The sequence below is a fragment of the Sminthopsis crassicaudata genome, chromosome 3 (assembly GCF_048593235.1).
Source record: "Sminthopsis crassicaudata isolate SCR6 chromosome 3, ASM4859323v1, whole genome shotgun sequence".
Lineage (NCBI taxonomy): Eukaryota > Metazoa > Chordata > Mammalia > Dasyuromorphia > Dasyuridae > Sminthopsis > Sminthopsis crassicaudata.
This window is the reverse complement of record NC_133619.1, coordinates 337,981,599-338,118,950: the sequence shown is the minus strand read 5'-3', so window position 1 is coordinate 338,118,950 and position 137,352 is coordinate 337,981,599. Positions and strand designations below refer to the sequence as shown.

The following is a 137,352-nucleotide window of genomic DNA, read 5'->3' as shown; positions in this document are numbered from 1 at the left end:
ATAGTCAGGAATTATATGAGAAAAATTACAAAACACTTGCCACAAAAATAAAGTCAGATTTAAATAATTGGAAAGACATTCAGTGCTCTTGGATAGGCCAAGCGAATATAATAAAGATGACAATACTCCCCAAACTAATCTATATATTTAGTGCTATACCAATCAGACTCCCAAGAAACTATTTTAATGACCTAGAAAAAATAACAAAATTCATATGGAAGAATAAAAGGTCGAGAATTTCAAGGGAACTAATGAAAAAAAAAGCCAGAGGAATGTGGTCTAAGTGTACCTGATCTAAAGCTATATTATATAGCAGCAGTCACCAAAACCATTTGGTATTGGCTAAGAAATAGACCGGTAGATCAGTGGAACAGATTAGGTACAAAGGACAAAAAAGGGTACATCTATAACAAGCTAGTGTTTGACAAACCCAAAGATACCAACATTAGGGATAAAAATTCATTATTTTGAAAAAACTGTTGGGAAAACTGGAAATTAGTATGGCAGAAATTAGATATGGATCCACACTTAACACCATATACCAAGATAAGATCAAGATGGGTCCATGACTTAGGCATAAAGAATGAGATCATAAATAGATTAGAGGAACAGAGAATAGTCTACCTCTCAGACCTGTGGAGGAGGAAGGAATTTATGACCAGAGGAGAACTAGAGATCATTATTGATCACAAAATAGAAGATTTTGATTACATCAAACTAAAAAGTTTCTGTACAAACAAAACTAATGCAAACAAGATTAGAAGGGAAATAACAAATTGGGAAAATATTTTTACAGTTAAAGGTTCTGATAAAGGTCTCATTTCCAAAATATATAGAGAACTGACCCTAATTTATAAGAAATCAAACCATTCTCCAATTGATAAATGGTCAAAGGATATGAACAGACAATTCTCAGATGATGAAATTGAAACTATATCCACTCATATGAAAGAGTGTTCCAAATCATTACTGATTAAAGAAATGCAAATTAAGACAACTCTGAGATACCACTATACACCTGTCAGATTGGCTAAGATGACAGGAACAAATAATGATGAATGTTGGAGGGGATGTGGGAAAACTGGGACACTGATACATTGTTGGTGGAGTTGTGAAAGAATCCAGCCATTCTGGAGAGCAATTTGGAACTATGCCCCAAAAGTTATCAAACTATGCATACCCTTTGACCCAGCCATACTACTACTGGGCTTATATCCCAAAGAAATACTAAAGAAGGGAAAGGGACCTGTATGTGCCAAAATATTTGTGGCAGCTCTTTTTGTTGTAGCTAGAAACTGGAAGTTGAATTGATGCCCATCAATTTGAGAATGGTTGGGTAAATTATGGTATATGAAGGTTATGGAATACTATTGTTCTGTAAGAAATGACCAGCAGGAGGAATACAGAGAGGCTTGGAGAGACATCAACTGATGCTGAGTGAAATGAATAGAACCAGAAGATCGCTGTACACTTCAATGCTGTATGAAGATATATTATGATGGAAGTGGATATCTTCAATATAAAGAAGATCCAACTCACTTCCAGTTGGACAGAAATAACTACACCCAGAGATGGAACACTGGGAAGTGAATGTAAATTGTTAGCACTACTGTCTATCTACCCAGGTTACTTATACCTTCGGAATCTAATACTTAATGTGCAACAAGAAAATGGTATTTACACACATATATTGTATCTAGGTTTTAGTGTAACACATTTAAAATATATGGGATTGCCTGCCATCGGGGGGGAAGGGAATGGAGGGAGGGGGGATAATTTGGAAAAATGAATACAAGGGATAATATTATAAAAAAATTACTCATGCATATATACTGTGAAAAAAATTCCAAAAAAAATAAAAAAGAATGAATGGGTGAAACAACAAATCATTGACACAATAATTTCATGCAAGAGAATGACAAAATTTTGTTATTGCTGTGTATAATGATCTCCTGGTTCTGCTCATTTCACTTAGCATCAGTTCGTGTAGACCTCTCTAAGCCTCTCTGAAATTATCCTGTTTGTCGTTTCTTACAGTACAGTAGTATTCCATAGCATTCATATACCATAATTCATTAACCTATTATCTAATTGATGGGCATCCATTCATTTTCCAGTTTCTTGCTACTACCAAAAGGGCTACCACAAACATTTTTGCACATGTGAGTCCCTTTCCCTCCTTTAGGATCTCTTTGAGATATAATTCCAGTAGAAACATTGTTGGATCAATGCACAGTTTGATAACTTTTTGAGCATAGTTCCAAATTGCTCTCCAGAATGGCTGGATTCTTTCACAATTCTACCAACAATGTATCAGTGTCCCAGTTTTCCCTCATCCCCTGTAACATTCGTCAATATCTTTTCTTGTCATCTTAGCCAATCTGACAGGTGTGTAGTGGTATTTCAGAGTGTCTTAATTTGCATTTCTCTGATCAATAATGATTTGGAGCATCTTTTCATGTGACTATATATAGTTTCAATTTCTTCATCTGAAAATTGTCTGTTTATATCCTTTGACCATTTATCAATTGGAGAATGGCTTGAACTATTATAAATTTGAGTCAATTCTCTATATATTTTAGAAATGAGGCCTTTATCAGATCCTTTGGATATAAAAATGTTTTCCCAGTTTATTGCTTCCTATCTAATCTTGTCTGCATTAGTTTTGTTTGTACAAAATCTTTTTAACTTACTATAATCAAAATGATCTATTTTGTGATAAGTAATGATCTCTAGTTCTTCTTTGGTCACAAATTCCTTCCTCCTTTACAAATCTGAACATCTATCCTTTGTTCTTCTAATTTGTTTATAATATCATTCTTTATATCTAGATTATGAACCCATTTTGACCTTTTCTTAGTGTTAGGTATGGGTCTATGCTTACTTTCTGCCATATTAGTTTCAATTTGGAGATTTATAATATCATTCAATGACCCTATAGAACTCAAACAATGGGAGGTGCTTCTACCTAGCTTTCAGCTCATTATTGCATGTGGTTACCTTAGCAAATGATTTTGCAGGTCTTATACAGCATAGAGATCCTATCATTTCCCCCCCCCCCATATTAGGTGGTCCTCCAATAGCTGCCCTATAGCAATTGGAGAGATACATTACACACTTTTGCATTGTACTTTAAATGTTTGGTTTTTTTTGTTTGTTTGTTTGTTTTGCATACCACAGTTGTGTGAGGTAATTTCCCCTATTTTGTTTTTCCTTTCTTATGTTTTGCAGGGCATTCATCTTTCTCACCTATTCTTTTTGTTTATTTTGCATTATCCTCAAATAATTGACCAACTTTCATCCCCTTTATTTATAAATAATCCTTCTAACTGCTGTGATTGAGTCTTAGGCTCTCCTGAGTGATAAGGAACAAGGCCATGTGTCCAGCCATCAGCTGCCCCAGCATTAGTGTGGAAGTTTCAGGGCCCTGAGAGGTTGGCTGCTTGTCAAGCCTCTGTTAGTAGCCAAGATTCCAAGCTCAGCCTTAGGGGAGGGAAACACAGGTGTCTTTAGAAATTGCATGGACGCCTGCTTTGCAAAGATATAGCAGGAGCTGGAAAATAGGACAGCTAAAATAGAGGAAGCTACTTCCTAATGTCAGTCTAAATTGTGCTGGGTTTCTTCAGTAGGATCTAATTATGAGTCCACAAGAACACCCGAATCTGAATAAGGATCTAACGTCCAGGGCAACTCAGGAATACAAGATAGTTTAAAAGAAAATGCATGCTTTAAATAAAGAGATAATGTACTTTATGAAATGAGCTATGAGATACAATTCATTTGTTCCACTACTCTATTCCCATCAATGTTACTCATTTTGATAAAATGCCAAACTTCTGTATATAAAGCCCCAGAGCTGTAACTTGCAGAGTCTATATTCATTTGCTTAATTATAATAACAAGGCCCTTTTTTTTCCTTTTCTTAGTGACCAAGCCTAGCATGATAGAGGTAGCTATATGAAAAGTTCCCCAAAATATTCTTGCATCTCTGGGCCAATAATATCTCTAGTAGAAGCAGGTAATCGTCTTATTACCACATAGGTCACCCATAGGCAGCTTATATCTTTTCCCCTTGCCCTAGCTAAGGAGAATCTTGTCCATTTTTTAGGGAGATATTCCTTAATTAATCCAACTTATGATCCTGTTGACATTATTTTGCTTAATTTAGCACATGCATTGCAATGGAATTATTCTGTATTTTGTGTCACTCTTTTTTAATATCCTGACATGTAGCTCTATAAAAATGGGGCTCTGTAAGGAGGAGATATCTCAGAAGGTTATGGGTTATGGAATATTATTGCTCTGTAAGAAATGATCAGCAGGATGAATTCAGAAAGGCTTGGAGAGACTTGCATGAAATTGATGCTGAGTGAAATGAGCAGAACCAGGAGATCACTATACACTTCAACAACAATACTGTATGAAGATGTATTCTGATGGAAGTGGAAATCTTCAACATAAAGAAGATCCAACTCACTTCCAGTTGATCAATGATGGACAGAAACAACTACACCCAGAGAAGGAACACTGGGAAGTGAATGTAAATTGTTATCATTACTGTCTATCTACCCAGGTTACTTATATCTTTGGAATCTAATACTTAACATGCAACAAGAAAATTGGATTTACACACATATATTGTATCTAGGTTATACTGTAACACATGTAAAATGTATGAGATTGCCTTTCATCTAGGGAAGGGAGTAGAGGGAGGGAGGGGAAATTTTGGAAAAATGAATACAAGGGATAATGTTATAAAAAATTACTCATGCATATATACTGTCAAAAAATTTTTATAATTATAAAATTTTTTTAAAAGGATTAAAAAAAAAAGAAAATGGAATTTATTGTTACATATTTTTAATCTTCCCTGATGTTATACTGAGACAGAGCAATATTTTTAGTTTTCTTTTCTATTTCTGTTTGCTTTATGTTATTTTAAGTATTTTCTTATTTGGAATTAAAGTTTTAAAAAAAGTAGAAATACACCAATCTATGCCCCTCTTCTCCTGAAAGGACCACAGTCCTCAACATACATTTTATTAGGTAGGCTGCCCCAGACATTTAGAATGAGTTGCAGAAGTTAGCCATAGGGTCACAAATTCCCCAGACCCAGCAGTTGTAGAAAGCTTTGGGATTTTGAACAACAGTTAAAAATTGTTTTTACCAACAGTAAAAAAAAAAGAGAAAAAAAACGTTTTGAACAGCTTCCCTCTGGATTCAGAGCATTCTAGAAGCTAAAGAACATCTATTGCTGGTTGGCAGAAGACTTACCAAATATCAGGTCCTCCTGCTAGACACTCCCAATTTAACTCTCTTAGTGTGTCACACTTTATACCTTGCTTCCTGACATCACACAGTTGAGTGACATTATTCATAGTTGTGAGAAAACTTTAGATTCTGTCTACTCTAGTTGACTTGAGAGATGGTCCTCTCAATAACCCAGATGGTGAATAGTTTATTGATGGTTCCAATATTTTTGAAGATGGGTACAGAAAGGTAGGTGACCATCAATAGTACTTTGATTCCCCCTAGGATCTCTGCTCAAATAGCTGAACTTATTGCCCTCACCAAAGCTTTAATATTGGCGAAAGGATTGAGAGGGATCTTCTGTATTGACTCTAAATGTGCCTTTAACATTTTATATGTTTATAGGGTTCTCTAGAAAATAAAAAATAAAGGGATTTCTGATAGCCAAAATTTTTCCCATGAAGTATGCAGGGCAAATTCTATATTGACTGCAAGCTGTCTCTGAATCCAGAGAGTTTTCTGTAATATATCATAAAGGACATAAGAAGGGGAATCATTTCCAGGCCAGAGTTAACAAGCTTACAAAATCTGCTACTTGAGCTGCCACACAGTAGATCTTAACCAAACACCCCAGATCCCTGACACTTATATACCTTTTTCTAGTTCTCAGGAAAAAAGAAGCTAAAGAGAGGGCATATACCCTTTCTCCCTTGGATGATTTCAAACTCCCTCTTGCCAACTACCAATCTAAGAGGCAAGCCAGTGGAAACTTCTCTTTGACTTACAACAAGCTACTCACTTAGGAAAGCTTCAGTCCCTTGTAAAACCTATTTTCTCTGGGCAAAAGCTAACAGCAATAATTAGGTTTCTCTAGCCTGGCCCATACATGTCCAAGCAAATCCTGAAAGTGCTGTTAAATACCTCTTTTCCCCAACCTTCTTGTTTAATACCTATTCAGAAAATGTGTACCTAACCCATAGGCCAAATTTCAGGAGTTCCAAACTACTTTTGTTTTTAGTTGACAAATTTTTCAATTGGGTTGAAGCCTTCCTTTGCAAGATTGAACAAGTCCAGGAGGTATCAAAGATTTTTCTAAAAGAGATAACCAAAAAACAATTACAAAAAGTAACTTCTGGCACAATTTCCTTCCTTGAGGGATGCATTTTCTCTGTAAAATGAGTCTTCCAAATTCATTTTGATATTTCTTTTGGCTCTATTAAGAGGAACTCCTCTAACTATAAGCCTGTTCAACCTGTCATCCTCTATACAATGTCCATGCATCCTAGAGTATTCTGGTGGTCTGATGAGATAAAAGTGAGTGTTTGGGGACATTTAAGGAAAGGAAGGGAAATAATCATTCTCTGGTTTGGGTACTTAGAATATGAAAATATCCTCTCAAACCTGACTGCCACTACCCACCAAATAGCTAAGGAAACAGCACACTCTCTGCAAGACTTCAAGAATCCTTGGACTCCATGGACAATATGGTCTTTGACAACTGGTTAGTCCTAGACTCTCATTTCCTGATTTTTAGTGGTGGTGGGTGTCTCCTTGCCAACACCTTCTGCTCTTTTTATATTTGCATATCAACATTTTGGGAAAGGTTCAGCTTTGTAAAAATATTATGGATATGAGATATCTTCTTCCTTCCTCCCAAGCTTTCTTTTCATGGGTGGGGCATTAGGCTACTTTTTCTATTGAAAGTCATACTTATTCCAATTTTAATTAAGCTTTTCCTGGTTATTTTTGCTTCTTCTATTTTTAAACAACTACTGAGTTTTATTTCTTCTAGATTCCAGACTATGAACTTTGCTGTACCTGGATTCCATCTTCTGCCTGATCCAGACCATCAGTATCTCCTGATAACCTCTTTAAGTCACACATCTCCTCTCCTCATTCTGGGCCCCACTAGGAAGGGGCATCTATCTTTATGACTCCTTGCAGCAGGAAGTAAGAAGCAGAAGATAAGTTGACCCTTTGATCCAAATGAATTTGGGTCCCAAAAGTTTGAGGGGGGAATGAAAAGGGGCATTCCTGATGGGGTACAATTTTGAGGAATGCTGTACTAATGCAATTTTCAAGAATGCTATAGCATTGGGCTATATGGGCTATAGCACATATGCCAGAGGTCAAGATACCAGCATACTGATAGACAAAAATGGGTTTTTATAAAAATAATGAATATCAGTAATGAGATGCCTAAAGTTAAAACAAGCTTAGATCCCTGATACTTGACCTAGTGACCTTTCAAATCTAAAAACACATCTCTGAATAGCTCTCCACATGAGCTCTGGACAGGGAATTATGAATACTGCATCTGTCCACAAAGTAAGAACCTGACCAGTCCTCAATTCCACATAATCATTCACTGACACTACAAAATGATCAACTTATAGTGGGGAAAGGATTGTGCCTGGCTTTCAGCTCATCCCTGCTTGTGGTTGCCTTAGTAAATGATTTTTCAGACCTCATATGGCCTGAAGGTTGGAAAGACCCTTATGGCAGTAGGAGAGGTCTCAGATGAAGTCTAATCTCTCTTGAGTGATGAACCATGAGGCTACGTGTTCATCTAATAGCTATCCCACAATTGGTGTGTAGATCTCAGGGATCCAAGGCAACTCCCATATCCTTGTTAACAGGCTTAACCTCAGGATACTGACTATACCCCTGGGAGCAGCTGAATCAATCTAGTTGATTTTAAAAGAGAAAAAAAAAATCCCAATATATTTAAAAAGGAAAAAAAAATCCAGTATTCTATATTCCTCTCTACATGAAAAAGAAAAATCACATGAAAAGTGAGACACATAGTTTGGAAGCCACCAGAAAAATTTAATTGATTTACTTTCAAAATTCTCCTAATGAGGAAAATGTCCAGTATCATGATTAAGGTTTCTCATTCACCTGGGCATTTGTGCATGCAATATCCCTGCCCTTAAAAATACTCAATGGATCAGAGACATAGTGACCAAGGCTAGATACAACCTGGTTAGCAGTGCTCCTTGGCAAAGTCCTTAGTTTTGTAGGCAGGGCTGATACAGCTTCTTGGTAGTACTTTGCAAGTAACCTTGATCCTACAAAAGGATCCTAGTGGTCAGCAATTTCTGACTGGGGTTGTGTTGAGTGTATCAGAATCTGTTTCATTTAAAGTTCCTTTTGTTTTTCAAAAAAGGAATGACCAATGCCTTTCTGGTTTCTTTTCCAATGAAGCAGGACCCCTGGAACTAAGGCCAGGTGCAACCTGGCTAGCAGTGTTCTTTAACAAAGGCAGGTACTCAGTCTGGTAGGCTGGGAGGATGCAGTTTCTTATTCTATATTTAACCACCCTTTAAAAATCCCTAAAAAGATTCTGGTACTTAGAAGTTTCTTCCTGGGAACTTTGGGTAGAGTGTACTGAACAGTACTTTTACCTGGGGACAATCTCAGGAAGTTGCTCAGGATCTGAAGGCTTCTTTGCCAAGGAGAAGTCATGGGTTGGGAAGGTAGGCTGGCTTTTGAAGTTGCACTTTTGAGGAATACTGTATTTGGTGACCATTTTTACAACCTCCAAGGTTCCATTTTGTCCAGCTTCTAATGGAAGAACAAAGCTGGGGTGGTGTCCTGATGCTGTTGGAGTTGAAGAAGAGGTAATGGCTCAGTCAGAGTCATGTGTGGCACAGCCAAGGCCAGATTTTGCAGCCATGAAGATGGCACAAGCTCCTTCCTGTGACACAGTAAACTTGTATTAATTTCAGTCTCACAATTCAGGGCGGGCACCTGCTCAGTGCTGGACTGGGGGTCATTTTCCTAATAATGGGGAAATCCAGTGAGGAGGCCCTGATAACAGCACTGAACTAGGCTGTTGAAAGAGGTTTTTCTGAGGCACCAGGACCAAGTCTACGAATGAAGAAGGGAACATATGACCAAAGGGGAAGAAATTTTTTTTGTGGGTGGGAAAGAGAGCAGTAGTACAGGGATAATGATCTATCAAGAGTGTAGCTAGCTGACCTTCGGAGAACTGTAGCCTTCCATGTGCTTTCATTTCACATTTACAGGAAGCCCAAGGAACAACTTTGCTACTTCCAATTTTTCTTATAAACCACTTTTGTACAGAATTGTACAAGCATGGAGCTCCTTCAGGTCAGGGACTAGTTTGTGCCTTTGTATCGGCCCAGTGCTTAGTATAGCGCTTGGTCCATAATCGACAATATTTATTGACAGACTGATGCCTCCACTTATTTCTCCTTTCACACTCTGCACTCTTGCTTATTCCTTGAATTATTCATTTGAATGTTATTAATTGAAATGACTACTGAAATGACTACCATTAGTCATCTCAGGTATATCAATCCTGCCTTGTCTATCTCTTGTGCTCCATTTCCCAATTGACACACTATGCTGGGACATTTTGAACTGAATGCCCCATTTGTAATCATCTCAAAGTGTGTAAAAAGAAATTGTTAGCCCTCAAAATGCTCCCCTCTTCTGAAATTCCCTACTCTAATCACCCAGGCTTGCAGTTCCAGATTCATTCATAACTCCTTTCTTGATTACCCTACATATCAATTTAGTTAACATACATTTTAATTCTTTCTTCAGCAATACTTCTCCCACTTAGGTCTGCTTTTCTTCACTCATTTAGCTACCAACCTCATGATCCTCTCCTAAACTGTAATAACCATCTCAATGTTTCATTATGATTATTTCTGATGTTACTTTCTATATGTTCTGTATTTATGTGGTATAGTCTAATTCATATATTTGCCATCCTCCCTGTTACAATGAAATTTTTTTGTATAGTACAGTGATACAATTCTTAACTAAATGTTGATTAAATGATTGATTCACAGACTTTGGAAATATTCTTCCATTTAGCTGCTGAAGGATTTCATGCGGGAAAAGGATATGTTAACAAATAAATGCTAAGAACTGTGGTTACAATAACTACCTTATCCTCCCAATAAATGAGTAACAGTTCAAGAAAGCTTTAATAGCCAATTTTATTCTGCATAGAGTACTTTTTGTAAATCCAGTTCTTATCCTCTTCCTGTGTTTTGTTTTCCACTATCCAGTTAGTATGTTTTTACAGTAGTCAGCCTTGACACAATTGTTTAAGGTGATCAATTTCTTCAAGTCCCATTTCCTTAGTGGAGGGTGGGTAGCTTTTCCCAGACTCCCCATATCACAAAATTTCTGAGAATACATCCAAAATTATTTGATTTCATAACATTCTATGGACCTGCTAGGCTTATTATTCTAGTCATTCTCATCCCTGCTTCTTTCCTCTGAGTTTTTTCATATTTGTTTCCCAAAATCACAAGAGACAAGGTTAGGGTAGTGACTAAAGTAGTGACTGAAGAGCCAGAATTAGGAGTTTGAAAGTCCTGACCAATAGTTTTAACCTGGATAAGCCTTTCTTAACACTTTCAGTGCTTTGAAGCAAACCAGCTCTCTTAAGAAGAAATGACAGATCAGGTACCTATCTGCAGTGAGGAAGGGATTTCCCATATCTACAATTCCATTCCTCCAGGTAGAACAACTCTGCCCATCCTCCAATTAATCAAAAAGTATTAAATGCATTTCAATTTGAGTTTGCAGAGAATTTTGTTTTAAAAAATGGTTTGGAGAAAGGTGAGACAGTCTCCACCACTTGTCAGAGGGTCCACATTGCAAAAAGTATAAGAAACTTGATGCCCCGTCTTCTCTCATGCCAAGGGCATACACAAGTTTCCCATGGTTCATTTTGGGAGCTCTAAGCAATGAATTCCTAGAGGCAATCTTAGGTTCACTTAAGGGAGAGAGAAAACAGAACACCCACTTTGTCCTCTGCACTGTGTTAAATAACCTTTATGCATATGCCATCTCATTTAATCCTTATAACAATTCTGGGAGATAATGCTTTCTTTTATAATTGAGGAAACTGAGGCAAACAAGTTAAATGACTGGTCTCAAGTTTATTAATAGCTTGTTCTATTTCTTTTTCTAAAAGGGGACTATTTAAGTAATTTACTTTCTCTTCTGTTAATCTAGGCAATCTATATTTTTTTAGGTATTCCTTCCTTTTACTTAGGTTTTCAAATTTATTGGCATAAAATTGGGCAAAGTAACTCCTAATAATTGCTCTAATTTCCTCTTCATTGGTGGATACTTCTTCCTTATTATTTTTGAGATTAACAATTTGATTTTTTTTATTTCCTTTTTCTAATCAAATTAACTAAAGGTTCATATTATTTTGTTGGTTTTTTCATGAAACCAATTCAGTTTTATTTATTAATTCAATAGCTTTTTTAGTTTCAATTTTATTGATTTATTTTTAGAATTTCAAATTCAATTTTTGATTAGGGGTTTTTAATTTGTTCTTTTTCTAGCTTTTTTAGTTGCCAGCCCAATTCATTGATCTTCTCTTTCTCAATTTTATGCAAGTAAGCATCTAAAGATATAAAATTTCCCTTTATTATCACTTTGGCTGCATTCCATAAATTTCTATATGTTGCCTCATTATTGTCATTCTCTTGGATGAAATTATTGATTGTGTCTATGATTTGCTGTTTCACCCATTTATTCTTTAGGATGAGATTATTTATTTAATTTCCAATTACTTTTTGGGTTATTTTCCCCTGGCCTTTATTGAATGTAATTTTTATTGTATCATGATCTATAAAAAATACATTTACCTTTTCTGCCTTTATTTGATTTTGAGGTCTTTATGTCTTAATATATGGTCAATTTTTGTATAGGTTCCATGAACTGCCGAAAAGAAAGTGTACTCCTGTCTCCATCAATTTTCTCCAAAGATCTATCACGTCTAGCTTTTCTAGTATTCTATTTACATCTTTAACTTCTTTCTTATTTATTTTGTGATTTCATTTATCTAGTTCTGAGGGAGGAAGGTTGAGATCTCCCACTATTATAATTTTGCTATCTATTTATTTTTTCAACTCTCAACTTCTCCTTTAGGAATTTAGATGCTATACCACTTGGTGCATATATGTTTAATATTGATATTGCTTCATTATCCTTTAGCAAGATATAGTTTCCTTCTTTATTTCTTTTAATTAGATCAATTTTTGCTTTTGCTTGATCTGAGATCAGGATAGCTCCCTCTGCTTTTTTTTACTTCACCTGAAGCATAATGGATTCTGCTCCAGCCTTTTACTTTACTCTGTATGTATTGCTCTGCTTTATATGTGTTTCTTGTAAACAACATATTGTAGGATTCTGGCTTTTAATCCAGTCTGCTATCTGCTTATATTTTATGGGAGAGTTCACCCCATTAACATTTACAGTTAAACTACTAATTCTGTATTTCCTGCCATCTTATTAACCTCCAATTATACTTTTCTCTTTCCTTTCCCCCTTTACCTCTTTCCCATTATTTTACTTATGAGCACTACTTGCCTCAAGCAGTCAACCCCCTTTAGAGACCCTCCCCCTTTCTTATGACTTTCTTTTATTATTTCTGTTTTCCCTTCTATTTAGCCTTTCTTCCCTTTTTGCCTTTCCCCTCCCACTTTTCTATAAGTTGAGAGAAATTTCTTGATGAAACCAAATATATTTAATATTCTTTTTTTTGAGTCAAATCTGATTAGAGTAAGAATTCATACAATATTTGTCACCCTCCTTTTTTTCCCTCAATTATAATAGGTTTTCTTTGCCTCTTCCTGAGATGTAATTTCCCTCATTTTACCTCCACTTTAATCTTTTTTTTTTTTTTTGGTCACAATCCCCTTTCCATCTCTAGTTTCTTTTTTATATTATAATAGTAATGCATTCTCTATGTATGTCCATAAAAGAAATAGTTCTTGAGAGTTTTTGTTTTTTTTTATTTCACAAATTCTGTTTTTCTGGGAATTGTTTTCTTTTTCCATTTTATCAAATCTATCTTTCAATGAGTTATATGCCTTTTCCAAACTCTCTTGCAAAGTTTTCCTTTTCTGTCTCTATTTTTCTTCTAGCTCTCTTTTAAGATGCTTTTTAATTTCTTATAGGAGATCCTTATGTGATGGGGACCAGATTATATTACCTTTTGACACTTCATCTGGAGACAATCTGCTTTTAGTCTTTTCAGGGTTTGAAATCCGTTCTCTTTCATCATAAAAACTGTCTATGGTCAGAGTTCTTTTTACTTTTTTACTTTTTTTTTTTTTAAGTTAAGATTTGCTTTTAGGATAGGGGAGGTTTTCCAAGCTTCCTCTACAAGCGACTGTGGCTATAGCTGTGCTACAGCTACATGCTGGCTACACTGAGTTAGTGTTTACTGACTTCTGGTACTGGGTGGTTGTGGCCAGGTCCCATGAGATTCTGGCGTTTCAGGGTTCACTATTTATTTTTTGTGTTTGTGTTAGATGTTTTATAACTTCTCTGCTAATCTACTGGCTTGCAACCAGGGCAGAATCACCAACACTGCTATAGCTTCTTATAGATTCCTCCCTGTAGATTCTTCTTCACACAAAGTCAACATTGCCCTGAGAAATCCACACCACCCCAAGCTCTGCATTTCTGTCCTAGTTTTTGTGCTCAGCACTTAGCCCACCTCCCTCCATTTCTAATTAAAACAGACTTTTTCTGGCGATCTTTGATATTATCTTCTGCTGGTCATTTGTTACACTCCCAATGTTCATGGATTCTGCCAGTCCAGAACTAATTCAGAGGTGGGATTTGCTAATTAGTCTGAGGATTGTTGTAGAAGGTCAGAAAGAAATATCTGTCCTCTCCACCATCTTGGCTCTGTCCCTAAAAGTCTATCCTTTATTATCTCTTTAGGATGCAGACCCAGTAGAGACACTGCTGCATCAAAGGGTATACACAGTGTGATAACCCTATAAACATAGTTCCAAATTGCTCTCCAGAATAGTTGTATCAGTTCATAACTCCACTAACAAAGTATTAGTGTCCCACTTTGCTCACATCCCCTCCAACACTCATTATCTTTTCCTATCATCTTAACCAGTCTAAAAGGTGTGTAGAGATACCTCAGAGTTGTCTTTATTTGCATTTTTTTTCTAATAGTGATTTAGATCATTTTTTCATATGACTAGAAATGGTTTTAATTTATCTGAAAATGGTCTTTTCATATCTTTTGATCGTTTATTAATTGGAAAGTAACTTGTATTCTCATTTATAAATCTGAATCACTTTCTCTCTCTCTCTCTCTTCTCTCTCTCTCTCTCTCTCTCTCTCTCTCTCTCTCTCTCTCTCTCTCTCTCTCTCTCTCTCTCTCTCTGTATATGTATATGTCTAGGGGGGGAAAGGAGGAATGAGGTAAAACTGTTATTTGAAATTTGGATAGGTTTTGTTCTTTATGGCAGTTCAATGAAAAATAGGATAGTTTACCTCTCAAACTTGTGGAGAAGGAAGCAATTTATGAACAAAGGAGAACTAGAGATTATTATTGATCTCAAAATAATAAATTTTGATTACATCAAATTAAAAAGCTTTTATACAAACAAAACTAATGAAACAAGATTAAAAGGGAAGTAACAAACTGGGAAAACATTTTTACAGTTAAAGATTCTGATAAAGGCCTTATCTCCAAAATATATAGAGAACTGGCTCCAATTTATAAGAAATCAAACCATTCTCCAATTGATAAATGGTCAAAGTATATGAACAGACCTGTAAGAAATGACCAAAAGGATGAATACAGAGGGGCTTGGAGAGACATCAACTGATGCTGAGTGAAACTAGCAGAACTAGGAGATCATTATACACTTCAACAATGATACTGTATGAGGATGTATTCTAATGGAAGTGGTTATCTTCAACATAGAGAAGAGCTAATCCAATTCGAATTGATCAATGATGGACAGAATCAGCTATACCCAGAAAAGGAACACTGGGAAATAAGTGTAAACTGTTAGCATTTTTTGTTTTTCTCCCCAGGTTTTTACCTTCCGAATCCAATTCTTCCTTTGCAACAACAACAACAAAATTTGGTTCTGCACATACATATTGTACCTAGGATATACTATAACATATTTAATATGTATGGGAATGCCTGCCATCTAGGGGAAGGGGTGCAGGGAAGTAGGGGAAAATTTGGAACAGAAGGGAATATAAAGGATAATGTTGTAAAAAATGTTATAATTATAAAATTAATAAAATATTTCCCCCCCCCCAAAAGTATATGAACAGACAATTTTCAAATGATGAAATTGAAACTATTTCCATTCATATGAAAGTGTTCCAAATCACTATTGATCAGAAAAATGCAAATTAATACAACTCTGAGATACCACTACACACCTGTCAGATTGGCTAAGATAACAGGAAAAAATAGTAATGTTGGAGGGGATGAGGGAAAACTGGGACATTGATGCATTGCTGGTGGAGTTGTGAAAGAATCCAACCATTCTGGAGAGCAATTTGGAATTATGCCCAAAAAGTTATCAAAATGTGCATACTCTTTGATCCAGCAGTGCTACTATTGGGATTATATCCCAAGGAAATACTAAGGAAGGAAAGGGACCTGTATGTGCCAAAATGTTTGTGGTAGCCCTTTCTGTAGTGGCTAGAAACTGAAAAATGAATGGATGTCCATCAATTGGAGAATGGTTGGGTAAATTATGGTATATGAAAGTTATGGAATATTATTGCTCTGTAAGAAATGACCAGCAGGATGAATTCAGAAAGGTTTGGAGAGACTTGCATGAACTGATGCTGAGTGAAATGAGCAGAACCAGGAGATCACTATACACTTCAACAACAATACTGTATGAAGATGTATTCTGATGGAAGTGGATATCTTCAACATAAAGAAGATCCAACTCACTTCCAGCTGATCAATGATGGACAGAATCAGCTACACCCAGAGAAGGAACACTGGGAAATGAATGTAAACTGTTTGCATTTTTGTTTTTCTTCCCAGGTTATTTTACCTTCTGAATCCAATTCTTCCAATGCAAAAAAAAAAAAAAAAAGGTTCTGCACACATATATTGTATCTAGGATATACTATAACATATTTAACATATATGAGAATGCCTGTCATCTAGGGGAAGAGGTGGAGGGAAGGAGGGAAAAATTTGGAACAGAAGGGAGTGCAAGGGATAATGTTGTAAAAAATTACCCATGCATATGCACTTTCAAAAAAATGTTATAATAATAAAATTAATTTTAAAAAAAGATACGTGGAGAATATGATCAACAAAGGAAGTTCTTAACAAATCAGTAAACATTAAGTGTCTATTGCTAACTTCTAAGAAAATAAAGGCAAAAGACAATCCCTGTTCATCAGGATCTCATAAACAAAACAAAAAAAACAAAAACAAACAAAAAAAACTTGTTGTGGCTTTTGGATATCATGAATTATGTAAGATTCAAGTCCAATGCAACAAGCAAACTGGAGTTCATATAAAAATCACCTTTGACCAACTAAAAGTGAAGGTCAGTATGCAGAGAATTCAGCACAGATTAATTACCCCATAGGAGCAAATGAACAAATTGCTGCTGCTGAAACAAAAGCTTGGGGTTCCCTCCCAGGGAAAGATCAGGGGCAAACCTTCACAAAAATAGAGCAAGGTCTTAATGAACCCCTTGTGGATTTTGTGGGACGTTTGTAAACAGCTGTCATAAGAACCATTGGAGAAAATGTGGCTACAGAAATAATCAGACAACTGGCTAAGGAAAATGCTAGTAAGGTTTGCAGAAGAACTATATGGGGACTACACAAAGATGCTCCTTTAGAGGAGATCATAAGATACTGTGCCACAGTGGCACAAATGCTTATTATACTCAGACTATGATGAATATGGGAAGACAGGGTCCCTCTTGCAAGGAACTTCTAGAGAAAATTGTCGATATTTTCAATGTGGAGAAATAGGACATCTGAGAGCCCATTGTAGGTATGAAAATAGAGTGAGAATACAGGGTGAGAGAAGACCCAAAGTCCTATGTCCAAAATGCTACAAGGGCTTCCACTGGGCCTCAGAATGGAGATTGACCCAGGGAAATGAGAGGTAGGGCCCAGCTCCAAGATATCATACAAAAGACAGGTGGGGAATGATGGCAGCTGAGTTTACACCCAGAGAAACTTTAGAAGGTCAGGACTCTGATGTGATCTATCAGCCAAAAAGCAATCACATGGGATTATATGATCTATCAGCCAAAAAGCAACCAGATGGCAGAATGGTATTACAATTGGAGATAAATAGGCTTTTTTAACCTAATAGAAGGGCAGTGTCCAGTACAAGAAGCTCTAATGTAATTACCAGATGATGAGGAGAGATTTAGAAAGTTGTAAAGAGAAGGGACAAGATAGGTTAACTGCTTGGGAGTAAGGATTTGCTCGTATCTCTACAGATGGAAAAGGAAACAGATGGATGGCAACAAGCACCTGGAGAGAGACAGATAAAGAGAAAAACTTTGAAACAAAGGAGAAGACCTAAGAACAAAATCTGCAGGAATCATTGGATTCCCTAACACAACATGAGATTGTTGAAGGACCTGAAAACCAGCAGGAATCATAGGATTCCTTGAGATGAAAAATTTTTGATGAGACTATTGCAGGACTTCAAAACTTGCAGGAATTATTGGATTCCTGGCACATGAACTAATGGCCAATAGATTCCTTCTGGATTGTTTCTAGAATTTATGGACATGTATAATTCCTCATGTTGATTCGTGTTATTTGTTGCATCACTACTAGCCTATATTATATTGCTATGTGCTTATGTAATTTATGTAATTATATGTAATGCCTCCCATATTGATGGATTTATGTATAGCTGTTTTGAGTGTGAGCCCCTTCAGGGGCGGAGCCACAATGGCGGAGAAGATACACGCAAATTTGTAAGCTCCCTTCTTCCCTCATTACCAATTAGTTAAATCAGCCTCAAAAATAATGCTGGACTGGGCGGAGCCAAGATGGCGGAGAAGAAACACACGACTCAGTGAACGTCCTCACTCCCTCACAACCAATTAGATAAATTAAGTCTCAGAATTAGCTCAGGACTGATAGATACCACAAGGACTGGAAGCACGACTTACCAGCTGAAGAGAATCTGGAGTTTCAACAGGAAAGGTCAGTTCTCAGGGGAGGAATAAGAGAGACCAGCACAGACGGTGGGGTAGGGGCACACTGCACCCATTGCGCTGGGAAGGGCTCTGGGATTAGAGAAGCCACTGAGGTAAAGGAATCTGGCACAGGCTGTTAGCTCTTCTCTGCTAATTATTTAGCAGTTCAGAAGAGAAAGCCAAAATATTTTAAAACTCAAATTAGATTTTCCCCGATCCTGGGGGTGACTCAGCAGATCTCTTAGCACCAGGGGGTGTGGCCTCAGCTACCTCCTGAGAATAGTTAAGAGATTGACAAGTGGGTGGATACGGCCCAAGGCAACACACACTGCCTAGCTTAGCTGGAGGGAGTAGAACTCAGCTCCAGGAAGTCCCAGAGAAGCGGAACCTTTGAACTAGGGACCGAGGTTTCTGGCAAACACTTCCAGTTTGAGCACAGGGGCTTCTCACGTCACCTGCTGCAGACATCCACTCCCCACCCGGACACATAGGCTGGGCTTCGTGCTGTCTTCACTATTCTACGCCCTCGAAGCACAGTAGTGCTAATCACCTCTGAGGCACTTCCAGGGAGGGGGTGGGGAACTCTCTCCCAGAGCTCTCTCTTAGCTCAGGCGCGGGGCCACTGCATCCATCCAGTCTAGGAGGAAGCTGGTAAAGAAGTAAATAATTTCCTACCCCAGGGACAGACCCCAAAACATTTTTTTAAATATGAGCAAAAAAGCTAGAAAAACTATAGATTCCTTCTATACAGAGAAAGAGCGGGTATCCAACCCCGAGGAAGTTAACAGCAGAGAATCAGCAGATAACAACCTAAAGGGGAACGATTCCTGCCCCCCATCACATAACTCTCTCCTAGAAGAAGCTCTTAAAAAATTAAGGGAGTTTGAAGAAAAATGGGGAAAGGAAAGGGAAGCTATGATAGAGAATAACGTCCTGAAATTGGAGTTGGAAAAAATAAAGAATTCACAGGAGATGCAGGGAAACAAAATGAGTGAATTAGAAAAGGTTAAAAAAACACAGGAAAGTAGGATTTCTGAATTGGAAAAGATAAAAAAGTCTCAAGAAAATAGAATTTCTGAATTGGAAAAAAAATAATTCTCAAAAAAAAAAAATTAGGGAAATGGAAAAAAATTCAATAGAGCAAAATAATTCATTTAAAAACGAAATTGGGCATTTACAAAAAGAACTAAAAACTGTGAAAGAAGAAAATAACTCCTTAAAAGTCAGGATGGAACAAATAGAAATGAATGATTCACAGAGAACCCAAGAATCAGTCAAACAAAACAAAAAAAATGAGAAGCTGGAGAACAACGTCAAATACTTACTGGGAAAATCTATAGACCTGGAAAATAGATCTAGGAGAGATAATCTGCGGATTATTGGACTTCCAGAAAACTATGACCAAAAAAAGAGCCTAGATTCTATTTTACAGGAAATTATCAAAGAGAACTGTCCAGAGATAATAGAAACAGAAGGGAAAGTAGATGTGGAAAGAATTCATCGAACTCCTTCTGAAATAGACCCTAAAAAAAGAACACCACGGAATATTGTGGCTAAGCTGCAGAATTACCACACAAAGGAGAAAATCTTGCAAGCAGCTAGAAAAAAACAATTTAAATACCAAGGTGCCACAATAAGGGTCACCCAAGATCTGGCTGCCTCCACATTAAAAGATAGAAGGGCCTGGAACCTGATATTCCGCAAGGCAAAAGATCAAGGACTGCAACCAAGAATGAACTACCCAGCTAAGTTTAGCATCTTTTTCCATGGAAGAAGATGGTCATTCAATGAAACAGAGGAATTCTATATGTTTCTAAGAAAAAAACCAGACTTAAACAAAAAATTTGATCTACATCCACAAGACTGAAGAGAAACAGAAAAAGGTACACAGAACCCTTGAGAACTGTAACTCTGTTGTGGGTATATAAAAAATACTCAAGGATAATTTGATTTTACTGATATAAAAGAAAAAAAGGGGGGTATAGTAAAGGGAAGGAGGTCGGTTCAGAAAAAGGGGAAGGAGTGATAAAAAGAGGGAAACTACATCCCAGGAAGAGACATAGAAAATACACCATATCTGAGGGAACTTAGTGAGGGGGAGAATCATTGTGTGAATCTTACTCTCATCAGAAGAGGCTCAAAGAGTAAATAATTAACATATTTGTTTTTCAGAGAATTTTCTCTCACCTCATTAAAAGGGGGGAGAGGAAAAGGAGAATAAGTGAAGGGACTTGGAGGGAGGGGGGAGGGATCCTAAAAAAAAAAAAAAAAAAAAAAAAAAAAAAAAAAAAAAAAAAAAAAAAAAAGAGGGAGGGTTGCGCGTCACAAGGGGGGTCTGTAAATTAAATATCGGGGAGGGGGATCAGGGGGGTCAAGGGAAAAAAGCATAATCTGGGGATAATACGATGGCAGGAAATACAGAATTAGTAATTTTAACTGTAAATGTAAATGGGATGAACGATCCCATCAAACGGAGACGGATAGCAGATTGGATCAAAAAGCAGAACCCTACAATATGTTGCCTACAGGAAACACACGTAAAGCAGGGAGATACATACAGAGTAAAGGTAAAAGGTTGGAACAGAGCCTATTATGCTTCAGGTAAAGCCAAAAAAGCAGGGGTAGCTATCCTTATTTCAGATCAAGCAAAAGCAGAAGTAGATCTCGTTAAAAAAGATAAGGAAGGAAACTATATCCTGCTGAAAGGTAGCATAAATAATGAAGCCATATCAATACTAAACATATATGCACCAAGTGGTATAGCATCTAACTTTCTAAAGGAAAAGTTAAGAGAACTGCAAGAAGAAATAGACAGTAAAACTATAATAGTGGGAGATCTCATCCTTGCACTCTCAGAATTAGACAAATCAAACCACAAAACAAACAAGAAAGAAATTTAAAAAGTAAATAGAACATTAGAAAAACTAGGTATGATAGACCTTTGGAGAAAACTGAATGGCAATAGGAAGGAATATACTTTCTTCTCAGCAGTTCATGGATCCTATACAAAAATTGACCATATATTAGGACATAAAGATCTCAAAATTAAATGTAGGAAGGCAGAAATAATAAATGCATTCTTCTCAGATCACAATGCAATAAAAGCTACATTCAGTAAAAAGTTAGGGGTAAATAGACCAAAAAGTAATTGGAAACTGAATAATCTCATCTTAAAGAATGACTGGGTGAAAGAGCAAATTATAGAAACAATTAACAATTTCACCCAAGATAATGATAATGATGAGACATCATATCAAAATCTTTGGGATGCAGCTAAAGCAGTAATAAGGGGAAATTTTATATCTTTAGAGGCTTATTTGAAGAAAATTGAGAAAGAGAAGATTAACGAATTGGGCTTACAATTTAAAAGGCTAGAAAAAGACCAAATTATAAACCCCCAACCAAAAATTAAACTCGAAATACAAAAATTAAAAGGAGAAATCAATAAAATTGAAAGTAAAAAAACTATTGAATTAATAAGTAAAACCAAGAGTTGGTTTTATGAAAAAGCCAATAAAATAGATAAACCTTTGGTAAATTTGATCAAAAAAAAAGAAAGAGGAAAATCAAATTGATAGTCTTACAAATGAAAAGGGGGATCTTTCCACCAATAAAGAGGAAATTAGAGAAATAATAAGGAGTTACTTTGCCCAACTTTATGCCAATAAATTTGATAACTTAAGTGAAATGGATGACTTCCTCCAAAAATATAGGCTCCCTAGATTAACAGAGGAGGAGATAAATTGCTTAAAAAGTCCCATTTCAGAAAAAGAAATAGAACAAGCTATTAATCAACTCCCCAGGAAAAAATCCCCAGGGCCAGATGGATTCACATGTGAATTCTACCAAACATTTAAAGAACAATTAGCCCCAATGTTATATAAATTATTTGAAAAAATAGGGGATGAAGGAGTCCTACCAAACTCCTTTTATGACACAGACATGGTACTGATACCTAAACCTGGTAGATCGAAAACTGAGAAAGAAAATTATAGACCAATCTCCTTAATGAATATTGATGCTAAAATCTTAAAAAAGATATTAGCAAAAAGACTTCAGAAAATCATCTCCAAGATAATACACTATGATCAAGTAGGATTTATTCCAGGAATGCAGGGCTGGTTTAATATTAGGAAAACTATTAATATAATTGACCATATTAATAATCAAATTAATAAGAACCATATGATCATCTCAATAGATGCAGAAAAAGCATTTGACAAAATCCAACATCCATTCCTACTAAAAACTCTTGAGAGTATAGGAATAAATGGATTATTCCTTAGAATAATCAGGAGTATATATTTAAGACCGTCAGTAAGCATAATATGCAATAGAAATAAACTGCAACCTTTCCCAGTAAGATCAGGAGTGAAACAAGGTTGCCCACTATCACCATTACTATTCAATATAGTACTAGAAACGCTAGCCTCGGCAATAAGAGCCGAGAAAGAGATTCAAGGAATTAGAGTAGGAAATGAGGAAATTAAACTATCACTTTTTGCAGATGACATGATGGTATACTTAGAGAACCCCAAAGACTCTGCTAAAAAGCTACTAGAAATAATTCAAAATTTCAGCAAAGTGGCAGGATACAAAATAAATCCACATAAATCCTCGGCATTTTTATATATCACTAACAAAATGCAACAGCAAGAGATACAAAGAGAAATTCCATTCCAAACAAATGTTGAGAATATAAAATATTTGGGAATCTATCTACCAAAGAAAAGTCAGGAATTATATGAGAAAAATTACAAAACACTTGCCACAAAAATAAAATCAGATTTAAATAATTGGAAAGACATTCAGTGCTCTTGGATAGGCCGAGCGAATATAATAAAGATGACAATACTCCCCAAACTAATCTATTTATTTAGTGCTATACCAATCAGACTCCCAAGAAACTATTTTAATGACCTAGAAAAAATAACAACAAAATTCATATGGAAGAATAAAAGGTCAAGAATTGCAAGGGAACTAATGAAAAAAAACTCAGAGGAAGGTGGTCTAAGTGTACCTGATCTAAAGCTATATTATATAGCAGCAGTCACCAAAACCATTTGGTATTGGCTAAGAAATAGACCGGTAGATCAGTGGAACAGATTAGATACAAAGGACAAAAAAGGGTACATCTATAGTAATCTAATCTTTGACAAACCCAAAGATTCCAACATTAGGGATAAAAATTCATTATTCGGAAAAAACTGTTCGAAAACTGGAAATTAGTATGGCAGAAATTAGATATGGATCCACACTTAACACCATATACCAAGATAAGATCAAAATGGGTCCATGATTTAGGCATAAAGAGGGAGATAATAAATAGATTAGAGGAACAGAGGATAATCTACCTCTCAGACTTGTGGAGGAGGAAGGAATTTATGACCAGAGGAGACCTAGAGATCATTATTGATCACAAAATAGAAGATTTTGATTACATCAAACTAAAAAGTTTCTGTACAAATAATACTAATGCAAACAAGATTAGAAGGGAAGTAACAAATTGGGAAAATATTTTTAAAAACAAAGGTTCTGACAAAGGTCTCATTTCCAAAATATATAGAGAACTGACCATAATTTATAAGAAACCGAACCATTCTCCAATTGATAAATGGTCAAAGGATATGAACAGACAATTCTCAGAGGAAGAAATTGAAACTATATCCACTCACATGAAAGAGTGTTCCAAATCACTACTGATCAGAGAAATGCAAATTAAGACCACTCTGAGATACCACTACACACCTGTCAGATTGGCTAAGATGACAGGAACAAATAATGACGAATGTTGGAGGGGATGTGGGGAAATTGGGACACTAATACATTGCTGGTGGAGTTGTGAAAGAATCCAGCCATTCTGGAGAGTAATTTGGAATTATGCCCAAAAAGTTATCAAACTGTGCATACCCTTTGACCCAGCAGCGCTACTACTGGGATTATATCCCAAAGAAATACTAAAGAGCGGAAAGAAACATATATGTGCCAAAATGTTTGTGGCAGCTCTTTTTGTTGTAGCTAGAAACTGGAAGATGAATGGATGTCCATCAGTTGGAGAATGGTTGGGTAAATTGTGGTATATGAAGGTTATGGAATATTATTGCTCTGTAAGAATTGACCAGCAGGAGGAATATAGAGAGGCATGGAGAGACTTAAATCAACTGATGCTGAGTGAAATGAGCAGAACCAGAAGATCACTGTACACTTCAACAACAATACTGTATGAGGATGTATTCTGATGGAAGTGGAAATCTTCAACATAAAGAAGATCCAACTCACTTCCAGTTGATCAATGATGGACAGAGGTAGCTACACCCAGAGAAGAAACACTGGGAGGGGAATGTAAATTGTTAGCACTAATATCTGTCTGCCCAGGTTGCATGTACCTTCAGATTCTAATGTTTATTGTGCAACAAGAAAATGATATTCACACACATGTATTGTACCTAGACTATATTGTAACACATGTAAAATGTATGGTATTGCCTGTCGTCGGGGGGAGGGAATAGAGGGAGGGGGGGTTAATTTGGAAAAATGAATACAAGGGATAATATTATAAAATATATATATATATATATATATATATATATATATATATATATATAATAAAAAAAAATAAAAATAAAAATGCTTACCAAAAAAAAAAAAAAAATAATAATGCTGGACTGATAAAAACCACAAGGATTAGAAGCACAACATACCGGCTGAAGATAATCTGGAGTTTCAACAGAAAAGGTCAGATCCAAGGGGAGGAAGAATAAAGGCCAGCACAGACGGTTGGGTGCTAGCACACTGTGCCGATCGGGCTGGGGAGAACTCTGGGATCAGAGAAGCCACTGAGATAGAGGAATCTGACACAGGCTGTTAGCTCTTTCTGCTTATAAAACAGCAGTTCAGAAGAGAAATCAAGCCACTTTAAAACATAAAGCTAGATCCTAGAACCACCCCAATCTGATAGTGACCTAACAGATCTTGGCATGTCTGTGAAGCCGCTTTCTGCTGTCCGGGGCTTCACCTTGGGGTAGTTAAGAGCCTGAACAGCAGGGACACAGCCTGAGGCAACATCTAATCCACATAGTGCTGGGCTTAGCCTGAGGCTGTGGAACTCTAGCAGCTGCAGAATTCCCAGAGAAGCGGAACCTTTGAAATAGGGACTGCAGTTTCCGGGCAGACACTTCCAGTTTTAGCGCAGGGGCTTTTCACGTCAGCTGCTGATATCCATGCCCCACGGAACGCATTGGCTGGACTTTGTGTCACTTTTACTCTTCAGTCTTAAACCTCAGGGCAGTTGCTAGGACACACAGCAGGGTTCTTCACTGGGCAACCCTCACAGAGCAACCGTACTAATCACCTCTGAAGCACTTCCAGGGAGGGGGAGGGAAACTCTCTCCCAAGCTCTCTCTTAGCTCAGGCACAGGAGCCGCTGGATCCATCCGGTCTGGGAGTAAGCTGGTAAATAAATAAATAAATAAACTTCTTACCACAAGGGCAGACCCCAACAGATTTTTAACAATGAGTAAAAAGCTGAAGAGAACGATTGATTCCTTCTACATAGAGAAAGAGCTGGTATCCAACCCCAAGGAAGTTAACAGCAGAGAGTCAGCAGAAAATAGCCTAAAGGGGAACGATACCTGCCTCCCATCACATAACTCTCTCCTACAAGAGACTATTAAAAAGTTAAGAGAATTTGAAGAAAAAATGGGGAAAGGAAAGAGAAGCTATGATAGAGAATAACAACGTTCTGAAATTTGAGTTGGAAAAAAATAAAGAATTGATAGGAGATTCAGGGGAACAAAATTTGTGAATTAGAAAAGGTTAAAATATCACAGGAAAGTAGGATTTCTGAATTGGAAAAAGAAAATAACTCCCTAAAAAAAAAAATTTAGGGAAATGGAAAAAAATTCATTAGAGCAAAATACTTCATTTAAAAACTCAATTGGGCATAGACAAAAAGAACTAAAAAATGTGAATGAAGAAAATAACTCATTAAAAATCAGGACTGAACAAATAGAAATGAATGATTCATTGAGAAACCAAGAATCAGTCAAACAAACAAAAACAAAAAAAATGAAAAGCTGGAGAATAACGTCAAATACTTACTTGGAAAATCTATAGACCTGGAAAATAGATCTAGGAGAGATAATCTGTGGATCATTGGACTTCCCGAAAACTATGAGCAAAAAAAGAGCCTAGATTCTATTTTACAGGAAATCATCAAAGAGAACTGTAAGAAACAGAAGGGAAAATAAGCATTGAAACAATTCATCGGACACCTTCTGAAAAAGACCCTAAAAGAACTCCACGGAACATTGTGGCTAAGCTGCAGAACTACCAAACAAAGGAAAAAATATTGCAAGCAGCTTCAAAAATCAAGGTGCCACAATAAGGGTCACTCAAGATCTGGCTGCCTCCACATTAAAAGATCCAAAGGTCTGGAACCTGATATTCCAAAAGGCAAAAGATCAAGGATTGCAACCAAGAATAAACTACCCAGCTAAGTTTAGCATCTTTTTCCATGGAAGAAGATGGTCATTTAAAGAAACAGAGGAATTCCATTTGTTTCTAAGAAAAAAACCAGACTTAAACAAAAAATTTAATCTACATCCACAAGACTGAAGAGAAACAGAAAAAGGTAAAAAGAACTCTTGAGAACTGTATCTCTGTTGTGGATATATAGAAAGTCTGCATGGATAATTTGATTTTACTGATATAAAAAATGGGGAGTAGTAAAGGGAAGGGGGTAGTATCAGAAAAAGGAGGAGTGATAAAAAGAGGGAAACTACATCCCAGGAAGAGGCATAGAAAATTTACCACATCTGAGGGAATTTAGAGAGGGGGAGAAACATTGTGTGAACCTTACTCTCATCAGAGTAGGTTCAAAGAGTAAATAATTGATATATTTGTTTTTCAGAGAATTCTCTCTCACCTCATTAAAAGGAAGGAGAGGAAAAGGGAAAATTAAAAGGGGAATAAGGGAAGGGTAAAAGAAAAGGGAAGGGATTTGGAAAGAGGGGGAGGGATACTAAAAAGGGAGGGCTATGCATCACAAGTGGGGTCTATAAATTAAATATTGGGGAAGGGTTTCAGGGGGGTCAATGGAAAAAAGCATAATCTGGGATAATATGATGGCAGGAAATACAGAATTAGTAATTCTAACTGTAAATGTGAATGGGATGAACTCTCCCATCAAACGGAGACAGATAGCAGACTGGATCAAAAGTCAGAAACCTACAATATGTTGTCTACAGGAAACACACTTAAAGCAGGGAGATACATACAGAATAAAGGTAAAAGGTTGGAGCAGAATCTATTATGCTTCAGGTAAAGCTAAAAAAGCAGGGGTAGCCATCCTTATCTCAGATCAAGCAAAAGCAGAAATTGATCTAATTAAAAGAGATAAGGAAGGAAACTATATGCTGCTAAAAGGTAGCATAAACAATGAAGCCATATCAATACTAAATTTATATGCACCAAGTGGTATGGCATCTAACTTTTTAAAGGAAAAATTAAGAGAATTGCAAGAAGAAATAGACAGTAAAACTATAATAGTAGGAAATCTCAACCTTGCACTCTCAGATTTAGACAAATCAAACCACAAAACAAATAAGAAAGAAATTTAAAAAGTAAATAGAACATTAGAAAAACTAGGTATGATAGACCTTTGGAGAAAACTGAATGGTGATAGGAAAGGAATATACTTTCTTCTCAGCAGTTCATGGAACCTATACAAAAATTGACCATATATTAGGACATAAAGATCTCAAAATTAAATGCAGGAAGGCAGAAATAATAAATGCCTTCTCAGATCACTGTAAGGAGCCTTTAAATGGGCTGCACCACAGCGCATCATTGAGACCCAGAAGTAATTTCTGTGGATATTAGGACTGCCCTTGGGCGGGATCCTGGCCATATTGAGATAGCTTCGTAATGTATGTCTCTCGCTGATTGGCTGTGTGTGTGACCTCACAGGCCCTATGTAAGCCCACTGCAGGCAGCAGGCGGTCTCTTTAACCTGGCGTTCTTCACCCTGGCTTCCCAGCCTGGGTAGCTAAGCCAAGATGGACAGCCAAAAGAGGTAAGGGTTTTGGTAGTGAACACGTGGGTCTTCTGACCAGGTGTTCACTAGGGAACCAACAAGTCAGGGCATCAGTCAGGGCATTATGTGAGTAGGTATAATAAAGGCTTTTAAGATTACACATGGCTGTTCTTGAGTGGGCTACCGGTTATTAAGCTATAGATTCAAGAGATTGTGGCCAGAGACCTTTGAAGGCCTCAGAGGAGGCGAGCCGGGTAGAGCTCACACTGCAAAGGACAGTGGTCAAAGGTACTCTGGTGGGTCTAGGACAGACTAGTAATTGTAACTGCCAAGAGAGCATGTTACAAATGGCGTTACAGATCACAATGCAATAAAAATTACATTCAATAAGAAGTTAGGGGTAAATAGACCAAAAAGTAATTGGAAACTGAATAATATCATCTTAAAGAATGACTGGGTGAAACAGCAAATTATAGAAACAATTAATAATTTCACCCAAGATAATGACAATGATGAGACATCATACCAAAATCTGTGGGATGGAGCTAAAGTGGCAATAAGGGGAAATTTTACATCTGTAGAGGCTTATTTAAATAAAATAGAGAAAGAGAAGATTAATGAATTGGGCCTGCAACTTAAAAAGCTAGAAAATGACCAAATTAAAAAACCCCAACCAAAAATCAAACTTGAAATAATAAAATAAAAGGAGAAATCAATAATATTGAAAGTAAAAAAAAAAAACAAACAAAAAACTATTGAATTAATAAATAAAACCAAGAGTTGGTTTTATGAAAAAGCCAATAAAATAGATAAACCTTTGGTAAATCTGATCAGAAAAAGGAAAGAGGAAAATCAAATTGTTAGTCTTACAGATGAAAAGGGGGATCTTTCCATCAATGAAGAGGAAATTAGAGAAATAATAAGGAGTTACTTTGCCCAACTTTTTGCCAATAAATTTGATAACTTAAGTGAAATGGATGACTACCTCCAAAAATATAGGCTTCCTAGATTAACAAAGGAGGAGATAAATTGCTTATATAGTCCCATTTCAGAAAAAAGAAATAGAACAAGCTATTAATCAACTCCCCAGGAAAAAATCCCCAGGACCAGATGGATTTACATGTGAATTCAACCAAACATTTAAAGAACAATTAGCCCCAATGTTATATAAACTATTTGAAAAAATAGGGGATGAAGGAGTCCTACCAAACTCTTTTTATGACACAGACATGGTACTGATACCTAAACCAGGTCGATCGAAAACTGAGAAAGAAAACTATAGACCAACTTCCTTAATGAATATTGATGCTAAAATCTTAAATAAGATATTAGCAAAAAGACTTCAGAAAATCATCCCCAGGATAACACACTATGATCAAGCAGGATTTATACCAGGAATGCAGGGCTGGTTTAATATTAGGAAAACTATTAGCATAATTGACCATATTAACAATCAAATTAATAAAAACCATATGATCATCTCAATAGATGTAGAAAAAGCATTTGATAAAATCCAACATCCATTCCTACTAAAAATGCTTGAGAGTATAGGAATAAGTGGACTATTCCTTAGAATAATCAGGAGCATATATTTATGACCATCAGTAAGCATAATATGCAATGGAGATAAACTGGAACCTTTCCCAGTAAGATCAGGAGTGAAACAAGTTTGCCCACTATCACTATTACTATTCAATATTGCATTAGAAATGTTAGCCTCGGCAATAAGAGTTGAGAAAGAGATTAAAGGAATAAGAGTAAGTAATGAGGAAATCAAACTGTCACTCTTTGCAGATGATATGATGATATACTTGGAAAACCCCAGAGATTCTAATAAAAAAGTTATTATAAATAATTCACAACTTTAGCAAAGTTGCTGGATACAAAATAAATCCACATAAATCCTCAGCATTTTTATACATCACCAACAAAATGCAACAGCAAGAGATACAAAGAGAAATTCCATTCCAAACAAATACTGAGAGTATAAAATATTTGGGAATCCATTTACCAAAGAAAAGTCAGGAATTATATGAGAAAAATTACAAAACACTTGCCACAAAAATAAAGTCAGATTTAAATAATTGGAAAGACATTCAGTGCTCTTGGATAGGCCAAGCGAATATAATAAAGATGACAATACTCCCCAAACTAATCTATTTATTTAGTGCTATACCAATCAGACTCCCAAGAAACTATTTTAATGACCTAGAAAAAATAACAATAAAATTCATATGGAAGAATAAAAGGTCAAGAATTTCAAGGGAACTAATGAAAAAAAAAGTCAGATGAAGGTGGTTTAGGTGTACCTGATCTAAATCTATATTATATAACAGCAGTCACCAAAACCATTTGGTATTGGCTAAGAAATAGACCAGTCGATCAGTGGAACAGATTAGGTACAAAGGACAAAAAAGGGTACATCTATAACAAGCTAGTGTTTGACAAACCCAAAGATACCAACATTTGGAATAAAAATTCATTATTTGAAAAACAACTGTTGGGAAAACTGGAAATTAGTATGGCAGAAATTAGATATGGATCCACACTTAACACCATATACCAAGATAAGATCAAAATGGGTCCATGACTTAGGCATAAAGAATGTGATAATAAATAGATTAGAGGAACAGAGGATAGTCTACCTCTCAGACCTGTGGAGAAGGAAGGAATTTATGACCAGAGGAGAACTAGAGATCATTATTGATCACAAAATAGAAGATTTTGATTACATCAAACTAAAAAGTTTCTGTACAAACAAAACTAATGCAAACAAGATTAGAAGGGAAATAACAAATTGGGAAAATATTTTTACAGTTAAAGGTTCTGATAAAGGTCTCATTTCCAAAATATATAGAGAACTGACCCTAATTTATAAGAAATCAAACCATTCTCCAATTGATAAATGGTCAAAGGATATGAACAGACAATTCTCAGATGATGAAATTGAAACTATATCCACTCATATGAAAGAGTGTTCCAAATCACTACTGATCAGAGAAATTCAAATTAAGACAACTTTGAGATACCACTATATACCTGTCAGACTGGCTAAGATGACAGGAACAAATAATGATGAATGTTGGAGGGGATGTGGGAAAACTGGGACACTGATACATTGTTGGTGGAGCTGTGAAAGAATCCGGCCATTCTGGAGAGCAATCTGGAACTATGCCCAAAAAGTTATCAAACTGTGTATACCCTTTGATCCAGCATTGCTGCTATTGGGCTTATATCCCAAAGAAATACCCAAATGTTTGTGGCAGTTCTTTTCATAATGGCTAGAAACTGGAAGATGAATGGATGTCCATCAATTGGAGAATGATTGGGTAAATTATGGTATATGGTATATGGTATATGAATGTTATGGAATATTATTGCTCTGTAAGAAATGACCAGCAGGATGAATTCAGAAAGGTTTGGAGAGACTTGCATGAACTGATGCTGAGTGAAATGAGCAGAACCAGATCACTATACACTTCAACAACAATACTGTATGAAGATGTATTCTGATGGAAGTGGATATCTTCAACATAAAGAAGATCCAACTCACTTCCAGCTGATCAATGATGGGCAGAAACAACTACACCCAGAGAAGGAACACTGAGAATTGAATGTAAAATATTAGCACTACTGTCTATCTGCCCAGGTTACTTATATCTTCGGAAACCAATATTTAACGTGCAACAAGAAAATTGGATTTACACACATATATTGTATCTAGGTTATACTGTAACACATGTAAAATATATGGGATTGCCTGTCATCTAGGGGAGGGAGTAGAGGGAGGGAGGGGAAAATTTGGAAAAATGAATATAAGGGATAATGTTATAAAAAAATTACTCATGCATATATACTGTCAAAAAATTTTATAATTATAAAATTAAAAAATAATAATAATAAAAAAAGAGAGAGTGAGCCCCTTCAGAAACCTGCTAATCTGATTTGATTTCCCATTTCCTTTGATGTTTTCACCTCCCTTCCTGAGATGCCAGGGAGGGTGTAACCACCTCCTTTTATGGTTTTTCCCCCCATTTTTGAGCAATAAGGGAAGGCATGATCACCTCTTTTTGGGGGGTTCTTACCTCCTTGAGAAGTCAGGGAGATCATGACTACCTATATTTTAAAAACAAAAGAAAGCACGAGATGTTATGGGCCAGAACTCTGAAATTGAAACAAAGGATTGAAACAAGGTGCTAAGTCAGTGGAATTGATAGAGACAATGATTATGTACTTAGTACTTACTAGAGTTCTACAAAATTCACACCTTTAAGAGAGCATATATAAGCTAGGAGCCTCAACCAGGATTCAGTCTGGGAAATTCAGAAGCTAGAGAAGGCAGTCCGGGAGATTCAGAAGCCAGAGTGCAAGCTCTTGGAACCAAAAGAAACCTGGTCCCAGAGAACATTACATTTTAGAGAAGAATATTACACATATCCTTTGATCCAGAAGAGTTCCTACTGGACTTATATCCCAAAGAGATCATAAAAAAGGGAAAGGGACTTACATGTGCAAAAATGTTTGTAGCAACCCTTTTTGTGGCAAGAAACTAGAAACTCAGTGAACTGTCCATCAGTTGGAGAAAAGCTGAATAAGTTATGGTATATGAATGTTATGGAATATTCTTGTCCTATAAGAAATGATCAGCAGGATAATTTCAGAGTGACCTAGAGAGATTTGCATGAACTCATGTTAAGTGAAATGAGCAGAACCAGGAGATAATTATACATGGCAACAGTAAGATAATATGATGATCAATTCTGGTGGACATGGTTCTTATCAACAATGAAGTGACTTAGACCAGTTCACAACATAGCATTTTCACTCTTTTTGTTGTTTTTTGCTTACATTTTCTTTCTCATTTTTTTCCTTTTAGATCTGTTTTTTCTTTTGCAGCATATTTGTGGAAATATGTATACATATATCGGATTTAATATATTTTAACATGTTTAACTTATATTGGATTGCTTGTCATCTAGGAGAGAGGGTGAGGGTGGAGGGGGAATTTGGAACACAAGGTTTTGTAGGAGTCAATGTTGAAAAACTATCCATGCATATATTTTGAAAATGAAAAGCTTTAATTAAAAAGAAAAAGACAAAGGGGGAAAACATCCACTCCAACAGTAACAATTTTTTTTTTTTTATGAACAAATATTGAATACAAGATTCTTGACGTTGGAAGCACCATGTACTAATTCCAACTCTGTAACAGAAATTTCATGATCCTGTCTGAGACAATTAATATGAATCTCATTTTTCTTTTTTTATGAAATTATTAAATGAGGTTTGTTTGAAGTAGCTCATAATAAAAGCATGATGGGAAGGTATAAAAAAAGAAACTTCACAGGAGCAAAATCAATGGTATTTTGGCCTAAATCTGTGATTAGCAAAACTTACTGTTTGATATGAAAATACTTGGGGCTGTTACAGATTCTGTTCTTGAGTTCTGAATGCAGCTTTGATTATCCACTATTCAAGAGAAATGCCAGGACTTACTCAGAGATATGTGATCTAGAACTAGTAGAGGTAGAGGTAGAAGTCTGTACCTGGGCAAATCTGAACTGAGAGAACAATCTTGTCTGTCCTTAAGGTATTATCCTTCTGGCTCAGTTTCCCAATTGTGATCCTCTAAATAGTCATGTTTTCTGCCTGATTCTTCCTGAATCTGTCTATCAATAGAATTGTTACTGCATAATTAGTAGTCAATTCTGTCTCATACATGAAGCCAAACAGAACTAAGGTTAATCTATCCTGCCATATATGTACCTTTAGTCTTCAGCTTGAAGTATCAGTTTGATGGTATTGTAGTAATGCCCTTGCTTTTTTTTTTTTTCTTCTTGTAGCAAATTTCTATAAACAGAGCAAGTAATGGTCAGTTGAAACCATGAGCATAATATAAATGTATAAAATTTTGGTCTTTTCAAACTGAGATTGTCATCATTATATTCTCAACAATTAGGTCAAGGAGCACTGGCCTATTCATCTGCCTATTACATGTATATGTCTATAGAAAGAAAGTCCTTCAATGATTCTATTAATACAAACTGTCTGTGGTTCTTGACTGCTATTTTGACTATTGAAACTTTTCATTATCTAAAACATCTTCAGTGTGGTTTGAAAAGAGAATTTTAATGCAATCAGTTTTCTTTGAAAAAATATTTTGAATTACATCACTGAAAAATGCAATTTTGTTCAAGTTTGCTACTATTGTGGAAATATGTTTGTACTGTGTATCCTAGCTTACAAATAGATTTTATTATAAGTGACTTAATTGATATGCAAAGCCAAGCCACAGGAAGTTTACTTGTTAATGCAGCCACAAGAGAGGATGCCTACTAGTCCATTATATTGGCATCCTTATTCCCCAGGCACCAATTCTTATATTATGTCGTATAAAGGGCCCTTGCAAAAGAGAGGGGATATTTTCTTCACAACTCTATGTGGTTTTATACATCCTCAAGCTAGTTACTAATCGCAGGGGTAAGTCAATAGAAACCCTCTTAGGTTTAAATTAAGCTGCAGAGAATTCCCCAAAATCTGTAGTGAAGTCTATTTTCATTGGTCACAAGTCAAGAGGAACAATTAGGCAAGTTGATCAGGCTACACTTGTTATGTTATGCCCAAGTGAATACTGAAGGTACCATTAAATGCTCTCTTTTTGTTCAGAGAAGTGGCTATCTGGAAGAATGGCAGCCAGATTTCCACATATATGCCTCATGCAGGGATTTCAAAATTATTTCTGGATTTTGTTGATGCATCACTTTGGGCTGTCCAACCTTTTACAGAGCTCTTTATAGACTCACAGCCTTCATGTCACAACTGGCTGAAGCACTTAAAAAGTATGATCTTTACTCTGTGGAGCATTTTCAATATTTAGAGAATTTGGGAAAATTGATCATATTCTCCCCATGTCAATTGCTTTCTCCAACATTTCTTAAACCTTTGCTTTGCACTTTTGATGATATATCCCAACAGTGAGAGCTCTGCTCTTAGTGCTGTTTCCAGTTCTCCCTAAGCTCACTTTGTAGGCTCTCACCAGTGAGGGATAAATCTTTGGTCAGGCAAGGACACTTTTCTCTGTACCATGGGTCTTCTCACTTGGATATTTCTGAAGACCCTATAAAGAGAAATGCCCATTTGGAGGACCCCTCAGCCTATCATTTTCTGTACTAAATACCTATTTTTAAATGTGCTGGCACACGCACATGTACCCATGATCACCCAAGCAACTACTTTACCATTTGTAATACTACCATCCCTAATGCCCTTCGTCTTAAGATTTGCTTCCTCTAGGCTCTAGTTAATTCATCTTTAAGTGATGTCCAATATTGGTCCTAAGACTCAGAAGCATCCTGCTTCAACAAACTTCTTGGTCATCAAGCTCATCAGCCTTCTGAGTACCTATAAAAGGGGATCAACTCTATTTCTGTAACCAGGTTGAAGCAATTACTGCAGAAAAAAATCATCAACAATTATCATTTGTTGAAGGGGGGAAATATAGTGTACATACTGTAACCTAACACTGGGCCCTAGACTAGCTTCTGAAAATTACTAACAAACATTTTATAAAAATCAAACTTGCCAGGTGCATACAAAGAACACTTACCCCATAATCTATTCCTTGAATCCAGGCAATCAAATTGCTGTTTTGTCTGTGTTTTTACTGAATCCTGTGACCCAGCAAGTGTCTGTTTTTAGTAGCTTTTATATTCCTAGCATAATGTTCATTTTTTCTAGATTGTAATCGTTCTCTTGGGGAGCAGGTTTCTTGGGGAGCTCTTAGTTTCAGTTCAGTTCCAATAATCACCAAATGCAGCCAAGAATTAAAGTCCAGATCCTTTATAATCTTTTCCTGGGCCCAGTTAGCTTTCAAAGGCCTGTCTCTCTCCTTGGTTCCCTGAGAGCTCTTGTCAGAATGTCTCCAGCCAGGTTCAGCCTCTCGTCCTCCCAATGTCTCCAGCCAGCACAAAAGTCGAAGTTGGAATGACTCTTCACTCTGAATCTCCTGAGAAGTTTTCCCAAAGTCCCCCTTGGCCCTGAAAGCTTCCTGCTTATATGGTGCACACTGAATATACACCAATCATTTCATCACTAGGAAACTATTATTTGTTGTAGGATTAAATCAGTGCTAAACTAGATTTAATTATTGTCTCCTCAATTCCACTCAGAACCTTGTTTCAAGCTCTGGCCCATAACATCTCTTGTAGGATCAGAGCAATCATACTGAACCATTAGATATTTATATCCATTCCAGTGACTTAGCACCTTGTAAGAATCCTAACAAATTAGAAACAAAATGGGGACCCGACCCCCTAGAGAGCCGGAGGCGAGTCTGGCTTCCTGCGTGCCCAGTCCCTGGGCAAATCAGTATGGCTTGCTATACTAAGTTACACATAGAAATTCAGGGACCATCAGACCTTCTACCTCTACAACAAGTTCCTTGTGACAATTAACATCCATGTATAAATTGATCTTTTACTTGGCACTGGTTCTGGATTGAAGCTCGTGGATAGTGGAAACATTCCCCTGGCAATGTCTCTTGGGCGACTCCTCTGAAGAGCCTCCTCAAAAGCCTCTGACCTCTTGACCCTCAACCCCAGTGGCAGTAGTGGTTCTCCCTCGGTACTGGATGGAGCAGCAAAAGGTGTTTGCCCTGGAACAGATCTGTGGAGTGTTTCAGGTTGACTTGGGACAAATGAGGTCTCTCTGCCTTTTCTTTAGCGATGAGGCCTGTACCAGTGGGCAGCTGGTTGTTGCTAGCCGAGAAAGTCAGTACAAGGTCTTCCATTTTCACCATGGTGGGCTGGATAAACTGTCAGAAGTTTTTCAGCAATGGAAACACTGTACTGAGACTCATCTCAAAGACCAGTAGGTCTCCAATGAAAAGACTTGTATGCAGTTCTCCATCCGACGTCCCAAGCTCCCTTCTTCAGAGACCCACCCAGAGGAGAATATGTACAAAAAACTGGATGTCTCCACCTGGCTTAACCACTTGAATGAATCTAGGCAGGTGGAAGAGGAATATAAGCTACGTAAGGCCATTTTCTTCGGCGGCATTGCTGTGTCAATCCGGGGTGAGGTCTGGCCCTTCCTGCTGCGCTATTACAGCCATGAGTCCACATTGGAGGAGCGAAAGGCACTGAGGGCACAGAAGAGGAGGGAATACTCAGAGATCCAACAGAAAAGGCTTTCAATGACTCCAGAAAAACAGAGAGAATTCTGGCGCCATGTGCAGTTCACTGTTGACAAAGATGTAGTTCAGACAGACAGAAGCAATCAATCCTTCTGAGGAGAGGACAACCCAAATGTGGAGAGCATGAGGAGAATTTTGCTGAATTATGCGGTATACAATCCAACCATTGGCTACTCCCAGGGCATGTCAGACCTGGTGGCTCCCATCCTGGCTGAGGTTCTAGATGAATCAGATACCTTCTGGTGCTTCGTAGGTTTGATGCAGAATACGATCTTTGTCAGTTCTCCCCGAGATGAGGATATGGAAAAACAGCTGCTATACCTTCATGAGCTGCTTCGGCTGGCCCACCTACGTTTTTACCAGCACCTTGTTTCTCTGGTGGAGGATGATCTACAGATGCTTTTCTGCCACCGCTGGATCCTTCTGTGTTTTAAGCAAGAGTTTCCGGATGCAGAGGCACTGCTCATGTGGGAAGCATGCTGGGCTCATTACCACACAGACTACTTCCATCTCTTCATCTGTGTGGCCATTGTGGTGATCTATGGTGATGATGTCATTGAACAACAGCTGGCCACTGACCAGATGCTTCTGCACTTTGGAAATCTGGCCATGCACATGAATGGGGAACTTGTACTCAGGAAGCATCAGAAACCAGGAGAAATAGGAATAAAGATGTGACCACCAACTCAAAGAAAATTCAACAGAATGACAGAATAAGGTAGCAGAAGGACCTTTCTTCTTTCCTGTTTGAACTGAGGAGTCATTTTCAGAATAATCTACACCTCCATCACTGACCCAGATTCATTAGCAACTAAACCTCAAACAAAGGAAGACAGATATGTAAGGTCAAGCTCAGCTTTCTATATTGGAAAGCATATGGGTTAAGAGCAGTCCTCAGGTGAAATCTTGAAGATAAATCTTTAAGCTAATTTCTCTCTCTCTCTCTCTCTCTCTCTCTCTCTCTCTCTCTCTCTCTCTCTCTCTCTCTCTCTCTTCTCTCTCTCTCTCTCCTGTCTCTCTCTCCCCCTCTGTCTCTGTCTGTCTCTCTGTCTCTGTCTGTCTCTCTGTCTCCTGTCTCTCTCTCCCCCCCCCCACTCTCTCTCTCTCTCTCTCTCTCTCTCTCTCTCTCTCTCTCTCTCTCTCTCTCTCTCTCTTCCCCCCCCCCGCCCCCCGCATATATCATGCACAAATTTTCTTTCTTGAAACCAAAACCTACTGCCTAAGTGACTTCCAGCCTGAGCCATAAAAGTTGTCACTAAAAATAGCCCAGTTGATTTGGGGATACTGAGACAGTGTAGGATTTGGAGAATTTGTGACTTTTTACAAGTATACCATGAGCTTTTTATACTTCCTCACATCTAAAAGAAACTGCTTCCTCTTGAAGACTCAAGCAATAGGCTTCTAGAGAATGTATGAATCATCTCATTTGGCTTCTTTCACAGAGCTAACAGGTTTTCTACATAAGAGTTTTGCCTGCTTCATTGCTTAATTCCACCATAATAGTAGCCAAATGGTGTTTGAATGAGCAAGAGTATCTTGTGTGATTATACGTGTGTTTGAATATATGAGTTGTGGAAAAAAAAGAATTCATTTAAGGGAAATGACAGCTTTCTCTGAGTCCTCCTCAAAAGTATCTGCCTACTGCTGGGTATGATCCTGGCTTTCAGATAGCCAAATATTGTCACATAATAATGTAGGACTGCCTTCATTTCCTGTGTCCTCCCAAACCATTTATTCCTAGTATAAAAAAGATTGGTGTATATGTCCATGCTAGAATTTGGCAGTAGAATGGCATAACCTGTGAGAATCTTTTTGGTCATCCTGAAAAGGAATGAGTGCCAAGTCCCTTCACTGAAAAACTTTGCTTGAAATGGTGGACAAGCAGACCTCATTCCTCATTCATGCTTTAGGTTTCTGAATTCTTTTCAAACACTCCAGCTTCTGAATAAAGTCTTTTTTTCTACTCCCAGTTACATGAATTAAAAGGTTAAGCTGAATTGTATCATTTTAAAAGATCCTTATCAGCAATAAAGATGAAGTTACCAAAAAAAAAATAGAAACAAAATTTTGATATAAAATTTTTGTTCCACTGGACCTCAATTTCTAAGTAGATAGATGCCAGTGCTATTTGCACCTCTGATTTTGGGAAAACAAAGCTTTGATTAAAGAGGATGCTGTGAGTCTTCTCACTCCAACCCAGAACCAAATGCTCTTGCAGCACCCCCAAAGCTCTTTTAATACCTGATCAGAGGAAGGGTACCTATCCATAAGAAGACAGGCAGATAGTCTCCACTCATCGGCCCCATTGGAGGGGTTTCAAATTACTCTGGGTTTTTGTTGACATGTTTACTAACTGGGTAAACTGAACAAGCTCAGAATAATGTTTTACTAACAAAGATTATATCTTGTTTTGGTCTGCACATCTCTTTACACAGTGATAATGGCCCAGCCTTCACTTCACAAAGAACCCAAGTAGTGGTTGAAGCACTTATGATTAATTATCATCTAATTCTACCTGGCATCCTCAGTCTTGGGGAAAGGTGGAGAACATGAATCATTCCCTCCAGGGAGTCCTTACTAAGCTGTGCCAGGAGATGTTCAAGGACAAGGTAAAAAAATCTCCAAATAGAACTACTTAAGAGTCCATATTACACTTCATTAGAACATTAAGCTTAGCTCCTTTAAACTTTTATATGGGCAGCCTTTCTTTACCTCTGATTTTTCTAGGTGATTCATAACAACAACTGATTACTCAGATTATTCCAAAGCTTGGCAAAGTACAGAAGGCCTTTTATGAATATGCACAAACATTTCTCCAAACCAGAAGATGTTCATCCCCAGATTGTCATTGTGGTAAATCTAGGGGACTTGGTATACTTGAAATTTTGGAAGGCTCAAGTTGCTTACTCACTGAGCACAAAACTGAAAAGATCACATCAGGTCATTTTAACCCTTGCACATGCTTTTAACCATGGAGGCCTTCCCAGGTGGACTTGGGGTTTAGGAATGCACCATGCTACTCCACCTCTACTTCTCCAATATTCCTGACTATTCATGTGAACTCAAAAAAGAGAGGTGGAGTAGCAACAACCAAAAGAGTAAATATACTATGTTGTGATCCACATTCATTTCCCACTGTCCTCTCTCTGGGTACAGATGGCTTTCTTTATCACAAGACCATTGGAACTTGTTGTGATCCTGGATATCTTAGAATCAGCCAGAGTCAGAATAAGCAAAAGTCTTTATTCTTGGTCTTTTGGGGTCCCCGTCACGGAATTAGATCTAGCAATCTCCACACTTCCTTCTCTCTCCACCGCCAAAGAATGATCTTGCCTGTCTTACTCCACCCTCTCATCTCTCTCTTTGTCCACACCCACCAATCGAGCCAGCACAGAATAGTTGGGGAGGGTCATTCTCCAAGCATATGTTAATAAAAAATTGTCCAATGGGTAATTAGCCTTAAGTGCTAGATTAAGTGCATCTGCTCAGTTCTAGCCCTTTACAGGAACTGGTCTGAATCACCTCTTTGTTGATAAAAGTCATGTTCACCAGAATTGATTATCACATATTCTTACTGTTGCCATGTATAATGATATCCTGGTTTTGCTCATTTCACTTAGCATCAATTCATGTAAGTCTCTCCAGCCTCTCTGAAATCATCCTGCTGATCATTTCTTATAGAACAATGTTTCATAACATTCATATGCCACAATTTTTTCAGCCATTCTCCAAATGGTGGAAATCCACTTAGCTTCCAGTTTCTTGACACTCCAAAAAGGGCTGCCACAAAGATTTTGCACATGTGTGTCCTTTTCCCTTTTTTATGATCTCTTTGCAATACAGGCCCAGTAAAGACACTGTATAGACATAGTTTCAAAGTCCTTTGGCCATAGTGCCAAATTGCTCTTCAGAATAGTTGGAGACATTCACAACTCCATCAACTCCACCAACAAAGTATTTCCAGTTTTCCTACATCCCCTCCAACATTCGTCATTATCTTTTCCTGTCATCTTCACCAATCTGAGAGGTGTGTAGTGGTACCTCAGAGTTGTCTTAATTTGCATTTCTCTGATCAGTAATGATGTAGAGCACTTTTTCATATGGCTAGAAATAGTTTCAATTTCTTCATCTGAAAATTGTTCATATCCTTTGACCATTTATCAGTTGGAGAATGGCTTGAATTCTTATAAATTTGAATCAGTTCTCTATATATTTTAGAAATCAGGCCTTTATCAGAACCCTTGAATGTAAATCCCCCCCCCCCCAGTTTACTGCTTCCCTTCTAATCTTGTCTGCATTGGTTTTGTTTGTACAAAACCTTTTTAACTTAATATACTCAAAATTATCTATTTTATGTTCAATATTGAACTCCAGTTCTTCTTTGGCCACAAATTCTTTCCTCCTCCACAGATCTTAGAGATAAACTATCCTTTGTTCTTCTAATTTGCTTATAATAATTATTCTTTATGTCTAAATTATGAAACCATTTTGACCTTATTTTGGTATACAGTGTTAGGTATGGGTCAATATCTCATTTCTGCCATAACAATTTTCAATTTTCCCAGAAGTTTTTGTCAAATAGTGACAAAAGCTGGGGTCTTTGGATTTGTCAAACACTAGATTACTGTAGTCATTGACTATTTTGTTCTGTGAACCCAAACTATTCTACTGATAGATTATATTATTTCTTAGCCAGTATCAAAAGGTTTGATGTCTGCTGCTTTATAATACAGTTTTTGGTTTGGTACAGCTGGTCACCTTCATTTCTATTTTGTTTCATTAATTTCCTTGAAATTCTTGACCTTTTCTTCTTTCAGATGAACTTTTTAATTATTTTTTTCTAGCTCTGTGAAGTAATTTTTGGGAGTTTGATTGATATGGAACTGAATAATTAGATTAATTTAGGTAATACTGTCATTTTTATTATATTAACCTCATCTATCCATGAGCACTTTGATATTTTTCCATTTCATTAGATGTGACTTTATTTGTGTGGAAAGTATTTTGTAAATGTGTTCATATACTTCTTGACTTTGCCTTGGCAGGTAGATGAACTCCAAAGAAAGAGGAATAGGGGCTGCAATGATCTTCATTTTGTCAATTGCATTTAATAACTTTTTAAACTTTTATAAGATCTAGTCCTTATTTTTCCTTAAAATAAATTTTATATACCTGAAAACTTATTAAAATGATTCAGAAACAAGTGAAATCTTGGGAATTACTCTCTTAATCTCAGGATTTCTTTTCTGCAATTCTCTTCTTAATGAGCAATTTCAAAATTTTCAGAATCTGCTAAAATATTTTTAGGGTTCTACAACTTTAAGTATCCATCTTTATTTCTGTAGTACAAAATTGGCCCCAGTTGTGACTAGAGAAGGCTTCCTCCTCCCCACCTTTTTGTCTTTTTGGGAAATTCCAAGAGAAGTTTATAAGGAAATGGGGAACAAATAGTGCTTTTATAGAGCACATATCTTAGTGGAAGATTGGGGTATTTAGGTTAGGCATCTTACTACTGTGAACCACTGAAATAATTTTATGCCTTAGACTCTCTAGTTTCAAGCAAAAGATCTGTATATCAAATTTGTGCTATGCTTCACTTCCAGGATGAAATTAGCTTCCTTGAGGAAAGTAACTTATGAAAGATTTTGTATTACATCAATTAAAAAGTCAATTTTATTCATTTTATTAGTTTGTTACTAGAGCAGAAATAATATGTTTGCACTGTATGTCCTCTGTTACAAACATTTTCCCTAAATACTTTATTTGATATGCAAAGGCCAAGCCAGAGGAAATTGGCTTGTTCATGCAGGCAGAAAGAGACTGCCTGCCAATTTAATAGATTGGCATTTTGCTCACCCAACATGCAATTCTTATATTTTGTCTTATAAAGGATCCTTGCCAAATACAGGAGATATCCTCATTGCCCCTCTGGATGGTTCTACACCCTTTAATCCAGGTGTCAATCCCAAAGACAAGCTAGTAGAAAGTTCTTTCAGGTCAACACGAAACCATGAAGAATGTACTTCAGTCTCTTTCTCAGAAGCCAAAACAAACAACTGATCTGGTTGATCAGGCTGCCCATTTTGTGCCCATGTGAATCCTGAAGATGATATTAAACTGGTTCTCTTTAAAACCTGTTCAGGGGAAGGGTACCTCTCCAGAATACTGACATAGACTTTCTACACATGGTTCCCACAGGGATTTCAAAGTTATTTCTGGTTTTCTTTGGTACCTTATTTTGGTCTGTCCAACTCTTTACAAAATAAAAATGACTCAGCCTTCTTGTCACAAATAACTTAAACACTGTTAGAGGAAATTGAAAATTATGCTCTTTACACTGATCAAAGGTGGATAAATTGATTATGTTCTCTTCAGGTCAATTTCTTTCTCCCACATTTCTTAAACCATTTGCTTTACCCCTTTAACTACACATCCCAAGGATGAGGACTCTTGTTCTTAGTGCTTTATTCAGATCTCCCTGGCCAGCTTGGTGGGCTCCTGCCAGTAGACAAAAAGGTTTTGGCCATAGAAGGACACTTTTCTCTCTATTATGAACCTTTTTGGGAGAGGTAATAGTTAGGAAAGTGGGAAAAAATATACAATAAAAAATGCCCAGAGGAGAACAAAAGAAATCTTAAAAGAAAGCAAAAAAGGATAGTTATTAATATGTCTTCTGTTATTACATATGCTTTCTTAAAAAAGGAAATTTATTGTTACTTATTTTGAATCTTCTTTAATGTTCTCTTGGGATAGACAATATTTTTAATTTTCATGTTCTCTCTTTTTTCTATTTCTATTTAGTTTTTTTTTTTCTTATTGTATATTTAAGAAAAAAACTAAAAAGAAATAGACCAACCTAGAATCCACTTCTTCTGAAGGAGCTTCTCCCCTTAGCATGCATTTTATTAATCAGGCTGCCCCAGACATTCAGAAGGAATTGCAGAAGTTATCCATAGGGCCTCAAATTCCCAAGACCCATCTAGTGGAAACAGCTTTGAGACTTTTAAATACAGTTAAAACAGTTTTTACCAACAGTTAAAAACTGTTGTGAACAACTCCTCATGAGGCACAGAGCATTCTAGAAGCTAAAGGCCATATGTTACTGGGTAGCAGAAGGCTTAACAAATATCAGGCCCTCCAATTAGACACTTCCAATTTAACTCTCTTAAGTGTATCATACTCTCCACCCGGCCACCTTACTTCCTGACACCGCATAGTCCAGGGACATTATTATTGAGAAGAAACTTTGATTGAGTCTACCTGACTTGAGGGAAACTCCTCTCAACAATCCAGATGGTGAATTTTACTGATGGGTCCGTTTTTTTTGAAGATGGGGATAGAAAGGTAAGGTGACTCCATAGTGATCCTGAAGAAGACTTTGGAAGCTAAACTGCTTCTCCCTGGGACCTATGCTCAGATGGGCAAACACTTTGTCCTCACCAGAGCTTTAAAATGGTAGAAAGGATAGAAAGGGAACTTCTATACTGACTCCAAATGTGTCTTTCATGTTTGACATGATCGTGGGGCTCTCTAGAAAGAAAGAGGATTTTTGATAGGCAAAAAATCCTGCTTGGAGTATGCAAGGGAAATTATATATTTACTGCAAGCTGTCCCTGACAGAGAATTTTCTGTAATGTAAAGAACATCAGAAGGTGTACTCATTTCAGGTCAGAGGTAACAAACTTACAGAATCTGCTACCAAGCTGCTGAAAGTGCCCTTAAATATAACAGCCCTTCTTCCCAACTTCTCCAACTCTTAACACATCATCTTATAGTTCCCAAGATCAGGTACATGCTAAAGAAAGGGCATGTACTCTCCTCCTCTGGCTGGTTTCGAACGTCCTCTGACTAATTATCAATCTTAAGAGGCAAGTCAGTGGGAATTTCTCTTTGGCGTACACCAAGTAACTCCTTGGGAAAGAACAATCTCCATTGCCATGTAAAACCTATTTTCTCTGGACACAAGGTAGTAATAACAGGCAGGTTTGTCAAACCCAGCCAACATGAACCTAAGTAAATCCTGAGGGTGCTGTTAAATAACCTCCCATCACAAAATGCCTCTTTTAATACCTGTTCAGAGGAGGGGTGTCTATCCAGGAGGAGACTGGTATGGTACATAAATTTTACTCACAGACACTATTTCAGTAGTTTCACTGCTGAAGGTTTGGAGCTGAATCTCCAAAAATATTGGGGTTCTTCCCCACTGTTGGGAAGTGTTTCAAAATAAATTTAGATAATCTCCAAATCAAGAAGCCAAAATTTTTGTAATAGGCCATTGACTGGCATGCTAAATTGCAAGATAATTAGCAAAGAAGTGGAGAACAAAGGATGCTTTAAAAAAACACACACATTATTCTTCACTTAGAAGAATTGAGGTTCTTCACTTAGGTATTTCATTTGCCTAAACTACTGACATCTTCATTTTATGCCTTAGACAATCTAGGTTCAAAAAAACCCTTGAGGTTTTATATTAAAAGCATTACTGCTATGTTAATGGCTCAGTTCTAGGATGTCTATTGCTATGTTATTTTATGGCTTAAGAGTTAGTTCCAGTTAGAGTTGGGCATCTTTCTTCTAGATTCAGGACTGTGTTATAGACTGATGAAAAACATTAAGCAGTGTGAAGTACAAATACCTCCAGGCAAGCTCCACAGGGAAACAGCAAGTGTGGCCCCCTAGGGCTAGCTGGGTTTGGCTGGAATCTCAGCTTGAACCACAGAAATGTCACCTCCCAGACTGCATGATCAATTAGAGATTGAGGCCAAGAAGACTGAGGGATCCTTTAATGATTAGCTGTGCTGGTGAGACATGGCCTTAGGCAAGCAGAAATAGGTACACCTGCTGGGTGCAGAAGCAATGGGGCAGGGGGCTGCTGGCTTCTGGCAATTGGAGGATGGGGCTTTTGATTTGGAGTTCCAGATCAGAGGGAAGAGCTAAAGTGAAGCTAGAAGCACCATCCCCTCAAATCCAGGATTAGCAATGTTTTTACTAATAGTTTTCATTTAAAAAAAAAAAATAGAACCCAACTTTAGAACTAGTGGAATAAGGAATGAGGGGGGAGGAGATGTCATCTAACATCCATACAATATTTTGTTTTGTTTTGTTTTTTAGGATTCACACAGTACAAAGTTCAACCTTCACCAAGGTGGTATTGTCAAGGAGACAGGCAACACCATTAAAGTCAAGAAATGATAATCTAGGGCAAGCACTTGTCTAAGACTGTTGATCAGAGAGTCCAGGGATTCTTAGGAATTCTTAGAGAAAGTGACCTATTTTCTTAGTCATTTAGTGAATGGTGGCACTCAGGTTAGAGAGGAAGTTTAAGGAATGAGCTTTGCTCTTTCCCTTCTTAAATACCAGAGAACATTCTCCCTAAAGACTCAATTCGATCTCCTCAGATGGTAAGGTTGTTGGAGAGAATGTTGGTATTATATGCAGTAAAATGAGTACTTGGGCAGCCAAGGATGTGTGCACCATAGTGTTTATAGGAGTTTTACATTGGAAAGAAAGGATAATAGGTTGAGAGGGTTCCCAGTCAGAGGCATTTCTCCTAATAGAGCCATGGGAACTGTTACAGTGAAATTGAAGAAGTCTCAGTTTATAGATAAAAGTGCATCCTTCAAGGACATAATGGTGCCTAGGTCACCTTTGGTAATTGCTTTCTGGTTAGCTCTCCCCAGGGGTCATTCTATTGCATGACAATATACCTGCATATCCTGGAGAAACCCGGAGGGGAGTGGTGCAGAAGTGTTGTAGGTGAGTTTGCTGAAATTGTTTTGGAACAGGTAAGACACAATTCTCTGTAGAGGTGGTCCTTCTTCAGAGGTATAGTGAGTGCTCAAGAACTCAATGTAAGTAGTACAGGATTTTTTAAACTATAAATCCTTCAGAGTAGTTGTGGATGATTTACTACTGAGAATAACAAAATCATTACAACTGGTCATTCCAGGACATTGCTATTATTTTGTATATGATATATGAAAAGTCTAGAGAAGCAGAGGCAACAGGAGTAGCATGTTGGATTCTAGAAACATGAGTCCAGCTGGGAAGGCCTCTGAGGTTAACAGAATGGTTTAAATGACCTCATGAGATCCTTTCCATTTGGTACCCAGCAGGTCAAGAATTGGGGGCCAAAATGTGTGTGTGTGTGTGTGTGTGTGTGTGTGTAGATGACAATGAAAAGCAATGGCTAGTCTGTACTAATGTTGCCTGTACTAGCTATCAGGGACTACTTGGGCTGCTTGCTACTCCTAATAGATGGGAAGATAGTTATTGTAATCAGAGTTCTTAGTACTTATTTGTTGATCTTCTTTTCCCTCAGGAAATCCTTGACATTCAGCATTGGGAGAAGAAATAGAATATTTCCCAAGGGTGAGAATCAATTAATCAACAAATATATAGTAATATTTAATCTCCTATCAGTCACTGTACTAAATGAGGAAGATATTAAAAAAAAAAATTCTACCAGGGAGGACAAGAAGTCGGAACTAGAATAAGCAAGATAAAGTACATAAAAATAACATCAGAAGGCTTAATCCTAATGGAACAATGAGGCTTTTAGAATAGTTTAGGAGAGTGTTATACAGGGTCATCAGGTTGATAGCTATGGGAATGAAAAATAGAAAACTTTTGGGGAAAATGATATTGAGGAAGGAATTGAAAGGTGTCTAACTAAATGGTTGTATGTGGGCTAAGCAGGGAGAAGAGTTGTGGTTGACTGAGCCTGAAAACCTGGGTGAAGGAATAGGCAATTTCAGAAGAGGGCAGAGGGTAGGGGACAAAGAATTGTGTTTTGGACATGTGGAGATTCAAGTGCAATTGGGCATCCAGGTCAAAATGTTCAACAGATATTATGTGGGAATTGGGGAAAAGAACTCAAGACGGATGCAGGATCAATATTCTATGACTGGTTTAAGCTTTATCTGTTTACATTCCTACATGGGGAGATACTTCTAATTCCTTGGGACATTCCCATTATTATGGCAGTTAGAAGGAGTATACATAAAGAGGGTATGAGGTGTGAGTTGAATATGAAGGAATAATATCTTTTTTAAAAATGATGAAAATAAGGACTGAGATAGAAATGTAGTGGGAAAGGGATAGGGAGAAATGAATGATGTAAATTATGTGCTATAAGACAAAGAAGCAAGAAACAGCTTTTCTAATGGAGGGGAAGAGGAAGAGGAGAGGAGAGGTTGAGTGAACCAACCTTACTCTCATCAGAATTAGAACAAATAGGAGGTACCATAAATACTCAAGAATGGTATAGAATCTATTTTACCCTGCAGGAAAATAGGAGGTAAATGAGATATGGGAAGAGAAAGAGGAGAAAATGATAAAAGAACAGGTCATATTAGGGGAGGTGAGTGGTCCTCATTTCTGAGGAGAGATGAGAAAAATGGGGGTAAATAACAATTAGCAACTAATTATGTAAAGAAAAATAATTGAATCAAATGTTTCTGATGGAATATCATAGTTCCCTGGGAAATGATGAGCAGGATATTCTTGGTGGGGGAGGGGGGCAGGAACCTTGAAAGTACTCCATGAACAAAGTGAAATATATCATATACAAAATAATAGCAATGTCCTGGGATGACCAGTTGTAAATGATTTTGTTATTCTCAGTAGTAAATCATCCACAACTACTCTGAAGGATTTATAGTTTAAAAAATCCTATCCATTTTCAGAGAAAGAAGTAATTGTGTCTGAATACAGATCAAAGCATTCTCTGTTTCTCTTTATTTTTAACTTAAGTTTTTCTTAATGGGTTTTTATTTTAATTAGGGTGGGAGATCTGTTTTCTTTGACAACTTTTATGGAAAGGTTTTGCATAACTTGGCATGGGTTTTCTTAATTGTGGATAGGGATCAGAACCTATAAAGCAAAAATCTTAAGAAATGTAGAAAAAAAATTTAATGTAATGGGGTTAAATATTAAATTAAAATTAAAAACAAAACAAAAAAGAGGTAATTCAATTTTGTACTTTGGAAGTTATTAGTAACTTTGCATTTCAGCTAGTAAAATTAACTGAATGAGGATGTAAGAAACCAGAGTACAGAGAGTGAAAGGGGAAAGAATGAGTGGAGGCAATAGTCAATAAACATTTATTGTCTGCTATGGGCCAAGCTCCATATTAAACACTGGGGGAACACAATGGCCCAAGCCAGGCCCTTCCCTGGAAGAGCTCTTAGTCTAAAGGGGTGATTCAATACAACTCTGTACAAATAAATGGTGTACAAGAAAAATTGGAAGTAATAAAGTTGTCTCTTGGCTTCCAAGTATGAAATGAGGGAGAACATGTAAGAGCACATCAAAAAGGGTCCAGTTCTCCTCCAAAGACCAGGTATCATTCTTGGTAGATCATAATCCCTGTTCTCCTGCTCAGTTTCCCATCCACAATCTTTTTCCTGATTCCTTCCCTGTTATTCACATGTTTTCTTCTTAATTCACAGATTTGGTCCAGATGAGGCAGAAAAACCTGTACCAGCAGTCCAAGTCAGTGGTACTCCCAGGTCATGCTCATTGGATTGCACCCTTGGGCTCTAGCATTGCGCAGATGTCCTGCATCAAAGGCCTGGATATCACTGTGTTGGGTCAATGACACAGAAGGAGGATCTTGTGGACCCGTCATGAGTCAGATATTTGCCTGGGTGGTGCCTCACATGACACTGGCAGTGCCTATTATAATGGTTGGGCAATTACTTCTTGTTCTCCCTCAGGATCATCAAGAAGCCACCTCAGTCTTTCCTGTCAAATCAGTAAGTGCTCTTCCCAAGAGGAGCTGCAAGATCCAGCCTGTCTTGTCTCTGGAAAACAAGACCCTCCTAAGATTGTCCCCAATTGTTCCACGCAAAGGCCCCAGGGAGGACATTCCAAACATCAAATTCCATTTTAGGTTTTTTTAAAAAAAATTTCTGGTGGATGATTCTGTGAAGAAAGATGGTAGAGTAGATTGGTAAATTTCACTCTCCAGATTTCCCCCATAAATTGAACAAATTTGTGCCTCAGGGCAAATATAGACTGATCAAAAACAAAAGACTTGTCACAGAAAGGGATCCTTCAGATACAATCCAAGAAGTTCTGAAGAAAGCCATTGGGCTGGGCATCAACCTGTCTGAAGACCAAATACCTTTAGGCTAAATCCATAGAACCAAGAAGTGGAAACCATTCAAGCTATCTAGGCGGTTGAAGCCTCAGTAGGAACCACAGAGACTTTTCATCTCCCAAATTATTTGTGAAGTTGAGATCTGAGTCATGGAGGCCTGAGTGAACCTCGACTGATAAGGATCACCAAGTCCAGCTATGCCACTGAGAATCTTGAGAATGAGGCCCTGGCAAGAAGGGACCAGTACCCTGAGTGTGGAAGCAGCAGGACAGGAACCTTGCTGGCTGAGGGTACTTGCAGGAGGGTGGAGTTCTTGGTTGATGTTTCTGGTCAGAAGGAAGAGCTAAAGGGAAGATTGAAACACCATTCCCCCCATATACAACTTGATTAGAGGTAGTTACCCGAATAATTTTTTAAAATGAACCTGCAAAGAACCCCTCCACCATCAAAACATATTATAGAAAAGATTAGGGTACACCTTCAGAAGAGGACTCTTTAAGTAAAAAAGCTGCTACCCCAAAGAGTAATATGAAATGGCTTCCTGCCCAAAGAGAATTCATAGAACTCAAAAAAGAATTTAAAAATCAAATGAGAAACAATAAGGAAAAACTAAAGAAAAAATAAAAATCAGAAAATTATGAAAACAAAAGATAAACCAACTTGCAAAGGAGGTGTATACAGCATCTTGAAGATAAAAAAAAAATCTTATGATAAACCGAGAAATAACAAATTTTAAAGACTGAAAAAATATGGTAAAATGTGAAACATAAAAGGACACATACGGAGATCATACTAAGAAGAGAAAATACAAGAAGAATTGGACTGCCTGAAAATTGTGACCAAAAAAGAAGCTTGACACAATAATGCAAGAAATAATTCAGGAAAATTGTCCTGGAGTGATAGAATGTGAGAAGTAGAAATAGAAAAAAATCCACCAATTACCATCTCAATGAAATCTTTTGTGGAACATATATAGGAATATTGGTGCCAAATTTTTAAATCTCCAGATCAAAAAGTTTTTTTTAAGATACAATAAATTCAAATACACTGGAGCTACAATTGAAATTTACAAGGCACATCAAGAGCCACCACTAAAAGACTGGAAATATATCTACCAACAATCAAAAGAACTAGGCCTGCAGCCAAAAATGTCATAACCAGCTAAAATTATAATTTTGAATGTGAAAAGACATTCAATGAACTTGCAGATTTTCAGGACTTTCAACCAAACCTGAAGTTAACTGAAAATTTAACATAGAAAAGCTAATATCAAATATTCGTTTTAAGGAATTTAACATGGACAAACCGTTTAAACATTGACAAATTGTTTATATATTTTACATAGGAAATATGTTACATATTTAAGATATATATCGACAATAAGGTATACAACTTGAAAGACTGGCAGAAATGATATAAAAATATTAATCACATTATACAAACGAGGTACAGAGGAAGAATAGACACACAAGCATATTAGGAAAGACAAGGACTCATACTTTTGAAACCCTATTTTCTTTGGCAATGGGTTCAATGGGCAACACTACATATATACCATGAAGGTTATAAAACACTGCAAAATCTATAAAGAAATAAGGGGGTGAGGAATAGGCAGTAATAGTAAGGCAATTTAAGGACCAGAATTAAAGCAAAAATTCAGCAGGCATAGTAATATGTGTGTGTGTAATGTGTGTATATACATATATATATATATATATGTATATATATATGTATATATGTATACATAATATCCTTTTAACTAGAGCCTGCTCTGGGGGTGGAGTGTGGGAAGAAGAAAGTGGAGAAAAGGAATAAAGGAAAATATGGAGCAGAAAACAATTTACAAGAAGTAAAAAGATGGACAATCATGTATATACTTGTACTAAATACACTTTTTGAACTGGCAATTAAAAATTGAAAAATTAAGGAACTTGTGTTGTGACTTTAAAATTGTCTCATTTTACATTTTTAATTTATGTAGAGAAAGAGGAATATGGAAGAGAAATCTGGACTTTTTTTCCTTTTTAAATTTAATTTGGGATTTTCTTTGTAAAAATCATTTCTCCACTGATCCCAGGGATAGTGACTACAGTCAGCTTGATGACCAAACATTTAGCTTCTGCCTTCAAGTAGGAGATGCTAGATTGTACCCAGCCTTCTCCAATTAGTACAGGGCTGATATTAGGGGAACACATAGCCTGGGGGGAGGGCTCATTTAAACTCCCAGGATATATGACAAAATCATTTGCTATGACCACCACAGGCAATGAGCTCAAAAATTAGGTACAACCTATCGCCTCCCACAGAGTTTTATATGTTGAGATCTCGTTTTGTATGGCCAAGTATAGCCTAAATTCCCTTGGGTGGTCCTCATGGCTAGCTCCAACACCTGGCCTTGGCTGTGCTCAGAGTAATGGTTGAGTCAGTATCTCTCCTTTATCCCCAGGAAAATCAGGAAGCAATTGCAGGCTTGAACTTAATATTAAGGCAATTTGATGACCTTGAAATTGGTCAGCAATGCAGATGTGGCAAACATTTTTCCTGAGGTGTTGGGTCTCTGGATCAGGTCTAGGATGGTGTATCCAAGTTCTGCAAATTGTTGAAAGTTTGTCCTGGAATTAAGAATAAAGCTCACCAGTTGTTTAAAAATGCAAGAATCCAAATGTAATGGAATATTATTGATCTTTAAGAAATGATGAGCAGGCTGATTTCAGAAAAACCTGGAAAGACTTGCATGAATGATGCTTAATGTGAGTACAATCCAGAGAACATTGTATACAGAAACCACAAGATTATGTGATGATCAAGTGTGATGGAGTTGGCTCTTTTCAGCAATGGTGTTATCCAAGTCAGTTCCATTAGACTTGGGATGAAAAATGCCATCTACATTGTGTGGGATGTGGAAAACCCCTACCCAAAATGACTACTCGGAGATTACTCAAAGTAGAAAACAAGATTATTAAATCCTCATGAGGATGAGCAGTCCCACCACTAGATATGGGAAAGAGAAAGCTTGTGGTAGGAGAGCTGCTGCCTTGAGAGTGTGTGCAGTTTTTATACATTTCAAAGAACCTCAGAAATCCCATCCTCTGTATGTTACTATTGGCTACATGTCTTTATTCCCTTATTTGGCTAGTAGAATGCAGTAAATGATGTGTTGATATAACTCCTCTGGCCATGTATGCTTTTAGTTCCTTCTTTGGACAATGGAATGTAGACCAGGCCTTATCTAAAATCATGTGACTCCAGAGAAGCTGAAACTGAAACCTCCAGGCTTCAGTTAATTTAGCTAAGAGTTACTAATCAATATGTTCTTGAACTGTAAGTTCTTCACCTTTTCCACACAATACCCCCTGTTATATATATGTGGTGTGTGCGTGTGTGTGTGTGTGTGTGTGTGTGTATTTCCTTGGGGGTCAAATTCAATAAACATCTCTACACATTGCTTGTTAATCTCATCTGGATCATCCCCTGCTACTGCCTCCCATCCCTCTTTTTGTAAAATCATTTTAATGGCATCTTCTGTATGTAAGATTCTTGACAGATTAAGATTCTCAAACTATTCTTTTTTATGTCCAGTTTTTTTGTTTGTTTTGGGTTTAAATGTTTTATTTATTTTATTATAGCTTTTTATTGACAAAACATGTGCATGAGTAATTTTTCAACCTTGTCCCTTGTACTCACTTCTGTTTCATCTTTTCCCTTCCCTCCCTCCATCCCCTCCCCTAGATGGCAGGCAGTCTTGTACATGTTAAAACATGTATATCTTAAATATAATATATGTGTACAGATCCATACAGTTCTCTTGTTGCACAAGAAAAATTGGATTCAGAAGGTAAAAACCTGGGAAGAAAAATAAAAGAACAAGTAGTCCACGTTTAATTCCCAATGTTTTTTCTCTGGGTGTAGCTGACTCTGTCCATCATTGATCAATTGAAACTGAATTGGATCTTTCATTGTTGAAGATATCCAATTCTATCAGAATTAATCCTTATATAGTATTATTGTTGAAGTGTATAATGATCTCCTGGTTCTGGCCACATATACTTTTAATTTCTTCTTTGGACAATGGAATGTAGTCTAGGCCTTATTTAAAATCATGTGACTCCAGAGAAGCTGAAACTGAGGCCTCCAGGCTTCAGTTAATTTAGCTAACAGTTACTGATCAAGATGTGCTTGAGCTGTAAATTCTTCATCTTTCCCACACAACATCCAGAGAAAATTATCAAATATCAAAACATAATTCATGACCTTTTCATGTTGTTGGATTCCTGTTTTTTTTTCTTTGACATTTTTTTTGGCCTTTCGATATTTTTTTCTTGTACAGCATGACATGCATGGCTATGTGTTTAAAAGAATTGTAATTTTTTTTTTTTTTTAATAGATTGCTTTCTTGGGAAGGGTGTGCTTAAGGAAGGGAAGGAAAAACATTGGGAATACAAAGTTGGACAAAAATGGATGCTGAAAACTCTTTACATGTATTTGGGAAAATACTATTGAAACAAAATTAAGACCTGTTTGGACATGTAAACATATATTGTATTTAATTTATACTTTAACATATGTAACATGTATTGGTTAACCTGCCATCTGGGGGAAGGGGGTGGAAGGAAGGAGGGGGAAAAATTGGAACAAAAGGCTTGGCAATTATCAATGCTGTAAAATTACCCATGCATATATCTTGTAAATAAAAAGATATAATTTAAAAAAAAAAGAAATAAGATTAAAAAATAAATTTTAAAACAAATACGTTATATGAAATCTTCCCAATTGAAGCTCTCTGCATCTATCTCTGTCTTGTCTTTTTCTCCTCTCTTCTTCTCTCTCATTTTCCTCTTCTTTTATCTCAATCTTTCTCCTCCTTCTATCTTTTCTTCCTCCCTCAGTTTGTCCCACTCCATGCTGCCTAGTCTCTTTCTCTTTCTCCTCTCTCCCTACTCCCCTCAGATTCAGCACTTTAGATAAGGATTTGATTGTAAACATTTCACAACTGGCACTTCAAAGAATAATCCATACTTTTAAGTTGAATCTGCATTGTTAATATGTTCTCTATCTCAACAAGAATTGATTTGTTTTCTTGATCAACACAATAAATCAAGCCTTGCTCTTTAGATTCTGAAATATAAATGCTCACACTGAAAATTTAGCAGCTCTTCACAACCTAGAACTCTGGAGTGATTTTTCTCATGGTATTTCAAAACTTTCACAGCTGTTCTTTGCTAGAAATGGGAAATGAAAGCATTTTGTAATGGTAAAGAGAGATGGAAATGTGTTATTATTATTACTCTCAAATAAAAACCATTAAGATTTTCAAAAACTAAAAAAAAAAAAAAAAAAGAAAGAAAATTTAGCAGCAAGCAGGATGGAGCTGGCTCCTGCAAAGAAATAAGAGAGGAAGGATAGGTAGATGGGAAAGCAAAACGTTTGGGAAGAAGACAAGGGAGGGATCCATGGGTGGTAATAGGTAAAATATCAAGGCAAGTTAAGGAGCAGGATTAAAAAGTAAGCAGAGAGGAAAGAAGGGGTATAAACAAACTCTACAATATGCATCAAGATTAGAATTCATTTAAAAAAAAGTTCAGCTAGTAATCACTGATTTTAGATAAAGTTAAATTTAAAAGATCCAATCAAAAGAGACATCTACATTATATGTCAACCATACTATTATTGTTTTAGATGCATGAGTATATGTGTGCATATATAATATGTGAGTATATTAACAAGTATATGTAAATATATATACATGTTGCTCTAAGAATGTGTATCTATAGACATGTCTATATGTGATTCAGTGGGTGGGTATGAATATATCTATGTTAGGGGAGAGGTGTGGTTGTGGTTGTGTGTACCTGTGTGTATATTTATATATATATATATATATATATATATATATATATATACAAATATATCTATATTTAATAATAGCCTACTTTGGGCAGGTAAAGGATATGAAAAGGGAGGAAAAAAATAAAGTAAAAGTGCACAGTAGAAAACAAAAAAAAAAATCTACAAGGAAACAAAGAAAAGATGGACACTCATGAATAACATTTCTTCTACTAATATATATTCCTTTTGAACTGGAAATTTATTGTAATATATTTTCAAATCTTCCCTGATGGTGGACACATGATAGTGGTCATGTTATCCCTACAATATTTGGTACCAAAAATTGAGCACAGAACTTTAAAAATGTTTTGAGGTATACACTGGGGATGAAATGGGACACATGCTGGACAGGTTTTAGTAAGGCAAAATTGAACTTTCAGAGCACAAATTGATTAATGATATAACTGATGAGAAAGCTTGAAGATGAGGATGGCTATGGCTGACAGCAGTGAGGTTAAAATCTGCCACAGAATTACCAAGAACTATAGGGCCTGGTAATTGTGTGTGTGATGGTGCATGTATGACATAATACTTACCTCATCTTGATTGTACACAGTTTGTAAATTGCTGAAAAAGCTGATAAATGCTAGAGCTAGAAAATTTAATCTGGGCCATTGAGATGAGTGACAAAACACCAGCAGCATAAAACTAAATCAATTAATAGATTGCAATCATAAAGGTAAAATTACAAAGCAAGAATTAAGGCATATAGTTAATTTTTGGGGTAGAAGTAAATGGGGTGTCATACACTTTCTTTATTGTTAACTCCATGGAATAAATAGAATTTTTATTATTTTTGGTGGCATCTGTGAAAATAGCTGCTGAGAAGCCTTACTTTTAAAAGTCCATGGCCAAGCTGTGAGTATATATGTGAGAAGCAGAGGTGATCCATAATGAAAATTTGGATCATAAGCTAACAAGCATTGCCATTCAAGGAATTAATTTGGGTTTGGGTATATGTGATATATACACTATGAGGTTTAGTCCCTGAAAGTTGTGTAACTCTCCTTAGGGCCATTTCTTTTTTTTCCTTTCTTTCTTTCTTTTCTTTCTTTCTTTCTTTCTTTCTTTCTTTTTTCTTCCTTCCTTTCTTTTCTTTCTTTCTTTCTTTTTTCTTCCTTCCTTTCTCTTTCTTTCTTTCTTTCTTTCTTTCTTTCTTTCTTTCTTTCTTTCTTTCTTTCTTTCTTTCTTTCTTTCTTTCTCTTTCTTTCTTTCTTTCTTTCTTTCTTTCTTTCTTTCTTTCTTTCTTTCTTTCTTTCTTTCTTTCTTTCTTTCTTTCTTTCTTTTTCTTCCTTCCTTCCTTCCTTCCTTCCTTCCTTCCTTCCTTCCTTCCTTCCTTCCTTCCTTCCTTCCTTCCTTCTTTCCTTCCTTTCTTTTTCTTCCTTCCTTTCTTTTTCTTTCTTTCTTTTTCTTTCTTTCTTTCTTCCTTCCTTCCTTTTTGTTGTTGTTGTTGTTGTTGTTGTTGTGGCAATTAAAATTAAGTGACTTTCCCAGGGTCACATAGCTAGGAAGTGTTAAGTGTCTGAGGGCAGATTTGAATTCAGGTCCTCCTGACTTCAGGGCTGGTGCTCTATAAACTATACCACCTAGCTGCCCCTCTTTATGGCCTTTTCAATAATATTTGCTGCCAATATAGGATGAATGGCTAAACTACGTACAGGTTGAGCTGGATAATGAAGTCACTCCAAAATCCTTTGCTCTTGATGAATAACTGCAGGTGGGATGTCTTTTGTGGCCATTACTGATATTTCTATGGACTTTTCTAAGTCTCTTCTAATAAGAGTTTGAGTAAGTGCTGTCTCTCCTCAAATGCCTGTTTTGCATCTGGGGTAAGTTGCTAAGAAGAATTTGAGTGTCTCCTCTAAGGACATTATATAAAATTTTTAATGGATCTGTAGTTATTCCTGATGTGGGGTGCAGCCATTGTATGTCCCCAATTAACTTCTAAAAATCATTTAAATTTTTCAACTCCTCTTTCTTAAGGAAAATTTTTGCAGGGTGAGGAACTGTGATTTAGTAGTAAATCCTAAATATTGAAATGAGGTTGAAATTTTTCAGGAGCTATTTGCAAATGATAATGATTTAATGTTTCTATTGCAGTCTGCAGACACTCTTCTAGGGACCATGTATCTTTGGCACACCCTATATTGTCCATAAATGTAATGTCATAATTTGTGGAAATGCTTTTCTTACAGAAGCAAGAATAGAATAACATACATCTGACACATAGTGGGGCTATTCTTCACTCCTTGTGGCAAAACTGTGCATTCAAATCTTTTATATGGTTCCCCTAAGTTTATATTAGGAATGGTAAAAGCAAATCTATTTTTATTATGTAAAGGGATAGAATAAAAATAAGTCTTTTTTATATCTATTATCCATAATGGCCTTCTTTTTGGCAATTGTGTGGACTAGGGCAATCCAGTTGAAGAATTCCCATAGTCTCCATCTGTTCATTTACTTTTCTTAAATCTGTTCAAATATTCATCATTTACTTGATTGCTTTTTTATGATGAAAACTGAAGAATTCCAGGGGCTAAGAGAGTGTTTAATGTGCCCCTAGCTGTCGTTCTTCTATTATATTGTGTAAGGCCTGAACTTTTTCCACTCCAAGGGTTGTTCCACCCAAATAGGAGCATCATTTTTCCAAATAATAGGTATTGACAATATGGGTAGTAGGCCTTCCATAGTGACCCTCATTATAAAGGGGGTAATGCTTAATGTGAATCCAATCTTTTCTAATACATTCCTGCTCCATAAATTTATGGGCACCTTATTGATGACATAACATTGATGTTATAAACCATGTCTTTTCTTCAAATTTCCATTGAATGAACATGCTACTGATTTCAGCTTCTGTTCAAACTCCTATTCCAGACATTTGTGCTTGGAGCAAGCTGTCTTGGCCAATGAGAGGGCCAACTGAAAGCTTTTGTCATGGTTTTATCTGCTCCAGTATCTACTGAACCATTGAATGACATGCCATTAAGAGTGTTTGTAATCATCTGGTGATTTTGACTAATTGCCTCAGTCCAGAAAACATCTTTATCCCTTTCAAAAGCAAGATATATATCTGAATGTTGCAGATCAGGTGAATGAATTAACAAGCCCCTGCTACTGTCTCTCCTAGCATATAGATCTGGCATTGATTGCTCACATTATTAACTGGTACTTAAGCAATGGTCCCTCCTGTCTCCCATATCAGTATATAAATGCTCACAGGCCTATAATATGTTTCTGGGGATGAAATAATGACCCCAATAGTACTAGGAGGCAGTATGATAGTGGGACAGACTGGAACTGGTTTTAATTCTCCAGGGGATATGACTGTTGTTCCAGAAGCGTGAAATTCTATTCATCCCAATTATAATCTGCTTTGGGGCTTTTCTGCTTCTTTTGATTGACATAATTGATGTACTATGCTTTTAAGCTGTCTTTGGACATTGCTGCCATGGTCATCATTCCCCAGTTGTTTGTGGATTGGGGCCCAGGTGTAATGTTCTGGTTGGTTTTCTGGAGGTCTTTGGACCAGCCTTCATTTTAGCAGAATAATCACCATGAGAATAGCCAGGGATAAAGTCAAAATTCTTTATTCTCTCCTTCACAGTCTAGTTTCCTTGCCTGGGGCCTGGGCCAGCTTTCCAGAGGTCCTCCAGAATGTGTCTTGGTTTCTATGGGGGAGGCAGGAGGAACATCACAACGGTCTCTGTATTGAAGTCTGTCAGTCTGAGAGCTTGTGCTCCAAACTCCAGTCCTGTCTTCCCTGAGTCTGTTCCAGTCCTATCCGATCCCCCTCTAGGTCTGACTCTGATCTTCTTAAATAATCTATTACAATTAAATCCATTCATCATACTGAGTATAAGCCAATCATTATATCACCAGGGAACCATTATTTGTTGTAAGATTAATTCAATCATACTGAACTAGAGAACTATTAATCACCATGCTAAACTAGATAACCATTGCCTTGTGAATTCCACTGAGTTAGCAACATACAGAATTTCAGACCTGTACATCCAGGGATTGGGTTTACTGAAGGTTTTTCCCCATATCTACATTCTGATGCCCAATGAAACCCTTTCCCACACTTGGGACATTTAGATTTCATTCTGTTCCATTTTTCTCCCCATTTTCTTTCTGCCAGCATTAAACCTTTAAATATCCTGATTTTCCACAGTGAAAGCATTTTACTTCTCCTGATTTGTTCCCTTTTGATTCCTGTATTTCAAAATCCTGAAATGCTTCCATCATAGCATAAAATACATAAATGTCTACTTGTGCACAACATCTAATTAATTCATCAAGAGATGTATCTTTCTGGAGACTTAAAATAAGCTTTTTTGCAATTTTCATTAACATTCTCTCATACCATTTGTCTGATTAACAATTCATTAACAGGTATCTTGTCTATAGTCATTGGGAAGGCAATCTATAGCCACCCTACAATTGGACCTTAAGTTATTTTAATAAATGGTTTCCCTTTGTCTTGCTGAGTAGGGATGCTGCTCCATGTAGTTCTTGCTATTTTTAAATAGATGCTACTGATCATTTTAAGGAAAACTTCATTTATTCTTATGTTCTCTAGTTTTCTAGTATTCTAGTTCTCTAGTTCTCTAGTCTAATCCTATTTTGATAGTAATGGGTATTGGATTTTGTCAAGTGTCTTTTCTGTTATCTACTGAGGTAATATGATTTGTTTTAGTTTGGTTAGTGATATAGTCAATTCTGCTACTAGTTTTCCTAATCAGCCCTGCATTGCTGGTATAAATCCTAATTTGTCGTGATGTATTACCCTGAGGATAATTTGCTGAAATTTTTTTGCTAATATTTTAAATTTTTTGCATCAATATTCATTAGGGAAATTGGTCTATAATTTTCTGCGTTTTGACCCTACCTGGTTTTGATATCAGCATCATATCTGTGTCATAATAGGAATTTGGTAAGACTCCTTTGCCTATTTTTCCAAATAATTTGCATAGTACTGGAATTAATTGATCTTTAAATATTTGGTAGAATTGACATGTAAATCCATCTAGCTCTGGAGATTTTTCCTAATGATTTAATAGTTTTTTCAATTTTTTTCTAAACTGGAACTACTTAAGTAATTTATTTTTTCCTCAATCTCTATTTCTGTAAGTATTCACCCATTTTACTTAGATCATCAGATTTATTGGCATACAGTTGAGCAAAATAGCTCTTAATTATTGCTCTTATTTCTTCATTGGTGGACAATTCACCATTTTCATTTTGACACTAACAATTTGAAGAAAGGTCCAAGGCTAACACTCTTCTTGATCTATTCTGGGGAGAATAATATACGGAGGAAACTGGAGAAGACAGATTTGGTCCCTCAAATTTCTCCCTTAGAAACAGCTGTTGGAGTCTTTAATGATAGGGATCAAACTGCAGATGAGGAGTCTGCAGAATTAAATCGAGATTTGGAGAAAAGTCCCTACTCTTGGCTGCTATTTCCAGGAATCACAAAGATTCATGCTTTAGATGTCATGGAATCTGTCCAAGGAAACTCCCCAGTCCTTGTACTGAGTTTAAGCAGAAGGGGCACCAGAGGGGTGACTACCTAGAGGGGACGAGCTGCCCTCTTAATGCCCTACCTTCCAGCAGAAATTTGGGGCTTGGTTAAGCTCCCCCTCGCTCCCCCACAGCAGCCCAACACCCAACAGTCCAACACTTGGTGACCAGTTAAGACCATAGAATTTCTGTTTGCTGTGGAAGGGGTTTCTCCTTCACTCTTGCTTTGGCACTCTGCTCTCTTTTACCTCTCCTCCCCATAGAGTGGGAATTGCAGGGAAACTTAAGAACTGTATTGAGACTTCTCCTTTGCCTTGCCAGCTTGGTGTAAATGCTCATTTGTTATTATTCCCTCCTATCCTGCTCCCTTATTGGTGTGTGATTTAATGGTGAAACTGGGGACCCAATTTTCTCTTTTCAGACTTCCAGATGAATTTCTTAAGGGCAGAAAAGATTTAGAGCTGCTTAATAGCAATCTAAATTAGGAATTTTGCCAGCTAAGAGAGCTTCTTTCTTAGTGAGCAATAAACTTCCCTTTTCTGCCATTCAGACTTTTAGGTTTGTGAATTCTTTCCCATTGGACTGACCAGAGGGGATTCCCCACCTCAATTCTCACATCTCTTCATTACCATTAGCACTGCATCAATTGCATTATGTTTGACATACATTGGATTGTTAGTGCCATTTAGGGGTGTGGGTGGGGGAAGGAAGAAAAATTGGAACACAAAATTTTGCAAGGGTGAATGTTGAAAATGATCTTTGCAAGTATTTTGAACTAAGAAGCTATAGTTAATGGGGGTTGAAGTCCCTTTAAGATTCCTTTCTAATTGCCCAACCTATGGCTGACCTTGATTCACAAATCCTAGTCAAAAGAACCCTTTTGAATATCCAGGCCCAGCCCCACCATCAGCTCAGCTTCCCCCAGCCCTCACCTGATCTGAGCTAACTGAAAAGCCCACCAAGAACTTGGGTACCGCCCATCTTCTAGGTATAAAAGAGATGAGCTTGAACTCCCTCTTTGCAGGAGCTCTCCCACCAACACATGGTCCTTCCAGCCATGTAAGGGTCCCTGCCCGACCAGCGGCCACCTCTGGCCCTCGCATCTGTCTAAGTGAGCTTTACTTCCAAATTTCTACCATAACCCTTTATTTATCAATCTAGGTTTTGGGGCCTGTAAATTCATTTACAGGGGACACTGCACCTCATGGGATCTTTGTGCCGAGAAATGGGGTTTCTTACTATCTATGCGCCCACAAACAGGGTTCCCCCTTTCCTTTCCCTCATTATAGTCAAACTTTCAAATTGTTTCTATTTCAGTCACTGTACTAATTATGCAAAAATATTGTAACAGGGAGGATGCCAAATATATGAATTAGAATATATCAAATAAACACAATATATAAAGAGTAACATCAGAAGAAACAATCATAATGAAACATTGTTATTAGAAGAGATTAGGAGAGAAGTGTAGAGCATCATGAGGTTTGGAGAAGTGTTGCTGATGAAGGAATTAAAAGGTATGTTAACTAAGCTGATAGGTAGGACTAAGCAAGAGGGAAGAGTTAGGGATGACTCTGAGGCTGCAAACCTGGGTTAGTAGAAGGGGAATTTCAGAAGAGGGAGAGCATTTTGGGAGTCAAATTCTCTTTTTGGACATGGTGCAATTTACAAAATGGGCATCGAGTTCAAAATGTCCAGCCTATAAATGTCCATTTTGTGTATGTCCAGAGCTCAGAAGAGACCAGGCAGGATTTATATATCTGGGAATTGCTGGGGATTTCCAGGCATATGGTGCGCGAGACAAGGCAGGGTGAAGTAAAAGAATTTGCTCAATTTCTAAAATAAAAAGTAAAAGTTTATTTTAAATCACTGAGAGATCTCTGTCTTGTCTCTCAATGGACAAAAACTCCAAGATGGTGTATGGAGCAAGTATGAAGTAAGGATATGGTGAAGAACTTACAGCAATGTTCAATTCCTTTTCTGTATTCTATCTTCTCTAGGTCTCTGTGACCTACATAGGTATGTTCAATATTTAGGCTACTGATTGCTTAAGATTTTTTTGATGACATTTATGTCTGTCCAGGCTATTGATGTTTAGGCTATTAATTGTTTAGTTTTTGAGATATATGATGACTTATGTCTGTCCAGGCTGTCAATGTTTAGGCGACTAATTGTTTAACGTATGGTTCTTCCCTGAACTGGAGAATCTGTTGTTGTTGACATGAATGATAACATTCAATTAACTGGTGGGGAAGGGGGGGGGCACCTATCCCTTAATATTCCCCAAACTCATGATGTAATCCTTTTGCAATTAAACCTATAAAAACTGTAATATCTTCCCTTAGTTCTTTAGCCCTTCTACCGTGAGCTTTCTTTCTTTCCCTCCTCATGGTGGAATTGCTCATTCTCATGAGAATTTGTTAAATCAACTTTTCTGCTTTTTTACTTCGAGAGGTCTCTGAGAAGTCATTTTTGGATAGAATTTTTTATCCCTCACAATGGGATTAAGAGAGTTCAGCGTTTTGGTACAGTCAGAGTACTTAGTTATATGATCAGAGTTAGGTCTTGGGAGCTTTTGAGACAATAGAGAAGTTTTTAGGGTTGAATAGGTTTCAGTAAAGTTATAGAAAGTTTGATTGGTGATAGTTCAAATCTATAGAAAGCTTAAGTGGTGGTACTCAACATTAATTCAGTTCTTTTGAAAGTTAAGTGGTGGTACTTAGCTTTAGTTCAGCTCTATAGAAAACTTGGGTAGTGTCAAGTGAACTCTATAGAAAGGTTAATTAGTGGTACTTAACAGAGGTGGGATTGGCTTCTAGGTCCAGATAGGATTAAAGTCAAGGTGACTGACCTCAGATTTCCCCGAGTCAGAATGATTTGCATAGAAGTGCTAAGTGGATGTCAGGGAAATTGATGAGGTTCCAAAATAGCACACAGATCAAAAAGATGACTAGTGACAAGAGGCTTTTCAATTAGTAACATTCAATTGAATGAGGTGAGAAGCCAAAGTACAGAGGGTTTTCAAAGAGTGAAAGGGAAATAAATGGAGGCATCAGTCAATAAATATTGTTTACTATGAACCAAGATCTTTAATAGGCACTGGTGGGGGATACAAAGAAAGGGCCAAGTCAAACTCTGGCCTGGAGGAGTTCCCTGTCTATACAAATTCTATACAAATAAGTGGTTTACAAAAAATATCAGAAGTAACAAAGTTGTCCCTTGGGTTTCCTATAAGTGTGAAATGAGGGACAGCACATGCAAGAGCACATTGAAAAGTTCTCCTCCAAAGGCCAGGTATCACTCTTGGTAGAGTATCCCTGTCTTGCTATCTTTCCCACCCACACTCTATCCCAGTTCCTTCCCCTTTACTTACAAGTTCCCTTCCTTCTCCACAGACTTGGTCCCATTGCCTCAGAAAAGCCTCTGTCAGCAGGCCAGGTCAGTGCTGTTCCCAGGTCCCTCACTGGATTTCCCCATTGTGGTCCAGCACTGAGCTAAAATGCTGGGTCACTAACTCACAGGAAGGAGCTTGTGCCCTCCTCATGGCTTAGAAAATTAGCCTTGGCTGTGCCACACATGACTCTGGTTGTGTCTAGAGTAATGGTTGAGCCATTACCTTCCCTTCACTCCCAGGACTATTAGTAAGACAACTCAGACTTGCACATAGAATCAGAAACCAATTTCAGTGCTCCTCACAAGTCCAGCTGCAAAATCCAGCCTGCCTTTCCAACATACTATTTGTCCCTGAAAAACAAGCCTTCAGGTGCTAAGCACTTTCCTGAGATTGTCCCCAGGTACTCCACCCAAAGGCCCCAGGCAGAAGCTAACCACTAAGATCCATTTCCAGAATTTAAAAAAAATTTACTACCAAGGTGCTACTCACATCAGCCTTGTCTACCAGGCTGAGGACTAGCCTTTACCTTACAGTGCTAGCCAGATTTCACCCAGTCTTGATCTCTGGATCCCTGGTGCATTTGATGAAAAATCTGAAAGGCACTGGACATTTGACTTTTCAAAATTTTTTTAAATATAAAAATTAAATTTCTTGAGAAGGAGGATTTCCCTTTACTCATATGTTCTCTTCTTCCTCCACAGACTTGATCCTTTTGCCTCAGAAAAGCCTCTGTCAAGGGGTCAAGTCAGTGCTATTCCCAGGTCCCCCTCACTGGATTTCCTATTGTGATCTAGTATTGAGCAAGTGCCATACCTCAACTTCCAGACTGAAATTGAAGGGAAAAAGGATTTGGGGCAGGGTCTCTTATTGAGGCAGAATCAAAAGAGGTTTTCTCCTTCAAGGATTTTCAGAGTTTCAGAGTTCTCTCTTCAAAATGAATGCTGTGTCACTGATTCACAGGATGGAGCTTGTTCCCTCATGGCTCAAAAATTTAACTTATCCTTGGCTGTGCCCCAGGTGACTTTGGTTGTCTCTAGAGTAATAGTTAAGCTATTTATTATGTCCCCTTCACTTCCAGGACCATTAGGAAGACAACCCAGACTTGCACATAAAATCAGACACGAATTTCAGTGCTCCTCATAAGTCAAGCTGCAAAATCCAGCCTGCCTTTCCAACATACTATTTGTCCCTGAAAAACAAGCCTTCAGGTACTGAACACTTTCCTGAGATTGTCCCCAGGCACTCTACCCAAATGCCCCAGGCAGAAGCTGATCACCAGGTTCTATTTCAGGAATTTAAAAAAAAAAAAAAATTATTTGCAAGGTGCTACCTGCATCTGCTCTGTCTACCAGATTGAGGACTAGGCTTTACCTTGCAGTGCTAGCCAGGTTTCACCCAGTCTTGACCCCTGGATCCCTGGTGCATTTGATGAAAAAGCTGAAAGGCACTGGACATTGACTTTTCAAAAAATTTTTAAACAAAATTAAATTTCTTAAAGAGGGAAGATTCCCCTTTGCTCATATGTTCCCTTCTTCCTCCACAGACTTGGTCCCTTTGCCTCAGAAAAGCCTCTGTCAAGTGGTCAAGTCAGTGCTTTTCCCAGATTCCCCTCACCAGATTTCCCCATTGTGGTTCAGCACTGAACAGGTGTCCGACCTCAACTGCCAAGCTGAAATGAATGCTGGGTCACTGACTCACAGGAAGAAGTTTGTGCCCTCCTCATGGCTTAGAAACTTAGCCTTCGCTGTGCCACACATGACTCTGGCTGTGTCTAGAGTAATGGTTGAGCCATTACCTCCCTTTCACTTCTAGGACTATTAGGAAGACAACCCAGACTTGCACATAAATCAGACACTGATTTCAGTGCTCCTCACAAGTCCAGCTGCAAAATCCAACCTGCCTTTCCAACATACTATTTGTCCCTGAAAAACAAGCCTTCAAGTGCTGAGCACTTTCCTGAAATTATCCCCAGGCACTCCTACCCAAAGGCCCCAGGCAGAAGCTGACCACCAGGTTCCATTTCCAGGAATTTTTAAAAAATTGACTTGCAAGGTACTACCCGAATTCACCTAGCCTACCAGGCTGAGGACTAGGCTTTACCTTGCAATGCTAGCCAGGTTTCACCCAGTCTTGGTCCCTGGATCCCTGGTACATTTGATGAAAAAGCTGAAAGGCATTGAACATTGACTTTTCAAAAAAATTTTTAAGTATAAAAATTAAATTTCTTAAGGGGGAGGATTTCCCTTAGCTCATATGTTCCCTTCTTCCTCCACTGACTTGGTCCCTTTGCCTCAAAAAAGCCTCTGTCAGCTGGTCAAGTCAGTGCTGTTCCAGGTCCCCCTCACTGGATTTCCCCATTGTGGTCCAGCACTGAGCAGGTGCCATACCTCAACTGCCAAGCTGAAATGAATGCTGGGTCACTGACTCACAGGAAGGAGCTTGTGCCCTCATGGCTCAGAAATTTAACTTAGCCTTGGCTGTGCTGCACATGACTCTGGTTGGATCTAGAGTAATAGTTGAGCCATTGCCTCTCTTTTACCCTCAGGACCATCAGAAAGGCAACCCAGACTTGCATATAAAATCAGACATCGATTTCAGCACTCCTCACAAGTTGAACTAAAACCCAGCTTATTTTCCACACCTATTACTGGACCCTGGAAAAAAAGTCTTGAGGTGCTGAGCACCTTCCTGAGATTGTCCCCAAGCATTCCACTCAAAGACCCCAGACAAAAACTGACCACCAGGCTCCATTTTGGGGATTTTAAATTTACTTGCAAATTACTACCAAGTACCGACATCCACCCTGCCTACCAGGTTGAGGACTAGCCTTTACCTTGCAATGCTAGCCAGTTTCCACCCAGTCTTGGTCCCTGGTACATTTGATGAAAAATCAAAGGCACAGGAAATATTTTTAAGGGGGGAGAATTCCCTTTTGTTCATATGTTCCCTTCTTCCTCCACAGAATAGGTCCCTTTGCCTCAGAAAATCCTGTGTCAGCAAGCCAAGTCAGTGCTGTTCCCATATTCCCCTCACTGGATTTCCCCATTTTGGGAAAAAGATCCCCTGTCCAGCATTGAGCAGGTGTCCCATTTCCACTGCAAAGCTGAACTGAATTCCAGAGCACTGCCTTACACCTGTGATAGGAAGGAGCTTGTGCCTTTCTCATGGCTTCAACACTTGGCCTTGGCTGTGCCACACTTGACTCTGGATGTTCCCAGAGTAATGGCTAAGCCATTATTTCCTTCATCCACAGAAACATCAGGAATCCATCCTAGCCTTGCCCTTCCATCAGAGACCAGACACAAAGGAAACCTCGGTGGCCATAAAATCAGTCACCTAGTGCAGTGCTCCTCCACTCAGCCTCAAAAGCCACCCTGCCTTTCCAACCTAAGACTCCTCCTTGGCAAAGAAGCATTCAGGTCCTGAGCACCTTCCTGAGATTGTCCCCAGACACTCTATCCAAAGACCCCAGGCAGAAACTGCTGACCGATTTTGTGGGTCCGTTTTGTAGATTAAAAAAAAAATTAATTTACAAGCTACTATTAAGTAACTGCATCTGCCCTGCCAACCAGGTGGAAGTCTTGCCTTTGCCAAGGAGCACTGCTAGCCAGGTTTCACCCAGCCTTGGTCAACAGATCCCTGCTCCACTGAGCACTGATAACTGCAGGGATATTGTGGACACAAATGCCCAGGTGAATGAAAAACCTCAACTATATCAGACATTTTCATTCATTAGGAGAATTTTTAAAGAAAAGTTAAATTTTTTATAATTTTCAAAGGAATTAATGTTTCTTGTGACTTACAAAACTGTGTGTCTCATTTTACATGTAATTTTTCAATTAAATGTAGAGGGGACTATAAAATGCTGGATTTTTTCCTTTTTAAATAAGATTTTTTTTCCCCTTTAACATCAACTAGATTGATTCAACTGATTCCAGGGGCAATGACTACCCTAAGCCTGTAAAATTAAGACTGCTGGTAACTTGAGTCCCTGAGACCTCCACACCAGTCCTGTGGCAGCTATTAGTTGAACACGAAGACTCTGGGCTCATCACTCAGAAGATATCAGATTTCAGTCCAGACTTCTCCTACTGCCACAGGGCAGCTTTGGGGAAAACACAGCCTCAGGATCCTTCTGACCTTTAGGCCAACTGGGATCTGAAAAATCATTTACTAAGGCAACCATAAACAATGATGAGCTGAAAGCTAGGAACAAGCACCTCCCCACTATAAGCTGATCATTTGTAAGATCAATGAATAGCGTTATGAGTTGAGAAGTAGTTGGGTTTTTGTAGGCAGATGCAATACCAGTAATTCCCTGGCCAGAGATCATGGGGGGAGCAATCCAGAGATGTATTTTTAGGCCTTAAAGGTCACCCAGTCAAAAGTCAGGCATCTATTTTGTATAGGGTCTATTGTTAACTTTAAGCATCTCATTATTGATGAAAAAAACCCAGCAGGCTGGTATCTTGACCACTGGCATTCATTTGAGCTTAGCTACCTGGCACTGCAGGATAACCTGAGTAAGATCAACTAAATACAGCACTCCTATAATCATATAGTTTGGAGCCTGTTTTATATCATCCTCATGAGGAGGCATCTTAGAGCTTTAAATACCTTGGACCGAGTATTATAGCACTCCTGAAAATTGCATTAGTACAGCATTCCTCAAAATTGCACTACATCAGAAATACCCCACTACATTTCCCCCTCAAGTATATGGGACCCAAGTTCATTTGGGACAAAGGATGAAGGTCTCATCTTCTGCAATTACTTCCTGCTGGAAAGGGTCGTAGAGATGTCCCTGCCTAGTAAGATCCAGATTGAGGAAGGGAAATGTGTGACTTAAAGAAGTTAGAGTCAGAATCCAGGAGGTGCTGTGTCTCTGGATGAGGTAGAAGATGGAATCCAGGTTGAGCAAGTAGTTGGAAATTCATGGCCTGGAGCCTAGAAGAAATAAAGCTCAGTAGTTGCTTAAAAATGCAAGAACCAAAAATGAGCAGGAAAAGATTAATTAAAATTGGAATGAATAGGGGATTCATTAGAAAGAGTAGCCAAGAGCCCTACTTAGAAAAAAAAAAAAAAAAACTTTGGGAATGGAGAAAATGTCTCAGATTTTTTTTTTTTTTTTTTAGGATCCTCTTTCCCCAAGTGTTGATGTACATACATTCAGCAGAAGGTGTTGGCAAGGAGACAGCCACCACCACTAAAATAAAAGAAATGAGAGTCTAGAGCCAATCAATTGTGTAAGAGCATATTGGCCATGGAGTCCAGGGACTATTGGAGCTCCTGGAGTGTGTGAGCATTTCCTTAGCCATTTGGTGGGTGGTGGCTGTCAGGTTTGGATGACATTTTAATATTTTATTATTAAATTAATAATTTAATCCAGGAAATGAGCCTGGACCTTCTTTTCCTTAAATACCAGAGAACAGTTTCCTCAAATCTTCACTCATCACTTCTACCTCATCAGAGGGGTAAGATTTGTAGAAAGAATTTTGGCATTACACACAGTAAAAGGAGTATTCAGGTGGCCAATGAGTCATGCTCCAAAATGTTTACAGGGATTAGATATTGAAGAGAGAAGATGACAGGTTGAGAGAGGTTCCAGTCAGAAGCATTCCTCCCCCAACAGAGCCATGAGAACCATCAAAGTGAAACTGTGGAAGACTCACTTTACAGATAAAAGTGCATTCCTCAGGGAAACAAATGGTACCTCGAGGTCACCTTTAGTAATTGTTTTCTGGCTAGCTTTCCCCAAGGGTCACTCTAATTGCATAACATTATACCAACAGGAATGTCTGTTCTCAGGATATTCTGGAGAAGCTGAGAAGGGAATGGTGCAGAAGTGTTGTAGGTGAGTTTGCTGAAATAATTTTGGAACAGATACCACACAATTCTCTGTATAGCTGGTCCATAGTCATAGGTATAATGAGTGCTCAAACCCTCAGTATACAGGTGGCTGAGGTAAAATTAAGATGCTTGTGAGAGCACTGCTCCAGCAGTATTTGTGGTACAAGTCCATGGCCCCACATCTGGGATGTAAACAAGGCTATCAGGGGTCACATTGACAGTTTCTGTGCCGGTGATGGACATGCTGAGACATGTGAGTGAGAGATCCTTTCTGGTAAGAAAAAAGGAATAGTTAAGAGTCAAGTTGTTACCCAGAGGATAGCTAGTATAAATGGGATAGCACCCACGGTGGAGACCATGACCCTCAGAAATGTGGCCTTTGCCAAGAATGCATCAGGTCACAGATGTGGGCTGCTGTAAGGATGCCCACAGTACATGTCACAATCCTGGACACTCCTGCTGCCTATGGAGTTTCCTAACCTAACCAAGGAGTTATGGTCCCACTGGAGGGAGCCCCCAAAAGTGTGGCAAGGAGACCTGGAGAAAGAGCCCAAGGAGTAAGACCCTCATCCTTGAGATGAATGGTTCAAAGGGCACTAAAAAAGGTTCAATAGTTTGAGAGGAAGCAATTAAGTTGGAGAAAGTGGAAAGTTAACAAGGAGAAATGCAAAGGGGTAAAAAGAGGAGAACACAGACAAGTTCACCCTACTCCATATAATACCTTTCTGGTGTTCCAGGGATTCAGTAGTTTCAGATCTTCTCTGGGTTCTCATGAGGTGCCAGGAAGGTCTGGAGAAGCAGAAGTAACAGGAGTAGCATGTTGGAGTCTGGAAACTTGAGTCCAGCTGGGAAGGCCTCTGAAGTTAACAGCAGGTGAAATGATTAAAATGACTTCCTGTGCTCTTTTCCATTTGGTGTTCAGCAGGTTAGGATTGTGGATCAGCCAAGATTTCAAGTATCCTAAGTCTCCTGTATTTATTGGAGTGACAATCTGGGGTTGAACACCTGTTAGTTTGGGGAGATGTTCACTTGAATTTTCAGAAAAGCTTTTGAAAAGGCTCTGCCAAGCTGTGAGACAAAGTGGGAGACCAGATGATGTTCTAAATCTACTGAATGTCTGAGGGGAAACATGGCTGCCCATGTGAAAGGTCAAAAGGGGCTGAGCTCAGTGTTCTCCCCAGGGGCACTGCAGACTCTCAGTAGTCTTATCAGGAGGCTTTTTACCCCTTCTTCCCAAGTCTGCAGCACAGCTTAGGGAGGACTCCCTGGAGGGGAGGATTCATTTTCTGCATCTTTCTCCTAGACTGAGGATGCCAGACAGAGTGGAGATAATTAATCTAAAATGGCTCAGCCACAGTTTGGGTTATGTGTGAAGTGAAGGCTAAACTGCTGTCACTGTGTTAAAAGGTGGGCACTCCAAAATAAGGTATAATCTCTTTTAGTAAAATGTTATATACCTCTTGGGCCTGTTCAGTCTTGAAAGTGAAGTGTTCCATCCAATTGGCAAAGATGTGAAGAAAAACCCAAAGTCATTTGAACCCCTTGAAATATGGTCTTTGAATCAAGTCTAGCTTCCAGGATAGGTACCCATTCTCTGAACAGTATTAAGGAGAAGGTAGGGGGACAAGGGCATTTAAGAGCACTTTCAGGATTTGCTTGGGCACATATTGGCTCAGCTTGATAAACCTGCCTAATTGTTGTTGCTAGTTTGTGTCCAAATAAAATAGGTTTCATATGGGACTGAAGGCTGTTCTTTTCCAAGTAATTTAGTGTAGGTGAAAGAAGATTTTTCTACTGCCATGCCTCCATGATTGGAAGCTGGCCAGAGGGGCATTGAGACCACCCAGAAGGGTAAAGAGTGCATTCCCTTTCTTTTAGCATGTGCCTGTTCCTGAGAATTATAAGATGCATAAGAGTCAGGGAGCTGAGGGAATAGGGCTGTCAAGGTTAAGGGCAACCATTTAGCAGCTTGGGTAGCTGATTCTGCAAGCTTGTTACCTCTAACCTGGAATGAATCCCCTTCTGGTGTCCTTCATCAACATTACAGAAAACTCTGTTTCAAGGAGAGTTTTCAGTTAATGTAACATTTCCCCTGCATACTTCATGGGGAAAGTTTTGGCTGTCAGAAGTCTCCTTTCTTTCTAGAGAACCCATGAGCATGTTAAATATGAAAGACACATAGAAGTTCCCACATACTCCTTTCCTCCATTTTAAAGCTTTGGTGAGGACAATGAGTTCTTCCCTCTGAGCAGAAGTCCCAGGGAGAAACGGGTTAGCCTTCAAAATACTATTGAGGGTCACTTACCTTTCTGTCCCTATCTGCAAAAAAAAACTGGACCCATCAGTGAACCATTCACCATCTGGATTGTTGAGAGGAACATCTCTCAAGTTAAGTCAACTAAAGTAAACTGAATCTAAAGTTTCCTCACAACTATAAATACTGTCACTGGATTGTGTGGTGTCAGGAAGCAAGGTGGCAGGGTGGAGAGTGTGACACACCCAGAGAATTAAATTGTGAATGTCTACGAGGAGGGCCTGATATTTGGTTAGCCTTCTGCTAGCCAGCAACAGAGGGCCTTTAGCTTCTAGAATGCTCTGAACCCAGTGGGGAGTTGTTCAAAACGGTTTTTAACTGTTGGTAAAACAGTTTTTAACTGTTGTTGAAAACTCCCAAAGCTTTTTCCAACAGCTGGCTCTGGGGAATTTGTGGGCCTATGGCTAATTTCTGCAACTCATTTTGAATGTGTGGTGGGGCAATCTAACTAATAAAATGCATCTTGAGGATAGTGGCCCCTTCAGGAGAAGTGGGATCCAGGTTGGTGTATTTTTTTCTATTTTTTAGACTTTAATTCCAAATAAGAAAATACTTAAAAGAAAAATGGGGGGAAAAAATAGAAATCAAAAGGAAACTAAAAAATATTGCCCCATCCTAGCAGAACATCAGGTTGAATTCAAAGTATGTAACAATAAATTTCCTTTTCAAGAAAGCATATATAATTATGGAAGACATATTCAGCCTTTTTTGTGCTTCCTTTTAGGATTTCTTTTCTCTTCTGGGAACTTGTTACTTTTATCTTTTTTCCTCCTTTTCTCTCCACTACATCTCTCATGCAGACTTCAGTTCAGCACAAATATATTGTTGTACACATTTCTGGATACATTTACACATACACAAACATATACATGTATATATAAAATATACATATACTTCCATACATACATTCACATATATACACAGGTGTATTTATATAGACATATAGACATACATACATGAAACATAGAAAACAATTTTTATATGTTTGAGGTATAATGTAGATTTTTCTCTTGATTGAATCTTTTGTAAGTTTAGCATTCTCTGACATTAATAAGATTATTATCTCTAATTTTTTTCTCATAAATTCTACACCTGATCCTTATTGTAGTGGTTGTGTATCTATATAAATTCCTATCTCTATTTCATTCTTTAACTTTCCTTGCTCTTACTTCCCCTGACATGTGGATCCCTCTAATTTTCTCCCCCATCTCAGACTTTCCTTCCCTCTTTATCCCATTCATATTAATCTCCATACCTTATCCCACTCAGATTTATCTAAACACCCTTCTGAACCTCACTTTATCCTTTTATCACCCTTTCAACCCTATCTCAGCCCACTGCTTCTCCACTCACCTGGTTGTGCAAATTCCTCTTCACATAGAGGTTGTTACAAATGGGGCATCCAGATCAAAATGTCTAACATATATGTGGCAAGTGGAAAGAAGAGATCTGAAGAGGGACTAGGCAGGGTCAGTATACCTGAGAATGGTTTGCATTTGGATAATTTGATATCAGGGAAACTGATGAGGTCCCAAATAGGAGCACACAAAGTGAAAAGATGACCAGTGACAGAAGCACAGAGGGCTAATACATAGGTTCAGGAATGAATAAAGATCCAGCTAGAGAGACTAAATAGCAAGCAGATAACAAAGGTCATTAAAAACCTAGAGAGGGCAGATTCATGAAAACTCTGAAAAGAGAGTACCCTGAAGGAGAAGAAAAAGCAATCACTACCAAAAATGCTGCCAGAGAGATCCTGAAGGATTAGAAAAAGAGATCTTTTGAGTTTTGAAATTTAGAAGTTATTTGTAACCTTTGATTTCAATTAGTAATATTCCACTGAATGAGTGGGTGAGAAGTAGAGAGTTTATAATAGGAAGAAACTAGTGCTCTCCTGATGGCTCCAACATACCTGGCCTTGGCTGTGCCATATTTGACTCTGCATGTTCTCATAACTATGGCTAAGCTATTTCCTCCCCTTCATCCTCAGGACCATCAGGAAGCCATCCCAGCCTTGACTATCCATCAGGGCACTTCAGTGCCCTTGAAATTGGTCACCGAAAGCATTGTTCCTCTGCTCAGTCCCAAAAAGCAGCTTTTGTCCTTTCAAAGTTCAGAAACTTCTTAGAAGAAGCCTTCAGGTCCTGAGCACCTTCTTAAGATTTTCCCTAGACAACAGAACCTTTCAGAGGTCCAAGTTCTGGTAGCTTCACCCAACAACTCCTACCTTCATCTATTGATGATCACCAGGATCATCTTTCATAATTCCTGAATCAAATAACAAGGATTGTAGTTAGACATAGAATACCTCCTGACTACTGGGCCAAGGAGCTGCCTCCTAGGCCATGGAGCAGTTGTAACTAGGTTGAAACTCCCCCATCAGATAAAAATACCATGACTTTGCCTACAGAACACTAGGAAACAAGGCTGCCAGAAAGAGAATCTCAGGCTCTCTTTGTACCTCAGGAATCTCAAGCGATCACTTTTTCAGGCCAGGATCACCACACTTTTATTCCAGATGTAAGCTCTCAAGCTCCATTTACACCTGAAGCTCGGGGTAAATCCCCTAGTTCTTCCCACAAGATTGAGGATGTTCTAGACTACCTTAGATCTTCCTCATGATCTGGGATATCTCCTCCTTCCAGGGTCCCATTTTTAAATTACTACATGTCAGGATTTTCAAAAAGAGCGATACAAAATACAAAATAATTCTACTGATTGACCTGTGATGCATAAATTAAAATAAACAAAATGTTATTCCAACCGGGTCATAAATTCGATTAAATAAGGCATATCTGCATAAAAGATGAACAGGCTTCTCCTTAGCTAGGACAAGAGGAAAGGGTAAAAGTTGGCATAGATTGGGTGACCTATGAGGTCATAAGATGGTCACCTATTGCTACTGGAGATGTCATTGGCCCAGAGGTACAAGAATATTTTGGGGGACTTTCCATGTAGTTAATTTATTATGATTAAGCCAGTGAACACAGTATCTGCAGGTCACAGCACTGGGGCCTTATATATAGAACTTTGGTAGGCTTCTATGAAATTGATTAATACTGATTGGAATAGTGTAGGATCCAAATGAACTATTTCTTATAACTCATTTTATAAATGTATGTTACTTTTTTCCTTTATTTAAAGCATGTAATTTTTCTTTAAACTCCCTTGTATTCCTGTGTAAGGGCTCTTTAAATGGGCGGCGCCATAGCGCATCAGGAGATTGAGGACAGGAAGTAATCTCTGTGGATATAGGACTGCCTTGTAGGTGGGATCTTGGCCACGATGAGATAGCTTCGTAATGGGTGACTCTCTCGCTGGTTGGCTGTGTGTGAGACCTCACAGGCCCTTTATAAGCCCACTGCAGGCAGCAGTCGTTCTCTTTAACCTGGCGCTCTTCACCCTGGCTCCCTAGCCTGGGTAGCCAAGCCAAGATGGGTAGCCAAAAGAGGTAAGGATTTTGGTAGTGAACACGTGGGTCTTCTGACCAGGTGTTCACTCGGGAACCAACAAGTCAGGGCATTATGTGAGTAGGTATAATAAAGGCTTTTAAGTTTACACGTGGCTGTTCTTGAGGGTGCTACCGGTTATTAAACTATAGATTCAAGAGATCGTGGCCAGAGGCCTTTGAAGGCCTCAGAGGAGGCGAGCCGGGTAGAGCTCATACTGCAAAGGTCAGTGGTCAAAGGTACTCTGTTGGGCCTAGGACAGACTGGTAATAGTAACTGCCAGGAGAGCACGTTACATTCCTGAGTTGCCTTGGGCATTGGATCCCTATTTACATTCAACATTCTTGTGGATGTATAAGTAAATCTTACTGGAGAAGCCCAGCAAAATTTAGATTGACATTCAGAAGTATATTTCTCTATTTTAATTATTCTGTTTTCCAATGTTGCTGTATCTTTGCAAAGCAGGCCTCTATAAGGTTTTTAAGACACTTGTGTTTCCCTACCCTGGCAAACAAGCAACCTTTTAGAGCTCTGAAATCTCCAATCCAGTCCTGTACCTGAACACAGGCTTTGTCCCACATCACTCAGAAGATCCTAGGTTCAATTCCAGACCTCTCCAATTGCCATAGTGCAGCTATTGGGGGAACACTTAGCATTGGGGATCATAGGGCCTCTCTGATAAATAAGGCCTGCAAAATAATTTCCTAAAGCAACCACAAGCAAAGATGAGCTGAAAGATAGGTACAAGCACCTCCCACTGCTTGAAATCAATAGCATGAGAATTTTATAGGGTCAATGACAGATGTTATAAATTTCTAAATTGCCCTCAGACCTAGGGGATGAGAGAATTAAAGAAGTAGAGATCTCTGCATTCATCTGCAATGGATCTGGGGATCATTTCTTCCCCTTCTATGTTCAGAGTGATGTATCAAGGACACCACAACATGTTGGGGTACTTCAAGCATTGTCACAAGTATCATGAAAGAATTTGCAAGCTCAAATGGGGCCCCAAGTTAGGGAGAAATGTTTACTTAAACAATAAACAGTAGGCTAAGTTCCAAAGAAGTTAGAAGAGCCAGGATGAAACAAGTTAATTTCTAGGGAAAAGTGAGAGAAACCAGGTTCTTCATATCACTGATATGCTAATGCAATGGCTCATGTGGAGTTAAGGAGTGGCCAGTTCTTTTTTTGTGGGCAGAAGAAGTATCCAAAGACCTACAGGGGGGACCTTCCACAAGTTAGTTTTTTTAGGCCTGAAAAGTCACTAGCTCAAGTAACCTCCAGCCAATTCTGTACTACACTTGCAACTTTTGGACATCTTATTGTGAATGCTCCTTAGTTTCAGGAACCCTGTTATCAACCAGAAGGCTGGTATCTTGACCTTAGCCACCTGGCTCTTCAAGGTAACCTGAATACAGCATTCTTACATTCATACAGGTTGGGGTCTCGTATATCACCCCCCCAGATTTGACAGTACCTAGCTTCTTAGGGATTTTAATACTTGGGGCCTGTTACTACAGCACTGCTGAAAATTGCATTAGGATACCATTTCTCATAATTACACCACATCAGAAATATCCCCCCCATCTTTTCCAGAACTTAGGATTGGAAATACAAATTCATTTGGGGCAAAGGGGTGGATAGTTTCATTTTTTGGAGGTACCTTTTGCTGGAAGGGATTATAGAGGTGTCCCTGCTTATCAAGGTCCAGATTGAGGAGTGATGATGTATAACTTTCAGCTTCCAGGGGATGCTGGGTCTCTCCATCAGGTACAAGATGGTGTCCAAGTTCTCTAAATAGCTGAAAGTTAATGTCTTGGAGCCTAGAAGAAACAAAGCTCACAAGTTAGCTAAAATTCACGGACAAGAGAAGAATAAATAAAATTGGAAGTATGTGAGCCATTAGAGACAGTAGCCAAGAGCTCCATCCAGAGGAAGATTTGAAGAAAGAGATGGTTTTATGAATGTCTCACATCCATATTTTCTAGAAGTAGCATTGCAGTGTTTTAGGAAGCTATTAATTTTGGAGAAAGTGGAAATAACAAGGAGAAATGAAAAGAAGGAGGTAAAGGGGACACAGACAAGCTTACCCTTCTCCATGCAATTGCAATACGTTTCCAGTGTTAGGAAGGATCCTGGGGAACAGTAGTGTCAGGGCAGTCTGGGATCACATGAGGAGCCAGGAAGGGCTGAAGAAGCAGAGGTAACAGGAATAGCATGTTGGAGTCCAGCTGGGAAGGCCTCCGAGCTTAACAGCAGGTGGGACATTTAAAATGACCTGATGAAACAAACTGATCAGAAGCTGTTCTAAAAATATTTGAAAGTTAGAGGTGAAGAAAGGGGATGATTCATTTTCTCCACCTTTGCTCAAGACTGAGGATGTCAGAGTGGAGATGATAATTAATAGTGTCTCAACCACAATTTGGGTTATTTATGAAGTAAAGGCTGAACCAGAGACACTCTTAAAGAGCTGGGTGGGCCAAAATCAGATAAAATCTCTTTTAGTAAAATGTTAAGTACTTTCTGTACTTGTTCAGTCCTGTAATGGAAGACTTCCACCCAATTGATAAAAGATGCAAACAAAAACCAAAATTAGTTTGAAGTTGTTATAACCTAATCTATGGCTGAGGCACTTTAAAATTACAATCTTTTCTCTGTGGAGCATCAATATTCAGGGAACAGGGATAAATTGATTATATTCTCTCCAGGTGAATTGCTTTCTCCCACACTTCTTAAACCATTTTCTTTGTCCTTTTAATTAAACATCCCAAGGATGAGAGCTCTGCTCTTAAGTGTCCACCTTTTTACACATTGACAGCAGTTTAGACTTTACTTCACAGATAACCCAAACTGTGGCTGACCCCTTTACATTAATCATCTCCTCTCTCTCTGTCTGGCATTTGGGAAAGGTGGAGAAAATGAATCATCCCCTCCAGGGAGTCCTCATTAAGCTGTGCCTGCAGACTTGGGAAGAGGGGATAAAAAGCCTCCTGATAAGACTACTAAAAGTCTGCAGTGCACCTGGGGAGAACACTGAGCTCAGCCCCTTTGGACCTTATTTTGTAGATTCAGAACAGCATCCAATCACCTAGTTTGTCATCCCACAGCTTGGTATATTTCTGAATATATAAGTGAACATCTCCCCAGACCAACAGGTGTTCAGACCCAGATTGCCCCCCCCCAAATGCAGGGGACCCTAGGGTAGTACTTGCAATATTGGCTGTCCCAAAGTCCTAACCCGCTGGGCACCAAATGGAAAGCACCACATGAAGTCATTTTAACCATTCTCCTGCTGTTAACCTCAGAGGCCTTCCCAGCTGGATTCATATTATTTAGAATCCAACATTTTACTTATGTTACCTTCTCTTCTCAAAATTTCCTGACTCTTCATATGAACCCAAAGACCTGAAACTACTCCAAACACTGGAAACATATTGCATGGAGAAAAGTGAACTTGTAAGTGTTCTCCTTTACTTCCCTTCTGCCTTTCTCCCTGGTTTTCCACTTTCTTCAAGTTAATTGCTTCTTCCCAAACTACAGTGCCAATTGAGGGGAAAAAATTGTATGGATGTTAGATATTCATAAAGTCTCATCTCCTCCCAAAATTTTCCTCTGGCTACTGTCCCTACTAGCTCTAATACTCACTCCAATTTTAATTATTCTTTTCCTGTTCAGTTTTGTTCCTGCATTTTGAAAATAAGGTTTGTTTGGTTTGTTTTTTTTTCCAAATTCATGCAAAGACAATTTTCAACATTCCCCTTAGGAAAAACTTGTGTTCCAAAATTTTTCTCCCTTTTCCCTACCCTTTCCAATGACAGCAAGCAACAGTCAAATCCATCACAATTATACATCACTTAATCTTGTTGTGCACAATATTCTCTTGGTTCTACTCTACTAAGAATAACTTCATGCAAGTCTTTCTAGGCTTTTCTGAATTCAGCCTGGTTGTGATTTCCAATACAGATAGTATTCTTGGCCTTCAAATTTTTTCATCAAATATAGCAGGAATTTACAAAAGTTGGGTGGAGCCTGGCTAGTAGTGCTCCTTGGCAAAGGCAAATCCTCAGCTTGTAGGAAGGAAGGATGCCCCTTCTCTGTAGAACCTTGCAAGTTACCTATTTAAGAAATCCTCCAAAAGGAGCTTGGTGGTCAGCAATTTCTGCCTGGGGACTATGGATGGAATTTATTGAAAGGTCCTTTTGCCTGAGGAAATCTCAGAAAGGTGCTCTTGATCTGGGAGGAGTCATAAGTTGGAAAAGCAAGCTGCCTTTTGAAGCTTAGTGGAGGAACACTATATTGGATATTCTATTTTACAGTCACCGAAGTTCCCTTGATGTGGGTTAAGATTCTTTTCTAATTCCCAGCCCCCATCGGATCTGAGCTAACTTGGGCTGTCCCAACCCCCATTCTAATGATCTGCTCAGGTTTCCCCAACCCCTACCCCAAGCACAAACAGTTCCTTATCAAAAAACTCATTGAATTCTATTCAAATTCTAACCCTGGCTGAAACCAGCCAGGAGCCAACCTGGGATTCCACTCACGGGCCCCTTCACCCAAAGCCCCCCATTATAAAAGAGGGAAACTGGAGTCCACTCTTTGCTGGAGTCCCAAACATGGCATCCTTACACTGGCGTGTCCACCCAGTGCCAGCCCTGGCCCTGGCGTCTTTCTACCTTTAATCTTACTTCCAAACCCCAAAATAAACCTCTTTTATCAATCTAGGTTTTCGGGTCTGTAAATTCCTTTACAAGGGACTCTTGCACCACTACTAGACCTCACTTAACTCCTTATCCTTGTGCCGAATCCAAAGGGGATGCTGGAGAACTCTATTTGACTCCCTGTACCTCGAACCTGCCACTAGACCTCAATTAACCCTACTTTCATTCAGGTAACCCTTATTTAATTCTCATGACCCTTTGTGTCTGGTCTCTGATGTAAAAGCAGACTGAGTTGGCTTCCCTATCCTCCTGAGGAAGAAGCCATTATGCTGTTACATCCAGGGTTAAGTTTGGCATAGTCAAGGTCAGTTTAGCCATGAAGCAGGCAAAAAAAGTTCCTTCTTGTCACAGGTGTAAGACTATGATCTGGCATTAAGTTCATCTTTGCAGTGGAAATGGGACACCTGCTCAGTGCTGGGCCTTTTTCCTATAATGAGAAAATCCACTGAGGTGGACCTGGGAACAGCACTGACCTGGCCTGCAGGCAGAAACTTTTCTGAGGCAAAGGGAACAAATCTATGGAGGAAAGATGGAACATATGAGCAAAGGGAAAGGAAGCAGGAAGCAGAGTGTGGGTGGGAAAGTCAAAAGCAGAACAGGGAGCAGAGATCTATTCAGAGTTGATACCTGGCCTTTGGAGTAGAGCTGGACTTTTTTGAACATAATCTTGAATGTGATGTCATTTCACAATTCTAGGAAGCCCAAGAGACAACTTTATTACTTCTAATTTTTCTTGTAAACCACTTATTTGTATAGAGTAGTTTGCATGGAGAAACTCTCTAAGTACCCAGTACAGAGTTTGGTGCACAGTAGACAAGTGATATTTATTGACTGACTGATGCCTCCATCTATTCTTTCTCCTTTCACTCTTATAAACTCTTTGCACTCTACCTTCTCAACCTCATTCAACTGATATTAGTAACTGAAGTAACTCCGTCATTGGTCAGCTTTTTGATCTGTGTCCTATTTGGGGACCATATCAATTTCCCTGGAATCCATTTATCTCTATGCAAACCATTTCCAAGCATATTGATCCTCCTAGTCTCTTTCCTATGCTCTACTCCCCAATTGCCATATATATGTTGGACATTTTGAATGAGATGCTTCATTTGTAACTAAATGTTAACATGCGCAAAAGGAGAACTTGTTAGTCCCCAAAACACTCTCCCTCTACTGAAATTCCCTATTCTACTCAACCAGATTTGCAGCCTCAGAGTCATTCATAACTCTTCTCAATGGCTTAACCTTACTTATCAACTTAGTTAACATACCTTTTAATTTCTTCCTCAAAAACATTTCTACTGGGGGCAGCTAGGTAGCGATTCAGGAGGACCAGAGTTCAAATCTGGTCTCAGACACTTAACACTTCCTAGTTGTGTGCCCCTGGGCAAGTCACTTAACCCCAGCCTCAGGGAAAAAAGAAAAAAACAAAAAACAAAACACATCTACTCATCAGATTTGGGTTTTCTTCACTTACATAGCTACCAACCTCATGACCCCTCCTAAACTATAATAATAATCTCAATATTTTATTCTGATTATTTCTTCTGGTGTTACTTTATATATACTCTGTATTTATGTGGTATAGTCTAATTTATTATATTTCCTGATGAATTTCTTGTTAGAATGATTTTTATTTAATATTTTAGTACAGTAACTGACATAAGAACAATTCTTACTAAATGTTGACTAACTCACTGATTTTCACCCTTGGGAAATATCCTATTCTTTCCATTCTTTGGAAGGATTTCCTGGAGGAGGGAGGGGGGAATTTGTCAACAACTAAGTGCTAAGAACTGTGATTCAGATGTCTACTCCATTCTTTTTTTTTTTATTTATTTTATTTTATTTAGAATTTTTTTTCACAGTATATATGCATGAGTAATTTTTTTTATAATATTATTCCTTGTACTCATTTTTCCACATTATCCCCCCTCCCTCTACTCCCTCCCCCATGACAGGCAATCCCATACATTTTACATGTGTTACAATATAACCCAGATACAATATATGTGTGTAAATACCACTTTCTTGTTGCACATTAAGTATTAGCTTCCGAAGGTATAAGTAACCTAGGTAGATAGACAGTAGTGCTAACAGTTTACATTCACTTCCCAGTGTTCCTTCTCTGGGTGTAGTTATTTCTGCCCATCATTGATCAACTGGAAGTGAGTTGGATCTTCTTTATGTTGAAGATTTCCATTTCCCTCAGAATATATCTTCATACAGCATTGAAGTGTACAGCGATCTTCTGGTTCTATTCATTTCACTCAGCATCAGTTGATGTAAGTCTCTCCAAGCCTCTCTGTATTCCTCCTGCTGGTCATTTCTTACAGAGCAATAATATTCCATAACCTTCATATACCATAATTTACCCAACCATTCTCCAATTGATGGACATCCATTCATCTTCCAGTTTCTAGCTACAACAAAAAGAGCTGCCACAAACATTTTGGCACATACAGGTCCCTTTCTTTAGTATTTCTTTGGGATATAAGCCCAGTAGTAGTATGGCTGGGTCAAAGGGTATGCACAGTTTGACAACTTTTTGGGCATAGTTCCAAATTGCTCTCCAGAATGGCTGGATTCTTTCACAACTCCACCAACAATGTATCAGTGTCCCAGTTTTCCCACATCCCCTCCAACATTCATCATTATTTGTTCCTGTCATCTAAGCCAATCTGACAGGTGTGTAGTGGTATCTCAGAGTTGTCTTAATTTGCATTTCTCTAATCAGTAGTGATTTGGAACACTCTAAATGCGCTGCCACACAAAAAGCTGATGACTGATTTATTATACTGGTCTCCTTTCATGCTTCCCAATTCTTATATTCTATTCTAGAAGGGGCCTTTGGAAAAGAGAGGGGATATCTTTTTTTGCCCCTCTAGGTGGTTTTGTAGTATTTGTGTGTATCTCTTCTTTCCTGTCCCTGCTTACTCTTCTGCTTTAAATCTGCTTCTTAACTTGCTTTGCTGTTACTTCACCACTACTTACCCATGAATTCTTTCCTTGTCTTCTTTTTAAACTTTGCTTCCCCATTTGCCCATCTCTCCCCTCTTTTTTTTTTTTTTTTAATAGATTTTGGAGGGTGCTACACCCTTTACAGTATATATGCAATGTTGACTATTTACTCCATTCTCAGTGTGAATAGTTTTCAGAACTATAAACATTTGCCCTGGCAAACTATTACTTGAACCCAAGCAACCAAGTTACTGTTTTGACTAGCATCTGAAGGTTATGTTTTTGATAGCCTTTATATTCTTAATATTACAGTTAAAATTTTGGTATAAAAGCTTTGTTCCCCATTTTACCCATATTGCCAATTAGGAACCCATGACATTTGGGCTTCCTGCTTTGGCAAACCAAAGCTTTGAGTTAAAGATAATGTCGTGAGAGTGCTCTTGATGAGAGTGAAATGAGACAGCCTGTAAAGTTATGTAAAATCGCCAACAAAACGTTATACAAACTTAAATGGACTTACATTCTCTGGAAGCAGGAAGAACTTCCAGAGAATGACTCTTTTCATATACAAACCTAAATGGTCCCACACCCTCTGGAAGCAGGAAGAAGACTACCTAGACTTGCAGTGGGGCTCAAACTTTTTAAATAGGGGGCTAGTTCACAGTCCCTCAGACTGTTGGAGGGCCTGACTAGAGTAAAAACAAAAACTCACAGTGTCTCCACCCCTCAGCCCATTTGCCTTAACCCATTGGCTGCACAAACTTCCTCAGCCGGCAGCATCTGGCCCTCGGGCTGTAATTTGAGAAGCCCTGATTCTAGAGAATGTACCTTTTCAGATACAAACCTAAGTGGTTTTGCCTATTCTTTTCTATTGTTCTATTTCTGTATAAAGCAGGCCTTCAGAAAATGTCTCTTTGCAAAATCACTTCTCTCTTGAGGGTGATATTGTCCACCAAGAGAGCCATCTTGATGTCTTTCTAAGAAATAAAAGTCTTTTTAATTACAGCCTTTAGTACATGAATTTCAGAATTTTGTTCCTATGAACCTGCCCAAAAGCCTTGGAGAAGAGGACTGCAGACCCATCCCGGTCTCAGATCACACCCTCATCATTCTCACACCCACTTGTAACAAATGCTGTATTGAAGAACCCCAATCCCCTCCTATAATATTTGTTCAAAGAAGGGGTACCTATACAGGAGAAGACTTGCAGATATCCTTCCCTCATGTGCCCCCATTGCTGGGATTTCATTTACTTTTTGTTTTTGAGGATAAGTTTACCAATTAGGTGAAAGCATTCTGATGTAGTACTGAACAAACCCAGTATAGGTATATAACATTTTACTAAAAGAGTTTTTTACCTTACTGTGGCCCCCAACTCTTTCCACAGTGACAGTAGTGTAGCCTTTCCTTCACAGATAACCCAAACTGTGGCTGAGCCACCTTAGAGTAATTATCTCCTCTCTATCTGGCATCCTCAGTCTTGGGGGAAGGGGCAGAAAATGCATCCTCCCCTCCAGGGAGTCCTCCCTAACCTGTGCCTGCAGACATGGGAAAAGGGGGTAAAAAGCCTCCTGTTAAGACTGAGAGTCTGTAGTGCCCCTGGGGAGAACACTGAGCTCAGCCTTTTGACCTTTCACATGGGCAGCCATGGTTCCCCTCTGACATTCTGTAGATTCAGAGCAGCTTCTGGTCACCCACTTTGTCCCACAGCTTGGCAGAGCCCAGAAGGCCCTTTCTGAATGTGAACATCTCTCCCCAAACCAGCAGGTGTTCATCCCCAGACTGTCATCCCAGTAAATGTGCGGGACTTAGGATACTTGAAATCTTGGCTGGTCAAAGTCCTGACCTGCTGGGCACCAAATGGAAAGGATCACATGAGGTCATTTTAACCAACCCCCTGCTGTTAACTTCAGAGGCCTTCCCAGCTGGACTCGTTTCCAGACTCCAACATGCTACTCCTATTACCTCTGTTTCTCCAGAGCTTCCCAACTCCTCATGAGAACCCAGAGAAGACCTGAAACTGCTGTTCCTCAGAACCCTTGGAACACTGGAAAGATATTGTGTGGAGAAGGGGGACTTGTCTGTATCTTCCCTTATTTTGTCCCTTTGCCTTTCTTCTTGTTACTTTCTATTTTCTCCAACTTAACTGCTTCCTCTCAAGTTACTTGAACCTTTTTTAGTGCTTTCTGAACCATTCGTCCCAAGGATGGGGGCCCTACTCGTAGGGCTCTTTCTCCAGGTTTCCTTGCCCTAAGTTGGGGGGTCCCTCCAGTGGGGGCCATAACTCCTTGGTTAGGTTAGGAAACTTCATAGGCAGCAGGAATGACCAGGATTGTGATGTGTGCTATGAGCATCCCCACAGCAGCCTGCATCTGTGACCTGATGCACTCTTGGCAAAGGCCACATTTGGCAAAGGTCACTGTGTCTACTCTGGATGCCTCCCCATTTGTACTAGCCATCCTCTAGGTAACAACTTGACCCTAACTACTCCTTTTTTTCTTGCCAGAAAATGTTTCTCATTCACATTATCTCAGCATATCACAGGCTCAGTGGGACTTGTGATGTCTTTGTTTACATCCCAGATGGGGGGCCATGGACTTGTAGCACAAACACTGGAGGAGAAAATTAATGTAACCACTTTTACAAGTGTCTTACTTTCACCTCAGCCATCTGCACTAGCTATATATATGTCATCTCCATCCAACTTCCAGTGACATCTCTCTTTTTTTTATATTTCTGACTTAGGACTTGGGTAGAGACTTTGTTTTTTCCCAAGGGTAATTTAGTTAAACACCATTCACTGGGCCTGTAAAATGATCAGCATATAGAACTCAAACAGTGGGAAGGGAATGGGCCTAGCTTTCAGCTCATCACTGCTTGTGATTGCCTTAAAAAATGATGTTTCAGATCTTATATGACTTGAAGGTTAAAAAGGCCCTAAAGTTAAGAGCAGCCCTGTGACAATTGAAGAGGTCTGGGGTGGAGTCCAGGATGTCCTGAGTGGTGATCCCAGAGACTAAACATTCAGCCAATAATTGCCCTAAAACTGGTCTGGAGGTCTTGGGGACCAAAGGGTTGGCAGTTGCCAACAGGCCTAACCTCAGGGTAGAGGAGTAGTAAAACCAATCTAGATGATTTTAAGGAAAAAAGAATCCCAATTAAAATCTATTCAAAGAGGGAAAAATATCTAGACTTCTCACTTCTCCTAGATTCTTCTCTCTACATAACATCAAAAATCAAATGTAAATCAAATATCTCATATAAAATGAGACATGTTTTGAAGTCACATGAAGAATTGCTTCAATTTTTTTTCTATTTTTTATCTTTGTCTTGATGAATGATTTTCTTAAAAAGTCCAGATTCCTCCTGGAAATTTTTTGTGAATTTTCACTACCTAGTCATCTAATTGAACCATGGTCTGGGCATTGGTGTCTGGAATATTCCAGTCCTTATGGTCAGTGCTTAGTGGAAGAGTTGACTAGATGTCCAAGGCTGGGTGGAACTTGGGTACTGATGCTCCCTGTCATAGGTGGTAGGTCCTTGGTTGGGTAATCAGAGTATATTCTGGTCTAGGCACTTTGGGTACTAGATACTAGATATTTTTAATTTTTTTTCCTTGTCTATTAATGTTTTTTAAATGTTTAGGATTTTCTTGGAAGTTTTCCTTGGAGGTTAGGGTTTTATGGAAGTGTTACCGCAGAGTAGGGCCAAGGAAACTGGTGTCCTCAGGGCCAATGCCTATTTTAGGGTAACTTGATGTGCTTGACCTTTTGATCTTGAGGCTTATGGTCCATTTTGGGGGTTATACCTTCCCAGTCTAGTTCTGGATGAACCAAGGCCTGGACATTGGATTCTGGAATATCCCTGGTCTTATTATTGAGAGTTAGGTAAAGGGTACCTGAATGAAATTAAGGTTTATTGAGGTCTACTGGCAGGTTTGGGGTACAGGGAGTCAAATAGAGCTCTACTGCAGCCCCTTTGGATTCGGTGCAAGGAGAGGGAGTTAAATGAGGTCTAGTAGCAGCGCAAGAGTCCCCTGTAAAGAAATTTATAGACCCGAAAATCTAGATTAATAAAAGAGGTTTATTATGGGGTTTGGAAGTTAGGGTAAAGGTAGAAAGACGCCAGGGCCAGGGTTGGCGCCAGGGCCAGGGTTGGCGCCAGCCCCAGGCAGACAGGAACCCAAACATGGCTGGCCTAAAGGTGCCATGTTTGGAGCTCCTGCAAATAGTGGGCTCCAGGGTTCTTTTTATAATGGGGGCTTTTGGTGATCTTGAAGGTAGGTGGAGTCTCAGAATGGCCTCTGGCTTGAGCTTCAGCCAGGGTTAGAATTGAATAGAATTCAATGGGTTTTTAGATAAGAAGCTGTTTGTGGGGGTTGGGGAAACCTGAGCAGATTAGAATGGGGGCTGGGAAAATCCAGATATCTCCCATTGGGATTTATGGGGCTGGGAATTAGAAAGGAATCTTTAACCCACATCATTATGGTCAGTGCTCAGTGGAGCAGTGACCTGGTGACCAAAGGTAGATGTAACATGGCTATCAGGCTTCTCTTGTTAGGTGGTAGGTCCTTGGCCTGGCAGTCAGGGAGAATTCTGTTTCTAGGTGGTATGCTTCTAATTTTCTTCATGAATCATTAAAAAGGAGACCTGGTGATCAGCAATTTTGGACTGAGGCGGTTGGAACCTGGGCTACTGAAAGGTCCTGCTGCCTGGGGAAACCTCAGGAAGCTGCTCAGGATTTGAAGACTTTTTTGCTGAGGAGGATTCTGAGCTTTGAAAAGACAAAGGCTAGTTTTGGAGGCTGAGTGGAGGAACATTGCATTTGTGACCAATTTTAAGGCTATGAAAGTGCCCTGATTGAAGGTCAAGGTTGAGCTGGTTTCCTGATGCTCCTGGGATTGAAGGGGAGATCTCTGGGATCAGGGAGAATTGGGTGGGGCGCTGCCCAAGTCAGGAGTTGTTGGAGCCACGAGGAAGGCACTATTTTCTTCCTCTTCCAGGTATAAGGCAGAGATCTTAGAGTAATTTCAGCCTGTAAGGGTGGAAACACCTGCTCAGTGCTGGACAGAGGATCTTTCTCCACAATGGGGAAATTGGTGAGAGGGACCTGGGAACAGCACTGACTTGGCCTGCTGGCAGAGGCTTTTCTGAGGCAATGGGACCAAGTCTTAGGAGAAGGAAAGGAACTTGTGAGCAAAGGTGAAGGAATTAGGAAACAGATTGTGGGTGGGAAAGTCAGCAGAACAGGGAGCAGAGATCTACTCAGTGATACCTGGCCTTTGGAGTAGAACTGGAACCTTTTCAATGTGCTCTTGCTTGTGCCGTCCCTCATTTCACACAGTAAACCCAAGGGCAACTTTGTTACTTCCATTTTTTCTTGCAAACCACTTATTGTACAGTTGTTTGCATGTATCCCATCCCCTCCCCCTACTTAGTTTGGGAGTTCCTCCAGGCCAAGGCCTAGTTTTTGCCTTGTGCTTAGTATGGAGCTTGACTCACAATAGACAATGTTTTACTGACTGATGTCTCTACTTATTCTTTCTCCATTTACTCTCTTCTAAACTCACTTCATTCAATTGCATGTTACTAATTGAAATGAAAAGTTACTTATGTGTGAGACATCAATCCTTATGCAAATTAAAATCAGAAAATCTCTAGATAAAAAGCAACAAGCATTTATTCCAATCTTGCAAGAAAGGGCAACATCCAACAGACAAGGTATCCTCAGTAAAAGAATGCAAAGTGCAAGCTGGAAAACACAGGATTATATAGACAGGAAGACAGAGCGTGAGGTCAGAAGGGAAATGTATGTTTATCTAAGATAATAACCTGTGCTTTGGGATATAGCACAACTTATTTCAAAGTCCCAAATTAAGCCATAGGTTTAGGCCACATTCTCATGAAAGATCTTCACTCAAGTTTCTCCAATTCAATTCCTCCTCATTTATTAAAGTCTGAAAACCTGTCATACTCTTTTTGATACATTTCTTCAATCATCTCATCTTTGGTCTCCAATCTCTCTGGACCTAATCTGCTAAGCAATCCAGTGCCTTAATTATTTTAACTATCAACCTGGAGCCTAATGAGCCTATTCAACTTATAAATTGAGACTTTGTAGCCCCTGTAGCCCCAACTACCATCTGGGGCTACCTATCACCAAACCATTTGCATCCTCAGTCATTGGACTAGGTAACTTCACAAATAAAGATGTCTATCACGAAAGCCAGCAACAACAGAAATGCTAAAAAGAACAGGCAGATATATACACCTGGCACCAGATCTAGGCCAAATCTCACTTATTTAGGTTATAATGACCACATTTTCAGATTGAAAACTGCAAGATCTTACATGAACTTTACTCATGGCTTCTACTGACCATTTGCTCCGATTATAGAAATTTGCTATGAGGAAAAAGTAGAGAACATGTTTATAATAGCTTCAAAATTTCTCTTTCAGACCTGAGAGCACATACATGACAGTATAAAGCATCCTTAGCTTAGTTTGACTTTAGGTATTTGTCAGTTTCCACCTTTATAGCCATCCTAGAGAATAATCAGGTAGATTCTTAGTCAAAGCATTACCAATGGGAAACTGAGTCAAAAGGATCACACCTTAAGCAGAGGCCAAGGTTGTCCTTCTAAGTGTTGTCCAGATACTAACTTCTTCTACCTATTACAATTTGGGATCATGTACCTCTGAGTAGCTTGTGGCATAGTCCTTTCAAATAGTAATTACTACTTGATGATCCATCAGATAATCATAACTAAATTCAAGATTACAAATTAATCAGTCCCAAAAGATTTTATCTCAAATAGTAAATCTCATTAATCAAAGCTTCAGGTAAATCTAGCTCTCAAGGATCACATATCCTAAATAAGCATTGAGTATAATCTTATACTGATAACAGTAAGAGATTCATTCTAGAAAACTGACAGTTTATCTTCATATCTAAGTACATGATTTTAAATTCAACATTACACAAATTAACCCTCTTCAAAGGGATGAAAACACAGACCATTGTTCTCCGAATCTTCTTAAACAAAGGGAACAGCTTTAAGATGACTAATGTAACAAACTTCTAGATGTTAAGTAAACCCAATTCCTTTTGGAAAATATAAAAACCCTAACAACTTCTTTTCTCAGGGCTGACAAGATGGTTTCAAGAAACATAAGCTTTCAAATTAAGAGGAATCAACAAGAATCCCAGAGAAGGAGCTAAACTCAATGTTCCTACCTGTTCATCCTGTTTTCCCAGCATAATTCCTCCTCCCACCAAAACATTTCTAATTTCCGAAGTGCAAAGCCAATTTTAGAAGTTATAGATTGTTCTTAACAGTCCATTCTTTTTTTTTCCCCCTGAGGCAATTGGGATTTAGTAATTTGCCCAGGGTCACGAAGCTAGGAAGTGTAAAGTATCTGAGGCTAGATTTGAACTCTTCCTGACTTTAGGGCTGTGCTCTATTCATTGTGCCTTCTAGCTGCCCTTTAACCATCCATTCTTGAGGTTCCTCCACAAATCCTTTAACCCTGGTGTAATGAGTCCATGCCTTCTCAGCCTCCAGACTGCAACCTCAGTTATCAATAACCTCTAAGGTCCTTCTCACTCTGTTCCTTCTTAGTAAGCACCCAGACTCCTGGAACTACAAACTCCAAAGATGTTGTCTGTACCACAATCCTTGCTTCCTAAGGAATTAAAGGGATGAGAACACTGCTAGTATATATAATTCCTTAACAATTTGTTCTTTGGATAAGAACAATTTTTGGATGAAAAAATTAAAACCATTTTTAGTCATATGAAAAGGTTCTCTTAATCACTATTGATCAGAAAAATGCAAATTAAGACAACTCTGAGGCACGACTACATACCTCTCAGATTGGCTAAGATGACAGGAAAAGATGAATGTTGGAGGGGATGCAGGAAAACTGGGACACATACATTTTTGTATATGTATATCAGATTCAACATATATTTTAACATGTCTAACATATATTGAATTACTTGCCATCTAGGGTAGGGGAGGGGTTGGGAGAAGGAAACTTTGGAACACAAGGTTTTTACAAGGGTCAATGTTAGAAAATTCTCTATGTTTTTAAAATAAAAAGCTCTCCAAGCTCCCCTACTCCCATTCCTTGCTACAAGGATGGGTGAATAGGATAAAGGGGAAAAAAAATTCAGCCTAGTGAAAATGTTAAAAGTAGAAGAAAGCAAAAAAAGTATTGGATCAGAATAAGACTGATTCCAAACATTTCTACACTGGTTTATCTCCTGAGGTGAATTTTCTATCTTTGTTAGCCTGGTTCCAGAGCTCTACTTTTACTTTCATTTCTACTTTCTGGAGGAATTTAGCTAATCAGAGCAGGAGTTTCTGAACTGAGTCCAAGGACTACTGGAGAACTCTTCAGAGGGCACCTACCCAAGGACTGGTTATAGAAGAGATTGTTCCCACAAACAGGAAATATCCCAGAAAGAGCCCTCAGAGCTATATTAAATTAAAATCAGACTCTAAGTAAAAAGCAAATAGGATTTGATCTCACAAGAAAGGCAACTCCCAACAAACAAGGTGTAGTCAGTAGAAAAGTGCAAAGTGCAAGCTGCAAAACACAGGATTATATTGACCCAAATGCAGAAACCCCCCCATCCCTTCTTCCCATTGGCTGGGAGTCTGGATTTATGTTCTAAGCTGCTTTCAAGAGACAAAGAATACTAGCCAATGACACACTTTTTTCCATATTAACTTTAAAGCTAATGAAAAGGTTGGAGGAGGAAGAAATAGGAGGGAAATATATTTATCTAAAATAATTAAACACCATGTCTTTGGGTAGTGCAACTTATTGCAAAATCCTAAATTATAGTTAGGCCATAAATTAAGGCCACATTCTTAAGAGAAGTCTTCCCTGAGTTTATTCCATTCACTAATAACCTCTATTAGTGAATGGAATAGAGAAAATGAACTCTCTTTAATTCTGATCATTCAGGATCTCCCTCTAAACACTTTTAGTTCTGATTGCAGTTTCTTCTCTCTCCTTCAGGATATTCTGTTTTCTGAGGTTTCATGTTTCTTCTCTAGGTTCTTTAACTTGTATGACCTGATTGCTATTTTGTGTCTTTGGCTGGTGACCCATGTGGTGATGCCCTCTATGCCTTTGTCACTCATCATTTTGCTCTATGTGCTCCTATTTGGGGACCTAATCAATTTTGCTGGTATCCAATTATCTCTATGCAAACTATTAAAACATTTACTGATGCTTCTCTAGTCTGTCCTGAGCTTTACTCCCTAATTCCCACATTAAGTATTAAGACATGTTGACCTTGATACCCCATTTGTCACAGAATTTCAACATGTCCAAAACAGAGCTTGTTCTTTGTCCCCAAAAGTCCCTCTTCTAAATTTCCCTATCCTATATCCCACATTTACAGGCTCAGAGTTCATTCACAAGCCTTCTGTCTTGCTTACCTATATATCCTCCAATTAGTTATCACATCTTTGAATTCCTTCTTCAGCAACACTCCTCCTCCATAGATTTTCTACTTCATGAAACACTACATCTCTCAAACTATTCTAATAGCCACAATGTTCCAATATGATTATGCCTTCTGATTTTTCTATATAATCTGTATTTAACAAGTATATTCCAATTTATATATTTGTTCTCCATTGAATTTTGTTGTTGTTGTTGCTTGTATCTCTATGATTTAGTACGATGATTGACAAGTACAAGTGCTTACTAAATGCTTGATTCATTCTCACTCCTGCAAATACCTGATTTGTTTGAATTTTTGCTTTAATACTGATCCCTGGAGCAGCTAGGTGGCACAGTGGATAGAGCACCAGCCTTGAATTCAGGAGGACCCGAGTTCAAATCTGGTCTTAGACACTTAACACTTCCTAGCTGTGTGACCCTGGGCAAGTCACAACCCCAGCCTCAAAAAAAAAAAAAAAAAAAAAAAAATCTCTAAATTGCTTTACCATTAATTTCTATTTCTATTCTATACCAACAATTTCTATTGTTACAGGAGTAACTTGCTAGTGGCTGAGGATCTAATTCTGACCAGAATATAGGTCCCTTCATTTGAGAGGATAATATAACTGAGGCAGTTATATTCTCTGATTTCTCTCTTCCCTCTGCCCTCTGATTTCATTCCCAATTCACAAGCAACATCTGCATCAGTAAAGGCTGATTTGCAATTCCTTCTAGTGTGTCATGATTCACAGCTGTGGGGGCTTTCAGAGAACTGACCTAACCCTTAATGATACAGTCTCCTTTAACCCTTTACAGGCTTTCTGGGTTTCACCCTTAGGCATGGTCCTTGATTTTTTTTTTTTTTTTTTTTTAATGGAAACACTTGTTTTTCCTTCAATAGCATGGTCAGTAAGTTTGTCCAATTTTGTGAAGGGTCTGTTATCTGAGTCTGCAAGCTAAGGAATATAAACATCGCTATCAAAATCTTTTCCATCCTATTCTGGGAAGATCCTACTCATGAACAGTTCTCAAGTGCTGCTCCTACTGGGAAGATTCTACTCAAGTGCTGCTGCTTCTTGTTTCTCTTGAGCTTCTTGTGGTGCTTGAGTCCCTGTTCGGGCACCATTTATTATGGGAATCAACTTGCTAGTGGCTGCTAGGGATCTAATTCTGACCAACTAAATAAATCCTTTCATGTGAGATGATACAAGGAGACTGAGAGGCAGCTGTATTCTCTGACCACCTCTTCCCTCTTGCCACAAGCAACATCTGTGTCAGTAAAGGCTGATTTGCAATTCCTTCAAGTGTGTTGTGATTCACAGCTCTGGGGGCTTTCAGAGAACTGACCTGCTCCTGAATGGTAGAGTCCTCCGATAAAGGGTTACCTTTACAAGTTTTCTGGATTTTGTATTTAGGCGTAGTCCTTAACAACCCATCCCTCACCCTTTATTTCTTTGTAGATTTTGGAGGGTGCTATTGCCCTTCCTGGTATATGTGTGTGGGGTTGCCCATTGAACTCATTGCTTTTAAAGTTTTTTAAAGTACTTTGTACTTTTGTACTTTTGTACCCTTGTCTCCCCTAATAAAGTCTCTGCCTATTCCTCTGGACCTCATTTGTACAACATGATTAATATTTTTACATCAACTCTGCCCAACTTTCTTTTGAATGGTATGCTCTATTGTTGATATGCATCTTAAACATACATTTATTTCCCATGTAAAAAAATAAATTTGTCCATTTTTAAACAGTTTGTACATGCTGAATTCCTTAAAATGAATATTTGACATTGGCTCTTTTATGTTAAATTTTCATTTAACTTCAGGTTTGGTTGATTGAAAGTCCTGAATCATTGAATGTTTTTGTTTCCCGAATTCAAAATTTGGATAGAATGACATTTTTGACCTCAGAACTTGTTCTTTTGATTGTTGGTAGATGTATTTCCTGTTTTTTATTGTGATTGCTGACAAATCTTGTATAATTCCAATTGTAGCTCCAGCATATTTTGTTACTGTTTTTTGAAAAATTTTGTTTGATCTGGGGTTTTCAAAATTTGGCATAAATATTCATATGTTATGTTCCACAAAATATTTCATTGAGGTGGTAATTGGTGGATGTTTTCTATTTCTACTTTCCCCTCATGTTCTATTACTCCAGGGCAATTTTACTGCATTATTTCTTGTATTATTGTATCAAGATTCTATTTTGGTCACACTGTCCAATTCTTATATGTTCTCCTCTTAATCTTTTCTCCAAAACTTATGTTGCACATTCTGCTCTATTTTTGCTTTTTTCTTTTAATTCATTTATTTAACAAAGCATATGCATGGGTAATTTTTCCAACATTGACCCTTGCAAAACCTTTTGTTCCAAATTTTCCCCTCCTTCCCCCTCCCTCCTCATCCCCTCCCCTAGCTGGCAGGTAGTGCAATATATGTTAAATATGTTGAAATACATGTTAAATCCAACTTATGTATACATATTTATACAGTTATCTTGGTTGCACAGGAAAAATCAGATCAAGAAGGAAGTAACGGAAAAACAAAGAAAATGCAAGGAAATAACAGAGTGAGAATGCTATGCTGTGTTCCACATTCCATTCCCACAGTTCTCTCTCTGGGTGTAGACGACTCTCATCACTGAACAAGTGGAACTGGTTTGAATTTCACTCTGTATGTATTGCTCTGCTTTAAATGTGTTTCTTGTAAACAATCTATTGGAGAATTCTGGCTTTTAATTCATTTTGTTATCTGCTTATGTTTTATGGGAGAGCTCATCCCCATTCACTTTTACAGTTAAAACTACTAATTCTGTATTTCCTGCCATCTTATTAACTCCAAATTATACTTTTCTCTTTCCTTCCCCCCCTTTTTTTACTTATAAGAATTTTACTTATGAGCACTACTTGCCTCTCAAGCAGTCCTCCCCCTTCAGAAATCCTCCCCCTTATGTTTCCCCTACTATTTCTGTTTTCACTTCTATTTAGCCTACCTCTTCCCTTTTTGCTTTTCCCCTCCCACTTTTCTTTAAGATGAGAGAAATTTCTTGGTGAAACCAAATATATGTAATATTTTTTTTTTGAGCCAAATCTGATGGAGAATCATACAATATTCATCACCCTCCCTTCTTTTCCTCAATTATAATTGGTTTTCTTTGCCTCATCCTGAGATATAATTTTCCTCATTTTACCTTCACTTTCCCCTTTTTTCTATTACAATCTCCTTTCCACCTCTAGTTTTATATTATAACAGTAAAATCAGATTACACAAGTATTCTCTATGTATATCCATAACAGAAATAGTTCTCAGAGTTTTTTTTTTTCCTTTTTACCTTTTTATGCTTCTCTTGAGTTATAATATTTGAAGGTCTTTTTTTTTTTTTTAGCTCTGGTCTTTTCATAAAAAATGGAATTCACCAGTTTCATTGAATGTCCATTTTCCTCCCTGAAAGAAAATGTTCAGTTTAAGCAGGGTAATTTATTCTTGTTTGCATTCCAAGTTCTTTTGCCTTTTGGAATATTAGATTTCAGGTCCTTCAATCCTTTAAATTGGAAGCTGCTAGGTCCTGAATAATCCTTATTATAGCTCCTCAGTATTTAAATTGTTTCTTTTTGGCTGCTTGTAATATTTTTTTCCTTAGTCTGATAGTTCTGAAATTTAGCCACGATATTCCTTGAGTGTTATTCAGTGAATTCTTTCAATGGCCATTTTACTTTCTGATTCTATAACATCCAGGCAGTTCCCTTTGATGATTTCCTGAAAAATAGTGTCTAAACTCTTTTTTCATCATAGATTTCAAGGAGTTCCATAATTCTTAGATTATTTCTCCTAGATCTATTTTTCAGGTCAGTTTTCCCAATTAAGTATTTTACATCTTTTTCTATTTTTTTTTCTTTTTCTTTTTTTTTGGTTTTGCTTGACTGAGTCTTGTCTCATTGAGTCATTCATTTCCATTTGTTCAGTTCTAAATTTTAGTGAATTATTTTCTTCATTTACTTTTTTTTTAACTTCTTTTTGTAATTGTCCAATTGAATTTTTAAGAGTTGTTTTTTCCTACAGAATTTTCTTCTATTTCACAAATTCTGTTTTTTAAGGAGTTATTTTCTTTATCTGTTTCACAAATTCTGTTTTTCTGGGAGTTGTTTTCTTTTTTCACTTTATTAAATCTATCTTTCAATGAGTTATATGCCTTTTCCAAACCCTCTTACAAAGTTTTCATTTCCTTTCCCCATTTTTCTACTAGCTCTCTTTTAAATTTCTTCTAGGAGAGCCTTGTTGGGATGGGGATTGACCAGGTAGATCACCTTTTGGGGTTTCATCTGGAGACTAACTGCCTTTAGTCTCCTCAGGATTTGATATCTCTTCTCTTTCACCATAGAAGCTGTCTATCATCAGAGTTCTCTAACTTTTTTGATTCATTTTTAAAACAAAAGTTAGGGTCTGCTTTTAGGGTAGTGGAGGTTTTCCAAGCTTCCTCTACAAGCAGTGGCTTCCTTCCTCTTGAAGCAGCAAGTGTCTGCACTGAGTCAGTGCTGACTCACTGACTCACTCCCAGTGCTGGGTGGGCATAGCCAGGTCCCATGAGATTCTGGCTTTTCAGGGTTCACTATTTACCTTTGTGTTTGTATTGGATGTTTTCTAACTTCTTGGCTCATCTACTGGCTTGCAGCCAGGGCAAAGTAGCCAACACTGCTGCTGTAGATTACTCCCCATAGATTCTCTGCCATATGGAATCTATAGTGCTCCACAAAGTTCGCACACCTATGGAGCCCTGGGACTCTGTTGGTTTTTGTGCTCAGCTGCTTGTGCTTGACTGCCTTCCATCCATTTCCAGTTGAAATGGACCTTTTCTGGGGATCTTTGAAATTATCTTTTGCTGGTTAATATGTTGCGCTCCCAATATTTGTGGGTTCTGCTGGTCCAGAGCTAATTCAGAGGCTGGATTTGCTAATTAGTCTGATGGTTGTAGGAGAAGGTCTGCAAGAAAAGTGTGTTGTCTCTTCCATCTTGGCTCCACCCCTGAAAGTCCTGCTCCATTTTTTCAAGGTTACAATCTGTTTTGTTATTTCTTAGTTCATCAGTAGCTTCCCTGGCTTCTCCTTGCCTGATCCCCATTTTCAAAAATTTATTTTCATTTTGGAGACTCTATATTCTCCTTTGGAAGTTGTTTAACATTTTTTCCATAATCTTCTGATTTTTCTTGGATGGCTTTTATTTATTTTTAGCTCTTCCTCCATGTCTTTCTCATTTGATTTTTAAATTCTTTTGAGTTGTTTCATAAATTCTCTTTGTATGGAGAGCCATTTCATGTTACTCTTTGGGGGTATAAGCTTTACTAATGTGTCCTGGAAAATGAACCTCCCTGTTTCCATAACATGTTTTCAATGGTGGGGTTCTTTGCAGGTCCATTTTGAAAAATAAGTTATTAGTGTAAACCACCTCTAAACGTTGTGTGGGGAGAGAGTGCCTCAAGCTGTCCTTCAGCTCTGCCCTCTGATCAGGAATCCCAGACTTCAAGAGCTCCACCCTCCTGATAATATTGGCAGCCAGCAGTGTCCCTGCCCCACTGCTTCTGCACTTCTGGTTTGGGTTCCTTTTTGCCAGGGCCATGTTCTCAGGTTCTTAGAATAGCGGCTGGATTCCATGATCCTAATTGCAGCCCAAGTTCCCTCAGACCTCTAGGACTCAGACTTCAATTTGACAAATATTCTGGAGACCAAAGTCTCTGTGGTTCCTGCTGAGGTTCCAGCTACACCCAGTTAGTCCTGAGGGATCCTGTTCGAATTGTTCTTTCTGTGGATTTAGCCTGGAGGTTTTTGCACTTCTGACAGGTTAATCCTAAACCCAATAGCTTTCTTTAGATGATCTTATATTGTATGTAAAAAACCCCTGGTCCTTCCCCAGTCATCTTTTTTAAATAGTCTATATATGCATTGAGGCAAAGTTGTTCAATTTGTGGGGGAAATCAGGAGAGCTTGAAATTTTAACAGTCTATTTGACTCCCAGAATCCTCCACAAGAAAAAAAAATTAAGCTCTAAAATGGAGCTTAGTGTCCAAAACATTCAAGTCTTGTTTTGCAAGGATGAGGCAGGATGAATTTTATAGAACCTCTTGGAAGGGGCACTGACCGGAAAAGCTGGGGTGCCTGCTTGATGGTTCTGGAGGTGTAGAAGTGGCCCTACCATTATAAGAGGCACAGGCAATGTCATGTGAGGTGCCGCCAAGAAAAAATTTCTCACCCATGTTGGGACCTTCTCTGTCCTTGACCTGACATCCTCACCCTTGAGGTGGGACACCGTCTCAATGGTGGATCCCAAAGGTGCAATCCGGTGAGGGGGATCGGGGAGAAGCACAGATTTTGCCTTCTGTAATAGATTTTTCTGCTGTGCCTGGACCAAGTCTGTGAATAAAGAAGGGAGCATATGAGCAAAGGGCAAAGAATCAGGAAACAGATTGAGGGTGGGAAAGATAGTAGCAGAATGGGGATCATGATCTACCAAGAATGATGTTACCTCCACTTATTCTTTCCCCTTTCACTCTCTCCTCAACATCTTCACCCTTGAGGTGGGACACCTGCTCAATGGTAGATCCCAAAGGTGCAATCCAATGAGGGGGATCAGGAAGAAACATTGATTTTGCCTTCTGAAATAGATTTTTTTGTTGCACCTGGACTAAGTCTGTGAATGAAGAACAGAACATATGAGCAAAGGGCAAAGAATCAGGAAGCATTGTGGGTGGGAAAGATAGCAGAACAGAACAGGGATTATGATCTACCATGTTACTTCCACTTACTCTTTCCCCTTTCACTCTTAAACTCTGCACTCTGGTTTCTCATTCAGTTGAGTTTTACTAATTGAAATGCAAAGTTACTAATACTTCCAAAGGGTAGAATTGAATGAACTGTCTTTTTTAAAAATTTATTTAATGTTTTACCCATTACATTCAAAATATTTTCTTTTGCAATTGTTTTTAAGATTTTTGCTTTGTAGATTTAGGTTCTCTTCCTAATCCTCATCCATAATTAAGAAACCATATATAAAGTTATGCAAAACATTTCATAAATGTGAAGTTTTGAAAGAAACTATGGATCTCCCATCCTAATGAAAATAACTCTCAAGAAAAATGAAGTTAAAAATAAAGAGAGAAAGAGAGAAACAATGCTTTGATCTATATTCAGATATATTCTGTGAATAGGAAAGGATTTTTTATCCTAAGTCCTTCAGAGTAGTTCAGAGAAATTGTACTATTGAGAATAGCAAAGTCACTTACAGCTGGTCACCCCAGAACATTGCTGCTATTTTGTTATGATATATTTCACTTTATGCAGGGACTTTCCAGGGTCTTTTCTGATCATTTTCTTGAGAACAATGATATTCCATCAGAGAAACTTGCTTCAAAATTTTGTTTTTACACTTCCTATTGCTGATTGTATTTTCCATTTATTCTTTCTCCTTTCACCCTGTCTCTCAATATGACCTGTTCTTTTATCACTATCCAGCCTCCCTCCTTCCCATATTTCCTCCTATTTTCCTTCAGGCTAAGGTGGATTTCTATACCTCTATTGAGTATTTATGTTATTTCCTATTTGAGCCAATTCTGATGAGAGCAAAGTTCACTCACAACCTCCTCTCCTCCCACTCTTCCCCTCCACTGGAAAAGCTTTTTTCTTGCCTCTTTTTCTTAAGACACATAATTTATACCATTCCACTTCTTCCATTCCCTTTTCCCAGTACATTCCTATCTCACTTCTAATTTTTCATCTTTTTAAAAAAATGTATTATCCTTTCATATTCAATTTACATCCCCTTCCCAGTATGTAACACTCATTCTAACTTGCTAACTGCCATAATAAGGAGAATGTCCTAAAGAGTTGGGCCATCCTCCTCCCATGTAGGAATGTAAATAGATAAAGCTCAAAAACATTCCCAGGTATATTGATCCAGCCTCAGTCTCTGGAGCTCTCTTCCCCAATTCCTACCTAACATCTAGATATTTTGACCTGGAGGCCCAATTGCACCTTCATCTCAACCTTTCCAAAACAAAATTTGTTTTTTGTCCCCCTTCCCCCTGCCCTCTTCTGAAATTCCCTTTTCTGTACCCAGGTTTGCAGGCTCAGTCATCCACAATTCTCCTTTCTTAGCCTACACACATATCATTCTTTTATTTATTTTTCTTTTTATCTTCCTCAACATTTCCCCCTCAGAGATTTTCTTTTCTTTATTCCTATAGTTATCAACCTGGTGACCCTGTATACCTCTCTCCTAAATTCTTCTGAAAGTCTCATTGTTCCATTAGGATTATGTCTTCTGAATTTGTAACCAAAGAAGAACTAGAGACCATTATTGATTACAAAATAGAAAATTTTGCTTATATTAAGTTAAAAAGATTTTGTACAAACAAATCTAATGCAGATAAGATTAGAAGGGAAGCAATAAACTGGGAAAACATTTTTACAATTAAAGGTTCTAATAAAGACCTCATTTCCAAAATATATAGAGAATTGACTCAAATTTATAAGAAATCAAGCCATTCTTCTATTGACAAATGGTCAAAGGATATTAACAATTTTCAGGTGAAGAAATTGAAACTATTTCTAGTCATATGAAAAGGTGCTCCAAATCATTACTGATAGAGAAATGCAAATTAAGACAACTCTGATACCACTATACACCTCTCAGATTGGCTAAGATGACAGGAAAAGACAAGGATGAATGTCGGAGGGATGTAGGAAAACTGGGACACTGATACATTGTTGGTGGAATTGTGAATGAATTCAGCCATTCTGAATAGCAGTTTGGAACTATACTCAAAAAGTTATCAAACTGTGCATACCCTTTGATTGAGCAGTGCTACTACTGGGCTTATATCCCAAAGAGATTTAAAAGAAAAGAAAGAGAACCACATGAGCAAAAATGTTTGTGGAAGCACTTTTTTTTTTTTTAGTGGCTAGAAACTGGAAACTGAGTGAATGCCCATCAATTGGAGAATGGTTGAATAAATTGTGGTATATGAACGCTATGGAATACTATTGCTCTGTAAGAAATGATCAGCAGGATGAATACAGAGAGGCTTGGAGATATTTACATGAACTGATGCTAAGTGAAATGAGCTAAATGAAATGAATCAGGAGATCATTATACATGGCAACCACAAGACGATGATCAGCTCTGATGGACGAGGCTCTCTTCAACAATGAGATGATTCAAACTAGTTCCAATTGTTTAGTAATGAAGAGAACCATCTATACCCAGAGAGAAAACTATGGGAAATGAGTGTGTACTACAACATAGCATTTCCACTCCTGTTATTGTGTGTTTGCATTTTTGTTTTCTTTCCCAGGTTTTTTTTTTCCTGTCTTTCTAGATCCAATTTTTTCTTGTGTAGCAAGATAACTGTATAAATATGTATACATATATTGGATTTAACATATTATTTTAACATATTTAACATGTATTGGACTACCTGCCATCTAGGAGAAGGGATGGGGGGAAGGAAGGGAAAAGTTGTAACAGAAAGTTTTGCAAGGGTCAGTATTGAAAAATTACCCATGCATATGCTTTGTAAATAAAAAACTAAATTTTTTTAAAAAATGTATTATGCCTTCTGATATTTTTATATGCTCTGTATTTATTCTATGTTCTAGTTTATGTACTTCCTGTCCTATCCCTCTTATGAATGTATTTTTTTTTCTATCTTCCTTATTTAGGACAGTGACTGATATAAGAACAAGTAATACTACATTTGTTGATTAATTGATTCTCACCATGGGGAAATAATCCACTTTTTTCCATGTTGTATTTCAAGGTTTTCCTGTGGGAAAAGAATGTCAACAAAATAAGTACTAAGAACTCTTGATTCCAATAACTACCCCATCTTCCCAACTAAAGGAGTAGTAAGCAGCTCAAGAAGGGCCCTAATTTGGTACAGCCTAATCATAGCTTTTCATTGTCCATTATGTTTTTACACTAGAATCAGCCTCAACACAATTGATTAAAATGATCCATTCTTATAGGTCCCTTTCCCTGTTTCCTCTTTTCTCCATCCCATCCATCCTCTCTCTTCATCATTAAAAGTAATCCAAAGGGAACAATTGAGAAACACTTGTATGACAATAGAAGAAATGAAGGATAAAACATTGTAGGCAAAATGTCTTGTCAGTAAAAAGAAGAATCTTTAAAGGTAAAGTTTGCGATGATTTGAAAATTTTTATTTTAAATGGAGGGTGGGTAACTTCTTTCAGAATGCCCAAATCACAAAATTTCTGAGAGTAGTTCCAATATTTTTGAATTTTACAACATCCTATGGACCTGTTAATGCTTACAATCCATGGGCTGCCATCCCTGCTTTTTATCCCTGTGTTTTCTCATATTTTTATTCTCAAATCCACAAGACATAAGGTCAAAGTAGTAACTAAAATATGGGCCAGAAGGTTCAGAATGCGAAGCTTGAAACCCTCACCTATAATTCTCCCCTAGACAAGCCTTTCTTAAGCCTTTTAGTGCTTTGAAGCAATCCAGTTGTCTAAGAAGTGACAGATTAACTACTCAATTGCAGTGACAAAGGGATTCTCCACATCTATATTTGATATCTACAGGCAGAATAAACAACTGTGCCTACCCTTCTCCAAGAGAAAAAAAAAGATATCTTTCCCTTTCTCCCTCCCTTTTAGCCCAACCCTCTCCCTAACCCTTCCACTTCCTCTTTCTCCCTCAATTGCACCCTCTCCCTCTATCTCCTATCACTCTCCTCTCCTTCCATTGACTCTTTCTCTTTCTCTTGCCTCTGTCTGTCTCTCCCTCTCCTCCTCTATCTGTCTCTCTCTCCCTCTGGCTCTGTCTCTCCTCCCTTCCTCTCTTACACACATAACACAGCTGATGAGACTCTTGGTCTTTTATCCTAGTAAGGGATTGTGAGGTAGAATTGACATCACAAGGAACCATTTCCCTTTATTCCACTTGCCTCCCTCCAATCACCTCTGTCATCACAAGCTGTAATATTTGTTCAGAGACAGGAAGCTTGTTAGTAACCTGAACCCAAGTCACTTTGCCTTAATTTGAATTTCAACCTGTATTTCCCACTGATTCTCCTTAAACAGTTTTATTACTCTTCCAACCAGAGTGTATCTTTGCCAAAGATTCAAAATATTTCTCAACACTGCACTTTAAAAATTCTAATCTTTGTCTGACTGTCCATTAATAAGGAAAAATATATTTGTGTCCAGTGTAGATAGATAAGGGGAATTTGATATGCTTCACTCTAAAACTTTTTGATTCAGCTCTTTGTTTTCTCTAGTATCTATACAATCAAGGACAGAAATATGGCTTTTTTTATTGATAGGTGTAAGGGTCCAAAGAAAGGTCAGGCAAGCTCAATTGAAATGTAAGTGGGTAGACTTCATCGCTGATTGGTCTGTGACCTCATTGACCCTATATAAGCTCGAGACAAGAAGTGCCCTTACCCTTTTTTCTCTCTTTCCCTTTTTTCCCTCTTTCCCCTTTTCTCCTTTTACTACCACTGGGAGCCTGGACTGGGAGGTCAATACTAAGGTATGTGCAGGAGGTCATAGGGTAGATGTGATTTACAGGAATAAAGTTTAAGATTGCTGTTCATTTAAACTCTTTGGTGCTCTGTTAGGCTTCAACTACTTTCTATGAGATAGTAGCCAGAGGATTCTGAGGACCTCAAAACAGAGATGAGATTGAAGATATTATATTTACTAGATTTTCTCTGATAGGCCTAGGAATAAGGACAGATTAGCATTAGTTAGGGAGAGAAAATAAAACCCTAACAGATAGGGCAACAAAATTGCCATCTTCCATCTTCTCTTCTTTCTCTTCCCTAACACTCTTTATCTTCATTCACACTCTTGAACCTGATTATTCTCCACAATAGTGGAGTTGTACAATGCATAGTGTACAGGACTCAGAATCAAGAAGACCTCAGATCAAGTCCTGGCTCTGATTTGACTATCTGATCCTTGATCAATGTATACAATCTCAATCCTCTTCAGCTTTCAAATCCAAAATGTTCTAAAGTTGTGGGAATGAAATGAGTTGTCTTTATGAAGCACTTAGCATGGTATAGAGGAAGTGATTATTAAAAGGCTTATTCTAGGGCGGCTAGGTGGTGAAATGGTATAGATCCCCAGCCCTGAAGTCAGGAGGACTTGAGTTAAAATCTGATATCAGATATTTAATACTCCCTAGATGTGTGATCCTGGGCAAGTCACTTAATCCCAATTGCCTCAGCAGAAAAAAAAGGCATATTCTTTTCCTCCCCTACCATCTTCTCTCTACGCTCAATCAGCAGCTTCTTCTGTAGCGAAACCCAAGAGAAGGAGAGAGGTCATTAATGAATCTTATGGAGAATTTGGAAGGAGAAAAAGAATCTCTTTGGGGAACTGCTTTTGCATTTGTCCTTTTCATCTTTATGAACCTCTTTGACTCAAGGGGATAGTCCTATTCATTGTGACAATAGTCAGAATCCCTTTGTCCTTCCACCCAATCTATCATTCATGATTTCCCACTGTCCTCTCTTTCCCTAGCTGTCTATAATATCAACTGGAGAAAATCTTTGCAAGAAGACATTCAAATGGTGGGTTAAAAGGCAAGGCTTCTGACAAAAGGTGGTGTTTCTGCTGTGACTTGGAGGAAGTCAGGGAATCCAGGAGGCAGAGATGAGGAAGGAGAGAATTGCAGGCATGAGGGACCACTATTGAAAATGCACAAGAGATAAGAGAGGGAATACCTCATGTGAAAAGCAGCAATGAGACTAGTGTCACTGAATTTGAGAGTATATTGAGATGGGATAGAAGATGGAAAAAGACTGGAAAGAGGATAGATTAGAGAGGGTCTTGGTTGATGGGCTTTGAGGGTTATAGTGGCAATGTGATCTGACAAACTCTAGTCCTATTTCTGCCACTTCCTAGACCTGTGCCATTGGGAGGTTCTGCAAGTAGGGAGTTCTTACTTCAGTTTTCACTGGATTCTGTAGTGAGTAGGAAGAAATAAGGATTAAACATGTAGTAGAGGGAGTGAGAGGAAGGAGGGGAAAAATTGGAAAGAGGGGAACAACTGTTGTTGAAAAATTAACCCATGCATATGTTTTGTAAATAAAATAAATAAGAAAAAAAATGAAAAAAAGGGTTAAAGAGGTTAGAAAAGTAGGGGGCAGTTTGTGAAGGGCTTTGAATGCTACACAAAATTTTATCTTTGATCATAAAGGGCATAGGGAGTCACTGAAGTTTATTGAGTTGGGGGTTGGGGAAGTGACATAGATCTGTGCTTTGGAAAGATTAATTGGGCAGATGACCAGAAGAAGGACCACAGTGAAAAGAAACTTTGATCATTAAGCTATTTCTAGACGAGATGAAGAGTATTTGCCTCAGGATATTAGCAATACCAGATGTCAGAAGGCTGCATATGAAGGAACTATTACAATGCCAAAAACCAGCTGGACAAGATTAATAGTTGAGGTGTGGGGGTGAAAGAGAGTGAGAATTCTATGATCACATCTAGGTTTTCAATCTGGTTAACTAGCAGTATAAATAGTACCCTCAACAGTACTAGGAATGTTTAAAAGGTGGAAGTTCTGTGAAGCAGGGTTATGAGTTGAGTTTGGGGTATGTTGAATTCAAGATGTGTATAGAAAATCCCCTTTGAGATGTCCAGGAGGCAGTTGAGGATGGGAATTCTGAAGGTTAGTAGTAGTACTTCTGAAGGAGTAGATTTGAGAATCATCAGTTTAGAGATTCTCTTTCAATTAACTAGAGATGATGGGATCATCAAGTGAAAAGAATTCATTGGAAAAGAGAAGAGGCCCCAAGGACAAAGCCCTAGGAACACATTCACTAATGTTTAGTGAGTATGTCCTGGGCAAAGATCCAATAAAGAGGGAGAATGAGAAGAAACAGTCTAACAGGTAAGATAGAATGGTGCCATAGTGGTGAGACTAGAAAAAAGTATTTAGGAGTAGAGAGTGTTTGGAGGTGTCAGAGCTTACAGAGAGGTCAGGAAGCTTTTAAGGATTGTGAAATGGGCATAGGTTCTGGCAATGAAGTGATGTGTTAATTGGTATTAACTTTGGAGGGAGTGGTTTCAGTTAAATAGTGAGGTCAGAAATTTCCCTGCAGACACTTTAGAAGAGAGTGAAAGGAAATGGGAGAATTGATTCTAGTTGGCTTTCTCTGGGTGTTGAATCACAAAGGGCCAGAGGAAAAAAAAAGAGATGATAGCTATCTGGGAAGGTAGCTAACTGGAAACAAGGGATTCCAGTTAAGGAGAGGGTGACATAGCCATGCTTGTGGTCAGTAAAATGAGTGAGTGGAAAAGCAGAGAAGGTGACACTCTGGAGAAGATGGACTAGAAAGAGATCCTTTGCATATATGGAGGGAGATTTGTTTGCAAGCCCCATGAGCATGTCAAACATGAAAGGCACATTTGGAGTCAGTATAGAAGGTCCCTCTCTAAAATTTCTCCAATTTTAAAGCTTAGACAATGAGTTTGGCCCTCTGTGCAAAGGTCTCTGGGGAAGCAATTTAGCCTCCAAAGTACCATTGAGGCTCATCTTGGAATCACCTACCTTTCTATTCCACATCTTCAAAAAACTGGATCCATCAGTAAACCATTCAGTATCTGAATTGTTGAGAGGAACATTTTTCAAGTCAGATCAACTAGAGTAGACTAAAGTTTCCTCACAACTACGAACAATGTCACTGGACTGCGTGGTATCAGGAAGCAAGATGGCAGGGTGGAGAGAGTGTGACACATCCAGAGATAAATTGGGAATGTCTAGCAATAGATCCTGATATTTGATTAGCCTTCTGCTAGCCAGCAGATGGCCTTTAGCTTTTAGAATGCTCTGAATCCAATGGGTAAAAACTTATTTTTAACTGTTGTCCAAAACTCACAAAGCTTCCTCCATTTGAAGGGTCTGGGGGATTTGAAGCCCCATGGCTAAGTTCTGCAACTCCTGGGAGTTGCTGGGGCATGTCTAGGGCAGTCTAATCAATTATTTTTCAATTTTTAATTTTCCCTCTTGTTCTATCACTAAATGACAATTTACTTTTATTATTTTTTGCATTATTGTATCAAGGTCACAGCTTTTAGATAGTCCGATTATTACTAGAATTTTTCTTTTTGTTTTGTTTTTCAGATTTTTTTTTTTTTTTTTTTTTTTTTTTTTTTTTTTTTTTTTTTGCTGAGGAAGTTGAGGTTAAGTGACTTGCCAGAGTCACACAGTCAGGAAAAGTTAAGTGTCTGAGGTCAGATTTGAACTCAGGTCCTCCTGACTTCAGGGCTGGTACTCTATCCACTGCACCACCTAGCAGCCCCTATTGCTTTTATGTTTCATTTTCTGTTCTATTTTGTCATTTTTCATATTGATATTTTTAATTCTCTTATTGTTTCACTGGCTTTCCTTTATCTAATTCTCTTTTTCAAAAAGTTGTTTTGTTAAGTCTCCGTCTCTTTTTTTACTTGGTTAACTTCCCCCCTTTCCCCCAATCTTGTGCTCAATACAGAGCTTGACCCAAAATAGATAATGAATAAATGTTTAATTGACTGATTTTTCCCCGAATTCTGCCCTCTTCTGAAATTTTCTATTCCTGTGCCCCCACTTTTCCTCACTCACATGTCTATCAACCTTATGGTCCTTTACACCTCCCCTAAATTATTGTAATAACCTACATGTTCATTCATTGTTCTTTACTTTCTATATACTCAGTATTTGGAATATTCTGATTTATTATAAATTTGTTGTTCTGTTAGAATGAAATTGTTTTTGTTATTGTTTTTTGTATCTCCATCATTTAGTACAGTGGATGACAGAAGAAGAAGTGCTTACTAAATGCCTGTGGATTAATTGATGAATTTCTCTTGTGAAATATCTAATTTCTTCTCCCCATTCAGCTATTAAAGGATTTCCTGGGGGAATGGATATCTTAAGAAATGAGTGCTAAGAATTCTAGTTCCAATAACTACCCCATCCTCCCAAGAAAGGAGTAGAAGCCCAAGAAGGCCCTAATTGTTTCCAGCCTAGAACATTTATTTTTGTAAATCCAGTTATCTTCTTCCTGGGTTTTTCTTTTCAATACTGAGCTAATATTTCTTTACTTTAGAGCCAGCCCCAACACAATTGATTAAAGCGGTCAGTTCCTTCCTTCAGGTCCCTTTATTTCCTCCTTTCTCCATCCCATCTTGCCTCTCCTCATCATTAAAAGTAATCCCAAGAGAGTGACTGAGAAACTCACTTATATGATAAAATAGAGGGGAGGAAAGAGCTATCTTCTTAGTAACATTGTAGCAAAGTGTCAGTAAAGAGGATGAATCTCTATAGATAGTTTATTTATTTGCTGTGCTTTCAAATGGCATTTTCTTAGGGCACTTCTCAAATCACAAAATGTTTTAGAGTAGACCCAACATTCTTTGCGTCTTCACAACATCCTACATTCTTTCCAGGCTCATTACTTCAGTCACTCCCATCCATGCTTCTTGTTTCCCCAAGGAGGTCTCCAAGAGACAAGGTCTGGGTAATGACTAAAGTGTGGGCCTGAAGGTCCAGAATGAGAGAACTTGAAAAATTTGACAATAGTCCTACTTTGGACAAGCCTTTCTTAACCTTTTCAGTGCCTTTCAGTAAACCAGCTCGATAACAAGAAATAACAGATCCGGTACCAATCTGCAGTGAGGAAGGGATTTCCTATACCTCTAGGTAGAATGAACAACTCTGCCCACTTTCCAATTAAAGAAGAGAGAATGCTTTTAGATTTAAGATTACAGATTTTTTTTTAATTTAAAGAATGGTTTGGAGAAAGGTGAGAGAAGCTTCACTAGATGTCAGAGGATCCACAACACACACACAAAAGTAAGAAGTTTGATGCCAGTCTGTTATGGGAGCATCCTGCTAGTGGTTACTGGGGATTTACTTCTGACCAGCAGAATGGATCCCTTCATGTGAAAGGATGATAATACAAAGAGACTGGGAAGCAGTTCCATTCTTTGATGTCCCTCTTCTTCCCTCTTGCCTTCCATTTATTTCATTCCCAATTTATAGGCAATATCTGTAAAGGCTGATTTCCAATTCCTTCAAGTGTGTTATGATTCACAGCTGGGGGGCTTTTGGAGAACCGACCCACCCCTTAATGGTACAGTCCCCTTTACCATTTCTGGGTTTCACACTTAGGCGTCTGCCTCAACACCAGTCTTCCCCATCTCATCTCATGCTAAGGGGATCCACAACTCTCCCATGGTTCATTTTAACTGGGGAGGGAGCTTGCTTGAAAGTTTTAAGCAATTAGCACTAGAGGCAATCTTAGATTCACATCAGGGAGGAAGAAAATAAAACATCTGTCGTCTGCACTATGCTAAATGGCCTTTGTGGATATCCTATCTCATTTGTTTCTTACAACTCTGGGAGGTAGAGTGCTCTTATCCTACTTTTACAGTTGGATAAACTGAGGCAAATGGGTTAAATGATTGGCCTCAGCTATATTTTGAGATTGAATTTGAACTTTGGTCATTACTCCCAGGATCATTTTTCCTCTTCATTTAACAGAATAATAACTTATTAGGAATAAGAACAAAAATCCATTTTGTAATTAGCAGAGGCTCAGGTGGTTTGTGTTATCTCCCTAGAGTCGTTATCTCAAGATAACAATTGTATTCTAGTTGCTTCTCCATTGAGGATAGAGGAAGAAGCATTTCTTTCATTTCCCATTGCTGTAACAAGGAATGTCTTTCACATTCAATTGTAGAGAAAATTTCCTCCAGAACAGCATACCCCACAGATAGACAAACTTTCTCATTCCCCCTTCTACACATATTCTGGTATCCCCACACCCACAAAAGTAACTACCATGAAGCCTCTCATCTATAAGGACTTCTAGAAGAGGAAGCAGGCAGCACCTTAGCTGGTCAAGTTCCAGTCTGTGCTGGATTCTCTATGGCTACCAGCTTCCTTATTAAGGAAGGCATTCCCCAACGAAAATAAAATCCAATATGATATTTAAAATAACACTTTTTTCTTCTCTCAATCTTTGTACCTGTGTCTCCAGCTCTCTTACTATCTCTTTGTCTTAGTTTATTCCTGTCTCTTCTTTCTTCCCCCTTTCTCCCTACTTCCACTCTTCTGCTCACTTTCCTTTTTTTGTTCCTTTTCCCTCTCCTCCTTCTTTGTCTCTCTCTCTCTCTGGTTATCACTGTGTCTATCTTTTTTCTCTCAATCTCAATCAGGTGAAGAGGGTGAAACTGACAAAGGGAGAAGAGGAGCTCTCAATGACTCGTCTACTTTTTAGAAAAATAGAGGAGGTGGAACCATGGAAAGTGTCAGGAAGGATGTAAAACTTAAGAAGAATTGCCTTGGGCAGTGAGTTCATTTAAGAAGTATCAAAAGTCTGCCTTGTAGCAGTGAAGGTCCAGACAAGATTATAAAAGAACAAATCTATAGTAGACCAGTTAGCACAGTTTCATAATCTAATTTAATCAAATCAATCCAAATTAAAATGTGTATAAAAAGGGGAAAAAAGATTCTCCTAAATTCCTAAAATTTAAAAAATGACACAAGATGACACACATTTTGAAGTCACATGAAACATTTCATTTAAAAATATAAAAACAAATATTTTTGTCTTCCTTGACAATCTGAGAAAAAAAAAAAAAAAAAAAAAAAAAAAAAACCAAGATCTTAGAAGTTCTGCTTGGAGTTTGTGATTGGATGCACTCATAATAAAAGGGGTGGTAAAAACTTGTATCCTGAGGGTCAATGGACATTTTAGACCTTCCCTTTTGGTCTTGATTTTTTGATACTGAGACCTGGTGGTCATTTTCAGGGTAATTTCCAGTCACTTTTTGCTTTCTATCAATACTTATAGGAGTTTGGAGCTTTGGATTTGGGATTCCAGGAGCACTGAAATGAAGCTAGAGGTATCATCCCCCAAACTCAGAATTAAGAGGTACTTAGACTAATACTTCTCACTTAAAAATGAATAGTCAAAGAAAACTGCAACCCTAAAAATTTCCTGTGTGAAGAGAGAATACCAGAGTTCATCTTCAGAGGACAGTGAAAGAAAAAAAAAAGCCTCTTCTACCTAGAATAACATTAAATGGCTACCTACCCAGAAAGAATTTATAGGAGAACTTAAAAAGTCCATGGGCTATTTAAGTCATAATAGAGAGATCCCCAAATTGGAATCTTACCCATAGAGAGGATACTCTGTCTACCCACGAGCACTTGATAGTCTTCTATTTCATTAAATATTTGTGTGGAAGGAATTTTGTAGTTGTGTTCATATAGTTCCTGACTTTGCTTTAGCAGGTAGACTCCAAACTATTTTATATTATCTATAGTTACTTTAAATGTAATTTCCCTTTGTATCTCTTGTAATCTCTTGGATATTGATGGTATGTAAAAATGCTGATTTATGTGGATTTATTTTGTATCCTACAACCTTGCTAAAATTGTGAATTGTGTCAAGTAGTTTAGTTATTCTTTAGGATTCTCTAGGTACAATTCTCTAAATACACCATCATATTTGCAAAGTGTGATAATTTGGTTTCCTCATTACCTACTCTTAATTCCTTTTAATCTCTTTTTAATACAATATTGAATAGTAATGGTGATAGTGGGCAACCTTGCTTCACTCCTGATCTTAATGGTTCTAGTTTATCCCTATTACATCTGATGGTTGCTGATGACTTTAAATAGATGCTATTGATAATTTTAAGGAAAACTTCTTTAATGAAAACTCCATTCCTATACTCTATTTTTAATGGGTGCTGGATTTTGTCAGATGCTTTTTCTGCATCAATAGATATTAGTTTGGTTATTGATATAGTCAATTATCTAATAATGAACCAGCCCCCCATTGCTATTATAAAACCCACTTGGTCATAGTGTATTATCTTGGTGATAATTTGCTGTAATCTCTTTTTGCTAATTTTTTTTGCATCAATATTCATTAGGGAAATTGGTCTGTAATTTTTTTTTTTGCTCTTCCTGGTTTTAGTTATCAGTGCCACATTTGTGTCATAAAAGGGATTTGACAATACTCCCTTCTTTACCTATTTTTCCCAAAGAGTTTGCATGATATTGGAATTAAGTGTTCTTTAAATGTTTGATAGATGATAGAATTCACATGTAAATCCACTGGCTTTGGACTATTTAAATTTTCTCTGTCAATCTGGGCAATCTATATTTTTGTAAATATTCATTTCACTTAGATTATCATTTATTGGCATACAGTTGGGGAAAATAGCTCCTAATTATTGCTTCAATTTCCTCTTCATTGGTGGAAGGTTCTTTTTCATGTTTGATAGTTTTAGTTGCACACTCAATTCAACTTTTTTTTATTTTATGCAGTAAGCATCTAAAATTTTATATGTTGTCTCATTATTCTCTTGAATAAAATTATCAATTGTTTCTATGATTTGGTTCAGTCACTAGTTTCCAGTTAATTTTTGGTCTATTTTCCCCCTCTTTATTACATGTGATTCTTGAAATTAATTTGTATAGATGGTATCTGAAAAAGATGTTTCAGAAAGTAGTGAATTCCTGGAATTAAGTCTATAGTCTCATTCTTGCCAGTCTCCTTAATGATCTCAAAATTTCCAGGATCTAAGATGTTTTTAGCAGATTAGCAGATCTACATCTTTAAGTAACTAGCTTTCAATGTGGCCAAGTTGGAACTACAGTTTTCTCTACTTTAAAGTGCAAGTCCTTTCTACTGTTCTAAGTGAATCCTAATATTAAAAAAAAATTAGAGATGTACAGTGACACCAAATGCAAAATTTATTTTAAAATATTAATTTAAATGGAAATGAGACCTATTGTTGGCCTTGAGCTTTGATTGATAACAGTATATAAGAAAATTGGCCTCCTGATTTTTGAGACCTTATAGCCAAACTAGTCTCTGTGTGTATGTTATCTATAGAGGGTCTCACCTCAAAATGGATGAGGTAAAAGCTAGACTTTGCCTCTATGGGTCCCCAAATGTTGAGGTTAGAAGCTGAACACTCCAAAATGTTGGGGTTCTGGGCTGCTGTCATGAGATGTCTTAAAAAGATATGTTAGACCATCTTCAAATCAAGAAGCAATGTTAGACCATCTTCAAATCAAGAAGCAAAAGTGCCACTGGTAACTTCTCTTGGAATCCAATTGAAGTGAAGCACGCATAGTGCCTTTTTAGAGCACGCACTAACCTTAGTAAAAATTTAAGGTATTGGGGCAACTAATCAAATCTGGTCTCACTTAGTGAGTGAAATGCCTAATCTAAATAGTAAAATAAATCACTGATATGTCTTAGTTTCCTAGTTTGAATTTTATGAATTACCACTATGCTCATGCCTCACTTCCAAGGATGCCTCCGAATAAGCTAATTTTTATAGCTTAGAAGTTAATTCCAGTTAGTGTTGATTGCCCTTGCAGATGCAGCATCGGCCCCAGCACAACCTAAAACAACTGTCTCCCCTTTGCCTTAAGAGCTGACCTCAACCTTTAAAGGCAAATCATCTCCAGATTATGTGTTGATCCTCATTTCACAAGGCTCTCTTGGAAATATCACATCAACTTCAAAAACAGATAAACTAAAATAAAGGTTACTCTGTGTGTGTGTGTGTGTGTGTGTGTATTACTAAGGCAACACCTTTAGAGTCAGAAAGTTCAGACAAGGCAGTCTAAAGATCACCTGCAGTCATGGCATAATATTCCTGAGATTATAAATCATATCATTTCCCCTTTTATTAGGAGATCACAATCACATCATTCTCTCCTCAACTGTATTGAGACAAAACCAAGTCAAGATTTCAATCACATACCTCTGAAGTAAAATGGAAATAAGCAGTAATTAAGACAATGTAATTAGAACAATCACATTAAACTCCAGAAATGAAATATGAGAAGACACAGCTGTGCCTACTGACTTCTGAAGTAGAAGCTTCACAAATAAAAAGCAATGGTTTTTATATATATTGGTCCATTTTGTTGAACTTTTCTCTGTATTTTAAAAATGTCTTACGATTCTTTGTAGGGGGAAAAGGAAGAAATCTAAAATGATTTAATTTTTTTTACAAGGAAAACTTTTGAATTTAGGTTTATCAGAGGGATGTGATTCCAGAACTGCTACGGGTGAAGGTCTGTGTTTGGGCATATGCTTTCCTTAAGGTGTGATGCTTCTGGCTCAACTTCTCAATTGGGTTCCTTTGACTAGGAATGTTTTCCACTTGGAATTGTTACTCCATGACTGGTGTTCAACTGTCTCATATCTGAAGTCAAACAGAGGTAAGGATATTTATTCGGCTGTATATGTGTCTTTAGGCTTCAGTCTGAAGGATCAGTTTGCTGCTATTATAATCATGATTCTGTTTTCCTCTTGTAGAAAATTTCTAAAAGCAGAGCAAATGGTCAGTTAAAGCCACAATCTGAAAATATCATCTTCAACAATTAAGTCAGCTGATGCTGTCTATAGGAAGATCATCCTTCATTGCTTCTGTTGATACAAACTGTGGTTCTTGACTTTTTGTGGCTATTGAAACTAATTAAAACATCTTCCCTAATGTGAAGAGAATTTTAATGTGATCAGTTTTCTTTGAACATAATTTATGGAATATTTTGTGTTACATCAATGAAAAATTTTACCCGTATGTTATTAGATTTGTACTTTGTGCCACAAAGAGAGGATCCCCATTAATCCATTACTCCCCAGCCACCCAATTCTTATATTTTATATTTTGTCTCATAAAGGGCCTTTACAAAACAAATATTCTCTTTGCATCTCATTTTATACATGCTCAGGCCAGTTACTAATTCCAGGGACAAGCCAACAGAAATTTCTTTACATTAAGCCACAGAGAATTTCCTCCAATCTCTTGCAAAACATTAGTCAAAAGCCAAGAGAAAAACCATTATGTTGGTCAAGTTGCACATTTTGTGCCCAAGTGAATCCTGACAGTGCTATTAAACCCCTCTTCAGAGGAGAAGTACCTATCCAGAAGACTGGCAAATAGACTTTCCACATATATCTTATGTGGGGGATTTCAAATTACAGAGTGACAGTGGCTCAGCCTTCATGTTTGATTAATACATATGCTGGTATTTGTCAGAATTTGCTTCATTCAGTCTAGCAGTACAGAGATGCAGACTTATCTTCCAATAACCATTCCACATTGAGAAATGAACTTGGTGTATGAATGGTATATTGTGTGTTCATCATCAATATTTAGGGAAACTGGATTCTCTCCCTTTTTCCTACACTTTTTCTTTTTGAAAACATGCATGGCTAATTCTGAGACATTAACTTATTGTCAATTCCCACCCCCTTTCCCCTTCCCCTAGTTGACAAGTTGTCCAATATACATACACAAGAAAAATCACATCAAACCAGAAAAAATGAGAAAAGAAAATGCAAGCAACAAAAAGAATGAAAACACTATGTGATGATCAATTTTTTTGTCCTTTTAATGACACACTCCAAGGATGAGGACTCTGCTCTTAGTGCTCTTTCCAGCTCTCCCTAAGCCTACTTTGTAGGCTCTCACCAGTGGGGGATAACGAGGATACTTTTCTCAGTACCATGAGCCTTCTTTCTCATTTGGATATTTCTGAAGGCCCTATCAAAAGAAATACCTGATTAGAGGACCCCTCAGCCTGTCATCTTCTATACCAAATGCTTATTTAAAATTCTTTGGCACATGCATATGTCCCCTTGGTCACTCAAACAACTACTTTACCAGGTATTTATAATACTATCCCTAATGCTCTTCACCTTAAGATTTATTTTCTCTAGGCTCTAGCTAATTCACTTTCAAGTAATGGCCAATACTGGGTACTGGTTCTGAGACTCAGCAGCATTCTGCTTCAACCAGCTTCTGGGTCCTCCATCTCATCACCCGTCTAAATGTAAGACAGGTCCAGTTCCAAGCCCACTCCCAGCTTGAAGCAATTACAGAAGATCAACAATTTTTATTAGATGAAGGGACCCAAACACTGGGCCCCAGACTAGCTTATGATGTTTTCTAAAATCAGCTTTAGAAATGTTTAAACTTGCTGAGAACACAGAAGGAACCTTTGCCCTGTAAACTGTTCATTGGACCAGGAAACCAATTTGAACATTAGTATGTTAGACTTGTCAGGTTCACAGAAATAACACTTGCCCCATAAATTTGTTCCTTGCCTGTTTTTTTACTGAATTTTGTGATGCAGCAAATATCTGAAGCTAACATGAATTAGAATCAAATTTTTGGTAAAAAAGCTTTGTTTCCCCTTGACCGTAGTTTCTAAGTAGATGCCAAGGCTATTTGGACCTCCCACTTTGACAAAGCTTTGACTTAAAAAGAGAATGCTGCGAGTGTTCTCACTCTAACAGAACCAAATGCTCTTGCAGCACCCCCAAACCTCTTGTACCTATCCATGAGAAGACAGATAGCCTTTACTTATAGATCCCATTAAAGAGGTTTTAAAATTACTCTAGGTTTTTGTTGGCCTGTTTGCCAATGGGGTAAACTGAACAAGCTCAGAATAATGTTTTACTTATATCTTGTTCTAGCCTGCACATCTCTTTGCACAGTGACAGAGGTCTAGCCTTTACTTCACAAATGGTGGTTGAGAATTAATTGTCAATGCCATTTTGCCTGGAATCTTTGGTCTTGGGGAAAGGTGGAAAAAATCAATCCCTTCCAGGAAGTCCTCACTAGGGTGTGCCAGAAGACTTCCAAGGACAATGTAAAAAACCTACTTAAGAGTCTGTATTGCATTTTGTTAGAACATTAAGCTCAGCTCCTTTACCTTTAAACATTTTCAGAACATCAACTTATCACTCAGATTGTCCTAGAGCTTGGAAGGCCCCTTCTGACTATGGATGAACATTTCTCCAAACCAGCAGATGTTCATCCCCAGACAGTCATACCAGTAAATCTGGGGGACCTAGTATACTTGAAATTTTTTTTGGAAGGCTCAAAGTGCTTATCCACTGGACATAAAACTGAAAGGATCACATCAGGTCATTTTAACCATTCCACCTGCTATTAACCTCAGAGGCCTTCCCAGCTGTGCTCAAATTTTTATAATCCAACATGCTACTCCTGTTACCTCTGCTTCTCCAATATTCCTGATTATTCATATGAATCCAGAAAAGTCTTGAAAACTACCATTTTCCAGGGCTCTTGGCCACACTGGAAATGTATTGCATGGAAGTGGGCGAGCTAGTTTTGTGTTCTCATTTTCCTCCTTTGCCTTTTTACGTGTTACTTTCCTCTCTCTCCAAGCTAATTACTTCCTCCTACACTACAGTGCTGATCCTAGAAAAGATTGGGTAGACATGAGACAATTCACAAAAAACCTCATGTTCCCCCTCCCAAAGTTTTCCTCTGGCTATTGTCCCTATTGACCCCCATACTCACCCCAATTTTAATTATTCTTTTCCTACTCAGTTTTGTCCCTGCATTTTTAAAATAGCTTTTTATTTTTTCAAATACATGCAAAGATAGTTTTCAACATTCACCTTAGCAAAATCTTGTGTTCCAAATTTTTTCTCCCTTCTGAAGGCATCAAGCAATCCATTACAGGTTAAACATGTGTAATTAATTCTTCTAAATATATTTCTATATTTGTCAAGCTGCACCAAGAAAAATCAAATCAAAAGGTGACAAAAACACAAAAACAAAGTTAAAAAATCCTGTGCTTTGATTCATCTTTAGTCTCCATAGTTCTCTCTCTGAATGACAGATATCTATTGGAATTGCCTTGGATCACAGCATTACTGAAAAGACATTCCTCACAGTTGTTCATTACTTAATCTTGTTTCTTTACTTAGTATCAACTCATGCAAGTCTTTCTAGACTTTTCTGAAGTTTGAGTCATTTCTTCTGGAAAAATAGTATTCTATTATATTCTGGCCTCTGCATTTTTTTAACCAAAGTGGTGAACTTGATTTCTTCTAAGTTTGGTATCCATCCTCTATCTGATCCAGAGACCCAGCACTGCATGGAAGCCCTTGCCACCCTCTTTTAAGTGTGGCTTCCTGATGTTCCTGAGATAAAGGGGGTAATGGTGGCTCAGCCATTCCTCTGAGAACAGCCACATTCAGGTGCAGCATAGCCAAGGGAAGGGCACATGAGCATTTGGACAATTCACAACTTTCATTGGCCATACAAAATTCTCAACTTATAGAACTCAAGCAGTGGTAGGTGATTGTACCTAACTTTTAGCTCATCATTGCCTGTGGTTGCCTTAGCAAATGATTTTGCTGGCCTTATACATCTTGGGGATTAGATGAACCCTGAAGCTATGTGTTCCCCCAATATCTGCTCCGTAGTTGTTGGTGAGGTCTGGGGTTCAGTTTAGAATCACCTGAGTGATGAGGGCCCAGGCTAAGTGTCTGACAGATGGTATGGAAGACTCAAGGACCCAAGGGTTGGCAGCTTGCCAAGCCTCTGTTAGCAGTCTGAGATTCCAGGCTCACTCACAGGGTATAATGCAATCAATCCAGTTGATCCCAATTAAAATCTATTTAAAAAGGGAAAAAAAAAAAAAAAAAACAACTTTTCTCCTATATTATTCTTTCTCTACATAAAACTTAAAAATAACATGGACGATGAGACATACAGTTTTGAAGTTTTAGGAAAAAAAGTGTCCAGTGTCTTTGCATTTTTTCATCAAATGAAGCGGGGATCCAGGGACCAAGGCTGGGTGGAACCTCGCTAGCGGTGCTGCTTGCAAAAGGCAGGTCCTCATCTTGTAGGAAGGGAGGATGCTGCTTCTTGGTAATACTTTTCAAGTGACCTTTAAATTCTGTAAAAAGAGCTGGGAAGGTCAGCAATTTCTGACTAATTTATAAGCATTTGCCCTGAAAGGTCCTTTTGCCTGGGGACAATCTCAGGAAGATGCTCAGGACCTGAAGGATTCCTTGCCAGGAGGGAGTTGTAAATTGGAAAGGCAGGTTGGCTTCTGAGGCTGAGTGCAGAGGCATTGCATTTGGTGGACAATTTTAAGGGCAGCGCAGGCAGCGCAGTTTCCTTTCTGTCCAGTCTCTGATGGAAGGGCAGGGCTAGGATGGCTTCCTGATGCTCCTGGGGTTGAAGGGGAGGTAATGGTTCAGCCATTATTCTGGGAACAGCCAGAGTAGGTACAGCAGGTATTGAAGCCATGAGGCAGGTAAAAGCGCCCTCTTGTCACAGGTGTAAGGCACTGATCTGGCATTAAGTTCAGCTTTGCAGTGGAAAGGGGACACCTGCTCAGTGCTGGACAGAGGGTCTCATTCACACAATGGTGAAATCTGGTCAGGGGAATCTGGGAACAGCACTGACCTGGCCTGCTGGCAGAGGCTTTTCTGAGGCAACGGGACCAAGTCTGCAAAAGAAGAAGGGAACATATGAGCAAAAAAGGAACCAGGAAACTGTGGGTGGGAAAGACAGAAGTAGGACATGGGGCGGAGATCTACCAGCTTTTCACTGTCCAGTGTATTTTTTACAAATAGAGCCAGTCTCAATACAAGTGATTAAAGTGACCAATTCTTTCGGGTCCCTTTCTCTATTTCATCTGTTCTCCATCCCATCTTGTCTCTCTTCTCATCAGTAAAAGAAATCCAGGGGGCATCTAGGTGGTGCAGTGAATAGAGTACAAGACCTGAAGTCAGGAGGACCCAAGTTCAAATCTGATCTCAGACACTTAATGCTTCCAGCTGTGTGACTCTGGGCAAGTCACTTAACACCCCCCTGCCCCCCAAAAAAATCCAACTGGGATTTATTGTGTGGGATTATTAGTGGGAAACTCACTTGTATGACAATAGAAAAAATAGAGGCTAAAACATTATAGGCAAAGTGTCTGACATTAAAAAGATGAATCTTTAAATGTATTAAAAGTTCTTTACATATATTAAGTGTAACTCCTCCCAGACTCCCCAAATTACAAAATTTCTGAGAATATTTACAATATTCTTTTTCACAACCTATGGACCTGTCAGGCTCATTAATCCCTGCTCCTTTTCCCTAAGAGTTTTCTCATATTTGTATCCTCAAATCCACAAGGGACAAGGTCAAAGTAATGACTAATGTGTGGGCCTTAAGGGCCAGAATGAGAGGAGTAGAAAGTCCTAACCTGTGAATGGATGCCCATCAATTGGAGAATGGCTGAATAAATTATAGTATTATGAATGTTATGGAATATTCTTGTTCTGTAAGATATGACCAACAAGATGATTTCAGAGAGGCCGGAGAGACTTACATGATGCTCAGTGAAATGAGCAGAATCAGGAGATCATTATACATGGCAACAGCAAGACTATGGAATGATCAATTCTGATGGACGTGGCCCTCTTCAACAATGAGATGATTCAAATTGATTCAAACAATTCAGTGATGAAGAGAGCCATCTATACCCAGAGAAAGGCCTATGGCCTTACTCTGTTGTTTGTTTGCATTTTATTTTCTTTACCTGTTTTTTTTTCCCTTCTTGGTCCAATTTTTTCTTGTGCAGTACAATAGTTAACTGTATAAATATGTATACATATATTTGGATTTAACATGTATTTTATCATATTTAACATATTTTAGATTATCTGCCATCTAAATAGAGGAAGAAGTGAGGGGAAGGAGGGGGATAATTTGAAACAGAAGGCTTTGCAAGGGTCAATGTTGAAAAATTACCCATGCATGTATTTTGTAAATAAAAAGCTTTAATTAAAAAAAAAAAGTCCTAACCTATAGTTCTACCCTGGAGAAGCCAGAGTCTTGAAGTGTCTAAGTGTCTAAGAAGAAATAATAGCTTGGGTATCCAATTGCTGTGAGAAAGGAATTTTCCATACCTATATTTCATAATTTGAGGTAGAATGAACAATTAAGCCCCTCCAATTTAAAAAAGCAATGAAATATATATATATATATATGTGATTTCAGAGAATTATTTTTTATGAATTTAAAATAAGCTTTGAAGAAAGGTCAGATGGGCTCTACCAGTTGTCAAAACGTCAATTGTCAGAAAAAGGTTAAGAACTTTGATGCCAGTATGCCCCATCTCCTCTCCTGCTAGGGGGATCCCATGGTTCAGTCTGATTCATAAACTGGGTTAGAATTGCTTGAAAGCTCCAAGCAATTAGGGCCTAGAGGCAAGTTTAGATTCACATCAGGGAGAGAAAAAATGTGACAGAACAGCTACTAAAGGTACTAAATGACCTTTTTAAAAAAAATTTATAATTATAAAAAATTTTTGACAGTATATATGCATGAATAATTTTTTTATAACATTATCCCTTGCATTCATTTTTCCAAATTTTTCCCTCCCTCCCTCTACTCCTAGATGACAGGCAATCCCATACGTTTTACATGTGTTACAGTATAACCTAGATACAATATATGTGTGTAAATAGACAGTAGTGCTAACAATTTACATTCACTTCCCAGTGTTTCTTCTCTGGGTGTAGCTACCTCTGTCCATCATTGATCAGCTGGAAGTGAGATGGATCTTCTTTATGTTGAAGATTTCCACTACCATCAGAATACATCCTCATACAGTATTGTTGTTGAAGTGTACAGTGATCTTCTGGTCCTGTTCATTTCACTCAGCATCAGTTGATGAAAGTCTCTCCAAACCTCTCTGTATTCCTCCTGCTGGTCATTTCTTACAGAGCAATAATATTCCATAGCCTTCATATACCATAATTTACCCAACCATTCTCCAATTGAGGGACATCCATTCATCTTCGTTTCTAGCCACTACAAAAAGAGCTGCCACAAACATTTTGGCACATATATGTCTCTTTCCCCTCTTTAGTATTTCTTTGGGATATAAGCCCAGTAGTAGCACTGCTGGGTCAAAGGGTATGCACAGTTTGACAACTTTTTGGGCATAGTTCCAAATTGCTCTCCAGAATGGCTGGATTCTTTTACAACTCCACCAACAATGTACTAGTGTCCCAGTTTTACCACATCCCTAAAGGTACTAAATGACCTTTACAAATATTCCATCTCATTTTTCCTTACAAGAAATTTGGTGAGGAAACTGAGGCTAAACGACTTTGTCTCAGGGACACTCAACTATGTTTTGAGACTGAATTTAAAATTCAGGTCCTCCTGACCCCTAAACCCAATTCTCTAAAGACCTTACAAGCCTTCCTTCTACTAAAGAGAATAACAGCTTATTAGGAGTAAGAATAAAAATTCATTTTGTATGTAGCTGAGTCTCAGGTGGTTTGTGTTATCTCCCCAGTCTAGAGAAGAGAGGGCTTCCTCCTAAGATATCAGTTGTATCCTAGCTGCTCCCTCATACAGAACAAAGAAGCATCTTTTTCATCTATTGCTGGCACAAGGAATCTATGTCACATTGATCTCTAAAGATAATTTGCTCCCACAAAAACACTGCCCACCCCTCAAATACAAACTAGATCATTCCTCCTCCTACACATATTCTGGTATCCCCACCCTACAAAAGCATGCATGATGCCTCTTAAAGAAGAAGAGGAAACGCAGCACCCTAGCTGGTTAAAGTCCATTTTATGCTGGGTTCTCTCTGTTACCAGCTTGCTCAAGAAGGAAGCAAAAATAAAGTCCAGTAATTTAATGAAAATAATGCTTTTTCTTCTATTTCTGTCTGTCTCACTTTCTCACTTTGTCTCTGACTCTGTTTCCTCTCTCTCCATACTTCCCCTCTTTTTCTCTCCAATTCCCTTCCTTTCTCTCCTCTCATTCTATTTTTTCTTTTGTCTCTCTCCATTCCTTTCCCTCTCTTCCTCTTTCTCCATATTTCCATCCTTCTCTCTGTGTCTCTCTGTCTCTCCCCCCTCCCCCTTGTTCTTTTTCTTCACAGGAGCTGGGTGAAGGAGGTATAACTGGCAGAAGGCATCTGAGTAGCGTGAGATGAGGTAGAGGGAGAAGAAAAGCTCTCAATGACTGGCTTATTTTTTAAGAAAATATTAGGTGGAACCATGGAAAGAGTAAGTAGAGATGTAAAAGTTTAAAAGAATAAAGGTAATTTCCAGTCACTTTCTGCTGCCTTTCTACATTGGCAGAAGAGTAAAGCTTTGGGTTTGGAGTTCAAGGTCATAGGGAAGGGCTGAAGTGAAGGTAGAATGTACCATTCCCCCCAACCCAGGATTAGAGGCAATTACCCTAATAGTTTTCACTAACAAAAAAAGATGGGGGCAGATATGTGGTGCAGTAGATAGAGCACCAGCCCTGAAATCAGGAGGATTTGAGTTCAAATCTGGTCTCGTAACCCCAATTGCCTCAGCAAAAAAAAAAAAAAAAAAAAAAAAAAAAAAAATGAACAGGCAAAGAAAAACCTAACCATGGAAACTAAACTTATTAGGGAAATAGAGAAGAGCAGTGTTCATGTTCAGAGGAGGACAGTGGGGGGGGGGGGGGGGAAAGGGCTTTTCACCTAAATGAGTAATGTTAAATGGTTACCTGCTCAGAAAGAATCTTTATAGGACTACTCAAAAAGGACTTAAAAAAATTAAGTGAGAGAGATGGAGAGACTCTTTCCTCTATACACTATTCTATTCTGTCTGAGCCCAGGTTTTTGGGATCCCTCTATTACAAGACCTTAATGTAGTTGAATGCACTTCCAAGTTACCTACACAGAAAATCATTTATCTCAATATATGCATTGTATGTTGATCACACCTAAAAAATCTTATAAAGTTATCAAGTATGAAACAATTACATCCAATAATGGTTAAGATTCATATAGCATTTGCCCTATGCCAAAACATTTTTCAATCATGTGATCCTCACAATTATCACCATAATTATTTCTCCTTGCAAGTCAAGGAAACTGGTACAAACCAAAATTAAATAATGAAATAAAGTTTTTTTTTTTTTTTTAATGGAAACACAAGTGATGGGGCTTACCAAAGATGGGCTGGCCAGCTCTCCCTCCCCACTCCCACAGTCATGGTAGGTGCTGCCAGGGACATGGGACACTGTTCAGGCAGCAGCTAGACACAACCTGTTCAGGCCTGGGGTGTCTGGTGCCAAGATCTCATCTTTGGTGGTAGATAACAGGTGTCAGGGCTCCTGGCAAGATTCTGGCCTTGTGGCCTCCTCCCTTTCTATCAGATGAAGCAGAATTCAAGTTTCTCTATAATTCTATTGCATCTCTTTTCTTAATCTGATCTGAGATAAGAAGGCTTAACAGAAGGACAAGGGCTGTAAAGATCTTAATCTTGTCAGTTGTTTTTAAGGCTTTTTAAACTTTTATAAAATCTAATCCTTAATTTTTCCTTAAAAGAAATTCCATAGAGTGGTACTTGAAACCTTACTAAGATGTTTCAGAAAGGGGTGAATCCCTGGACTTACTCCCTTCGTCTCAGCAGTTCTTTCCTGCATTGTTAAAATGACAATTGCCTATCTGAGGAATTTCAAAATTTCCAGAATCTGCTAAGATGTTTTTTGGTACTTTTATAACTTTAAGTATCTAGCTTTCACTCTGTAGTCCCAACCTGGCTAGTGTTGGAAACTACGTAAAATTTCTCCAGCCATTTAAAAAAATAAATAAAAACTAAAGTGGGAGACACTTCTTCTAGTGTTCTAACTGCACACTTGAAAAGTTTTCATTTTTTATTTTTTTTCCTGTTGGTTACATTTTAAATCTTCCAAAGTAAGAGAATCTAGCTCACAGCACAACCAAGATGTAGACATTCTGCAAACATAGAGCGATCAACATTAAGTGGCAAATGTTCCTGAAGGGAAGTATGTCAACATTGCCAAAATGTAAAATTCCAAGACTAGGACTCCCCAGTCAAGAGAAGTATGCTGAGCATAAAGCCTGTGGATGAACCCAAGAAGCTATCACAGATATAGAGAGTGTCCTAGGTATAGGTAAAGCAAAAAGAGAAAAGGATGAAGTAAAACTAAATTCTGCCTATATGGATCACAAAATGTTTAGGGTTAGGAGTTCCCAAAAATATTGGGGTTCTGGGCAGCTGTCATGAGCTATTTTAAAAGACTCCAAATAAAGTGGCAAAAATTGTATTATTATGCCATTGATTGGAAGAATAAATTCCAAGAGAAGTTTGCAAAGAAGTGGGGAGCAAATAGTGCCTTTATAAAACATTGATCTTAGTGGAAATTTGGAGTGTTTGGGTTAGGCATTTCACTAATATAAACCACTGAAATCAAAATTTTATGCTTAAGACTCTAAAATTTCAAGAAAAATCTCTGATATATTAATTTTATGGAAGCTGCAGCTATGCTAATGGATCATTTCCAGGATGCCTTTTGATAGGCTAATTTTATGGCTTACAGGCAAGTTCCAGTAAGGATTAGGTATTATTCTAGCAGATGCAGCATCAAACATAAAATGAGTTAAAAAAATCAGCTTTCTTTTTAGCCAATCTGACAGGTGTATAGTGGTCTCTCAGAGTTGTCTTAATTTTCATTTCTATGATCAATAGTGATTTGGAGCACCTTTTCATGTGGCTACAAATAGTTTCAATTTCTTCATCTGAAAATTGTCTATTCATATCTTTTGACCATTTATCAATTGGAGAATGGCTTGAACTATTAAAATTTTGAGTCAATTCTCTATTTTAGATATGAGGCCTTTATTAGATCCTTTGGATGTAAAAATATTTAAGTAATTTGTTTTTCTTGTGACTTCAATATCATTTGTCTCATTTTACATGCTAATTTTTTTAAATTTTATATAGAGAAAGAGGAACATAGGAGACAAGTCGATTTTTCCTTTTAAAATAAAATTTTAATTAGGATTTCCTTTTTTATATTAAGAAGATTGATTGCACTGTTTTCAGGGACAATGAATACACTGAGAGTGAGCCTGGAATCTCAAGACTGCTAACAGCAGCTTGGCAAGCTGCCAGCCCTTGGAACACTGGGATCTCCACACTGTCAGGCAGCTGTTGATCACTTCATCATTCAGGAGATTCTAGGCTCAATCCCAGGCCTCTCCAATTGCTGTAAGGCATATATTGTGGGAACACATAGTCTTGGGGGTTCATCTAATTCTCAGGACATATAAGACACATGAATCATTTATTAAACAGACAATGTTGAGCTGAAAATTAGGTACAGTCATTTCTCACTGCTCAAGTTCTAGAAGTTGAGAATTTTATATGGCCAATAAAAGTTATAAATAACCTAAATGCTCTTGTATCATCCTCAGGGCTCCAACACCTGGCCTTGGCTTTGCTGCACCTGACTGTGGCTGTTCCCAGAGGAATGGCTAAACTATTATCTGTCCATCACCCCCAGGAGCATCAGGAAACCACCACAGGCTTAACCTTGCATTAGCACACTTTGTTTGCCTTGAAATCGGTCACCAAATACAATAAGATGAAAGCAGCTTCCAAGGGATGCTGTGTCTCTGAATTAGGAAGAGGATGGTATCTAAATTCTACAGTAATTGGAAGTTCATGTCCTGGAGCTTAGCAAAATAATGCTTATCAGTTGGTTAAAAATTCAGAAATCAGATGTAATGGAATATTATTGTTCTATAAGATATGATGAGCAGGCTGATTTTAGGAAAGCCTGGAAAGCCTTGCATGAGCTGATACTAAGTGAAGTGAGTAAAATCAAGAGAACATTGTACACAGAAACAAGATGATTATGTGAAGGACAACTGTGATGGGGTTGACTCTTTTCAGAAATTCTGTGATACAAGGCAATTCTAGTAAACTTGTGATGTTAAGAGCCATCATCCACATCCACTGAATGTGAATCAAAGCATAGGATTTGGATTTTTGTTCTTTATTCTCTTGATTTTTTTCTGTCACTTTTTGATCTGATTTTTCTTGAACAGTTTGACAAATATGAAAATATGCTTAGAAGAATTACACATGTTTAACCTATATTGGATTATTTGCTGTCTTTGAGAAGGACTTGAAGGGGAAGAAGAGAACAATTTTGTAACACATGGTTTTGTTAAGGTGAATATTGAAAACTATCTTTGCATGTATTTGGAAAAATAAAAAGTATTTTTAAAATGTATGGACAAAGGGGGCAGATCCAAAATTGTGGAGAGGAGACATGTCTTTATCTGAGTTTTCCCTGATCTCCCTCAGATCAATACCACATCAAGCCTCTGAACTGGTTTTGGAGTGACAGAATCCACAAGATTTGGAGTGTAACAAATTTCCAACAGAAGATATTTTGGAAAAACTTCAGAAGAGGTCTGTTTCAAGTGGGCACAGAGGGAGGTGGGCTGAACATAAGATAGATGTGGTCAGGCAGCACACAGTTCCAGGGTGGTATGTGCTCTGTGAGCAGGGGAATATAACAAGAGGGATCCACAGTAGTGTTTTCCTGGTTGCAAGCCAGTAGATCAGCAGATTAGCTTTAAGACATCCAACACAAATACAAAAGTGAACCCCTGAACCCCAGAATTTCACAGAACCTGGTCACACCCATCCAACACCGGAAGTTTGTCAGCACTGCCTCAATGCAGCCACTGTTCCCTGTAGAGGAAGCTTGGACAATCTCCCCTTTGCTCTAAAAACAGATCTCAACTTAAAAAACAAAAACAAACAAACAAAAAACAAACCTCTGACCATAGATAGTTTTTATGGAGAAAGAGAAGAACAGATTTCAAACCCTGAGGACACTAGAAGCTGATCATCTCCATGTGAAGCCCCAAAGAGTGATATGAATTAGTTCCCATCTCACAAGGCTCTATTGGAAGAATTCAAAAAGGATCTTAAGATAGTTTGGAAAAGAAAGCACAGAAATTTTCTGAAGAAAACTCCTTAAAAATAAACACTTGATGAAATGGAAAAAAAATTAACTTCTCATAAAATAAATATGACAAAAATGGAAAAAGAAATCATTCCTTGAAAAACAGAATTTGTGAAATGAAAAAAAAATCCATTGAACAAAACAACTCATTTAAAAATGCAATTGGCCAAATACAAAAGGTGCTAAAAAGAAGAAACTGAAGAAAATAATCCACTAAATTGGAAATGAATAACTCAATGAGACATCAAGAATCATGAAAAATGAAAAATGAAAAAATGAAAAAATAGAAGAAAATATAAAATACCTACTTAGAAAAATAACTGACCTGGAAACTATATCTAGGAGAGACAATCTAAGGAACATTATAAGACTTCTGAAAAACATGATTTAAAAAAAGAGCCTAGACATCATCTTTTAGAAAATCATCAAAGAAAAATGCCCTGATGTCCTAGAAACAGAAGGTAAAATCGCTATTTAAAGAATTCACCAATTACCTCCTGAAAAAGACCCCAAAATGAAAACTTCAGGGAGTATCATAGCTAAATTTCAAAACTACTGGATCAAGGAAAAAATATTTCAAGCAGCCAGAAAGAAACAATTCAAATACAGAGGAGCCACAATTACGATTATCCAGGACCTAGCAGGCTACAACCTAAAGAATGCCCTCCAGTCTTTTGTGAAACCTGTTTTCACTGATTACAAGCCAAGAGAAACCATTAGATGGCTTGGTCAGGCTTTTTTTGTGTGTGTGTCCAAGTGAATCCAGAAGTGCTATTAAATTGCCTCCATTTGAAAACCTATTCCGAGAAGGGGTACCTATCCAAAGACTGGCAGATAAGACTTTCTATACAAGCCTCACACAGGGATTTCAAAAACTGGTTGTTGATGTCTTGTTTTGATCTTCCCAGCTCTTTACAGAGTGACAATGGCTCAGCCTTCATGTCACAAATAATCCAAACAGTGTCTAAGGAACTCAAAAATTATGATCTTCGTTCACTTTGCTGAAAGGTGGAAAAATTGATTATGTTCTCTCCAGGTCAATTGCTTTTTTCCAAACTTCTTAAACTATTTGCCTTGCCCCTTTAACCACACATCCCAAGGACTGAGAGTTCTGTTCTTAGTGCTCTCTCCTGCTTTCCTTGGCCAACCCTGTGGGGGGAATAATTCTTTGGTCGGGGAAGATACTTTTCTTTGTTTCCGAATGCCATTATCAAGAGAAATGCCCCTGATTGAAAACTCCTCCAGCCTGTCATCTTCTCTACCAAATGCCTATTTTAAATTCTTTGGCACATGTCCCCTTAGTGATCCAAGTGACAACAAATATCTACAATGCTACTACCCTCCCTAACCTCCTTCTCCTTAGTTTTGCTTCCTCTAAGCTCTAATTAATTCACTTCAACTGATGGCCAACATTGGACATTGATCTTGAGATTTGGCACTCAGTGGATGCTGCTTCAACCAATTTCTGGGTCCTCAAGCTCATCTTTGTCGAACCTGTAAAATAAGCTCAGCTCAAGCACACTTCCAGCTTGAAGCAATTACCTAAGAAATGATCATCAACCCTTTCCTTAGATGGAGTGGGGAAAAGGAGAGGATATGCTAGACCCTAACCCTGGGCCTAAACTAGCTTATGAAAATTGCCAACAAACATTTTCTAAAATCATTAACATTAGTATGTTTAGACTTGCTGTGCCCACAGAAGAATACTTGCCCTGTCAACTGTTAAACCTAGGCAATCAATTGGCTGTTTTGGCCATATTTTTAACAGATCCTATGGCTCAGATGGAAGATTTGTTTTTAGCAATATTTATATTCCTGACATGCATCAGAACCAAAATTTTTCCATAAAACTTTGTTCTTCTTGACCCCAATTGCCAAGTAGATTCCTATGCTATTTGGATCTCCTACTTTGGCAAAATAAAGCTTTAACTTAAGAGAATCCTTTGAGAGTGTTCTCATTTTGTTTGGAACCAAATGCTCTCCCGCAGCACCCCTCTCTTTTTTAATACCTGTTCTGAGGAGAGTACCTATCCAGGACAAGATTGGTAAGATAATCTTCACCCATAGGTACCATTGCAGGGTTTCAAACCTTTTGTTTTTTGTTAACATCTTTACCAATTGGGTGGAAGCTTTCCCTTGTAGGACTGAACAAGCCTAGAAAGTATTTAACATTTTACTAAGAGAGATTTTATTTATATCTTTAAATTTATTTATATCTTATTCATATTATATTTATATCTTATTTTGGCCTGTCCAACTCTTTACACAGTGACAAACTGTGGCTGAGGCATTTTAATTATTATCTCCTCTCTGTCTGGCATCCTCAATCTTGGGGAAAAGTGAAGAAAATGAATCATCCCCTCTAGTGGTCATTACTAAGTTGTGCCTGGAGACTCCTCAAGGACAGGGTGAAAAACCTCCCAATAGAACTACTTAAGAGTCTGCATTAAGTTCAGTCACTTTTAACATTTACATGGGCAGTCTTTCTTTACTTGAAATTATAGTAGATTCAGAACAGCATCTGGTCACCCAGTTTGTCCCACATCTTGACAGAGCCCTCAAAGCCCTTTCTGAATATGCAAGGGAACAAACCAGCAGGTGTTCATCCTTAGATTGTCACCCCAGTAAATACAGGGGACCTAGGATACTTGAAATCTTGGTCAGCCCCAAGTCCTGACCTGCTGGGCATCAAATAGTAAGGATGACATGAGGTCATTTTAACTATCCCCTTGCTGTTAAACTTCAGAGGCCTTCCCAGCTGGACTAGCACTTCTAGACTCCAACATGCTACTCCTGTTACCTCTGCTTCTCCAAACTATCCTGGCTCCTTATGAGAACCCAGAGAATATCTGAAACTGTTATTCCCCAGGATCTCTGATAACACCAGAAACATACTGTATGGTGAAGGGGGAACTAGTTTGTGTCCTTGTTTACTTGCCCTTTGTCTTTCTCCTAGTTACTTTCCATTTTCTCAGTTTATTGTTTCCTCCCACACTATAGTACTATCCTAGAAAACACTGGATAGATGTGAAACATTTATACAAACCTCATTTTTCTCCCCAAAGTCCTCTGGGGGGGCTCTTGGCTACTGTCCTTATTGCTCCCGTACTTACTCCAATTTTAATTATTCTTGTCTTGTTCATTTCCTGTCCCTGCATTTTTAACCAACTTGTGCTTTATTTCTTCTACACTCCAGGATATGAACTTCCAACTACTTACAGAATTTGGATACTCCTGTACCTGTTGCAGAGACCCAGCATCCCCAGAAAGCTGCTGCTAACCTCTTTAAATTACCCATCATCACTGGGTAATCTGGACTTTGCCAGTCAGGGCACCTTTTTAACCCCTTCCAGCAAGAAGTTGCTCCAGAAAATGAGACCATTCACTCTGCCCCCAAATGAATAAGGAGCATCAAAAATAAGGTGCCCAAAGTTAAGACAGGTGCAGTACAAAATTGCATATCTTTTATTTGACCTAGTGATCTTTCAGGCCTAAAAAGATACCTCTGAAAGATTACCCATGAGCTCTGCCCAGAAAATTATGGATACTACATCTGCCCTCAATTTGAACAATTCTCAGCTTCATGTCTAAGCCATTAAATTAGCATATCAGTGACATGAAGCACATGGTTTCTCTCATTTTTCCCTAGAACTTTATCTGCTTGATCCTAGCTCATTGCTAACTTCTGTAGGAACTCAGCCTCCTATTTATCAGGTAAATAAATGTTTCTCACTAACTTGGTGATGTATTTTTTTTCTTTCCAATTCTCTCATTATACCTGTGAAAATGCTAAAGGTACCCCAACATTTTGAAGTGTCCTGTATATCAAAACAATCTCCATACTCATTCCAATAAGATTTCTGCTTTTTAAAAAATCTCTCTTCTCCTTGGAGTGGGGTGGGGATCTTTCATCTGCCAAGGATAATTTGGCTATTTGTATCATTCATTGGACCTACAAAATTATCAACTTATAGAATTCAAGCAGTGAGGAGGTGTACCTAGCTTTCAGCTCATCATTGCATATGATTGCCTTAGCAATTGATTTTGTGGGTATTATACATTATGGGACTCAGAAAGGCCCCAAAGCTAAGTGTTCATCAGCTTTCCTGGATTGATGGTTCAGCCTTGGAGTATTCACTGCCACCAAGAGTAGTGAATCAATCTAGACAATTATAAAGAAAAATAAATCTCAATAAAAATCTATTTAAAAAGGAAAAAATACCCATACTTATCTTCTCCTATATTCTTTCTTTATATATAAAATTTGAAAATAACCTGTAAAAATGAGACACATGCTTTGAAGTCACAAGGAGCATCAATACCTTTAAAATTATAAAAATTTAATTTTTCTTTTTTTTCTCTTAATGAGTAAAAATGTCCAGTATCTTTGTTGAGATTTTTTTCATTTTATTTGCTTTCCAGTCATCTAGTTCTGGTTGCACCATGGCCTGGGCATTTGTGTGTGAAATATCCCTGTCCTTATGGTCAATGCTCAGTGGAGCAGGGACCTGGTTACCAAGGCAGAATGCAACCTGGATATCAGTGCTCCTTGGCAAAGGCAGGTACTCGTCCCAGTAGACAGAGAGTTTTCTGTGTCTAGCTAGTGTGCTTCTTACCTTCTTAATGAATCCTGGGGAAGGAGCCTGGTGGTCAGCATTTTCTGACTGGGGCTGTTGGATGGAGTATGGGCAACTAGAAGGTCCTGTTGCCTGAGGAAAATCCAACGTAAGGGCAACACCTGAAGGCTTTTTTGCCCTAAAGGAGTTTTGAGTTTTGAAAGTAGAAATGCTGGCTTTTGAGGGTAAGTGGAGTAACACTGAAGTGGCAGACTGATTTCAAGGTCCCTGAGGTGTACTTTATGTTGAGTCCAATGGAAGGCAAGGTTTTCTGATGCTTTGGAGGTTAAGGAAAGGCAACAGCTCAGCCAGCTCTGGGAACTGGGAGAATCAGATGCAGCACAGTCAAGGTCAGGTTTCGTTGGAGCCATGAGGAGGTTACTAGTTTCTTCCTGTCACAGGGGTAAGGCAGCAATCTTTGAGTAATTTCAGCAGGCAGTTGAGGTGGAGCACCTGCTCAGTGTTGGACAGGAGGTTTCAGTCCTACAATGATGAAATCTGGTGAGGGGGACTTGGGAACTGCACTGACTTGGCCTGCTCACAGCAGCTTTTCCTAGACAATAAGACCACATCTGTTGATAAAAAAGGAAACATATGAGCAAATAGAAAAAAATGAATGGGTGGGAAAGACAGAAGCAGAAAAGGGAGCAGAGATCTACCTTTGGAGTAGAACTGGACCATTTCCAATGTGCAATTGCGAGTGCTGTCCCTCATTTCACACTTACAGGAATACCAAGGGACAGCTTCATTTCTTCCAGTTTTTCTTATAAACCACTTATTTGTATAAAATTGGTTACATGGAATCACCCTCTCCGCCCTCCCTACCTCCTTAAACTAGGAGCTGCTACAGTCCAGGGGCTGGCTTGTGCCTTTCATGGTATCTCTTCCCCCACCCTTACACACGCTCACCCCTCCCACTCCTCTTCCTCCTACCCCCTACTTAGTACAGAGCTTAGCCAAGAGTATACAATTAAATGTTTACTGACTGACTGATGCCTCCACTTAATTCTTTTTCTTTGCTGTCTCTTCCAAACTATCTTCACTCTGCTTTCTCACCTCCTCATTTAATTGAGTAGTACTAATTGAAATGTAAAGTTACTAATAATCTCAATTGCAGAATAGAGGTTATTTGTACATAATTGTACATAAGAAGGCAACTTAAAATCCAGAAGCTTTTATCTCATAATATCAGATGGGCAAAGAAGGAGAAAAGGCAACAAGGGCAAATTTGGAAGGGGTATGGGAAGATAAATACACTAAGGAAATCTTAATAGAATTGGACCTATTCCTTGACCCAATATATGGCACTACTAGGTATCTATGTCAAGGAAAAGATAACAAGCCATAAAGGTTTTGTAAATATTTAATATTCATTTCATAGAAATCTTTAAAACAGCCCTTTTTGGGGAATACATAATGTGAATGCCTAGTCATGGCCTGCAATGAATAAAAAAAATTGTGGTATGTATGGTATATGGTATATTATTTGGTATCATATCACATCCATAAGAAATCAAGCAAGCATTTTTAAAAATGTTTACTCTGTACCTGGCACTACGCTAAGTGATGGGGACAGAAAGGCAAAATTAGTCCCTGCCCTCAAAAAGCTCACAATGGAATTCCTCTCTCTCTCTCTCTCTCTCTCTCTCTCTCTCTCTCTCTCTCTCTCTCTCTCTCTCTCTCTCTCTCTCTCTCTCTCTCTCTTCTCATCTGTGTGTGTGTGTGTGTGTGTGTGTGTGTGTGTGTGTGCACGCGCGCGCGCCCGCTCCTGCCCAGCCAGTGTTACTGGATCCTGCCATATGTCTTTAGTAAGGAAGTTCAAAAAGGAGGTGATGGTGGAGGCAGGTTGTAAAAAGCTTTAAAAGCCAAACAGAGGATTTTATATTCACTTCCTGAAATAATAGGGAACTACTAGAGAATTTTGAACAATTCAGAGAAACTTAGCAGACTTGGAAGAATTGTCACAAAGCAAGTATAAGGACAAAAATAAATCACATACTAAATTGACATAATATCTAACACTTATGTGGAATTTTGTTTCACAAAGCACTACACATAAGTAAACAAAAATCAAATAGTATTCACTTGGAATCAACCATCAACTGGCCCTGAGTTCTAGATTATAAAAGTGGAAGGGAAATTACATCTCAAGGAGATCAAGAGATCTCCAGAAAATATTTTGGAATATCAGAACTTTCCTTTTTTTGCTCTCTCCACTTCCAAATACATTTCCCTTTTGTTTCTATGAATCTCTCCTGGGAAGTCACTCACTTTTGTCACAGCCCTATATAGATTTTTTTCCACAGGAATTTAAGAAATTTGTCTTATGCCTTTAGTATGGACTCCTCATTTCTCAAAGAAAATCACAGCCAGCTCCAACAATTGTACTACATACCTGTGGTAGAGGCTTATATGGTCAAGTTCTCTTGGCACAGGGGTTTCACCAGTTGATATGAAAGGGTCCTCTTTGTACTTCAGTACCCTCTCCAAATGCCGATTCATGGATTTCAATCTCACACTTTGGAGCTAGAAAAAAAAAAAAAAGAGAAACGCCATCTCCTGTATCCTTTTCTAGCTCGAAAAGGTTAATTTTGAAGGACTTCGGTCCGATTTCAGCTTGCATTTTTTAAAATCTGCTTGATCCCTGCATTATGTTTTCAAAAATTAGAGCAGGAATCTTACATGAATCTAGTATCACCTGAGTGATGAGCCCCGAAGCTGAGTTCACTCAACAGGTGCCCTACGGCAGTTGGGGAGATGTGGGGAGGAATCTAGTAACTGTTGAGGGACAAGCGCAGAGGCTAAGTATTCCCTAACAGCTGCCCTGTGGCAGTTGGGGAGGAGAGGAATTTAGTATCGCCTGAGTAATGAGCCCCGAGGCTGAGTGTTCTTCCAACAGATACCCGGCAGACGATGAGAAGATAAATG

General features: G+C 38.2%; 6 long non-coding RNA genes and 1 pseudogene across 8 annotated transcripts; 3 read left to right on the top strand and 4 right to left on the bottom strand.

The window, feature by feature from the left end:
* Positions 1–35,593: 35,593 nt before the first annotated feature.
* Positions 35,594–38,439, top strand: LOC141562097 (TBC1 domain family member 16 pseudogene; annotated as a pseudogene).
* Positions 38,440–44,561: 6,122 nt separating this feature from the next.
* LOC141561663 (uncharacterized) lies at positions 44,562–52,472 on the top strand. Its single transcript, XR_012488112.1, has 3 exons — positions 44,562–47,224; positions 47,790–47,839; positions 49,921–52,472. It is a non-coding gene; the product is annotated as an uncharacterized LOC141561663 (long non-coding RNA).
* Positions 52,473–65,078: 12,606 nt separating this feature from the next.
* LOC141561662 (uncharacterized) lies at positions 65,079–73,721 on the bottom strand. The gene is made up of 3 exons (XR_012488111.1): positions 73,538–73,721; positions 71,954–72,089; positions 65,079–70,329 (listed from the first exon to the last, which is right to left on the bottom strand). It is a non-coding gene; the product is annotated as an uncharacterized LOC141561662 (long non-coding RNA).
* A 166-nt stretch (positions 73,722–73,887) lies between these two features.
* Positions 73,888–116,694, top strand: LOC141561660 (uncharacterized). Of its 3 annotated transcripts, none has more exons than XR_012488109.1 (4): positions 73,900–74,047; positions 113,005–113,085; positions 116,220–116,408; positions 116,506–116,694. It is a non-coding gene; the product is annotated as an uncharacterized LOC141561660 (long non-coding RNA). The 3 variants fall into 3 exon arrangements; XR_012488107.1 differs by having other exon boundaries at positions 116,202–116,408; XR_012488108.1 differs by lacking the exon at positions 113,005–113,085 and having other exon boundaries at positions 73,888–74,047.
* Positions 98,767–103,951, bottom strand: LOC141559540 (uncharacterized). The gene is made up of 3 exons (XR_012487472.1): positions 103,900–103,951; positions 100,649–100,813; positions 98,767–100,536 (listed from the first exon to the last, which is right to left on the bottom strand). It is a non-coding gene; the product is annotated as an uncharacterized LOC141559540 (long non-coding RNA).
* Positions 116,695–117,560: 866 nt separating the features above from the next.
* On the bottom strand, positions 117,561–121,370 carry LOC141561661 (uncharacterized). The gene is made up of 2 exons (XR_012488110.1): positions 119,626–121,370; positions 117,561–117,736 (listed from the first exon to the last, which is right to left on the bottom strand). It is a non-coding gene; the product is annotated as an uncharacterized LOC141561661 (long non-coding RNA).
* A 21-nt stretch (positions 121,371–121,391) lies between these two features.
* On the bottom strand, positions 121,392–137,120 carry LOC141561659 (uncharacterized). Its single transcript, XR_012488106.1, has 3 exons — positions 136,820–137,120; positions 134,425–134,996; positions 121,392–121,472 (listed from the first exon to the last, which is right to left on the bottom strand). It is a non-coding gene; the product is annotated as an uncharacterized LOC141561659 (long non-coding RNA).
* Between the last annotated feature and the right edge of the window lie 232 nt (positions 137,121–137,352).